The sequence below is a fragment of the Mobula birostris genome, chromosome 10 (assembly GCF_030028105.1).
Source record: "Mobula birostris isolate sMobBir1 chromosome 10, sMobBir1.hap1, whole genome shotgun sequence".
NCBI lineage: Eukaryota > Metazoa > Chordata > Chondrichthyes > Myliobatiformes > Myliobatidae > Mobula > Mobula birostris.
Window position 1 is genome coordinate 11,760,331 of NC_092379.1, and position 136,281 is coordinate 11,896,611.

Here is a 136,281-nt window from a genome sequence, read left to right on the forward strand (position 1 = left end):
CACTGGATGATTTTTTTTGTTGTTGTTTGCTCTTTGCACCATCCTCTGTAAACTCTACAGACTGTTGTGCGTGAAAATCCCAGGAGATCAGCAGTTTCTGAAATACTCAAACCACCCCATCTGGCACCAACAGTCATTCCGCATTCAAAGATCACATTTCTTCCACACTGTGACGTTTGGTCTGATCAACAATTGAACCTCTTGACCGTGTCTGCATGCTTTCAGGCATTGAGTTACTGCCACATGATTGGCTGATTAGATATATACATTAACGAGCAGGTGTACAGGTGTACCTAATAATGTGGCCACTGAGTGTATAGTAATCCATTTTCCAGCACTTGGTTTGCGGCCTTGTTGAATAAAGTGCTCATCTAGATACTGAATTGTTGTGAGTGTTCCTGTCTGCACCATCCCCTCAGGCAGTGCATTTCAGATTCCAGCCCCCCCCCCCGAATGAAAAATTACTTCCTCAGATCCCACTTAAATCATCTGTTAAGTTGATCCCCTCCTGCTTTGGACAGCTCTGCACCTGGGAAAGGTTTCCTCCTATCTCATACTAGGCAGCCATCGATCCCAGGGGATCACGGGTTTGCCCCTCTGGTGGACTGTGTCCTCTCCTGGGCGGGAAGATTTGAAGAACTGGCTGTTGCCCCTGCAGCGAATTCCCCCTCTCCACGTCACTGACGTAGTCCAAGGGAAGGGCAAGCGCCGATACAGCTTGGCTCCGGGTGTCATCGCAGAGGTTGCCAGAGTGAAGTTATAAACAACATCAAGCTGCTTTAGTGACCCCGGCTCCGGATTTCTTCCTCGGGGTTTACTCCCGAAGCCTTTCCCGCGGGTGGGTATGGCTACAAGGCAGCGGAGGTTTAAAATCAAGAGTTTTCCTTCTCCTAGGCGGGCTGCCATCCAAGCCCCACCTGCCCAACCTCCTATCTAAGCCCCCCATATTTCTGTATATCTGCAGACCTTAAATTCACACAGTAGTCTGGAATTGGGGGGGGCGGGGGAAGCAACTAGTCTTCGTAACAATGTTTGACGACCCCTGGCTTGTTATAAAACTGAGAAAATCTGCAGACGCTGGAAATCCGACACAGAATGCTGGAGGAACTCAGCAGGCCAGGCAGCGTCTATGGAGAAGAGGGGTCTCGGCCCGAAACGTCGATTGTTTACCCGTTTCTGTCGATGCTGCCTGGCCTGCTGAGCCCCTCATGCACTTTTTGTGTGTTGCTTGTTATAAAAACCTACTTGGTTCACGAAATTCTCTGTCCATGTCCAGTGTGGGCTTTGCGTGAGTGGTGGTTGGCCATTGTGTACAATGATGGTGATAGGAACCCGTGCAGGAGAGTTTTTAAAGGGGAAAAGACTGGGGCAGTCCCACTCTCTCAACCTCTGAAGTCCAGGTCCAGTGGTAGGAACAAGCATCACAAACGGAGGTCTTGCTCGGCTACAGTGGGTGACCATGATGTGTTCTGTGCCTTATCATGCCCTTCGCTCTCCACGGAGCGTGGCAGTACTGCCAGCCCGGCCGTTGGGTCTCGCGGTAGATCTCATCCGCCCCGTCCGCCGGACCCAACTTCACGGACTGGAACAGGCATGTCCCTGTCTCACTGGGGTATGAGGCCGCCGGCCACTTTCACCTGTCAAAGCGGCGTACCGGGGCATGGCCTCTGTCGCGTGCAAACAGCTACTCGGAGCCGCAGGTGAGAGCCGAGTGTCCGGTGGGGACCAAAGGTGAGTGAGTCGCCCAGGTATGGACACAACCAGAGGTGCTACCCCTCCCTGGACCTTACGTGACTGTGGGCTACGTAAAGGAATGGAAAGTACTGGGTTAGCAGCGTTGTGCTTAGGTGTGTTTGTCTGTTCCCTGCAGGAAGAATGCAACATCCAGTAAGATTCCAGACACCAAAGGCTGCAGGAAGTGTTCTGTTGGTAAGTTGGTCGAAATGCCTCTACAGACTCCCCCTCACCTAGTCCCACTCTGCACCAATGTCCTACCCTCCCTTCTCATTATAACCCTCCCCAATATAGCTCACAATCCCACGATACATCCCATTCCAATGACTGTAACACTAACATATCCCAAATCTCTAAAGTCCCCCAGCACCCATCCTTATCATTGTAACCCTCACTTTTAACATTGCTATACCTGCTTAGTTGGGGTCGACCATGGATGTTGCGTCCCAGCTGTCTACGTGATAAGCAAGCCAGTAAGATATGGAGAGCAAGGTGTTGCCCATGCAGGAGGCTCCCCCTCTCCACGCAGCTGATGAATCCAAAGGGACGGCGGAGACCGATACGGTTCGGCACCGGCGGCGTCGCAGGAGTTGCCGGTCAGCGTTGAGCTCAGTGTAGGGGCTCCAACTCCGGACTTTTCCTCGGGCTTTACTGCCGAAGCCTCCCCCACGAGTGGGCGTAGCTGCAGGGCAGCAGAGGTTTGAGATCGGAGTTTTCCTCCTGCTGGACGAGCTGCCGGCCACGACTGATGAGCCCGGTCAGCCCAGAGCGACCGGTTTTAAGGGACCAGTAACCCACCTCTGCTCCTTCCCCTTCTCCGCCAAGCCACTCGTGAAGGCCAGGAGCTGGACTTGGTTGTCGGAGGCTATTTGAGATGCACGCTATTGGGAGCATTTAATAGATAGTGGGAACTCGTCCCCTTTACCACCCCCAGCAATGACAACCATAAGGAATCGTATGCCATTCCACTCACACTGATACCCAACTGATATACCCCATACCAGTCACACTGATATTAATTTAGTCTATATCTTTCATGGCATACCCCACACCAATTACTGAAACGATGTATAGCCAACAGACATGAGTATAATATTGAAATGTACCCAACATCCCTCACTGATTCCCTCCACACTCCACGCCCACCCATCACTATAACGAAGACACCTTATACCCCATTGTATGTAAGTTTGCATTATTGACATCGTTCTCCTCCACACTCTCACAGTAATTGGCTGTGTACCCCTTATCCAAAATGTTTGCGGCTGAAAGTGTTTTCAATTCCGGATTTTGGAATGTAGAATGAGATAGCTTGGGAAGGTCATCATTCCCGACTCGGAATTGATGTGCTGCTGGTTCACACTTGTTCAACACACATACGTACTGATGCAGCCGTTCAGCATGTTAGATTTTCATCAGCGATAATCTCTGTGAATTTATCAGTGTATTTCCCTGCTGCTTCATGATCAGCAGATGCTTTATCACCACAAATAATCAGAAAATTAAGTTGTCATAAACTTCTGCAACCAGCCAGCTGAACATTCACAACTACCTTCAATTTTCAGTTTTGTGGTGATGGATCTTTGCTTGTTTCATGATCGGCCACCATTAAGCGTCATGCGTTCACTCTGAGGCTGACGAATCCACTCTTTCAATCTTCATTTCTCACCTTATGCAGCGTTTTTCTGTTTTCCATCAACTTCTGTTCCATTACGTATGTGAGGTCGCTTCTCAGAACTGTCTGCGGTGCGCAGAGAGCTGTGCGTCGCCTGGGAACCTCCCCAGCGCCTTGTGGAATTTTCCAATTGTGACGTCACGTCAGCGCTCGAAATCATTTTGGATCTTTGAGGTCTTTGGATTTTTGGATAAGGGGTACTCAATTTGTACTGATACACCACAAGCCCATTATTGTAATTAGATTATGAAGACACTCAGTCCTCTTTTATTGTCATTTAGTAATGCATGCATTAAGAAATGATACAATATTTCCTCCGGTGTGATATCACAAAATACGGGACAGACCAAGACTGAAAAAACTAACAAAACCACATAATTATAACATATAGTTACAACAGTGCAACAATACCATAACTTGATGAAGAAGTCCGTGAGCACAGTAAAGTTCAAAGTCTCCCGAAAATCCCACATCTCACGCAGACGGGAGAAGAAAGAAAACTCTCCCTGCCATGCCCGACCACAGTCCGACTCTGAGTCGTCCGAAAACTTCAAGCCTCCAATCAGCCTCCGACACAGAGTACTGAGCGCCATTTCTATCCAAACGATTCGACCTCAATCTCGGTCGCCAGCAGCAGGCAAAGCCGGGGATTTTGAGCCCTTCCCTTTGGAAGATTCTCGATCACGCAGTAACAACAGCAGCGAACTGGTGTTTCAGAAATTTCTCCAGATGTTCCTCTGTGCTTTCACGTCTGTCAAATCAGAATTGTCCACGGCCCCTATTTAACGGATACGATATCAATTTCACCAGAAGGCTGCGTGCGTGCATCGTGCTGCTCTCTCTCCTCCGGACTTCTGTACATTGTACCTCGCATTCCTCACTGCAACTTTGATATTTGCCACATTCCATGCAGTAACACTGTTACACTCCACAGCTATTATAACTATGTTATATCCCACACATCTCACCTCACAGTGATGCCCCGATACCCCTCAGTGTGACACTGACATACCCACACATCGCATTTCACACTTCTGTAACACCAGTCTGGTCCTGAACCCGTTTTCTGTTTCCGCAGTACGAAACTCTCCCACTGGCTGCTGTTACTTGTGTGGAGCGCTGGAGTCCAGCATCGTCCTCCTGCAGTGGTACGAGCCCATGCAGAAATTCATGCTCATCAAGGTGAGTGCTCCCACCCTCGCCGCCCGCTCACCGTGGTCCGTCAGCTGGCAAGCTGGAGTTCAGCGGGATGTCCATCATTCAGGACCCCCATTGCCCTTCCTGCTCTGCGAGCCATGCCGCCCGGCAGTCCCCTGGTTTTTATCCTAAACTAATCACCAACCGGTACGTCTTTGGACTGTGGGAGGAAACCGGAGCACCCGGAGGAAACCCACGCGGTCACGGGGAGAACATACAAACTCCTTGCATTAAGCCAGCTGAGTGTACAACCCTCTGCAGCCTCGTTCGGTCCTGCACAGTGGGGGCTCCATACCAGGTGGTGAAACAACCAGCCAGGACGCTCTCCACCATACCCCTGTAATCATTGAGAGGAAATAAAATAATGTACAGACATCTGCAATGATTTTTCTCACAAGCCGCTCCTAGCAGTACCCTGAGGGTCCCAGAATCTCAATTAGATTCACTTTATTGCCAGTATGTGAAATTGTGGTTGGGTGCCAAGAATGAAACCCAGTTTCTACGTGTGCACTGTGGAGAGCATTCTAACTGGCTGCATCACCGTCTGGTACAGGGGTGGAGGTTGGGGGGTGGGGTGGGGGCTACTGCACAGGATCGAAATGAGCTGCAGAGAGTTGTAAACTCAGCCAGCTCCATCATGGGCACTGGCCTCCATGGTATCCAGGACACTCTGGAGGAGCGATGCCTCGAAAAGGCGGCGTCCATCATTAAGGACCTCAATCACTCAGGTCATGCCTTGTTCTCATCGCCACCATCACGGAGGAGGGACAGGAGCCTGAAGACACACACTCAACGATTCAGGAACAGCTTCTTCCCCTCTGCCATCCGATTTCTGAATGGACATTGAACCCACAAACACTACCTCACTACTTTTTTATTTTTGTTTTTGCACCTCTTATTTAATTTAACTATTTTATATAATACATATATTTACTGTAATTCACTATTTTTTCTCTATTATCATATCTTGGTACTGCAAAGTTAACAAATTTCACAACACATGCGGTGATATTCAAGCTGATTCTGACTCCCATAACAGACAACACAACAACAACCAACAGTTCACAAGACAATAGTGCAAACAGCCATGAGCAATCAACAACTAGCAGAACGGCCACTTCCACAAATGTCAATAATTAAACTTAAGTAAATGTGAACATATTATTAGATTATGAGAACACTCAGTGCTCGTTTATTGTCATTTAGAAATGCATACTTGCATTAGGAAATGATACAATGTTTCTCCGGAGTGATATCACAGAAAACAGGACAAACTAAAGACTAACACTGACAGAACCACGTAATTATAACATATAGTTACAGCAATGCAAAGCAATACCATAATTTGATGAAGAACAGACCATGGGCATGGTTAAAAAAAAAGTCTCAAAGTCCCCCATAGCAGGCGGCAAAAGGGAGAAACTCCCTGCCATAAACCTCCAAACACCGTCAACTTGCTGATGCCTTGGAAGCAGTCAACCACAGCCGACACTTCAGTCCATGCGTCCGAAAACTTCAAGCCTCTGACCAGCCCCTCCGATACAGCCTCCCGAGCGCCACCCTCTGCCGAGCGCCTTCGGCCTCTCCCCGGCCGCTGAAACAAGCAAAGCCGAGGATTCGGGGCCTTCTGCTCCGGAGATTCCGGTTACCACACGGTAGCAGCGGCAGCAAAGCGGGCATTTCAGAAGTTTTCCAGATGTTCCTCCGTACTCTCACATCCGTCTCCATCAAATCAGAATTGTGCACGGTCCCCTACTTGACAGATTACAGATATAATTCACCGGAGAGGCTGTGCACGCTGCCATCGCGCCGCCATCTTCTCCTCCCATATGAACAGACTTGACAATTATCAAACAGAATGAAGAGAGCAGGAAGGACTATTTTACGGATGTTGTGCAGGGGCATTTAGGGTATTACACCTGAGAGAGTTTCGTTGAGAAGCTGGATAGCTACAGGAGAGAAGCTTCGGAGGTGACCTGGTGGTGATGGACTTGTAGCGTCTCCCTGATGGTGATTTGGTGAGTAGGTGACCGCTAGGGGCGGGTGGAGTCAGCAGTCATTTTCTCAGCTGTCGTCTTCGCTCTGGCGATGAGCAGGTCTCTCAACGTCGGTAGCTGACAATGAGCCTTACCGATCAGTTTGGGAATCAGGCTGGGAAAGGGAATGAGGAAAGTGGGATCAGCCGTGGTGATAAACGGTGGAGTGGACTCCAGGTGCCGAAGGACCACTGCTGCTCCTGTTTGTAGAGATGTGAAGTCGGCTTTAGAGGTGCAAGCCTTTAAGTTACAACTTGCATATGTGTAATGCAAGCAACCCAACCTCTCCCCTTGTTATGAGGGCGTTGCGTTCTCAGAAAGGAGTCTGTCTCACAGTTTTCCACAACATGAAGCCACGTTCAAAGTTCAAAGCAAATTTATTTTCTCAGTACATATATGTCACCGTTTAAACCCCGAGATTCATTTTCTTGTGGGCATACACAATAATTCCAGTAATGGAATCAGTAGAAGACACCACCAGCAGGGCGAACAACCGGTGTGCAGAAGATAACAAACTGTGCAAATACAGAAAGAAAGTGAGTTATCATTATTATTAGATGACAACTGAGCCGTTATTACAGATAGGACAATCCATAAGAACTGTCCGGATATAATAATACAGGATAAACAAAGCAAGAACAACTTACTTAATCAATATAACCATTCCCAATGCACATATCATACAGTAATCAGTAAGTGAGAAACAACAGAAATATGCTGAATTAAAAGAGGAAATTGAAAGACTATGGAACATGAGCATTGTCCCAATAGTAATATCTACAACTGGTGTCAACCCAAAGTCACTACACAATAGCATTAAACAATTAGGGCCACACAGTAATATCTATGGAAATCTTCAGAAAGCCTCAATACTGAACACCACTGGAACAGTCCGAAAGTTCCTGGCAATTGAGAAATGAGTGTGCTTGGCTATGCCCGTACCTCAGGTTTTACCAGCTTGAGCTGAGAAAACAAAAATAATAATTAAAGTCAAGATATTAAATGCAGAAAATGCCACGAGAAACCGTAAACAGTGCAGCACTCTACAGGATCCTGTAGCAGTGGTCTGCTGTGACTTGCTGCTGGCTGTCTTGTGTGGGACCAAGACCGGAACTGGCTAGGCGTAGTGATGCAACAAGCCTGCTTTTCCGGATGTAGGCTAAAGGATCCCGAGAAAAACAAGGAAACACTAGTGTCCAAAGCCAATACTAAACCTTGAGCCAATGTCAGTATAGCCGTTGCTTGAAAAATAAACAAAAACTGGAGATGCTGAGGGAATTGGCGCTGTGCGACGTGCTTCCAAATAACTGAGCTCTAATGTTGAGACTTTATAAGGCACTGGAGAGGCCTCACTTGGAGTATTGTGAGCAGTTTCGGGGCCCTTATCTAAGAAAGGATGTGCTGACATTCAAGAGGGTTCAAAGGAGATTCACAGAAATGATTGAAAGGCTTATCATGTAAATCAGGATCAGGTTTGAAAGGCTTGTCATACGAGGACTGATTGATGGCTCTGGGCTTGAACTCCCTGGAATTCAGAAGAATGAGGGGCAACTTCATTGAAAGCTATCGAATGTTGGAAGGCCTCAATAGAGTGGACACTGAGAGGATGTTTCCTGTGGTGGGGTGAGCCTAAAACCAGAGGACACAGCCTCAGAATAGAGGGGTGTGTTTTGAGAATGGAGATGAGGAAGAATTTCTTTAACCAGAGAGTGATTGATCTGTGCATATGTTGCCATGGGCAGCTGTGGAGGCCAAGTCTTTATGTATATTTAAGGCAGGGGTTGATACACTCTTGATTGGTCAGGGCGTGAATGGATACGGGGGAGAAGGCAGGAGATTGGGGCTGAGGGGGAAATTGGATCAGCCGTGATGAAATGGTGGATCAGATTCGATGGCCAGATTCTGGATTTAAGTCAAAAAAAAAGTACATTTGATCCTTTATTATGAAACCAGCAAAGATGAACGATCTTATATGGCGATAAAATCTCGTGAAATTAGCATAGCAATAGTTAAAAAAAACATGAACACTACCTCGCTACTTTTTATTTCAGTTCTTACACTACTTATTGAACATATATATATATATATGTATATAGGAAGTGTGTGTATATATGTGTGTATGTATGTGTGTATACTTCATGACATATGCCGGTGATGTTTAACCTGATTCTGATTCTGATTCTGAAATAAGTGAGACAAGTGAAATTAGAATGTTAACAGTTAACAAAAAAAAATCCATGTCCCTACTAAGTCTCTCTCTAACTAAAACTAATGAGTACAAAGTGTTAATATGTAACTATACTATTTTGCAAATACTACACCCAAACCTACATGACACAAATTACCGTAACCCATGATAAAAACGTACAACACAAAATACAATACAGACAGAAAATAGAGACATGGCTCCTACAGTCAGACGAAGGGAATACACTCAGACACTGGCGTTCAGACTGACGAAGTGAATACACTCAGACACTGGCGTTCAGACTGACGAAGGGAATACACTCAGACACTGGCGTTCAGATGAAGGGAATACACTCAGACACTGGCGTTCAGACTGACGAAGGGAATACACTCAGACACTGGCGTTCAGACGAAGTGAATACACTCAGACACTGGTGTTCAGACGAAGTGAATACACTCAGACACTGGCGTTCAGACTGACGAAGGGAATACACTCAGACACTGGCGTTCAGACTGACGAAGGGAATATACTCAGACACTGGCGTTCAGACTGACGAAGGGAATACACTCAGACACTGGCGTTCAGACTGACGAAGGGAATACACTCAGACACTGGCGTTCAGACTGACGAAGGGAATACACTCAGACACTGGCGTTCAGACTGATGAAGTGAATACACTCAGACACTGGCGTTCAGACTGACGAAGGGAATACACTCAGACACTGGCGTTCAGACTGATGAAGTGAATACACTCAGGCACTGGCGTTCAGACTGATGAAGTGAATACACTCAGACACTGACTCTCAGACGAAGGGAATACACTCAGACACTGACTTGTGCCTTTATTGCAGCACTTTGACTTTCCACTGCCCAATCCCCTGCGGATTTTTGAAGCGTTGGTGGTACCGGAGCAGGAATACCCGATTGTATGCATTGGAATCAGCACGAAGTGTTTCTCGGACAAGGTTGTACAGTTCCTGACCATTAACCTCAATTCCTCCTCCTCCTGGTTTACAGACCTGGGGACAGGTGAGTTACTGCCTTGGGATGTCAGCGGGCAAACTATGTTGTCGCTAGAATCTGAACACTATAATCGAAGAAAGAATGGCCGGTCACTTAGAAAAGCTTTTTCTATTCTACTTCTCATTCCCATTCCAACATGTCAGTCCATGGCCACCTCTACTGCCATGATGAGGCCTCACTCAGGATGGAGGAGTAACACCTTATATTCCATCTGCGTAGCCTCCAACCTGATATCATGAGCATCGATTTCTCGAACTTCTAGTAATTGCCCACTCCCGCCCTTCACCATTTCCCATTCCTGTTTCCCTCTCTCACATCTCCTTACCTCCTCCTGGTGCTTCTCCCCCTTCCCCTTCTTCCATGGTCTTTTATCCTTACCTGTCAGACTCCCCCTTCTCCAGCCCTAAATCTCTTTCACCAATCAACTTCCCAACCCTTTCCTTTGCCCCTCCCCCCTCCCAGTTTCGTCTATCACCTACCACCTTGTACTTCTTCCTCCCCTCTCCCCTCCTTCCTACACTGACTTCTCTATCTTTCCAGTCCCGATGAAGGGTCTTGGCCCGAAACGTCGACTGTTTACTCTTTTCCGTAGATGCTGCCTGGCCTGCTGAGTTCCTCCAGCATTTTGTGTGTGTGGCATGGATAGAAGATTGGCTGATATGCAGGAGGCCAAGGGTGGGAATAAAGGGGACCTTCTGTGGGTGGCTGCCAGTGACTAGAGGTGTTCCACAGGGGTTGGTGTTGGGACTGCTTGTTTTCGTATTATATGTCAATGATTTAGATGATGGAAGTGATGGCTTTGTGGTGCTGTTCTGCACACCACTGACTTCCTTCAGCAGATTGTTGTAAGAATGAACTGATTGCTTTACCTTGCTGTCCGCTGCATTCTCCCCCCCGCCGCACCTTGTTTGTAAAAGCATACAGGGAGCTGTGCATCAATGTGGAGGAATCCGAAGGCAGTTGGGCAGAGACCCTCCAGGTTCCTCTAGAGCGGAGTCACATCCATCCTAGACTTCCCTCTGTTCCTTGTGCTGCACCTGACCCCGGATACCCTTTCAGCTTAGTAACCAAAGCAGACTGTGGGGCTGGATTCACCAAGCTGACCATCTTGCCTCTAGAATGTTCCTACGGGCACAGACTCAGCCAAAGTAACGGCAAGCTTCTTTCCACAGCAGGTCAACAGGATGAATTTATCCACGTGTGCCAACTGGACAATGAGATGGTGCTGGTGTGCATTGGCCGTAAGTATGCAATACTTCAGCTTCGCTCAGCTCGGAGGCCTGGTCGCCACGGTGACGGGTATTCCACCAGGAGGTCAGAGTTCACCACATTAACGTGGGAGCAGGCTGTCTCCTTGAACACGGGAATCTCGAGTTGGGGGTAAACGTACACGTGTTTCTGCAGTTGGCTGGCCACGACTGAGAGTGGTGGGCTTTTAAGTTCAGTGAGGGCAATTCACATTGTGAGCTATCACTCCTCCATTTTAATACACAAGTTAACAAATAAGAACACAAGGAATAGGTACAGGAGTCGACCATCTGTCCTGGCGAGCCTGCTCCACCATTCAATAAGATTGAGGCTAATCTGCCATAGACTCAGTTCCACCTGTCTGTCTATTCCCCATAACCCTGAAATCTGACTATCCCTTAAATGCTTTTAATGAGGTAGCCTCTACTGATTCCCTGGGCAGAGAATTCCATAGATTCACTACTCTCTGGGAAAGGTACTTTCCCCTATCTCCTTCCGAAACCAATTCCCATCAACTCCATCCTAAACCCATTCCCCCCTCGTCTCAATCCTGAACTTATTCCCCCTCGTCTCAATCCTGAACTTATTCCCCCTCATCTCCATCCTAAACCTAATCCCCCCTCATCTCCATCCTAAACCTAATCCCCCCTCATCTGCAGCCTAAACCCCTTCCCCCGCATCTCTATCATCAACCCATTCCCCTTCATCTCTATCCTAAACTCATTCCCCCTCGTCTCCATTCTAAACCCTGTCCCCCTTATCCCAGGTGACTCGGTCTCCCCTCGTAGGCTAACCCCCTGATCTACAGAATCAATCTGGTGAATCTCCTCTGTACTGCCTCCAAAGCCAGTCTATCTTTCCTCAAGTAAGGAGACCAGAACTGCACAAGGTACTTTGAGGGTAAGAAAGCCAAATACTAGGAGCTGGTAGAGAAGTGCCTGAGACAGGGGTGGAGGGCACGATGTGAGCCTATAGAGGTGGTGTGTAGCAGTTTCGCTGGCTGCTCGCTGTGGAGAACCTACCCTCTTCTTGGCTCTGCAAAGAAAAGACCCCTCAGGACCATCACAGAAGCTGCTGAGCGAGCCTCCAGATGGCTATGGATCAAGAGGTGTGACCCGTGGACCAGTGCTGCTGGGACACAAACCAGGACCTGATCAACCCTGGCTGGGTCATCTGGGCAGGGGTGTCATATGTTAAAACACCCAATGGCAGAAGGTTACATTACTGATGATGTGTCCCAACGCATCCTCAGATGTATCTGAGCATCTAGTGTGTCCTCACTTGTACTCTATACAGAAGCAGCATAGCCTCCCTGTTCTTAAGTTCAATCCCTCCAGTAATGAAGGCCAACTTTCCGTTTGCCTTAATTCATCTGTAAACCAACCTTTTATGATTCATTCACAAGCACCCCCAACGTCCTTAAAAAGATTCAGCCTTCTTGGGGAAAGTGACCCTACATTCTTCTGAGAGAGGGTCCCCACAAGCTTCTCCATGAGACATTCCTTATACCCCTCTGAGAGAGTGTCCCTTCACCCCTGAGAGGGAATTTCGCTGTACCTGAGGGATTGTCCTCCTCGAGGGAAGACTCCTGAAGTCTTTCTATGGGAAGGTGCTCTGCAGGTAGCCACAAGGGGTGGAAGGCATACTAAGGAGCACAAAGGATAACCACTGAATCTATGGCATTCCCCTAGAAATGACTTCAGCCTGTGAAATATCCCAAAAGGTCTTTGTTCATTCGTTATGTGCTGTGATGTATGACATGGGCGATTGTGGTCTTTTCATCACCATGATTGTTCTTGGCAATACTTCCTACAGAAGTGGTTTGCCATTGTCTTCTTCAGTGTCTTTACAAGACGTGTGACCCCAGCCATTATCAATACTCTTCAGAGATTCTCTGCCTGGTGTCAGTGGTTGCATAGCCAGGACTTGAGATCTACACCAGCTGCTCGTACAACCATCCATCACCCGCTCCCATGATCCTGATCAGGGGTTAAGCAGGTGCTACACCTTGCCCAAGGGTGACCTGCAGGCTAGCAGAGGGAAGGAGCCTCCTTTGGTCGAGCCATATCTCCACCCCGATACTGCCAACCAAGTGTAGCTGGATATATTTAATAAAGACATTGTTTGACTGTCCTTACAGCTCACGTTTCACTTAAGTAGTACTCATGACCATTCTGGTAGGAGGCACCACAGATTTTAAATTTCTACCATTCATCCTTACGCCCCAAAAAGAGGGAATTGAAGGGTCTTTGAAACGAACGTAACCCCAGAAGTTGTTTCTCGTTATCCAGCCCTCCCAGGTGACCTTGGAAAATTGGTATGGAGTGACCACCAAGACGAGTTCAATAGAACAGGCAGAAGACTTTTCACCCTTTGTCCCTTCACTCCCCACCCTCCCTCCCTCCCTACCTCTCCCCCTTTGAGTTACTGGCAGGAGCCACGCACTGAGTGCACTTTTCAAAGTTCAAAGTAAATTTATTATCAATTTATGTGTCACCACAAACAACCCTGAGATTCATTTTCTTGCGGACATGCTCAATAAATCCAATAACCGTAATAGAACCAATGAAAGACCGCACCCAGCAAGGCGGACAAACAACCAGTGTGCAAAAGACAATAAACTGTGCAAATACAAAAAAAAAAAAATAATAATAAATAAATATCAAGAACATGAGCCCTTGAAAGTGACACCATAGGTTGTGGGAACATGACGGGGCAAGTGAAGTTGAGTGAAGTTATCCCCTTTGGTTCAAGAGCCTGATGGTTGGAGGGTATTAACTGTTCCTGAACCTGGTGGTGTGAGTCTTGAGGATCCTGCATCTTCTCCCTGATTGGCAACAGCGGGAAGAGAGCATGACCTGGATAGTGGGAGTCCCTGATGATGCTTTCCTGTGACAGCACTCCATGTAGATGTGCTTATTGGTGGGGAATGCTTTACTTGTGATGATCTGGACTGTATCCACTACTTCTTGTAGAATTTTCTGTACAAGGGCACTGGGGTTTCCATGCCAGTCAATGTACTCTCCACCATGTATCTATAGAAGTTTGTCAAAGCTTTAGATGTTATGCCGAATCTTTGCAAACTTCTAAGGAAATAGAGGGACTGCTGTTCTTACTTCGTAATTTGACTTATGTCCAGTGACACTGATGAAGTTAACATTGCTGACCCTCTCCACCTCTGATCCCCAAGTGATGAATGGCTTGCAGACTTCTGGCTTCCTCCTCCTGAAATCAAAAATCATCTCCTAGGTCTTGCTGTTATTGAGTGAGAGGTTGTTTTGGCAACACTCAGATCATCGATCTCCCTCCTATCTGCTGATTCATCACCACCTTTAATTCAGCCCATGAAAAATATTATTTTATCAATTTATGAAGCTTGATCTCTTTTTTTTTTAACAGAAAACATGAAAGTTGTAAATATTGAAGGAAAACTTATGGCACGTAAGGATCTATTTCCAGAGGTGACGTTTGATATTCCAGTGGAATCTGTGGGTAAGGATTACAGATTATTTAAGACTCGGCTGTTGCTATGATACATAAAACTGCAGGAAGATGAAATAAAAGGAGAAAATGTTGGAAATACTCAGCAGGTCGGGCAGCAGCTGAGGAGAGAGAAAAACAGAGTTAATGTTTCAGGTTGCCGATCTTTGTTGTGAAATTTGTTGTTTTACAGCAAGAGAACACATACTTCAACTTACTATAACCATATAACAATTACAGCACGGAAACAGGCCATCTCGGCCCTTCTAGTCCGTGCCGAACTCTTACTCTCTCCTAGTCCCACCGACCTGCACTCAGCCCATAACCCTCCATTCCTTTCCTGTCCATATATTTACCCAATTTAACTTTAAATGACAACATCGAACCTGCCTCAACCACTTCTGCTGGAAGCTCGTTCCACACAGCTACCACTCTCTGAGTAAAGAAGTTCCCCCTCATGTTACCCCTAAACTTTTGTCCTTTAACTCTCAACTCATGTCCTCTTGTTTGAATCTCCCCCACTCTCAATGGAAAAAGCCTATCCATGTCAACTCTATCTATCCCCCTCATAATTTTAAACACCCCTATCAAGTCCCCCCTCAACCTTCTACGCTCTAAAGAATAAAGACCTAACTTGTTCAACCTTTCTCTGTAACTTTGGAGATGAAACCCAGGTAACATCTTAGTAAACCTCCTCTGTACTCTCTCAATTTTATTGACATCTTTCCTATAATTCGGTGACCAGAACTGTACACAATACTCCAAATTTGGCCTTTCCAATGCCTTATAAGAAATATATTTTTAAAAATTAATAAGTAGTGCAAAAGGGAGCAATAATAATGAGCTCAGGATTTCATGGGCCAGTGAGAACCCTGTTGACCAAGGGGAAGAAACTGTTCCTGAAATGTTGAGTGTGGGTCTTCAGGCTCCTGTACCTCCCTCCCTAATGATGGAGAAGAGGATATATCCTGAATGGTGAGGGTCATCAATGATGGACATTTGAGGCACTGCCTTTTGAAGATGTCTTCGCTGGTGTAGGAGATTTGTGCTCAAGACGAAGCTGGTTAAGTCTACAACCCTTTGCAGCTTTTCTTTCTCCAGTTCTGTTCGTTGGAGCCTCCGTACCAGAAGATGATGTAACCAGTCAGAAGGCTCTGCAGAAATTTTGTAGAAATGTACTGTACTTTGGTGACATACCAGATCTCCTCAAACTAATGAAGTAGAGCCGCTTGCATCCCTACTTTATGATGGGCCCTGGACAGATCTTCAGGGATGTTGACACTCAAGAACTTGAAGTTGCTCTCCCTTTTTCACCGCTGACCCTGCGATGAGGACTGGAGTGGGTTTTCCCAACCTCCCCTTCCTGATGTCCGCCATCAATGCCTTGGTCTTACTGAGGTTGAGTGCAAGGTTGTTATTGCGACACCACTCAACCAGCTGATCTATCTCACACCTGCCCTGCCCCTCAACACCACCTGAGAACCTGCCAGCAACCGATGTGTCATAGGTGAATTTATAAATGCCCATTCGAGCTGTTGTTGGCAGATCCTCAGGTAGTGTCGGGGAGCAGCGCAGGAGCGAGATAGATCGGCTGTTCGAGTGGTCTCCCAACAATAATCTGGCGCTCACCGTCAGTAAGGAAAGGGGAAGTCGTGAGGACTCACACCAGTCTTCATAGAAGGGTCAGCAGTGGATAAAGCTGAGCAGCTTCAAGTTCCTGGGTGTCAACATCTCTGAAGATCTGTCCTGGACCTACTGCTTTGATATAATTACAAAGAAGGCACAAGAGTGGCCAAACTTCATTAGGAGATTTACAATGTTACCTAAGAACTATGGCACATATCCAGCAAATTTGTACAGGTGTACGGTGGAGAGCATTCTGACTGTGGTTGCATCACCATCCGGTATGGGGTCTCCAAAGCACAGAATCTGAAAAAAACTGCAAAGGGTGGTAGACTCCACCATGGGCATTCATATCACCTTTCATAATGTAAATGTGGACGGTGATTTATAATGGAAATACTGAAAAATAATGCCATCAAGTATTACTATAATACTGTAAGTCTGAGGTTTTGCACTTTGGTAGGACCAACCAGGGTAGGTCTTACTCAATGAACAGTAGGACCAACCAGGGTAGGTCTTACTCAATGAATGGTGGGACCAACCAGAGTAGATCTTACTCAATAAATGGTAGGGCACTTAGGAGTGTGGTGGAACAAATACATCTGGGAATACAGGTACATAATTCATTGAAAGGGGCATCGCAGGAAGATAAGGTTGTAAAGAAAGCTTTTGGCACATTGGCCTTCATAAATCAAAGTATTGAGTACAGGAGATGAGATGTTATGTTGAAGTTGTATAAGATGTTGGTGAGGCCTAATTTGGAGTATTGTGTGCAGTTTTGGTCACCTACCTACAGGAAGGATGTAAATAATTTTAAAAGAGTTCAGAGAAAATTTACGAGTATGTGGCGGAGACCGAAGAATCTGATTTATATGGAAAGATTGAATAGGTTAGGACTTTATTGCTTGGAATGGAGAAGATTGAGAGGAGATTTGATAGAGGTATACAAAATTATGAGGGGTATAAATAGAGTAAATGCAAGCAGGCTTTTTGCACTGAGGTTAGGCAGGACTACAACTAAAAGTCATGGGTTAAGGTTGAAAGGTGAAAAGTTTAAGGGGAACACAAGGGGAAACTTCTTCACCCAGAGGGTGGTGAGAGTGTGGAACGAGCTGCCAGTGCAAGTGGGGCATGTGAGTTGGATTTCAACACTTAAGAGAAGTTTGGATAGGTACATGGATAGGAGGGATATGGTCCCGGTACGGGTCGATGGGAGTAAGCAGTTTAAGTGGTTTTGGAATGGGCTAGATGGGCCAAAGAGCCTGCTTCTGTGCTGTACTTTTCTGTGACTCTAATTGACAAAAAGAGCAAGTTTATTTTGCCATTAATGTGTTAATAGCTTTGAGGAGGTCTGTATTTCCTGCAATGTGCTGGTGCCACACCTTCTTTGCCATTACACCCAACCATTCACGCTTTGCAGTGCTCTAAAATGTAATGGTTGTGGTGAGTTCCATGGTTGTATTTAATACAGAACGAAGGCAGGAACCGGGAGGGTAGGACTGATGTGGAGCAGTAAGTTTTGCGGTGTAAGTTATAGGTAATCAGAGTAGCAGCTGGTCTGTTGGTATTTACACTGTGTCCACTTTGTCACCCCTTGTGCAGTCTGCTTCTCCGACAGCATCCTGGGCTTTTGGAAACACGGGATGCAGCGGAAGAGTTTCAGAACCTGTGAGGTGAGCAGATTTTTTTTTTAACAAATGCTTTGCAACATGCTAGTCATTGGGAATAAGAGATGTTGGTCCAGAGTGCCCAGTTACCTCCCACTAGACAGAAGTTTTGGTTAAGGGAAAATGGGTGTAGAGGGTCTTTTTCACTCGGAGGGTGGAATGAGATGCTAGTGGGAGCGATGATTTCAACATTTAAGAGAAGTCTGGATAGTACTATAAGACCATAAGATATAGAAGCAGAATTAAGCCAATCAAGTCTGTTCTGCCATTTCATCATGGCTGATCCATTTTCCCTCTCAGCCCCAATCTCCTACCTTCTCCCCGTATCCCTTCATGCCCTGACTAATCAGGAATCTATCTACCCCTGCCTTAAATATACCCAGTGACCTCCAGGGCAAAGAATTCCACAGATAGGTACGTGGAAGGGAGGCGTATGGAGGGCAATAGTCCAGGTGCAAGTCGATGGGACTGGACAAAGTAATAGTCTGGCATGGACTTGATGGGTCGAATGGCCTATTTCTGTGCTGTAGTTCTCGAGGACTCTACAAGAAAACCACTTGGCCCAGCTGTTCCATGCTAGCTCTCAGTGGAGAAATCCTTTTGGTCCTGTTCTCCCTTTTTATCTCCCTGTACCCCCACCCCACAAAGCTGTCCTCTCTCACACGCCCATCAACTTACCTTTAGTTCTTTTGACACTTTAAGCAGCCAGCTAACCTCCCAGTGCAAGTGGGAAGAAACTGGAGCACTTGGGGGAACCAACTCAGTGAGGGGTAGAAGGCACTGAGCAAACTCCAGACCAAAGGTCAGGATCAAATGCTCCTGACCAGCAGTGCCTTTGACTGCAAAATTATGAGGGATGCAGACCGAGTAAATACACTGAGGCTTCTTCTCCTTGGGCTGGGTGAGACTAGAACTGGAGGTCACAGGTTGAGGGTGAAGGGTGAAACATTCAGGGAGAATCAGAGGGGAAACTACTTCACTCTGACGTCATTGCGAGTGCAGAACGAGCTGCCAGTGGAAATGGTAGACACAGATTCAGTTAAGAGAGGTTTGGATGGATACATGGACAGTCTCCCGAAAAATTCCCCATGAGTGGGTCTAGCTGCAAGGAGGTGGAGGTTTGAAATCAGAGTTTTCCTTCTCCTAAATGAGATGCCAACCACGGCTGACCAGCCCCATCTGGCCAAAGCGAATGGCTTTAAGGCGCCAGTAACCCGCTTTTGCCCCTTCTCCTGTCAGTAGAAATGGTTCCGCTGGGCTTAGTAGCTAACCCACACATGAAGACCAGGAGCTGGGCTTGGTAATCAGAGGCGAACTGAGGTGCACGCCATCGGGAGCATTTAATAAATAGCGGGAACTTATCCCCATTACCACCCCCTCCCCCCCCGCTGGCAATGACAGCCTGAAGGAACATCAGAAAGTATCCTCCTCCAAGAGTCCTCCCCTGCTCCACAACGCACAACATGGCTTCCACCCCTTCAGAGTAACAGTGGGTACGGCCTTCAGCACTAATCAGCTCCAGGGGGGAAACGCACAGAGAGAGAGGCACCCGCCACCAACATGGCCAACTTCCAGCTGAAGACTTGGACTCCATCAGTCAGGAGGGGCCATGGTTCAAATTTGACTGCCCAGTTTGTAATAAGTTACCATTTACGCCATGCCATTGGGTTCAGGCTTTGAACCCAACCAGAGGGTGTTCAAGAGAGCTGTCATCCTCCAGCAAGGCAATGTCATTGAGTCATAGAATGCAGCAGCACAGAAATGGGTTCTTCAGCCCATCTAGTCTGTGCTAGACTGGTTTCCTCCCTAGCCCCATCTACCTGCATCTGGGGCATAGCTCTCAAGCCCCTCTCATCCGTTATGTGAGGTGGAAATGTAGCAAAAAATATTGGGAGAAGTGTTGGTGCAAAGACCTTGCCTGCCACATGCCTCATCTCACCTCCAACAACTTCCTGCCGGAGTGAAGCTCATCTTCAAAGCTAATGAGAAACTTTCCAACCCACACCTGACGACGGAGGCGGTGACGAGGTTCTGGCGCTAATGTGAGCTGCGTCTGAGGTCAAAGGCAACACGCGCTTACATGCACTAAGGGGCCAAGTTCAGAGCCATCAGCAACTCGTTCACTGAGATTGGGTCTACCACTCAGCTTCCTCAAGGCTAAAGGGTCTACTTTATGTCATAAAGAAATATGGGAGAATTCTATCACGGACACAAGCTTGTTATTGAACGATAAGATACAATTATGGGAGGGTCAAGGGTCAGTGGAAAGAGGAGAGGTAAAGGGACATGGAAGAATAGAGAGGACTGATAGTGGAGATGAGTGAGGGGCTAGAAGAGGATTGGGGGGGACCAGGAGAAGGGGCAAGTAGTAAGGTTCAGGGGGTGAAGAGTTCAGTGGAGAGCTGGAAGAAGAGGCGGAGGTGAGGACAATAGGCAGGTGGAGGGGAGTAAGATGCTGAAGAGGGAGGGGCAGCCTGTGGGAGAGAAGTGATGAGAGAAAGATGGATCAATAAGGAGATTGAAATTTTTGTAATTTTTATTGAGATACAGCATGGAATTGGCCCTTCCGGCCCTTCGAGCTGTGTTGCCCAGCGACCCCCGATTTAACCCGAGCCTAATCACGGGACAATCTACAACAATCAATAACCTACCAACTGGTGTGTTTTTGGACTGTGGGAGGAAACTGGAGCACCCGGAGGAAACCCACGCGGTCACGGGGAGAACGTGCAAACTCCTTACTGACAGTGGCAGGAATCGAACCCGGGTGCAGAGGAATTGCAGAGGGAGAGGTAGCGGGAGTATTATTACGTAACCTTATTACGTAGAGCACCACAGAAATACGGAACAACATACAACATGAAGCGGGCCTTCGCTAACTCCATACCTACCACCAACCACCTGTTTACACCAGTCCTATACTAAACCTGCTCTATTCTCCCCACATCAATCAACTCCACGGGTTTTAGCCCTCACACCCATGCTGGGAAACTAGCAGCACCCAGTCAAACTGCTCACCCGCACAGCGCTGAGGTGTGTGTAGAAACCGGAGCACCCGGGGGGCTCAAGGTTTAAAGTTCAAAGTTCATGAATATGCAGATTCCACATAGGTAAGACCCAAGGTCACGACCAGACCTGGGTCTCCGGATCTGTGGGGCTGTGGATCTACCAGCTGAGCCACAGTGTCTCCCTATTCAAGAGTATGTCATCCAGTCTGGAGTCACAGAGTGCAGAAAATGGCCCTTCCAATCTCACCCATGCCAACCAAGATATTCATCGAGGCTCATCCCATTTCTCTGTGCTTGGCCCGTATTGTCTAAGCCTTTACTATCCATGTACGGTATTGTGCGAAAGTCTTAGGCGCATATATAGCTCGGGTGCCTAAGACTTTTGCACAGTACTGTAGTAATTTTATGTATTGCACTGTACTGCTGTCACAAGAAAAAACATTTTATGACATATGTGAGTGATGATAAACCTGATTCTGATCTGGGTCTCTATTGTGGACTGAGAGTGGGAAGGGGGCAGGGAGAGGGGAATCATGGCTGGGAAAAGGGGAAGGGAGAGGGGAGGGAGCGGGAAGCACCAGAGAGACATTCTGTAATGATCAATAAACCAATTGTTTGGAATCAAATGACCTTGCCTGGTGTCTCAGGGCTGGGTATGTCTGCACCCGTACCAACCAAACCCCTGGCACTCCTTCTCTGCCACCCGTTCCACACCCCTCCCGCGGCACTCCACCATCGCCATTCCGAATATCCTTTGCTCCCGTCAGATTGACAAACTCGCTGTCCATCCCACATTGACAAATACAGTACTGTGCAAAAGTCTTAGGCATTCTATCTATATCTATCTATCTATATATACGTGTGTGTGTGTGTGTGTGTGTGTGTGTGTGCCTCAGACTTTTGCATGGTATGAAACCTAATGTCGTTTGAATGGTGTTAACTAGGTGTAGTTATAATTGAAAGAAGTGAATCAGAATCAGGTTTACTGTTGCTGACACGCTGTATGTTGTGTAATTTGTTGTTTTGTGGCCGCGGTACAGTGCAAGGCATAAAAAGTGACTGAGTTGCAATGCCGGTCGGTGGTGTCGTGGCATCCGCACCGGACTTCGAGGCGAGCGGTCCCGGGTTCGAATCCGGCCGGCTCCTGACACGCTTCCCATCCGTGCTGGGTTGAGTGCTGAGCGAGCAGTTCGACCTGGTTTTTTAAAGAAAAGGCTAACAAACGGCAAGGTTGCTGCTCGATGTGCCGCAAAGCGCGGAGAGCAACAACAGTGAGTTACAATAGAATGATAGATAAATAGTGCCAGAAAGGATTTGGAATCAAGTTTGTTATCACTGGCACAGTCCTGAATGTTTTTGTGTGGCAACAGTACAGTGTAGAAGTAACTAATTACTGTAAATTACAATATCAAAATAATGAAAGAGTGAAAAACTGGAATAGTGAGCTGACTGGCATCCATGAATTCACGGATCTTCAGAAATCTGATGGCAGAGGGGAGGAGGCTGTTCCTCAGTCGTTGAGTGTGTGCCTCCTCCCTGAAGAGGGTGTTTCCCTCGTAGTGAGGGTCCTTCACGATAAATGCCATTAATGGATTAATGGGTGCCTAATGAACATTTCTGTTTGTTGCAGATTTTTGAACAGAAAACAGAGCCCAATCGATTATATCGCTTTTTGGGAGCTGACAGGTAGGCACTTCTGATGTTTTGTCGCTAAGTCCACCCAACAAGCTACACTGTACTGACCAGCAAACTCTGGGCAGGTTTCACACATTGATAGAAAAGCAGGAAGTTGTCGGGATGCTCAGGGGGGTGAGGCAGTATCTTTCTGAGGTGTCCGTCAGTCAGGGTCGACGGTGGACGGTGCATCTTTGCTGTCTAGATACGCAAAGCCTGGGCAGTACGACTTGGAGAGCAAGCTGTACCCATGTAGCAAGCTCCCCCTCTCCACGCATCTGATGAACCCAGAGGAACGGCAGAGACCGATACAGTTTGGCACCAGCAGCATCGCAGGAGTTGCCAGCCAGTGTAAGACTGCTATAGGGACTCCAGCTCTGGATTTTCCCTCAGGGTTTACTCCCAGGGCCTTCACCATGAGCGGGTATGGCCGCAAGGCAGTGGAGGTTTGAGATCAGAGTTTTCCTTTGACCAGATGAGCTGCCAACCACGCCTGATGGGCCCCTTCTGCCCAAAGCGACTGGTGTTAGGTGCCAGTAGCCCACCTTTGCCCCCTCTCCTGTCAATAGAAATGGCAGCAACTGTAGGGAGGGAAACAGAGTTAATTGTTCTGGGCAAGGACCATCAGAACAATGGAAATGAGAGGTGAAAACCAAAATCAGAAGGTGTGTCAGTGACTGAGTGAGAAAATAATTGATGATGGCTGAGAGGGGCGGTAAAGGCTTGTTCATCTGGATGAGATGCAGGGAGAAGGTGAACGGATACAGAGGAGGAGAGAATAAAGAGAGAAAAAAAAATTCTGGAACTCAGAAATATAGATTGGAGAAGCAAAATTCCGCAGAAGCTGGAAACCTGAAATAAAAAGAAAGAGTACATTAAATCTACAGCAGGTCAAGCAGAGAAAAACTGAGTCAAATGGTCAGTTCTCACACAGACTGGAAACTGAACAACACATGCATAATGCTGGAGGAACTCAGCAAGTCGGGCAGCATCTATGGAGAGGAATAAATAGTCGACGTTTTGGGCCACAAGCCTTCATCAGGACTGGCGAACGGACCTCTAGCTGGCTGAGGCCAGACAGCAGCTCTCAGACACCTCTGCTTTAATGGGATAATACTAAGAAGCGTCGGGCCATTGTCTCCAGCACCATCACCTAGTTCATCGCCCCCGGGGATCTCCCATCTGCTGCCACCAAAACCTCGTGGCTTCCGAACCCTCTGCTGAGTCCCTCAGGAATCTTGTGGGTGTTGCTCAAGGTTTTCAGCAGCCACAGCACCTCTTGTGCCTGGATATCTGAAATCGCTGACTCCAACGCAAAGTCTTAAGGGTTACAATGCACTGTGTCCCTCACGGTTATGGTGAGCTTCATGGAGCAGATCCGGGTGGCCAAGACAGAGAGGTCAGAGGGGCGGGGGTTGAGGAATGATGATTCATAATGGAACTGGAAGCTCAATGTTCTGGCCCCCAGAGGCTCTGTTCATTTGTATGAACATCACTTCTTATACATGGGCTACACACACAAAATTGTGTGGTCAGGTAGAGATGCATCCCTAGCAAAGGAGGTTTGAGGTGCTCCTTCCCTCCACTACCCTTGGGCAAGGTGTAGCACCTGCTTAGCCACCTCTCCTCCCCCCCCCCCCAAATCAGGGTCACGTAAAGCCATGGGAGCAGGTGGTGGATGGTCGTACGAGCAGCTGGTGCACTTCACAAGTCCCAGTTATGCGACCACTGACAACCTCTGAAGAGTATTGATGGTGACTGAGCGGGGGGGAGGTCACCCGTCTTGTAAAGACACTGCCCAGAAGAAGACAACGGCAAGCCACTTCTGTAGAAAAAATTGCCAAGAACAATCATGGTCATGGAAAGACTGTGATTGCCCACATCATGTGACATGGCACATGATGATAATGTCATACGAAATGGCAGAGCCAACTGAAGAATCTCTCTTCAGCAGGCTCAATAATCATACAAAGAACCAGAGAAGCTACAGGAGCTGGCAAAACTGTTGGCAGAAACTCAGATAGTGACAGGAGGGCGTACAGGAGCGAGATGTACCAGCTAGAGGAGTGGTGTCGCAGCCTTTAACATCAGTAAGACCAAAGAGCTGATTGTGGACTTCCGGAAGGGTAAGACGGGAGAACACAAACCGATCCTTGTAGAGGGATCAGAAGTGGAGAGAGTGAACAGTTTCAAGTTCCTGGGTGTCAATATCTCTAAGGGTCTAACCTGGCCCCAACATATCGATCTAGCTACGAAGAAGGCAAGACAGTGGCTATGTTTCATTAGGAGTTTGAGGAGATTTGGTTTGTCACCTAAAACACTCGAAAACTTCTACAGATGTACTGTGGAGAGCATTCTGACAGGCTGCCTCACCATCTGGTTTGGGGTGAGGGCTACTGCACAGGATCGAATTAAGCTGCAGAGAGTTGTAAGCTTAGTCCGCTCCATCATTGGGTACTAGCCTTCATAGGATCCGGGACATCTTCAAGGAGAGATGCCTCAAAAAGGCAGCACCTATCATTAAGGACCCCCATCACCCAGGGCATTGCTACCATCAGGAAGGAGGTACAGAAGCCTGAAGGCACACACTCAGTGATTCAGGAACAGCTTCTTCCCTCTGCCACCCAATTCCTCAATGGACATTAAACCCATGATCACTACCTCACTTTTTTATTTCATGTCTGTTTTTGCACTACATTTTAATTTAACTATTTAATATACATTTGTACATATATATACTTACTGTATTTCAGTTTTTTTTCTGTGAAACTTTCAATGTCTGTGTCCTTGTTGCTGCGCTTCTGATTTGGGGTGTAAAGAAGATGTTCAGAGTGAGATCAGTTTCAGCACAGCGAGGGAGTGTGGTGGAGCTGGTCTCTGTCCAGGAAGATGTGAAGAGTCCAGGAAATACCCAGGAAACTGTTTTGGTGCGTGTTGTTTATGGACCCTAGAGTTCCTGTAATTATAAGTGAAAGATCCCCTTGAGTTTTTTGTTGTAACAACAAAAAAAACCTCAGTAAAGATCAGTAGAGCAATTAGAAATGTCAGTGTAGGTTGCTGGTGGCATTTGGCCAAGTCCTCAGGCTATCTGCTGTGTGTTATTGACCAGTGTATAAATCAGGATTTGCTTGGCAACTTCATGAATGGAGAGCTTTCCTGGATAGTCTCTACCCATGAAGATCAAGAGGGGCACAAATTCGACTGGCTATCAGTGGAAGTCATGGCGCAGGCAAACACGCGGCATGCAAGAGAATTCCTAGGAGCATGGTTTTCCGCAAACAATTCTTTAAACAGACGTGTAGACCTCGGTCCCATTTATGAGCCGGTGTGGGCAAAATTCCAGCCCGCAGCACACAAAGTTTGCCGCACAACCGGCCAGCGACGAGATTTCCTCCCCGCATCACAACCAAGTTTCCGAAATGCCGACCAATCAGCTGATTGATAGAGGCCAAGCATTCGGAGGACACGCCACAGTCAATAGCGCCCTGACGTGGTGACAAAACGCTTGCAAGTGGATTGCCAAGATCGGAGAACAACCCAACCCAACAAATAATAATAATAAGTATACAGAAAATAATTAATGCTGAGGACATGAGTTGTGAAGTCCTTGAAAGTAGGTCCATAAAGCTATGGAATCGGTTCAGTGTGGAGATGAGTTATCCACACTGGTTCAGGGCCCTGATGGTTGAAGGGTAGTAACTGTGTAATATTAATGCATAGATGTTCATGATCCACTCCAGCAGTTATTTGTAGGTGACAAAAATAATTATTTAGAGTTATACATAAGGAATAAACTGTTGGGATGCATAGTAGTGTGTGTTAAACTCGAACCTCAAAACTTTCATGAGGGATGGAGGGGAGTATTAATGGATGAGAGAGTTAAATACACACAGAAACATCCCATTGCCGTGGTATAATTGATTTCAATGTCTTGAATGAAAGTGACCTCCTGCCACTGACAATTGCTGATCTCCTTTACAGCAGCAGACTGGTTGTCTTCGAAACCAAGCCGAAAGACGATCCCACTTCCCACACCAACCTGTATATCATGAAGGTACCGGACAATCCTTTTGGGGAATGAAGGAGGGCCGGCCGCTCAGGCGTAGCCGCTGTTTGGGCGGTGAGGACTATTTCCCAGGGGAAGCGGGGCAAAACAGGACTGTTGCCAATTGGTGGATGCTTGCCGGATACCTAGAGTCGCAGAGCCTTTCTCGCTTGTCGGTGCGTGGGTCAAGGGTCTGTTCTTGACCATTAAATCTCCATCAGAAGGATGCCTCTGTGTTACAGCAAGCACCTACAAAAACCGATAACGTGTAAAGTTTGAGATCGTCAGTGCTTTTCTATAAATAAAGAATTATATTTGATGTGCTGTACCTTTTTGATGTATTGTGTTTATTGTAGACATAAGAAATTCTGCAGATGCTGGGATTTCAGGCGAACACACACACACACACACACACACACACACACACACACACACACACACACACACACACACACACACAAGATCCTGGAGGAGCTCAGCAGGTCAGGCAACATCGATGGAAGGGAATAAAGAGTCGATGTGTCCTTCTACAAGGCTGGGGAAGGAAGATGAGAAGTCAGAGTAAGAAGGTGGGGGGTGGGAGGGGGGAGGGGGAAAAAGAAGTACAAGGTGGTAGGTGATAGGTGGAACTGGGGAGGGGGAGGGGTGAGGAAGAAGTACAAGGTGGTAGGTGATAGGTGGAACCCGGACAGGGGAAGGAGGAGAAAAAGAGTACAAGGTGGTAGGTGAAACTGGGAGGGGGTGGGGTGAAAGAAGAAGAACAAGGTGGTAGATGTTGGGTGAAACCAGGGGAGGGTGAGGGGTGAAGTAAAGAGCTGGGAAGTTGATTAGTGAAAGAGATAAAGGGCTGGAGAAGGGGGAATTGAATAGGAGAGGGTAGAAGACCATGGAAGTAAGGGAAGTATTTTAGGACTACAGCTCCAAAAGTTTGGTCTGAAAGTCATACACCTGACCACACTGTCCTCCTCTCTTCACTTCCCAAAAGAGAACTGTAATCAGCTATCTGCTCACGCTAGGAGTAAAGAGATACTGTAGTCCATCATTTTGAATGCAGGAGGTGCGGGGAAGTTGTTACCATAAGCCTGAACAACTACACAAAGCACAGGGATTCACATCCTTCACAATCACAGATGTCCACAGATACGTTCATTGCAACGATGGGCAGGGTGCGGGGCTGATGTGGGGACGAATGTGAAACTGTTTGTGTCAGACCTACTCTGTCAAAATCACGCCGATAAGTTAGGGGTGGCGCCGTCGTGCAGGGAGGAGAGCTCCTGTGACCTGGTTCTGCCTGTGGGGAGCTCCCACTGATGCTGTCAGTGTGGAGTTCGCACGTTCTCCCTGGGACTACATGCGTTTCCCTGGTTGCTCTGGTTCCCCGTCACATCTGACTCCTGTGCAGGTTGATGCATTACTTAGCCACTGAAAATAACCCCGTGCCTAAGAGGGAGCGTCAGAATTGAGCGAGGAGTTGATGGAAATGTCTGCCGTGTCCGACGATGACAGGAAATCTGTGCGGGAGAGTTTTTAAACTGGAAAAACTTTTCCACTCTCTCGGCCTTGGAAGTCCGGGTCCCGTGGTACAACCTAGCGTCACAACTGGAGTCTTCCTTGGTAGCAGTGGACGACCATGACATTCTCTGGGCCTTGTCGTGTCCTTCGCCCTCCACGGAGCGTGGCAGTACCGAACTTCTGAGCCATTGATCTCACTGGACCCTGACCTCGACCAGCCAAAGACCATATGGCGGCTGCCCGTGCGTCAGCTTCCCTGCGTTAAATGAAGTCATGCACGGGCATCCTCCATTAGGGGAATACACTCTAATATACTAGATTAAGTCCAGTGGCATTCAGCAAGTTGGGAAGGGAGCAGGACTGTGAGGTCCAGAAGCCCCGAGTCCCGAATATGTGGATCCCGGATGGGCCTTTACTTCCACCCAAAGACCCACCAATAGCCGGCCCCTAGGGTGTAAGATTTAGTAGTGATCGCACTACTAAATCTTATTTCCCACCTCTTGGTGAATCTTACACCCTAGGTCTACCCCTTCGTCTCAGGTGTGGGCTGAGCACCTGATCCGGCCAGGTGAATCAAGCCTCCACACCATTTGATCTTCCCTCTCTGGTCGTAGGTACATCCCCGGCCCCGCCCCTGGTCGCAGGTACATCCCCGGCCCCGCCCCTGGTCGCAGGTACATCCCCGGCCCCGCCTCTGAATGCAGGTACATCCCAGGCCCCGCCCCTGGTCGCAGGTACATCCCCGGCCCCGCCCCTGGTCGCAGGTACATCCCAGGCCCCGCCTCTGTACGCAGGTACATCCCAGGCCCCGCCCCTTCTTGCTCTATTTTTTTGCTCCGCGTCGGGAGTAACTAAGGCAGCCATCCTATCAGAACGCCGCAGTGGCTGCACGTGCCGATTGCCTCCAATGGGGTGAAGCGGAGGAGGGCGCTTCACGTGACCAGAGACCCCGGCGAGCGTTGAGTGACAGGCGACGCCGAGCCGGAGGAGAAAATATCCGCCCGGGTCTGTTCGCCGGGAAACGAGAAAGTAGCTCGGCGAAGTCCGGGAATGAGCACTTAATGTGCGAGTGACCGAGGGAGAGGGAGAGAGGAAAGCAGGGGGAGGCTTACGACAGGGAGGGAGGAAAATAGGAGAGGGGGAGAGAGAGGGAAGAGAAAAACAGGGGATAGGGAAAGAGGAAAACGGGGAGAGGGCGAGGGGGAAACGGAGAGAGGAAAACGGGAGAGAGGAGTGAGGAAACGGAGACGGGAGAGAGGGAGAGGATACAGGGAGAGGGAAGTAAAGAGAAAAACAGGGGATAGGGAAAGAGGAAAACGGGGAGAGGGAGAGGGGGAACGGAGAGAGGAAAACGGGAGAGAGGGAGGGGGAAGCAAACAGAAAAACAGGGGATAGGGAAAGAGGAAAACGGGAGAGACAGGAGAGAGAGGGACAGGGGAAGCAAGGAGAGGGGAGAGAGGGGACCAGAGGGAAAATATGTGGGAATAAAAGACAAAAAGAAAGAAAACACTACAGAAGGAACGAGCGAGAAATAGAGAGTCCATTAACGAAAGAAAAACATATCACAGAGAGAGAGAAATATCTCCAAGCAAACGGGGCGAAGTAAGATCAAAACAACAAATCAGGTAATCGGAGTTGGTTAAAACGGGGAACGGGCATTTTCAGACCCCTGGAGGGTTGAAAACCAGAACGGTGCCGGGGAGATGGAGAAGTATGAAAAGTTAGGGAAGATTGGGGAGGGTTCCTACGGTGTGGTGTTCAGATGCAGAAACAAAGACACGGGCCAGATCGTAGCAATCAAGAAATTCATGGAATCAGAGGACGATCCCCTTATAAAGAAGATTGCCCTGAGGGAGATCCGTATGTTGAAGGTAAGTTCGCCCAGAGAGTTGTCATGACTATTTTTTTTACCTAAATCGCGTGTTTCCAAAATTTGAGCAAGCCCTTCCTTCTGTTGAGATCCCTCTGTGGTCTTATCCTGAAGTACAAGCATCTGAGGTCTGGGCATTTCTTCAATTTGAGCCCCATCACTGAAATCTTCCCACAACCTATGGACTCACTTTCAAGGACTCTTCAGCTCATATTCTCACTATTTACTGCTTATTTATTTATTATTATTTGTATTATTTTCTTTTGTATTTGCACAGGTTGTTTTTTGCAGATTAGTTGTTTGTTATTCTTGTTGGATGCGGTCTTTCATTGATTCTATTGCATTTCTTGGATTTACTGAACACGTGCACAAGAAAATTATTCTCAGGGTTGCATATGGTGACATGTATGTACTTTGCTAGTAAATTTGCTTTGAACTTTAAGCAAGCCAGATTCCACTTGCTCATGCCCAGAATCTACCCGTTTCTGGACCCTACAATTTCGAAATTCTTCCCGAAACCGTACCACCTTTCTCTCCTCATTTGAGAAGTTCCATTGAATCAAAATCTTTGATCGAGTTTTGGTCATTTGTACCAATGTCGCTTTTGGCTTTGATGATATACTGTTGCAAATATGTAATTGTAATCAAACGTTTTTTTTAAAGGAGTGTTTGATTAGTAGAAGCTCTTTGAGAATACCCATGACATTTGAAATGCATCAGGCCCACCAAAAATTTGCTATATAGTAGACAAATTGTGGACAACTGGAATTCAGAAGAGCAGTTAAATAAAATATCAGATTATTTTACTGACGTTCAGGGGATGAGGAATGGATAGAATGCTGGGGAAATATACTTAAGAAATGTGGGCGGTTTTTCACCAGTGACCCGTAGTTGAATAAATGAACAAATGCAAGTTACTGTACTGTTGTTCCCACATTTGGTAAATCTCCACTAAAAGAATGTGTAACATGCTTTGCTAAAAGAGACAGGTTGTGTAATTGCATTTGCAGGAATGTGTGTCTGTATCAATTACTTTGTTCTGAGACAGCGAGAGAGAGACAGACAGAGAAAGAGATAGACAGAGAGAGATGGGGAGAGAGAGAGATGGGAGAGAGACAGAGAGTTGCATACATTAGATTACTACTTATGCGTGCATTATACAACCTTAAGATTCCTCTCCTTACAGGCAGCCACAAAACAAAGAAACTGTAAAGAGTCCATAAAAAAAGACCATCAAACATCTAAAGTTCAGAGAGAGAGAAAAAAATCAAATCGGGCAAACAATAAAAATTAGCGACTAGCCTTCAGAGAGAGAGAGTCCATAGACACAAAGCCCGGAGCAGCTGGAGCAGACCACAGCCTCAGGCTCGGTTCAGCACAGAACTGAGTATACGTCGCAGAACCCTCAGACACAGAGACATGATGTGTAAAAGATAACATAAAACAACCCATGGTAGTGCAAGAGGTGGTCTGTAGTGTTTCACTGCTGTGATGTCAGTAACCTTGGGAGCAAACCTCACTTAGACACCCAGATCTTTTGTCTGAGCTCTGAAAAGGAACAAACATTTATAGCTTCCTTCAACTAAACAAGAAACTACCTCACTGCCTCCCATTTGCCCAATAGGGGCAAATACTTCTTCCCCATCCAAGTCCTGAGTATCTCATATCCTAAGGGAATCACCCAGGGGGCTGTAAAATCCAAGAGGTATGTAATTGCTGCTAAGTACACTCAGTGACCACTTCAATAGGTACACCTGCTCATTAATGCAAATATCTAATCAGCCAATCACGTGGCAGTATCTCAATGCATAAAAACATGCAGACATGGTCAAGAGGTTCAGTTAGTCATAGTCATACTTTATTGATCCTGGGGGAAATTGGTTTTCGTTACAGTTGCACCATAAATAATTTAATAGTAATATGTAAATTATGCCAGGGAATAAGTCCAGGACCAGCCTATAGGCTCAGGGTGTCTGACCCTCCAAGGGAGGAGTTGTAAAGTTTGATGGCCACAGGCAGGAATGACTTCCTATGACGCTCTGTGTTGCATCTCGGTGGAATGAGTCTCTGGCTGAATGTACTCCTGTGCCCACCCAGTACATTATGTAGTGGATGGGAGACATTGTCCAAGATGGCATGCAACTTGGACAGCATCCTCTTTTCAGACACCACCATCAGAGAGTCCAGTTCCATCCCCACAACATCACTGGCCTTACAAATAAGTTTGTTGATTTTGTTGGTGTCTGCTACCCTCAGCCTGCTGCCCCAGCACACAACAGCAAACATGATCGCACTGGCCACCACAGACTCATAGAACATCCTCAGCATCGTCCAACAGATGCTAAAGGACCTCAGTCTCCTCAGGAAATAGAGACAGCTCTGACCTTCTTGTAGACAGCCTCAGTGTTCTTTGACCAGTCCAGTTTATTGTCAATTCGTATCCCCAGGTATTTGTAATCCTCCACCATGTCTACACTGACCCCCTGGATGGAAACAGGGGTCACCGGTACCTTAGCTCTGCTCAAGTCTACCACCAGTTCCTTAGTCTTTTTCACATTAAGCTGCAGATAATTCTGCTCACACCATGTGACAAAGTTTCCTACCATAGCCCTGTACCCAGCCTCATCTCCCTTGCTGATGCATCCAACTATGGCAGAGTCATCAGAAAACTTCTGAAGATGACAAGACTCTGTGCAGTAGTTGAAGTCCGAGGTGTAAATGCTGAAGAGAAAGGGAGACAAGACAGTCCCCTCTGGAGCCCCAGTGCTGCTGATCACTCTGTCGGACACACAGTGTTGCAAGCACACGTACTGTGGTCTGCCAGTCAGGTAATCAAGAATCCATGACACCAGGAAAGCATCCACCTGCATTGCTGTCAGCTTCTCCCCCAGCAGAGCAGGCCGGATGGTGTTGAACGCACTGGAGAAGTCAAAAAACATGACCCTCACAGTGCTCGCTGTGTTGTTGTTCAGACCAAATACCAGAATGGGGAAAAAATGTGATCTAAGTGAGCTTGACTGTGGAATGATTGTTGGTGCCAGATGGGGTGGTTTGAGTATCTTGGAAACTACTGATCCCCTGGGATTTTCACGCACAACAGTCTCTAGAGTTTACAGAGAATGGTGTGGAAAAAAAACCGAAAAAAAACATCCAGTGAGCGGCAGTTCTGTGGGCGAAAACATCTTGTTAATGAGAGAGAGGTCAGAGGAGACTGGCCAGACTGGTTCAAGCTGACAGGAAGGTGAAAGTAACTCAGATAACCACGTGTTGCAACAGTGGGGTGCAGAAGAGCTTCTCTAAATGCACAACATGTCGAACCTTGAAGCGGACGGGCTACAGCAGCAGAAGACCATGAAAATACAATCGTGGCCACTTTATTAGGTATAGGAGGTAACTAGTGAAGCAGCCGGTGAATGTATCATACTCTCATCATCATTATGTGCCGTGTCCCATGACATCATCATTATGTGCCATGTCATATGGCATCATCGTTATGCGCCGTGTTGTTTGACATGGACAATCATGGTCTCCATGACTATGATTGTTCTTGGCAAATTTTTCTACAGAAGTGGTTTGTCCTTGCCTTCTTCTGGGCGGTGACTTTACAAGGCAGGTGACCCACCCCCCCCCCCCCCAGGCATTATCAATACCCTCCAGAGATTGTCTGCCTGGTCGCATAACCAGGACTTGTGATCTGCACCAGCTGCCCGTACAACCATCCACCACCTGCTCTCATGGCTTCACGTCACCCTGATTGGGGGCTAAGCAGGTGCTACACCTTGCCGAAGGGTGACCCGCAGGCTAGCAGAGTGAAGGAGCACCTCACACCTCCTTTGGTAGCGACGTACCTCCACCCTGCCACCCATTATCATATACTTCTTCTTCTTCTAGGTCCCTTCGCTCCCTGTGGAGCACAGACCATTGATGACCTCCCATCTCCATTATCCAAAGTTGACGGTACGGTTGAAGTTCATGAATCTTTCTGAAATCCATCGTATCCACTGTACAGGAGATTAGCCTATACAGCTTCACCAGAGCCCCGTTGGCCAGACTTGCCCGTTTCCACCCCTCATGACGGGGACATAGGGTTGGACTTTGAGGGGCATTATCATACACTATCCATCCTTAATTAGTTTACGACTCTGGAACTCACTAAGTTTCCAAAGCTCCTCTGATGCTCTCCCGCCTTCACCACCACCCCCGCCATCTCCAATGGCGCTCCCTGTAAAATTGTGCATTCTTCTCATGCCCCACTGCAAGAGCTGTCACGTTGAACAGTAAACGAAAAGAATAATCCCCGGCAAACCATTAATTACGGGCTTTCACAAAAACAAAGGAGTTGTTTTTTTATCCCCCTTCTCGTGTCAGAACAGATTGTACACTGGCCTTTTTTAAAATCCAGCTATTTTAACATTTAAAAGCATGTCCTTGATGTACGTGCCCACCCAGTGCAAGATACATTTGGCACCTGTATCAGAAAAAGACCAAATAATGGGTTAAGCAACCAAATGAATGGTCCAGTTACGTCATTGCTAAGTTGCTGCAGCTACCACGCGTAAACATTGCTGTAGATTGGGCTTGGGTTACCATTGCTAATCTATTTACCTCTCCGTGAAGGACATTGGTTCTTATAGGGATAGAGTGCAAGAGAGTTGGAAGCCAATGGACATAATGTTGAGGTAACTGGTAAAATATAAACCAAATATAGATATTAACGTCTTAATCTGAAAGGTGGAAGTTGATCCACATTAACATTGGGAGTGTCTGAGGAGGGAGGTCTGATGGCTCTGGGCCTGTACTCACTGGAATTCAGAAGACTGAGGTGGGATCTCACTGAAACCTATCGAATGTTGGAAGGCCTCAACAGAGTGGATGTGGAGAGGATGTTTCCTACGGTGGAGGAGTCTAAGACCAGAGGACGCGGCCTCAGAATAGAGGGATGTCATTTAGAACAGAGACGAGGAGGAATTTCTTTGACCAGAGGGTGGTGAATCTGTGGAATTCATTGCCACGGGCGGCTGTGGAGGCCAAGTCATTGGGTGTACTTAAAGCAGAGGTTGATAGGTTCTTGATTAGTCAGGGCAAGAAGGGATACGGGGAGAAGGTGGAAGATTGGGGCTGAGAGGGACCATTCAGCCCATCAAGTCTGCGCTGTCATTCCATCATCTGATTGATGGTCCTTTTCAAGTTGAAGTGCCTTGCCATTTCAAAGCGACTGTTGGATGGATGGACGGGAGGGATTATTAACAATGCGAAGGGCCCTGCGTGTCCAATGCTCTGGATAAATTATCTCAGATGGGAAGAAGAGAGACCCTGATGATTCACTCAGCAGTCCTCAGAATCCTTTGTAGGGTCTTGCGGTCAGATGCCTTGCAATTCCCGTACCACACGGTGATGCAGCTGGTCAGGACACTCTCAATGGTGCTCCTGGTCGGAATGGGGTTTGGGGGAGGGAGCCTCGCTCGTCTCAATCTCCTCATTAGGCAGGGTCGCTGCTGTGCTTTCTTGATCAAGTGGTGTTGGAGGGCCAGGTGAGATTCCCTGTTATGTGCACTCACAGACACTTGGTGCTCCTAACTCTCTCCATGGTGGACCGGTTTCTGTGCAGTGAGGAGTGGTCAGCCTGCCCCTCCTTAAGGTCTACAATCATCTCTTTTAATCTTGTCCACATTGAGACTCAAATTGTTGTGCTCACACCGTTCTACCGTTCTACCCTCTCTCCTCTCTGTGCGCCACCCTCGTCGCCGTATTGATGAAGCCAACCGCTATTGTGTCATCAGCGAACTTGGTGATTCGGTTTAAACTGGATCTAGCAGTTCAGTTGTGCGTTGGCAATGTGAACGGCAGAGGACAGAGCGCGCAGCCCTGAGGAATGTGGTGTTTACTGCGACGGACCGAGAAATGTTGTCGCCAACGAGGACTGATTGGTCTTTCTGTCAAAAATTCCAAGATCCAGTTACAGAGAAAGATATTGAGACCGAACGATGGCAGATGACCCACCAGCTTCTGAGGGATGATCGTATGGAGGGGCACGGTGGCGTAGTGGTCAGCACAACGCTTTACAGTCCCAGTGACCCAGGTTCAATTCCCGAAGCTGTCTGTAAGGAGTTTGTACGTTCTCCCTGTGACTGTGTGGGTTTCCTCCGGGTGCTCTGGTTTCCTCCCACAGTCCAAAGATGTACCGGTTGGTAAGCTAATTGGTCATTGTAAATTGTCTCGCAATTCGGGTAGGGTTATATCAGGCGTGGCTCAAAGGGCCAGAAGGGCCTACTCTGTGCTGTATCAAAATATCTAAGTATTAAGTGTTAAACACACATTCTCCTGCCTTCTGCCCGTAACCTTCGGTGCCCTTACTAATCAAGAACCTATCAACCTCCACTCCACAACCATCTGAATTCCACAGACTCACCACTCTCTGGCTAACGAAATTCCTCCTCATCTCTGTCCTATGGGGATATCCTTGAATTCTGAGGCTGTGCCCTCTGCTCCTAGACTCCCCCACTGCACGTCATTAAACATCCTCTCCACATCATTAGAGGTCTTTATTACGGAGTCAGCACAGACACAGCAGCCTGAATAGTCTTCTGTGCTCCCTGATTCTGTTATTCTACCTCGGGCATAACTCCCCTTTCCATAATTACAATGGTGATCAGTGTGGGCTTCTTCACAAGACTGTAAAACATAGGAGCAGAATTAGGCCATTCAGCCCATTGAGTCTGCTCTGCTATTTCATCATGGCTGATCCTTTTCCCTCTTAACCCCAATCTCCTGCCTACCTACTATAGTTCTTTCATGTCCTGACTAATCAAGAACCTATCAACCTCCACCTTAAATGCACCCAGTGCTCTGGTCTCCACGGCCACCTGTGGCAACGAATTCCACAGATTCACCACCCTCTGGCTAAAGAAATTCACCCTCATCCCTGATCTAAATGGACACCACTCTAATCTGAGGCTGTCCTCTGGTCTTAAACTTCCCCACCATCCTCTCCACCTCCACTTTGTTGTGGCTTTTCAACGTTCAATAGGTTTCAATGTAGCCCCCCCACCCCCGCCCCCCGGTTCTTCTGAACTCCAGCGAGTACAGGCCGGAATGTGTGGTTATGGTGAGGTCTTGGGGGTGGGATTCTCTCTTATGGTGGACGGAAAGATTATGAGAGAGAAGTGACTTTGATTCCCTTATCCTGAGCCGCTCAATTGACCTGCAAATTCGCACTTCAGCTTGGCCAAACTCTCACCTGTTAACCGGGCAAAGTGCTTTGAGGCATGGTAGCAAGCATCCATCGCCTAAATCATGATCCCCAGAGCTCCCCCAATGTATAACTAGCACTTTGTCAATAAAAACAAACTTTTTTAAAATCTCGATTTAGTGAGTTTTGTTGATTTGAGGCAAACTGATGTATTCTGTGATGTTGTAAAGTTTGCAGTTCTAGATGGGAACCCAGTGGCAAAACAATACTTATTCATGTCAAGGTCATTATGGTATGAAAGCTGACAATCCTAGGACTTTCCAAAGTTCAAAGTGAATTAATTACCTATTGTCATTGTTATGTGCCAAGTTGTATGACAACATCATTATGTGTCAAGTTGTATGACATCATCATTATGTGCCACTTTGTATGTGTCTTTCCATCACCATAATTGTTCTTGGCAAACATTTCTACAGAAGTGGTTTGCCATTGCCTTCTTCTGGGCAGTGTCTTTACAAGTCGGGTGACCCCAGCCATTATAATCATCTTCAGAGATTACTGCCTATAGTCAGTGGTTGCTTCACCAAGGCTTGTGATCTGCACCGGCTGCTCATACGACCATCCACCACCTGCTCCTGTGGCTTCACATGACCCTGATTGGGAGATTAAGCAGGTGCTACACCTTGCCCCAGGGTGAGCTGCAGACTAGAGGAAGGAAGGAGCTCCTTACACCTCCTTTGGTAGAGATGTATCGCCACCCCACCACTCACGAAGTACCTATATGTCAACATTTTCTCGCGGGCGTTCACAGTAGAACATACTAAGACTGACAAGTAACCGATGTGCGAAAGAAGACAAGCTGCATATACAAAAAAACAGATAATAATAAATAATTGAGTAAATAAATTGTAAGACCAGAAAACATTGGAGTAAAATTAGGCCATTTGGCCCATCAAGTCCACTCCACCATTTCATCATGGTTGATCCATTTTCCCTCCCAGCCCCAGTCTCCTGCCTTCTCCCCAGTATCCCTTCATGCCCTGACCAATCAATAATCTATCAGTCTCTGCCTGAAATATACGTAAAGACTAATGTTCTCACATTCTTGTGAGAACATGAGCTGTTGTGCTCTTTGAAAGTGAGTCCGTAGGTTGTGGAATCAGTTCAGAGTTGAGGTGAGTGAAGTTACCCACGCTGGCTCAGGAGCCTGAAGGTTGAAGATTATAATTGTTCCTGAACCTGGTGGTGTGGAAAGTCCTATACCTCCTTGCCAATGGATTTTCCCGTCTGGATCTCATTTCCTTCATTTCTATCGATGCATAGGGTCAACCAAAACTAAACTAGGAATAAAACTTTCTCGTGTGTGACTGCAATATTATCCGTTAAAAGATCCAACCTGACTTAAAATCAGCCAAGTGTAGAATAGTAATTTAATCTCTGGTGGTTCCTGTTCAACTCCTTCTGCCTGTCCCTGACAATCATTGGCTTTTGAGCTCAATCAAAGGAGATTGTTCTGATTGTAAATAGACATATTCTTCAGTTTAACCCTCTGTGTGAGTGAAAAAGGATCTCGTGCTTTCCCTAGACTCTTTTCGGGCTTCCAGCCGAGTACGGGTATTGATTTTAACTGACGTTTCGATGACAAACTTTGCCACCTTCATCAGGGATGATACCTGGGCACATCTAGTCCAGTGGTAGATATACTCAATTTCCTTTGTCCTTCCCTCCTGATTGGTTAGTCCTCAACCAACCAGGTTTCCACTTGTCCCACCTTAAGGAAGCTCAAATCCCAGTTTATGCGGGTCAAGGATGACCTGGGACTCAGGACGGCTGGTGTTTACAGGATTCCCTGTGAGTGCCGAGCAGCATATATTGGCACAGTGGAAACCCGTATCAGGGAGCATAGGAGATGTATCCATTTGGGTCACCCTGAAAAATTGACAGGAGCAGAACATTGCATTCGCGATGGCCACAAGATTGACTTCAATGGCACAAAACTACTGTGCTGCTACAGTGGCTTTTGGGACTGCCTGGTGAGGGAAGCTAGAGAAAAAGAATTTTAACAAAGACAATGGTCTCACACGAAGTAAGAACTGGAATTTGATTGCAAATCAGGTGGGGTACCGGAAACCTGATTGGATGAGGAATAACCAATCAGAAGGGACAGACGACGGGGGGAGGGGGGGGTACATATACCACCAGACTAGGCATGCCTGGGCGTCAGCCCTGAAGATGATGGCAGAGTTTGTCATCAAAACGTTGGTTAAGATTGATAACTGTACCCGGCTGGAAGTCCGAGATGATTTTATTCTCCCAGGTGAGCTTTGCAAAGGTGAAGCGCAGTGTACTCTGACCCTTTCTACCGCCACTGCAACATGAAGCATCGCGTTCCTTCTTTGGTCTGCCGGCCGGTGGCATGGTGGCATCCGACCTGGACTCTGAGGCGAGCCGTCCTGGGTTCGAATCTAGCCGACTCCTTGCACGCTTCCCACCTGTGCTGGGTTGAGCGTCGAGCTAGCAACGCGGCCTCGGGTTGCCACCCGATGCGCCGCGAGGTGCGGAGAGGAACAACATCAAGCTTCAGTGCTGTGTATTATGCTCTGCTTGTTTGGCAGAAGATGAGTCGTACACATTCAAATCTGAAGAATGGCTGCTGGTTAAGTTAATATTTGCTATATACCCGAACTCCAGAATATGCCCCAACAACAGCTATGTACTTGTTTATTTTAATTTATTTAGAGGTACGTCTTGGGCTCTTCCGGCCTCTCGAGCTGCACTACAGCCACCCCGATTTAAAGGTTTAAAGGTTAGTTTTATTATCAAAGTATGTTTGCAGAATACAACTCTCAGATTTGTCTTCTCCAGACAGCAATAAATTCTAGAAAAACTATAGAAGTGGTTGAAAGAAAAGACATCAATCCCTCCCCATACGAAAAGGAAAATAACAGAAGCTCACATACCCCAAACCCCCCCCACCCCCTCCCTCACACAAAAAAACTAATATATCCCCCTCCCAGACAAACAGCAACAAGGACATCAAACCGCCCCCCCGCCGCCTGCCAAACGGCAACAAGAAAGAATGGGCGCAAACACGAAAAATAAAGTAGAAATGAAAGAGGCGAATATGAACTACAGTCCAATCCATAAATAACACCAGGGAGCGTGAACCCAGCAGCCCCTCCGAGGAGAGCAGTTGCCTCGATGTTTCAATCTCCATCTACCGTTGTCTATTCATGGGACTATTTACGAGGGGTGATTGATAAGTTCGTGGCCTAAGGTAGAAGGAGTCAATTTTAGAAAACCTAGCACATTTATTTTTTCAACTTAGTCCCCTCCTACATGTACACACTTAATCCAGTGGTCGTGGAGCATACAGATCCCTTCTTTGTAGAAGTGGTCCACAGCAGGAGTGATTGATAAGTTTGTGGCCTAGGGTAGAAGGAGATGAGTTATTAACTTCAAACTTTCTGCATAATCACTCAAAGAGTTGAACTGCACATGTGTGTAACAAGAGCATCTTGGACCTCCAGGTAGTCCACAGCAGGGGTGATTGATAAGTAGAAGGAGATGAGTTCTACAGCTCTCGTTACACGCACATGCAGTTCAGCTGTTTGAGTGATTATGCAGAAAGTTTGAAGTTAATAACTTATCTCTGTCTACCCTAGGCCACGAACTTATCAATCACCCCTGCTGTGGACCACTTTCTGGAGGTTCAAGATGCCCACTTCTACAAAGAAGGGATCTGTACACTCCACGACCGCTGGACTAAGTGTGTAAATGTAGGAAAAATAAATGTGCTAGGTTTTCTAAAATTGACTCCTTATACCTTAGGCCACGAACTTATCAATCACCCCTCATACAAGGACAAATTAATTTACTAACCGGAACTGTGGGAGGAAACCAGAACTCCCAGAGGAAACCAGGGAGGACGTACAGAGGATGCCGGAATTTAACTCTGAACTCCAAACTATAATAGCCTCACGCTGCCCTAATTGCTACGCTACCATGACTCCCCACCTGCCTCAAGGTACTTGTCTGAGGTTAACTTCCAAAGATAGGCCGGTTTTTTAACAGGAGGAAACAAGGCCCTATACTTGTACGGTGCTCTTTTCTGTCAAACATAAAATTAAAGTTTGCGGCTTTAAAGGCCTCGCGCTGTTTCTTTATTAGCATGGGCCAACAAAATTCCAGAGTAACGCGTACAGAATGCTGGTCAGGCTATTTCTGCAGAAAGGAATAAATGCTGTTTCGGGCCGAGACTCTTCATCAGGACTGGAGAGGAAGCAGGAAGAAGACAGAATAAGATGATGGGGGAGCGGGGTCAGGGTGCAGAAGGAGTATAAGCTATAAGGTGATTGGTGAAGCAGGTGAGGGGGAAGGTACGTGAGTGGGTGAAGTGAGAGGAGAAGCTAGAAGGTGATTGGTGAAGCAGGTGAGGGGGAAGGTACGTGAGTGGGTGAAGTGAGAGGAGAAGCTGGAAGGTGATTGGTGAGGCAGGTGAGGGGGAAGGTACGTGAGTGGGTGAAGTGAGAGGAGAAGCTAGAAGGTGATTGGTGAAGCAGGTGAGGGGGAAGGTACGTGAGTGGGTGAAGTGAGAGGAGAAGCTGGAAGGTGATTGGTGAGGCAGGTGAGGGGGAAGGTACATGAGTGGGTGAAGTGAGAGGAGAAGCTGGAAGGTGATTGGTGGAAAGGGAACAGGGCCAAAGAAGAAGGAATCTGATAGGAGAGGAGAGCAGACCATGGGAGAGACTTCAACTGTAGTTCAAGTAAATAGCTTGGATACCTTTAAGGAGAGGCTGGACAAGCTAATGAGGGAGAGAGGAACAGAGAGCCAGCTCGATAGATTCAGCTGAGTAAAGACAAAACGTGGTAGTGGAGTGTAAATGCTGGCATGAATTGGTTGGGCCGAACAGCCTGTTTCAGAATTAGTATCAGGTTTAATACCTCTGGTATATCTAATGAAGCAGGTGCATTGAAATACATTTTTTAAAAAAAAGCTGTGGTTGGTTGGCATCTGTCTGTCTCGAAGGACAATTGGCGATGATCATCATCACAAGCCTGGGCAGAGGATATGGAGATCCTGAGATGCCCAGTCGTCAAGATCCCCCTCTTGGCCTCACCAGTGTAGTCCAAAGGAAAGCTGATGAAGCAATACGTTTGGCACCAGCTTGGCTGCAGGAGCTTCTGGAAAGATGTTCAATGACGTCCAGCCACCTTAGGGGCTCCACTCCGGATTTGCTGTCTGGGTCCACTCCCGTAGCCTTCGTCTCTCCCGAGGTTGCCCACAAGGCAGTGGGGCTATTGACCCATAGCTGGGGATCTGGTTCACGAGCACCAGGGCATGTCCACATGCCTGTGGGCCTGCGTGTTACGTGTGCAGGGGCCACACCTCCTCCCCGTCCTCTGTAGTTCAGACTGAGTCCAAAAGGAGTTCAGTTTCCTTGTGTCGCCAGCAAGGAGGCACTACATGAGGCTTGCTGCTGCAGAGGCTGGGTACTGGCAGGGAGAGACCTACACATTCAGCTCTCCTTTTCGCCAGTGGTGGAAGCTGAAAGTGAGAGTGACAAGCCCTACCCACCACACCACCACACTAGACGCATCACAGCAACCATTTTGATACTCAAAAGCTAAATGTATATGAAAATTTACTCAGCAGGTCAGGCAGCATCTATGGAGGCGAATAAACAGTCGATGTTTTAGGCCGAGACCCTTCTTCAGGATCGGAAAGGAAGGGGGCAGAATAAGGTGGTGGGGGGAGGGGAAGAAGCACATGATGGACGGTGATAGGAGAAGGCAGGAGGGTGGGAGAAGTGTGAAGCTGGGAGATGATAGGCGGAAAAATTAAAGGGCTGAAGCAGGAGGAATCTGATAGGAGGGGACGGTGGCCCTCCTTCCTTTCCAGTCCTGGTGAAGGATCTCAGCCACTGCGAAACTTCGACTGCACTGTTTTCCATAGACGCTGCCTGACCTGCTGAGTTCCTCCAGCATCTTGTGTGTGTTGGAAACTAACCAGTATGCTTGACATCGGTGAGATCCTTGCAGGTAGTTCTGAGGCACCATTCCAAAGATATTAATTGTAAGATTTAGCAACCAGTTACTGCCTGAAAGGTTGAAGCATCTTGCGGAGATAGTGGGGCTACTCCCACATGAGGAGCTCTTGGTGATCACCAACACTAATGCAGCATCGTCAAGGGTCGAAGTAGGGATCAGTGAATTTGTACTGGGGTTAGGTTCTGGGAACGACACTACACAGCGTCAAGGTACAATCTGTACAGATACTGGTTGCATTCCCAGTCCCATTCTTTGTCTGTTGAGATATTTGCTGTCTACCGGACCGTGCAAAAGCCTCAGAATCGCCCCGCTATCTCTCAGTGAAGTGGACGGAGTAACTGAAACACCACCTCAGGCAGCACAGTATTCCCTCTACCCCCGTCCTGGAGTTGCGGACTCAGAGCTCAAAAGTCCAGTTCGGACATCTGACCTTTCAATTTAGACTGTGCATGCTAGAATAGAATATGAAAGCAAGGATGTAATGCTGAGACTTTATAAAGCACTAGTGAGGCCTCACTTGGAGTATTGTGAGCAGTTGTGGGCCCCTTTTCTAAGAAAGGATGTGCTGACATTGGAGAGGGTTCAAAGGAGGTTCACGAAATGATTCCGGGATTGAAAAGCTTATCAAATGAGGACCGATTCACTAGAATTCAGAAGAATGAGGGGCAACCTCATTGAAACCTATCGAATTGTGAAAGGCCTCGATAGAGTGGATGTGGAGAGGATGTTCCCTGTGGTGGGAGAGTCAAAGACCAGAGGACACAGCCTCAGAATAGAAGAATGTCCTTTTAGAACAGAGATGAAGAGGAACTTCTTTAGCCAGAGAGTGGTGGATGTATGGAATTCATTGCCACAAGTGGCTGTGGAGGCCAAGTCATTGGGTGTATTTAAGGCAGAGGCTGATAGATTCTTGATTGGTTAGGGCATGGAGGGATACGGGGAGAAGACAGGAGGGAAATGGATGAAATGGCGCGCAGACTCGAGACATCTGCTCCTATACCGTATGATCTAGAATAGTCTCCTTCCCATCATGTCGCAATAAATTCTGGTAGTAATGAAACAAGTGTTGTGTTCAGAAAGAAGAAACAACTTCCCTTTGTGGGACGTCTAGCGTGACTGAGGAATGACCCAAAGCACACTTTATTCTGAAATACTGGCTAAGAATAACAGTGGTTTTAAAAAAAAGTTCAGGATAACCTTTAACCCACACCAGGTAATTTGCAGAGTTCCACCCACACCGTGCTGAATACAATATTCATTGCATTGTGCCTGTGAAATGTTTAACTACTGCTGAGCAATGGAGCAGAACTAATGGGACTCTAGATACAACAGAAACTAACTTACCCTGCCCCTTGTAGGTCATTGTTCACCATTATCCCGGATTCCATTCTGACTTTTCACTCTGATGTGAATAAGCTTTCATTCCGAAGTTTTTTTCCCCAGTTTACTCCGGTTTCATTATAGGTATTTTAAATAAATTGGCTGGCAGGGGTGGAGATACGTCTCTATCAAAGGAGGTGTGAGCCACTCTTGCCCTCTGCTAGCCTTCAGGTCACCCTTGGGCAAGGTGTAGCACCTGTTTAGCCCCCTGATCAGGGTCACATGAAGCCATGGGAGAAGGTGGTGGATGTTCGTATGAGCAGCCAGTGCACATCGCAAGTCCTGGTTATGCGACCACTGACACCAGGCAGACGATCTCTGAAGAGTATTGATAATGGCTGGAATCACCCGTCTTGTAAAGACACTGCCCAGAAGAAGGCAAAGGCAAACCACTTCTGTAGAAAAATTTGCTGAGGACACTCATGTTCATGGAAAGACCATGATCGTCCACGTCATATAACACAGCACATAATGATGATGTCATAGGACATGGCACATAATGATGTCATATGACATGGCACATAATGATGTCATATGACATGGCACATAATGATGTCATATGACATGGCACATAATGATGTCATATGACATGGCACATAATGATGTCATATGACATGGCACATAATGATGCTGTCATATGACATGGTGCATAATGATCAAATAAAAGGTACAGTACTCTGCAAAAGTCTTAGGCACACATATATATAGAGTTAGGGTGCCTAACAGTTTTGTACACAATACTGTATTTGTCAAAGTGGAGAGGAGAGCGAGTTTGTAAATCTGGTGGGAGCAAAGGATGTTGGGAATAATGACGGTGAAGCATTGTGGGAGGGATGTGGGACAGGTGGCAGAGAAGGGGTGCCAGGGTGGAGGTGGCATGGGCACAGACACACCCAGCCCCGAGACACCAGGCAGGGTCATTTGATTCCAAACAGTTGGTTTATTGATCATCACAGAATGTCTCTCTGGTTCTTCCCACTCGCCCCCCCCTTCCCCTTTTCCCAACCATGATTCCCCACTCTCAGTCCACAGTAGAGACCCGTATCAGAATCAGGTTTATCATCACTCACACCTGTCATGAATTTTTTTTTTTTTGTGTGGCGGCCGTACAGTGCAATACATAAAATTACTACAGTACTGGGCAAAAGTCTTAAACATCCTAGCTATATACATGTGTGCCTGATACTGTACATTAAGGGTCATTTAAAAGACTCTTACAAGGATGAAAGAAAAATGGAGAACCATGTGGGAGGGAAGGGTTAGATTGATCTTAGAGATTAAAGGGTTGGCGCAACATATTGGGCCGAAGGGCCTGTACTGGTCTATGTTCTGTCTACGTGACTTTGTCTGGAAGAGCACATTCTCTGGTTAGATCCCTCACCCAGCATCAACAAATGGGAAGTTCATATCTTTTACGTTATTTCTGTTTGTGGGCAGATTTGCTGCTGCAGAATATATTGGTTTTAAAGGATAAATGATAACCGACAATTTCCCTTGCTCCACTTTGAAATTAATCTCTTGTGACACCTGAGAGGGTTGATGTCGCTTTGCTTTTAAGCCTCCTGTGGAAGGCAAGATTGCAGCCAGCGCAGCATTTCTTCAGTGCTGGGGTGGGTTGTACCCCAAGTACTACTGACAGTACAAAGGTGTAATGCTGAGAATTTAGGAGGCATTGGTCACACCTCCCTTGTATAATGTGAGCTGTTTTGGGTCTCTCATCTAGGAAAGGATGTGCTGGCATTGGAAAGGGCCCAGAGGAGGTTCATCAGAATGATTCTGGGGGGATAAAAGGGATTAATGTATGAAGGGTGTTTAAGGCTCTGGGCCTGGAGATTAGAAGAATGAGGAGAGATCTTAGTGAAACCCATCGAACAAGACTGGAAGAAGCTGCAGATGATCGTGAACACGGCGCAGCACATCACACAAACCAATCTTCCGTCCTTGGACTCACTTTACACCGCATGCTGTCAGAGCAGTGCTGCCAGGATAATCAAGGACACAACCCACCCAGCCAACACACTTTTTGTCCCTCTTCCCTCCGGGAGAAGGCTCAGGAGCTTGAAGACTCGCACAGCCAGATTTGGGAACAGCTTCTTTCCAACTGTGATAAGACTGCTGAACGGATCCTGACCCGGATCTGGGCCGTACCCTCCAAATATCCGGACCTGCCTCTAGGTTTTTTCGCACTACCTTACTTCCCATTTTCTATTTTCTATTTATGATTTATAATTTAAATTTTTAATATTTACTATTGATTTGTACTCCAGGGAGCGGGAAGCGCAGAATCAAATATCGCTGTGATGATTGTACGTTCTAGTATCAATTGTTTGGTGACAATAAAGTATGTAGAAAGGCCTGGATTGGAGAGGCTGTTTCCAATAGTGGGGAAGGCTAGGACCAGAGAGCACAGCCTCAATGCAAAGATGTCCACTTAGAACAGAAATGAGGAGTTTCTTTAGCCAGAGGGTGGGGAATCTGTGGAATTCATTGCCACAGCTGGCTGTGAAGGCCAAGTCATTGGGTGTACTTAAAGTGGAATTGCAGAGGCTGATTAGTCCGGGTGTTAAAGGTTATGGGAGAAGGCAAGAATATGGGAGTGAGAGGAAAAAGAATAAATTGGGAAGAGATCCTGATCCTGAAGACTACAGTGGGAGGTTTGTTGAAACCAAATGTATACAAATGGAAAGGAACAGCATAAATGAAAACAGAAAATACTGGGAATACTCAGCAGCTCGGACAACATTTCAGGTCCACTTCCTTTATCCGACTCGGACAAGGAAAACCAAAGTTGGTTAGGTAGCAGAGAATGTAGAGCGAGAGGATGGGTTAGGAGAAAGAAAATACCTCTGACAGGGTGAGACTGGGTGACCTAATGTAGCAGTTCAGGGGCAGTTAAAATCTTAATAACCTTCTTGGTCTGTGTCTTGCTAATGCTAAGAATGTGGGTTGAGCCCAGCAGGTGATGCTGGGGGTTGAGGAGAGAATGGAAAGAAGCAGTAGAAAAGAATAACTGAACCAAAATGGCGGCAGGCAGAAACGCCTGATACAAACAGTTTTAAAGAAAGTGACTTATCCAAAATTGCAGAGTCTGGTATTAAGTTCCTGAAGGCTGCAATGTGCCCAAAGGGAAGGTGAGGTGCCATTCTTCAAGTTTGCATTGGGCCTCAGTATAATGCTGTAGGCTAAAATAAACCAACCCTGATTCAGTCCAGATGAACGGCCTCGGCCCAGCCTGCACGCTCCCTTCCACAGATACTGCCTGACCTGCTGAGTTCTTCCAGCAGCACGTGTTTTGCTCCAGATTGATCAATCAGAATTTACTCGCGCCTGGACAGACATATTAGATCACCCAGTCTCGTCCTGTTAGAGAGATTCCCTTTGTCATCACCCCCCACACATACCTTCTCTGCCACCTAAACCAACTCGCTTCTCTCTTTCCCGGTTCCAAAGAAGGTTGTCTGACCTGAAAAGTGAACTTGGTTTCTCTCTCCGCGGACACTGCCTGGCCTGCTGAGTATTTCCAACACTCCCTTTACTTTCTGAATTTCACATTTTCAGTATATGCAGCTTTTAAAAAAAAAAAAACAATTTTCAAGGGTGAGGCAGAACGAGACTGAGCAGTACCTGACGGGGTGAATAATCTGGGGACCCCCCCCCCACACCTCTGCCTCCCTTCTTCCCTGGCGCTTGAGTGAAGCTCCGTTTGGAGTCACTTCAGATATTATTTATTAATTGTGATACAGTGCGGAATAGGCCATACAAGTTATAATTAATGAATCTGATTCTGATTAATGTAAACTTGGTGCTTATAAATTCTTTCTCAACAGAAGGGAGGAGGTGAGGAGGTTCTCAATGAACTGACAGTAATTTACTGACTTCCTATTACATCAAAAAGATCCTATTTGTTTATTTACTTACACGTAATGTGGAGGAGCCCCTTCCGGCCCCTTCGAGACGAGCCGCCCAGCAATCTCCCACTTTAACCCGAGCCTAATCACAGGACAATTTACAATGACCAATTAACCTACCAACCGGTACGTCTTTGGACTGTGGGAGGAAACCGGGGCACCTGGAGGAAACCCACGTGGTCACAGGGAGAACGTATAAACATCCTTACAAGCAGCAGTGGGAATTGAACCCGGGACATCTGGACTGCAAAGCGTTGTGCTGACCACTACACCACCGAGCCACCAGGTGAAGGGCCAGCACCAAGGTGAGACCAGATGGACTCCTTTTGTGGGGCATGATCTGCCTCGTAGAACAAGGACTATGTTAGCAATCCCTATTAAAAGGTGTGCTGCCTAATGTTTGGCCAGAGCTGACCACATCTAGCACCAGACATGCACCACACTGCAACGAGCTTTTGTCCGTACAAACCAGCTACCATTCCTTATCCACGTCTCCAGGGTCTGCAACGCACAGTATAGCAGTCCAATTAACCATCTCTACTTCAATGGCTCAGTGGTTACGTTTAATATCAGAGAATGCACACAATATACAACCTGCAATTCTTGTTCTTCACAGACGTCCATGAAAACAGAAGAGTGTAGGCTCAATATGCACTTGCGACATTTTTTTTCCTGTGTCAGTGCGTTGCTCGATGCCGTTGTCAGCCCTGCATATCTCAGTGCTTGCATGTATAATTGTAGCCATAGGGACAGACAGATATGATCTATCTCTGCATTGTGTAGTTGCTGTTTGCCGGTTACCAGAGCATTGCTAAAGCACACAAGTTTGACCTTGGCCAGGCTTGTTCCACTTGGGCTTTTAATATGTCACAGTTGAAGGTCTGTGTATGTATAAGGGGGAATAGTTGTCCCTGAACCTGGTGGTGTGGGATCTAAGGCTCCTTCCCGATGGCAGTAGTGAGAACAGAGCATGTCCTGAACGCTGGTGGGGTGGGTAGTGTTTGACAGATGTTGCCTTGTTGTGGATATGGCCAATAGTGAATTGACTTTATTTCTTACATCATTCACATACATGAGGAGTAAGAATCTTTGTTACATTTACATAATCTTTTATGTTAAAGTTAAATTGGATAGGTATATGGACAGTAAAGGAATGGAGGATTATGGGCTGAGTGCAGGTAGATGGGACTAGGTGAGAGTAAGCGTTCGGCACGGACTAGAAGGGCCGAGATGGCCTGTTTTGTGCTGTAATTGTTATATGGTTGTATGTTATATATGGTTGTCTCCATATGAATGTGAAATATGCAAATTATAGTAATTTGTAATAAATAGTAAGTACAGTAAGATATACAACAGGACAGTCAATATAGCTTAAAATACAATTGTATCAGTGTGAATTAATCAGTCTGATGGCCTGGTGGAAGAAGCTGTCCCGGAGCCTGTTGGTCCTGGCTTTAATGCTGTGGCACCGTTTCCGAATGGTGGCAGATGGAACAGTTTGTGGTTGGGGTGACTCTGGTCCCCAATGATCCTTCGGGCCCTTTTTTACACACCTGTCGCTGTAAATGCCCTGAATAGTGGGAAGTTCACAACTGCAGTCAGATGCGCTGGGCCGTCCGCTTCACTCCCAATCTACCTCCGATCATCATCCGGCGAGCAGCAGCGTGCGCGTTCCCATCTCGTTGTGCATCACGGTACGTGTGACTGAGTTGTATCTCCGTTCACAGGTAACGCGTGGGCAAGGTGAGAGTCAGCACCTTTGGGAGAGAGGGAGTGTGTGTGGGGGGGGGGGACTGGGGCGAGCAGGAGAATGGTAGGATGTCGCACTCTGTGAAATTAATGTCATGGTTGAACTGCCCAACAGCTGCAGTCCGAGAGGCGGCGGTAATCTGTCACAGCTCCCTGCGCTGTGACAAAACCGTCGGCGCAGCTGGAAGACGTCTCGCCCAGCGAGGCATTGACACCGAGGGGGGAACGGCATGAGCCGCCGACGGTATCCTTTACCGACAGATGGTCCGAGGCAAGAGGCCGACGGCAGCTCGCACCTCGTGGGCAGGGTGGGGGTAAGGTGAGAGGCTGGAGAGCCGGCTTTCGTGAAGGAGGGGTGGAGTGTGTGTGTGTGTGAGAGAGAGAGAGAGAGCTCGGGTCGGGTTGCAGGATTAGGTAATTGTCTGCGCTGACAGGTAAACTCAATACAGTAGCCTGCTGCGCCGATCAAAGTTTCTGAACTCAGGAACAGGGTGCCGGTGAAAGGGGGGTGTCGCAGCCATCCATCCTCTGAGATCCCCACTACCCAGGCCACGCTCCCTTCTCCCTCCAACGAGGGCATTCAACCAGAGCGCAGAAGACACCAAACCGTGCAAATCCAAATATAAATAAACAGCGATAAATAACGGGAACGTGAGGGGAAGAGTCCTTGAATGTGAGTCCAGCTTACTTGCAGCATCACAGGCGCATAGCGTCAGGCACAACGTTCACGAGAAAGACGGAAATTTGCAAGAAAATACGTCATTAAACAAAAAAAGTAGTGCAAAGTGGTCATAGTTTTGCTGGACTGAGGTAGTGATTAGGGTCGTGCAGCTGGGTTCAAAAAGTGAATGGTTGAAGGGAAATAGCTGTTCTTGAACCTGCTGGTGTGAGGCTTCAGACCTCTGTATCTCCTGCCTGATGGTATCTGCAGGAAAGTGGTATGGCCTGCATGGTGGGGGTCACTGATGATGGATGTTGTGAGAAGATAGCATGGCCTAGATGGTGGAGATCTTTGATGATGTAAGTTCCGAGAAGATAGCTTGTCCTAGATGGTGAAGATCTTTGACAGATGTTGTGAGAAGATAGCATGGCCTAGATGGTGGAGGTCTTTGGATGTTGTAAGAAGATAGCTTGTCCTAGATGGTGAAGATCTTTGATGGATGTTGTGAGAAGATAGCATGGCCTAGATGGTGGAGGTCTTTGGATGTTGTAAGAAGATAGCATGGCCTGGATGGTGAAGATCTTTGATGGATGTTATGAGAAGATAGCATGGCCTAGATGGTGGAGATCTTTGATGACAGATGTTGCCTTCCTAAGGCAGTGCCTCCTGTAGATATTACCATTGGAGGGAAGGGGTGTCCCTGTGATGTATTGGGCTGAGCCCACCACTGTCTGCAGCTTCTCACACTCATGCATATTCAAATTTCCCTACCAGACCATTATGCAACCAGGCAGCATACCTACAATATTCCAATCTTTCAAAAAAAAATAATCTGCAGAGCCTCCATTCTAAATAAAGAGCAAACTTCTGCATTCCTCTGGGGCAGATGAATTTGAGAGATTCACCACCTTTCTCTATGAAGATAACTTGCTTCCACTCAAGTTCTGTTGATTCTGAGGCCAACATGAGGACCATACTAACGGAGAAGGTATCCATTGGGATAGAGGAGGTGGGTGGGTTGTTTATGTGCTGGCAGGCTCTTATTGTTTATACGGGGCTTCCTGTCTGTGGATTTGAGGATCTCAATTCTGCACCCACCCCTCCCCCCCCCACCTCCACTAGGAGAGAACATAAGCCAAAGATTCCAAGAAGACAATGGAGATATTGCACTTCAGTAAAGCTCTAAGCACACCCATGGATCTCTTTCCCTTAGTTAATTCCTTTCCCAGGACAGAGCCCTGGATAGATGGTCTGCATCAGGAATTACAATTGGTTTCAAGCATGTGAATGGTGTTTCCTGCCCAATCTAACTGGCTGGAGACCCAGTGGCATGGATGTTGGTCTGGGACAGGCACTGAGATCAGGCTGCTTACCAGTTTGGAGAAATAGCAGAAGGAATGGTGTTGACATTTACCTTCAGGCACCTGCTGCATAAAATTGGGGATGTTGGTTGCAAATATATTTGGCCACCACTACACCTGCGCCTACACATCCTCCCTCACCACCATTCAGGGCCCCAAACAGTCCTTCCAGTCCTTTGCTCTCCATTACAAAAGGCACCATCAATTCGCCTTCCCATTCCCATTCTGACATGTCGGTCTATGACCTCCTCTACTGCCACATTGAGACTAAACTCGGGTTGCAGGAGCAACACGCAGCGTTCTGTTTGGGTAGCCTCCAACTCGAGGGCCTGAACATCAATTTCTCCAACTTCCCTCTCCCTCCTCCTCTCTTTTTCCATTCCCTATTCTGGTTACCCTCGCACTCCTTCTCATCTGCCCATCCCTTTTCTTCCCCTCTTCCTTCCCTTTCTCCCATGGCCCACTGTCCTCTCCTATCAGATTCCTTCTTCGTTGGCCCTTCACCTCTTCCAGCTCTCTGCTCTGAGCTTCTTCATCTCCCCTCCTCCACCCGCCCACCTTCCACCTCACCTGGTATCATCTAGTACGTGCCAATTTGTACCCCCCCCCCCCCACAACCTCCTCCTTCTGGCTTCTGTTCGCCTTCCTTTCCAGTCCTGATGAAGGGTCTCGGCCTGAAGTGTCAACTGTTTATTCCTCTCCATAGCTCTTGCCTGACTTGCTGAGTTCCTCCAGCATTTTGCACTTCCTATATTACATAGCTGATGTGATATCCTCCTGGCAACGATTCATGACCAATACAACTTTGTCAGTGTTGGGCAAAGGCCAAGAGCAAATGTGATTAGATGTGCAGGTGAGGGTGGGAGGGGGGTAGCAAATTATCTTCGTACAAGACAATGATGTTTGTTGGATAACTATAGCTTCTGTAGAAATCAGAATCAGGTTTACTATCACCAGCACGTGTTATGAAGTTTGTTAACTTAACAGCAGTACAAAGCAATACATGATAAATAAATGTAGAGAAAAAAATATATTAAATAGTTAAGTTAAAATAAGCAGCGCAAGGAAATACAGAAATAAAAAGTAGTGAGGTAGTGTTCATGGATTCAATATCTGTTTAGGATTGGTTGGCAGAGGGGAAGAAGCTGTTCCTGAATCACTGAGTGTGTGCCTTCAGGCTTCTGTGCCTCCTTCCCGATGGTAACAATGAGAAGAGGGCACGTCCTGGGTGATGGGGGTCCTTAGTGATGGACGTCGCCTTCCTAAGGCACCGCTCCTTGAAGATGTCTTGGATGTTACAGAGGCTGGTGCCCATGATGGAGCTGACTAATTTTCCAAGTTTCTGCAGCTTATTTTGACCTTCTGCAGTAGACCCCACCCCCCAAACCAGACAGTGATGCAGCCGTCAGAATGCTCTCCACTGTACATCTCTAGAAGTTTCAAAATGTTTTAGGTGATAAACCAAATCTCCTCAAGCTCCTAATGAAAAATAGCAGCAGTCTCGCCTCCTTTATAACTGCATCGATATGTTGGGACCAGGTTAGTTCCTCCGAGATATTGACAGCCAGGAACTTGAAACTGCTCACTCTCTCCACTTCTGATCCCTCTATGAGGATTGGTTTGTGTTCCCTCGTCTTACCCTTCCTGAAGCCCACAATCAGCTCTTTAGTCTTACTGACATTGAGTGCCAGGTTGTTGCTGCGACACCACTCAACTAGCTGGTAAAGCTTGCTCCTGTACGCCCTCTCATCTCCATTCTGAAATTCTGCCAACAATGGTTGTACCATCAATGAATTTATAGAGCCACATAGTCATGAGTGTAGAGAGAGAAGAGCTGTGGGCTAAGCACACATCTCTGTGGTGCGCCAGTGTTAATGGTCAACATTATTTCCAAGTGACAAGAAATACTCCCATCAATGCGGCGCATTCAACATAGCCATTCATCGCAACGTGCCTCATAGGAATGTCATTAAACAAAATGTTAGGGCCAAATCATGCAAAAATAAAACAAAAAAAAGTATTATGGTATGTGGCCAAGGGGCTTGTGGAAGGGAGTTATGAAACTGGGTAAAGGCGTATTCATCAAAATTTATGCTGTTGTATAGTGGATTAATATGGCTGCATGGTAACACAAACATTGCCTCAAAATCACAGATTTTTTATAATTCATTCTTAATTCACATTATTAAGAGAGTTATGGACGCAACTATCCTGTGGGGGGTGGGGGTGGGGAGAGTCCCTGTGATAGACTGGACTGTATCCACCACCAGACATCCCACCCTGCAAAAACTCATTTCAGGGAGGTAGCGCCATCAATTTGCGGGAGACTCCCCGAACTTCCGGGAGAGGTGGGATGTCTGCAATAGAGTAGCTCCTGAGCAGCTAGCCAGCCAGCTAGCTATGCTAATGAACGAATGACACCTGTTAAACTCACCTCAACATGTCTTTTACAGTCCTAATCCACCATGGGCAATAGAAAAGTCACTGTTGCAAACAGTGCAGCGAGCAACACAGTCATTATTTTTGACCCCTATTAGGCAGGGGTACACTTTAGTGTAGTCTGGGGTGACGTACGTTTTATATTTTCTTTTTTTTGGAACACTCTGCCATGGCGCGCACTCTCTCTCTCTCTCGCTGTCCTGGTTGCTCGCGCTCCCTCTGGCACACGCTCCCTTGCTCTCGTGGTCTCTCTCTTGCTCTCTCTCTCGCTCTCAAAAAATTGATTTCTGGGACATTGTATATAATTTGCAGGTATCAGGAAGCCACTATTAATATACCGGAGACTCCCGGAACTTCCAGGAGAAGTGGGATGTCTGCACCACTTTCTCTGGCCTTTTCCATTCCTGGGCATTGGTGTTTCCATTCCAGGCTATGATACAACCAGTTGGGATACTCTCTGAACCTCTGAGGACATTCTGAATCTCTGTAGACTTCTCAGAGTAGAGGTACTGTCGAGCCTTCTTTGTAATGGCACTGCATTCTGGACCCAGGACCCAGGACAGACCCTCTGATAAGATGAGGCCATCCACTGGTCAGAGTCAACTGTGAATACTGCGTCCTAGCTGTCAACGTGATCCACAAGCCTGGGCAGTACCACGTGGAGAGCGAGCTGTTGCCCATTTAGCAGACTCCCTGTCTCCATGCAGCTGACAAAACTGAAGTATTGGGACAGAGAATGATAGTTTGATACCAGAGGGATTGCAGGGGTTGTCAGTCAACGTTGATCTCAACATTGGACTGCCTTAGGGACTCCAGCTCCGGATTTTTCCTCGGGGTTTACTCCCAAAGCCTTCCCCACGAGTGGGTACAGCCACAAGGCAGCGGAGGTTTGAGATCAGACTTCTCCTTCTCGATGAGCTGCCAACCACAGCTGATGAGCCCCATCTGCCCAAAGGGTCTGGTTTTAAAGCCTTTGCCCCTTCTCCTGTCAGTAGAAATGGTTCTGCTGGGCTTAGTAGCTAAGCCACATATGAAGGCCAGGAGCTGGACTTGGATGTCAGAGGCCATTTGAGACGCACACCATTGGGAGCTTTTAATAGGTAGTGGGAGCTTATCCCCATTACCACCCTTGGCCAGAACAACCTTAAGGAACCATAACAGCAAGGAATTTAAAGTTACTGACCCTCTCCACCTTCGATCCCAGGATGAGGACTAGATCATGGACCTCCCATTTCGACCTGCAGTCGGTAAGCGGCTCTTTGGTTTTGCTGGTGTTGAGAGTCACTGCAAACGAGAAAAAAACGTAATTAGATTCAGTCTGGATAGCAGTGGGGCAGTGAGCACCTTCCTGAATGAGGTGACTTTGTGGAGAGATAAGAAACTGAGTGTGTGCTGGTACCCAAAGTCTGGAAGAAAGAGTGTGCAGAAGAGAAAGATGAGAAGTAACAGAAATGACCGCAGTGAGGGTTATTCTTTGTCTAGGAAAGTTGATTGGAGATGAGCTGTATAATAGCATCTGGGCAGACAATGTCTCCTGCATGTGTGTTTGTCCATCATCGATGTCGATGAGGACCTTGACACCATAATGATGGTGTCGAGACTAGCGCGTGATTTGGATTTAAGTGAGGGAGAGTTGCGCAGCGTCAGCCTCACTCTCTCTTCCCAATTCCCATCTGGATCCAGTGGCAAGACAGAGTCTAGACGGCTGGAGATGGGACTAGGCGCAGTGGATGACCAGGACGTCTTCTGTGTCTTGTCCTGCTCTACACGTTCCACGACACTTGCAGAGACCGCCTTCTTGACCGTTGGACCTTCCACTGGTCTCGTCCGCTCAATCTTCCGGAGTCCGTCTTCACATGCTGGGATAGACAACTCCCTATCTCACCGAGGGTTTGAGACCCGTCGGCTACCCTCACCTGGTTTAGCCAGCTTGTCGAAGCCGTTGCCCGGGGTGTGGCCGCTGTCGCATGCAAACAGCTACGGGGAGCCACAGGTGAGAGCTGAGTACCAGGTGGGGACCAAAGGTGGACTAACCGCCCTGAAAAGGACGCGACATGTTCCCCCACCAGAGGTGCTACCCCTCCCTGACACCCCATACACACCTACATACACTCCTACATAATTCTGTGATGAACTGAGGCTGTGGTCTGTTCTGGTTGCAGTAACACCTGGCTTCAAGTCTTTGTAAAACTTCAATCCTGAATACTATTTGCTTATTGTTATTCATCATCATCATCATCAGGTGCCGTGCCCAGTTTGAGCTTTGACTGCCATGGCCCACACACTCCTGTTTTGGGTCAAGTGGATCAATTCATTGGTATTCATTTCCAGTTCTCTGGCTGCTGTCTCCATCATCATTTGTCTCTTGCTTTCTTCCCTTCAATCTTTCCCATAATTACCGTGCATTCTAACTCCTCTTTCCTAATCACATGTCCAATGAAGTCACGTTGCCTTTTCATGATCTCATACATTATTTCTCTCTTTGCGTTTGCACTGTTCATGACATCCTCGTTAGATATTCGTTTCATCCATGATATTCTTTGCATCCTCCTCAAAAACCACATCTCTGCTCCTTCAATTCGTTTCCTCATGTTACTAGATATTGTCCAACATTCTGAGCCATATAACATAACTGGGTAAATGTAACATTTCAATACTCTGAGGCGGGTTGTTGTGCCTGGTTTAGTATTGGTCAGTATACTCTTCATTCTCGTAAAGGTGCCTTTTGCTATCCCTATTCTTCTTTTGATGTCCATGTCGCACCTGCGATCTGATGTCACCCAGCTTCCTAAGCAGCAAAAGTTCTGTCCTTGTTTTCTGTCTTCTCCATTATTCATACTGTTATGGCCTGCACAATTTGCTTTTCTTTCTCTCCGCACACTGGATGTTTGTTGGTGTTTTTTTGTAATGGGTTCTCTGGGGTTTCTTTGTCTTGTGGCTGCCTTTAAGGAGACTAATCTCAAGGTTGTATACATACTTTTGTAATAAATGAACTTTGAACTTCAACAAGGCCATATTGCCTCACTTATTTTTTTATTTATTTAAAAGCCTTCGAGCCACACTGCCCAGCAATCCCCCGATTTAACCCTAGCCTAATCACAGGACAATTTACAATGACCAATTAACCAACCAACTGGTACATCTTTGGACTGTGGGAGGAAACCTGAGCCTCAGGAGGAAACCCAGACGTTCATGGGGTGAACGTATGAACTGATAAAGGACTGCAATGTTTCCCAAACATCTTTAGCATAACGGCCCCCTAAAGTACCTTCATACTTGCCGCACCCCTCTTAGGCACAATATACTGTCCAGTGCTCCCATAGTGTAAAAACATGTCTACCATATGCCAACATGAGAATAATGATTCTGCTTTAAATTCTTATTTGTCTTTAAACTTAGCTTACACAGTCCCTGTGCACTGCACAGCAGCTTCGATATCAATGTGATCCTTGAGCTTGATGGTTTTAACAAGGGCTGAAATATCTGGTTCAAGTTGTGACAGCAAAAGCCTTAAGTCCACATGCGTAACAATGTCCAAGCATTTTCTCTTTTTGTAAGTATGTGGTTCACTGCACTGAAGCCTCTTTAAATAGGTAGGAGGATGGAAATACAATGAAGAACAGTTTGGCTCCTTTCCAAAGATGAGGAAACTTCATATGACAGTGTAGCCACACACCACAAAAGCCGATATTTTTGAAAAACATTTTTGCTTCATCATTCTGAATTTTGATCATTTCTTCCTGTAAGCTCTCTTCCTGTTCTTCCACCTTACAAAGAAATGGTTAATTGCCCAGAATGGAATTTCCAGATCATTCAAATTCTTGATTTGATTGTGAAAATCCTTCTTCAGTGACTGCAGGTGTAAGCAGTACTCTTGCAAATCAACGTCTGTGAAAGAGAGTGCCATACTTTCCATGCAAGGAAACTGTGAGAACATTCTTCTCCCAATATTTTGCTTACATATTTCCAATTTTCCAATAAAAGTAGACACTGCACTTTTAGCCTGGATTAAGTTGAAAATTTCACCCTGCAGTTTCATATTTAGAATATTTATTTTGTCATACAGATAGGCTTGGTATGCCACACCTCCACATAGAAGTTCAATCTTATTTCCCAAGCTCTTGTCGATGTTGAGCAAAAATTCAACCACAGTGTCAAAAAGATCAAAGAAGCGTTTTAAGCAGCAGCCTATTGACAACCATTGTACTTCTGTGTGAAGAGATAGGCATTCTAACTCTTCATCATTATCTTGGCATAACTGGCAAAATATTCTGCTATTTAATGGATGAGCATTAATTTGTTGATAGCAGATATTATACTTTATTGTCACCAAACAATTGATACTAAAGCGTACAATCATTACAGCGATATTTGATTCTGCGCTTCGTGCTCCCTGGAATACAAATTGATAGTAAATATGATAAAAATTTAAATTATAAATCATAAATAGAAAATAAAAAAGGGCAAGTAAGGTAGTGCAAACAATCTGAGAGGCAGGTCAGATATTTGGTGGGTACAGCCCAGATCTGGGTCAGGATCCGTTCAGCAGTTGGAAAGAAGCTGTTCCCAAATCTGGCCATACAAGTCTTCAAGCTCCTGAGCCTTCTCCCGGAGGGAAGAGGGACGAAAAGTGTGTTGGCTGGGTGGGTCGTGTCCCTGATTATCCTGGCAGCACTGCTCCGACAGCGTGCGGTGTAAAGTGAGTCAATGGATGGAAGATTGGTTTGTGTGATGTGCTACGCCATGTTCACGATCTTCTGCAGCTTCTTCCGGTCTTGGACAGGACAACTTCCATACCAGGTTGTGATGCACCCTAGAAGAATGCTTTCTACGGTGCATCTATAAAAATTAGTGAGGGTTTTAGGGGACAGGCTGAATTTCTTTAGTTTTCTCAGGAAGTAAAGGCGCTGGTGGGTCTTCTTGGCAGTGGACTCTGCTTGGTTGGACCAAGTCAAGTCATTTGTGATATTGACCCCGAGGAACTTAAAGCTTTTGACCTGTTCCACTTGCGCACCACCAATGTAAATGGGGTTGTGCAGTCCGCTACTCCTTCTGAGGTCAACCACCAATTCCTTCGGCTTGCTGACGTTGAGGGATAGATTATTGTCTTCGCACCATGCCACCAGGTTCTTAATTTCCTCTCTGTACTCAAACTCATCATTACCCGAGATACGGCCTACAATTGTTGTGTCATCAGCAAACTTATATATTGAGTTCAATGGAAACTTGGCTACACAATCATGGGTGTACAGTGAGTACAGCAGGGGGCTGAGTACACAGCCTTGTGGGGAACCGGTGCTCAGAGTGATTGTAGAGGAAAGCTTGTCCCCTATTTTTACAGCCTGGGTCCTGCTTTGACAAGAGTCATGCTTGAAAAAAGTCACTAGCTGAGATGTTGACGATGAATTACACTATGGACTGCAAACAGACTTGGAATTTCTTTTTTCATAAATGCCACTGAACCAGCACGGCAACCAGTCATATATGATGCTCCATCTGTTGCACAAGAAATCATGTTCCTAATCGCAATACTTGTATCCTCAATACACATTCTGAGCTTGTTGAAGATTGATTCTCCATAAAGTTATTTGTTTATAACTTTACAGAAGAGAATTTCTTCATAAACTTCTCCATTTTTGATAAACCAGACAAATGCCATTAACAATGCCTCATTGTCTCGCACAGTTGACTCATCCAATTGTAGCCCAAATGCTGTTTTTTGTAGCTCTGTGCATAGTTGTTACTCAATTCCTTCACTCATTTCATCAACATGACGAGCTACAGAGTTATTACTCAGAGGGATTGATTTTAAAACACCGGTACCCATTTTGAGAACAGCTGTGAGCACTTTTGATAAAGCAGGCGTTATTAATCTTTCACCAATTGTGTGAGATTTTCCACATTTTGCTATCATTTTGGAAATGTTATAAGAAGCAATGAGACCACTATCAAGGTCATTTTTAGCTTTCTTGGCAAACGACTCAAGTGTGCAACACTTTTCAAATGCTTCTTTAATCTTCTGGAACCGAGTAATACCATAAGTAGCCTAACCCTTATCATCTGCTCTGTAAATGGTTTGAATCCTTTCCACTAAGCTGGGACTTCTTGCGACTCAACCATGCCAGTTTGTTCCTCACCTCCCAACACTTCATCATTTTTGTTCCCTCACATTTAATTAAAAAATGTAATCTCTTCACGAGTGATTTTCTTTGTCCTTAGCAGGATAACTTGGTGTTCTCTGAGGGATGTGATTCAGCCCCCACTATCACATCCCCCGTATTAAGTGTTCCCTGTCAGGCGGCTGTTTGGAACTGTATGTTCCACAGAAGTCAGCGCACAATGCAAAAGACTATCAGATACAGGAGAGAATTAACCCATGGAGTCTGCTCTGCCATTTCATCATGACTGATCCATTTTCCCTCTCAGCCCCAATCTCCTGCCTTCTCCCTGTATCCCTTCATGCCCTGACCAATCAAGAATCTATCAAACTCTGTCTTAAATATACCCAATGACGGCACCCACAGCCGCCCATGGCAGTGAATTCCACGCTCTGGCTAAAGAAATTCCATCTCATCCTCGTTCTAAATGGCCTTCCTCCATTCGGAGGCTGTGTCCTCTGGTCCTAGACTCTCCCACTGTAGGAAACATCCTCTCCACATCAAGACCTTTTACCATTTGATAGGTTCACCCCTCAAGACGATGGCTCTTCACCTTAAATTGCAGCTTACCGTTGTCACATCGATTAGTCAAAGTAAATTTATTATCAAAGTAGATATATGTCACCATATACAACCCTGAGGTTCATTCTCTTGTGGGCATACTCAATAAACCCATAGCAGAATAGTAACCATAATAGAATCAGTGGAAGATCACACCAACTTAGGCGTTCAACCAGTTTTCTGGAGACAAGAAACTGCAAATACAAAAAAGAATATCAAGAACATAAGATGAAGAGTCCTTGAAAGTGAGTCCATTTCAATGATGGGGTGAATGGAGTGCAGTTATTCCCTCTGGTTCAACAACCTGATGGTTGAGGGATAAGAAATGTTCCTGTTCTTATGTTCTTACGTGTTGCCAGATGAAAGAAAGACCAGTTGCCCAGACAAATGGCTTACAACTAAGAGTTTTAAAGGAAAATGTTGAAGAGAGTGGACCCATTTATGGAAGTTTTAGAAAGGAGGGTTGAAAAAGTGGCAAGCTAGAGGCACTTAGTGTAACATCTCTTGTTGGCAGGATGCTGAAGCTAGTAATCAAATTAGAGGCAGATAATCATTTAGAAATAATTAAATAGGCTTGGTTTTTTGAGAGGTAAATTGTGTTTGGCAAATTTGCTAGAGTTCTTCAAGATTTGCAACAAGCAGGCAGATAGAGGGGGAAGTTGTAGATGCAATATATTTAGATCCCCCCCCCCAAAGATATTTGGCAACATTATCTCTCACCTACTTTTGTGTCTTTGGCAAGCCTATTGATTACAAACCCCCCCCCCCTCCCGTCACTAACATAAATGCCAAGAAGTTATCATGAAAGGCAATGCTCAAAAGGATTGTGTGCAATATTAGGGGAGGGGCGAAGTGAGTTAACATGGAGTAGGGTCTGGTTATCATACAGTCAGATTAAGTGGGTCTTTTTAAACTGGAAGGTTTTAACTGATGGACAATCCCAGGGAATATTTCTTGTCTCCTAATTATTTGCTGTTTATAAGACCATATAGGAGCAGAATTAGGCCATTCGACCCTTTGAGTCTGTTCTGCCATTTTATCATGGCTGATCCATTTACCTCTCAGCCCCAGTCTTCTGCCTTCCCCCTGTATCTATTAATGCCCTGACTTCTCTAGAATCTATCAACCTCTGCCTTGAATATACCCAATGCCTTGACCTGAACAGCCACCTGTGACAAAGAATTCCACAGATTCATCACCCTCTGGCTAAAGAAATGCCTCCTCATCTCCATTCTAAATGGATGTCCCTCTATTCTGAGTATGTGCCCTCCGGTCCTAGACTGCCCCACCATAGGAAACGTCCCTCCACATCCACTCTGTCGAGGCCTTTCAAAATTCAGTAGGTTTCAGTGAGGTCACCCCTCCCCATTTGTCTGAAATCAATGCCAAAGAGGACAGGACAGAAGATGGGGCATGAAAGTTTGCCGATGACACAAATGTAGATGGAAGGGCAGGTTGTGATGAGGATATCATGACATTAGTAGGATCTAGATGGGTTCAGAAACTGTTTCTCATCCTGCCCGTTCCTGTTTTTATGCGTCGGAGTCTCCTGCCTGATGGTAGAAAGTAAAAGAGGATGCTGGACTGATGGATGGGATCCTTGATAATACTAAGGGCTCTGTGTACCCAGCGCTCCTGATAAATGTCCCTGATGGATGGTAGGGAGACCCCTGTGATCCTCTCAGCTGTTCTCACAGTCCTTTGTAGGGACATCTGGTCTGATGCTCGGCTGCTCCCGAACCAGATGGAGACGCAACTTGTCAGGGCACTCTCAATGGTGCTCCTGTAACATGCAGTTAAGATTTGTAAACACTTTGCAATTATTTGGTTTTCAGAATCAGAATCAGGTTTATTATCAACAGCATGTGTCGTGAAATTTGTTAACTTAGCAGCAGCAGTTCAATGCAATACATAATCTAGAAGAAAGAAAATAATAATAAACAAATAAATTACAGTATACATATATTGAATAGATTTTAAAAATCGTGCAAAATATAGAAATAATATATATTAAAAATTTGAGTTAGTGTTCATGGATTCAACGGAATCGGATGGCAGAGGGGAAGAAGCTGTTTCTGAATGGCTGTGTGTGCCTTCAGGCTTCTGTACCTCCTACCTGATGGTAACAGTGAGAAAAGGACATGCCCTGGGTGCTCGAGGTCCTTAATAATGGATGCCGACTTTCTGAGACACCGCTCCCTGAAGATGTCCTGGGTACTTTGTAGGCTAGTGCCCAAGATGGAGCTGACTAAATTTACAACCCCCTGCAGCTTCTTTGGGTCCTGTGACCCTTCCCCCATACCATTATTTACTCATAATTACATTAATTACTCATAAAATGTGGTCTGATTTTCATCTGAGTTACAATAATAGACAAACACAATCTGCCTAAACTAGTAACACAAACAATTGTACTTTTCATGTCTTTATTGAACACTTTGTTTAATCATTCACAGTCCAGGTTGGAAAAGTACGTGAGCCCTTGTATTTAATAAATATTGCTCCTTTTGCAGCAATAACCTCCATCAAATGTTTCCTGTAGCTGCTGATCAGACTTGCACAATGGTGAGGAGGAACTTTAGATCATTCCTCCATTCAAAACTCTTTCAGTTCATTAATATTTCTGGGATACCTTACATGAACAGCCCTCTTCAGGTCATGCCACAGCACCTCAATCGGGTTAAGATCTGGACTCTGACTAAGTCCTGAGTGAGGGGGTCCTTAATAATGGACAGCGCTTTTTTGAGGTGTCGCTTCTTGAAGATGTCCTGGATACTACGGAGGCTGGTGCCCATGATGGAGCTGACTAATTTTACAACTCTCTGCAGCTTATTTCAATCCTATACAGGGCCTCCCGTACCAGGTGGTGATGCAGCCAGTTAGAATGCTCCTCATGGTACATTTGTAGATATTTGCAAGTGTCTTTGGTGACAAACCAAATCTCCTCAAACTCCGAATGAAATACAGCTGCTGTTGTGCCTCCTTTGTAGCTGCGTCGATATGTTGGGCCCAGGATAGATCCTCAGAGATATTGACTCTCAGGAACTTGAAATTGAGAGCAGTGTACAGTAATCTGACGTTCTGGTTTGTGAACATGGTAAGTCAGCTGACAGGTGCAGCAAGTAGATGTGAAAGCAGTTGACCTTCATATCTACTTTATTGCAAACGAGTTGAAATTCAAAAGTAGGGAAGAATTGTTACAATTGTACTGTGGACTGGTGAGGCCACACAGGGAGTATTGGCTCCACTATTTGAGGAAAAATATATTGACTTTGGGTGTCGGGATGGAGATACGTCTCTACCAAAGGATGTTTAAGGCATTCCTTCCCTCCGCTAGCCTGCAGGTCACCCTTGGGCAAGGTGTAGCACCTGCTTAGCCCCCTCAATCAGGGTCATGTGAAGCCATGGGCGCAGGTGGTGGATGGTCGTACAAGCAGCCGATGCAGATCACAAGTCCTGGATATGTGACCGCTGACACCAGGCAATCTCCAAAGAGTATTGATAATGGCTGGGGTCACCTGTCTTGTGAAGACACTGCCCAGAAGAAGGCAATGGCAAGCCACTTCTGTAGAGAAGAACAATCACGGTCATGGAAAGACCACGACCGCCCATGTCATCTGACACAGCGCACAAGAAGCAAGTGAACGATACTGGCATGGAGGCAATCCAAAAGACATTTACTCTGTTACAATCATTGAGGAGTTTTCAGTCACAAAAGGCTAAAGACTACGGACTTGTACTCTTTGGAATTTCAAAGAATGAGAGGGGGTCGTACTGAGAGGCTGAAGATCCTAAGGAGACATGATAGGGTGCATATTGAGGTGATTCCATTAGTGGGAGAGTTCCCAATGACAGGACATAGTTACCGAGGTAAGGAGGCAATCCCTTATAACTGGGGCAACAGAAGCAGAGAAACTCCAGAATTCTCGAGGTTGTGGAGGCTGGATCAATGAAGGTATTTAAAGTGGAAGGAGAAAGATCGGGGAATTGTGGGCTTAGACCTGGGGCAGATCAGCTGTGATCATACTGAGGGACCAAATGACCTATTGTTGTTCCTATTTGCTTGTGTTCTATAAGGTAACCAACGGAGTATTATTTACACATATATAAATCAAGGATCATCTGCATTTGCCACATTTACCACTTCAGGTGTCAAGTTAGAAAAAGGGGAAGTACAATGAGATCTAGGTGTCCTTGTCCATCAGTCACTGGAAGTAAGCATGCAAGTACAGCAGGCAGTGAAGAAAGCTGATGGCATGCTGGCCTTCATAACAAGGGGAGTTGAGTATAGGAGCAAAGAGGTCCTTCTGCAGTTGTACAGGACCCTGGTGAGACCACACCTGGAATATTGTGTACAGTTTTGGTCTCCAAATTTGAGGAACGATGTTCTAGCTATTGAGGGAGTGCAGCGTAGGTTCACGAGGTTAATTCCCGGGGTGGTGGGACTGTCATATGTTGAAAGGTTGGAGCGACTGGGCTTGTATACACTTGGAATTTAGAAGGATGAGAGGGGATCTGATTGAAACATAGAAGATTATTAAGGGATTGGACACGCTAGAGGCAGGAAACATGTTCCTGATGTTGGGGGAGTCCAGAACCAGAGGCCACAGTTTAAGAATAAGGGGTAGACAATTCGGAACGGAGTTGAGGAAAAACTTTTTCACACAGTGGAGACCAATTCTCTGGAAGAGTTAGATAGAGCTCGTAAAGATAGCGGAGTCAAGGGATATGGGGAGAAGCAGGAAAAGGGTACTGATTGTGGATGATCAGCCATGATCACAGTGAACGGTGGTGCTGGCTTGAAGGGCTGAACAGCCTACTCCTGCACCTATTGTCTATTAAGTGCGTCGGAACATACGGTGAATTGCATCATTTGCGTCACAAGCCAACGCGGGCCAGAGGATCGTGCTGGGGAATGCCCACAAGTGTCGCTATGCTTCTAGCGCCAACATAGCATGCCCCACAACATACCAAGCTCAACCCGAACCTTACGTCTTTTGGAATGCGGAAGGAAACCGGAGCCGCCCGGAGGAATCCCGCGCAGTCAAGGGGAGGACGCACGAAGCCCTTACGGACAGTGGCGGGATTTGAGCCCGGTGCCGCAAAGCACTACGCGGACCGCTAGGCTACCACGTCACCCGCACTAGGTGTCTTCAGCGGCTTTTTATTTTAAGGGGGCGTTAGAGGTGGTGTAACTTGCTTTTAAGTTCCTGGTGGGAGATTGGGCGCCTGTGTAACAGCCACTTCTTGTCTCGATAGCAACTCAAGCACGTGAACCTGGTCAACCTGCTGGAGGTATTCCGGAGGAAGCGGAAGTTGCACCTGGTCTTTGAATACTGTGACCACACGGTCCTGAACGAACTGGACAAGTACCCCAGAGGGTGAGTGTGGTTCACCTGACCTCTTTCCTCTATCTCTCTTAAACAGGAGGTTATAATTGCCCGTCGATTTCATAGAAATTTACAGCATGTTACAAGCCCACAATGTTGTGCCGAGCATGTAACCTACTCTAGAAGCTGCCTAGAGTTTCCCTCTCTTTTCCTAAGCTCCATGTCCCTGCTCCTCTTTCGGTAAAACTGAGACATTTAGCTCTGAGGAGCTGAGCTCAGGGTGGTGTGATTGGCCCTTGCTCTGTCTCACTCCCCAAGCCCATGGTCATGCCCAGCGTCTGCCCCCGTGGCTCCCTGCCAGGTTACTGAGTGTCCACACCAGCATGGCACCGCTCGACCTCAGGGGTCAATCGGATGTCATCCCATCCACCTGACAACGGAATGCCATTAACTCGCCCTGCACGGGAGAGATGCACTTGGCCCATGAGGCTGCGCTGGCAGTCTGAAATAGCTCTCATAATCCTACAGACAAGAGATTCTGCAGATGCTGGAAATCCTGAGCAAACAGGCACAAAATCCTGGAGGAACTACTGCCACTGTCTGTAAGGAGTTTGTATGTTCCCCCCGTGACTGCATGGGATTCCTCTGGGTGCTCCAGCTTCCTTCTGCAGTCCTGGTGGTGGGTCTTGGCCTGAAACATTTACTGTTTAATCCCCTCCGTAGATTCATTCTTTCATCCATCCTTCCTGTGTTGGCAACAGCACATGACGAACGTCGAGCTCTACAACAACCTACCGATGCTCACCACTAAAATCGAGGCAAGAAGACTGCAACTAGCGGGGCACTGTCTGCGCCACCCCGAGCTACCTGCCAGCCTAGCCATCATATGGGAGCCCAAGCGCAGGAGGATGAACCCTGGGCGCCCTCCCAAGACAATGGTCAGCACGCTCCTAGAAGACAGCGGTGCAGCTAATGTAGATGAACTGAACACACCGATGAGGGAGAAGTGGAGAGTCGGTCATCGTGCCGACGCCGGCCCCCTAGGCCTGAGTCGATATAGTAGTAGTAGTATCCTTCATTCCTCCCTTCCTCCCTTCCCTTCCTCCCTTCCCTTCCTCCCCTCCCCTTCCTCCCTTCCCTTCCTCCCCTCCCCTTCCTCCCCTCCCCTTCCTCCCCTCCCCTTCCTCCCCTCCCCTTCCACCCCTCCCCTTCCACCCCTCCCCTTCCTCCCCTCCCCCTTCCTCCCTTCCTCCCTTCCTCCCTTCCCCCTCCTCCCTTCCTCCCTTCCTCCCTTCCTCCCTTCCTCCCTTCCTCCCTTCCTCCCTTCCTCCCTTCCTCCCTTCCTCCCTTCCTCCCTTCCTCCCTTCATCCCCCCTTCCCTCCTTCCCTCTTCCCTCCTTTGTTCCTTCCTTCCTTCCCTCCCTCATTCCCTCCTTACCTCATTTCCTCCTTCCCTCTGTCCCTCTTCCCTTTCTTCCTTCCCCTTCCTTCCCTCCCTCATTCCCTCCTTACCTCATTCCCTCCTTCCCTCTTTACCTCATTTCCTCCTTCCCTCTGTCCCTCTTCCCTTTTCTTCCTTCCCCCTTCCTTCCCCCTTCCTTCCCCCTTCCTTCCCCCTTCCTTCCCCCTTCCTTCCCCCTTCCCCCTTCCCCCTTCCCCCTTCCCCCTTCCCCCTTCCCCCTTCCCCCTTCCCCCTTCCCCCTTCCCCCTTCCCCCTTCCCCCTTCCCCCTTCCCCCTTCCCCCTTCCCCCTCCTTCCTTCCCCCTTCCTTCCTTCCCCCTTCCTTCCTTCCCCCTTCCTTCCTTCCTTCCTTCCTTCCTTCCTTCCTTCCTTCCTTCCTTCCTTCCTTCCTTCCTTCCTTCCTTCCTTCCTTCCTTCCTTCCTTCCTTCCTTCCTTCCTTCCTTCCTTCCTTCCCTCCTTCCCTCCTTCCCTCCTTCCCTCCTTCCTTCCTTCCTTCCTTCCCTCCTTCCCTCCTTCCCTCCTTCCCTCCTTCCCTCCTTCCCTCCTTCCCTCCTTCCCACCTCCCCTCCTTCCCTCCTTCCCTCCTTCCCCCCTTCCCCCTTCCCCCTTCCCTCCTTCCCCCTTCCCTCCTTCCCCCTTCCTTCCTTCCCCTTCCATCCTTCCTTCCCTCATTCCCTCCTTCCCCCTCCCTCTTCCCTCCTTCCCCTTCCCTCCTTCCCCTTCCCTCCTTCCCCTTCCCTCCTTCCCCTTCCCTCCTTCCCCTTCCCTCCTTCCCCTTCCCTCCTTCCCCTTCCTTCCCCTTCCTTCCTTCCCCTTCCTTCCTTCCCCTTCCTTCCTTCCCCTTCCTTCCTTCCCCTTCCTTCCCCTTCCTTCCCCTTCCTTTTCCCTCCTTCCCTTCCCTCATTCCCCCTCCCCCTCCCTCATTCCCCCTCCCCCTTCCCCCTTCCCTCTTCCCTCTTCCCCCTTCCCTCTTCCCCTTTCCCTCTTCCCCTTTCCCTCTTCCCCCCTTCCCTCTTCCCCCTTCCCTCTTCCCCCCTTCCCTCTTCCCCCTTCCCTCTTTCCCCCTTCCCTCTTTCCCCCTTCCCTCTTTCCCCCTTCACTCTTTCCCCCTTCACTCTTTCCCCCTTCACTCTTCCCCTTCCCCCTTCCCCCTTCCCCCTTCCCCCTTCCCCCTTCCCCCTTCCCCCTTCCCCCTTCCCCCTTCCCCCTTCCCCCTTCCCCTTCCCCCTTCCCCCTTCCCCCCTTCCCCCCTTCCCCCTTCCCCCCTTCCCCCTTCCCCCCTTCCCCCTTCCCCCCTTCCCCCTTCCCCCTTCCCCCTTCCCCCCTTCCCCCTCCCCCTTTCCCCCTCCCCCTTTCCCCCTCCCCCTTTCCCCCTCCCTCTTTCCCCCTCCCTCTTTCCCCCTCCCTCTTTCCCCCTCCCTCTTCCCCTTCCCCCTTCCCCCTTCCCCCTTCCCCCTTCCCCCTTCCCCTTCCCCTTCCCCCTTCCCCCTCCCCCTTCCCCCTCCCCCTTCCCCCTCCCCCTTCCCCCTCCCCCTTTCCCCCTTCCCCCTTCCCCCTTTCCCCCTTCCCCCTTTCCCCCTTCCCCCTTTCCCCCTTCCCCCTTTCCCCCTTCCCCCTTCCCCCTTCCCCCCTTCCCCCTTCCCCCCTCCCCCTTCCCCCCTCCCCCTTCCCCCCTCCCCCTTCCCCCCCCTCTTCCCCCCCTCTTCCCCCCCTCTTCCCCCCCCTCTTCCCCCCCCTCTTCCCCCCCCTCTTCCCCCCCCTCTTCCCCCCCCTTTCCCCCCCCCTTTCCCCCCCCTTTCCCCCTCCTCTTTCCCCCCCTCTTTCCCCCCCCCTCTTTCCCCCCCTCTTTCCCCCCCCCTCTTTCCCCCCCCCTCTTCCCCCCTCTTCCCCCCTCTTCCCCCCTCTTCCCCCCTCTTCCCCCCCTTCCCCCCCCCTTCCCCCCCTTCCCCCCCCCCCCCCTTCCCCCCCTCTTCCCCCCCTCTTCCCCCCCCTCTTCCCCCCCCTCTTCCCCCCCCTCTTCCCCCCCTCTTCCCCCCCTCTTCCCCCCCCTCTCCCCCCCTCTTCCCCCCCTCTTCCCCCCCTCTTCCCCCCCTCTTCCCCCCCTCTTCCCCCCCCTCTTCCCCCCCCCTCTCCCCCCCCCTCTCCCCCCCCTCTCCCCCCCTCTCCCCCCTCTCCCCCCTCTCCCCCCTCTCCCCCCTCTCCCCCCCTCTCCCCCCCTCTCCCCCCCCTCCCCCCCTCCCCCCCTCCCCCCCTCCCCCCCTCCCCCCCTCCCCCCCTCCCCCCCTCCCCCCCTCCCCCCCCCTCCCCCCCCCTCCCCCCTCCCCCCCCTCTTCCCCCCCCTCTTCCCCCCCTCTTCCCCCCCTCTTCCCCCCCCTCTTCCCCCCCCTCTTCCCCCCCCTCTTCCCCCCCTCTTCCCCCCTCTTCCCCCCTCTTCCCCCCTCTTCCCCCCCTCTTCCCCCCCTCCCCCCCCTCTTCCCCCCCTCTTCCCCCCCTCTTCCCCCCCCTCTCTCCCCCCCTCTCTCCCCCCCTCTCTCCCCCCCCTCTCTCCCCCCCCTCTCCCCCCCTCTCCCCCCCCTCTCCCCCCCCTCTCCCCCCCCTCTCCCCCCCCCTCTCCCCCCCCCCTCTCCCCCCCCCTCTCCCCCCCCCTCTCCCCCCCCTCTCCCCCCCTCTCCCCCCCTCTCCCCCCCTCTCCCCCCCTCTCCCCCCCTTTCCCCCTCCCTCTTTCCCCCTCCCCTCCTCCTTCCCCTCTCCCTTCCCTCCCCCTTCCCTTCTTTCCTTTCCTCCTTCTTCCTTCCTTCCCTCCTTCCTTCCTTCCTTCCTTCCCTCCCTTCCCTCCCCTCCTTCCCTCCCCTCCCTCCCTCCCCTTGAGCCATGGCAACAGCAGCCACAGTTTAACCTCGCCTAATCACAGGACAATTTACACTGACTAATTAACCTACCAACCGGTCGCCTTCGGAGTGTGGGAGGAAACTGAAACGCCCGGAGGAATCCCCACGCGGTCACGGGGTGACCGTAGAAACTCCTGCCAGAGGACGCCGGGACGGAGCTCTGAATTCCGACGCCCCGAGCTGTAATAGCGGCGCACTGACCGCTACGCCGCGTCGGCACCCCGTTTGTGCAGTGTGCATGTGACTTCTATAATCCGCTCTGCCACTTCCTGCTGGTAACTTTGCAGTACTTCACGTCAGCAGGCCAGGCAGCACCTTTGGAAAAGAGTAACCAGTCGACGTTTCGGGCCGAGACCCTTCGGCAGGATTTCCAGCAGCTGCAGATTTTCTCTTGTTTAGTATTTCATATTTAATGTATTTATCCAGTTGCCCTTTGGGAGTTATTGTTGAATCTGTTTCCATCCTTCTGTTGGTCTGAGCACACAAGCCCACAGCAACTCACTGAGTTTCTTAAATGAAAGTCCCCCATTGCCTCTGCAGCTGTTTTTTCCAAATCATTTTAAACCTGTGTGTTTTGCTGATCAAACCCCAGACTCAGGGTCTCAGTTATACACCCAGTGGTAAAATCTCCACAAGGTCATGGTTGTATAATGGACACACACTTTGACAATAAATGTACTTCGAACTTGGTTTTCAGTCTCAAGTATATACAATGTCTCACTTCCCCAAATCATTCTAATAGTCGTTCCACCCTAATGAAAGAGGCAGCTGAAATGGTTCAGCACAGACTATGATGGGCCGAAGGGCCTGTTTCTGTGCTTGTGCTTTTCTATGACCTATGACTGATACTTATCTTTCCTAATTATACAGTGATTCTCTCTACTTTGATACAAATATACGCTGCTTACTTCCAATATCTATGTTAAGTACTGATTCACCTTTATAATGCCAGGGTGGCAGGGTGAAGAAACGTCTTTACCTTAGGAGGTCTGATGCTAAGGGTTCAGCCAGTAGATACAAAGGCAATTGTCCATATTACTGCAAAAAGGAGTTGAAGCTTAGAAATAGAGAAGTATTGTTACAGTTGTACTAGTAAGGCCACACAGGCAGTATTGGCTCCACTATTTGAGGAAAAGTATATTGGCTTTGGGTGACAGGGCAGAGATACGGTCTCTACCAAAGGAGATGTAAGGCCCAAGGTCACCCTTGGGTAAGGTGCAGCACCTGCCCAGCCCCTCAATCAGGGTCACGTGAGGCTATGGGAGCAGGTGGTGGATGGTCGTATGAGCAACTGGTGCAGATCACAAGTGCTGGATTACGTGATCACTGATGGCAGGCAGACAATCTCTGAAGAGTATTGATAATGGCTGGGGTCACCCCCGTCCTTGTAAAGACATTTGGCCAGGACGAGAGCAATGGCAAACCACTTCTGTGGAAAAATTTGCCAAGAACAATCATGATCATAGGACCCATGATCACCCTACATTGTACAACACAGCAACATATTGATTGATGTCATATGACGTGGCACATAATGATGATGTCATATGGCATGCACATAATAACGATGATTCCCTTTCACCCCCTACTTATAATTGTAGGTTTTGCTCTCTACAGTAACATTTGATCATTCACTAATCTTTCTGCCCTTGTCTTATTCATGCATAAAATGGGACGCAATCTTGCCAATCCCAGCACTGTTGTTGACAATAGATTTACGATATTGTCTTCACACTGCTATATTGACGCCATTGAATCCCCTCTGCATTGGCGTGCAAGGTTTTGGCGTTGTCTTGTGCTTCCATTTACAGTAGGTAATAAGCTAACTCTCCTTGCCTACAACCAGGCACCTTTCTATCACCCAACTCTTAGTATTATCAAGGATCCCCACCCATCCATCCAGCATCCTCTTTGACTTTCTACCATCAGACAGGAGACTCCGATGCATAAAGACAAAGAACAGTCAGGATGGGAAACAGCTTCTTCCCTCAGGCCATTAGGCTTCTGAACTCCCTACTGCATCACATTCAAAGTGTTACCCGGTTAATCTGCTCTGTACCTCACAATATTTAATTTATGCACTTTATTGTTTTATGTGTAATTCATCTGTAGATTTAATCCTTACTTTCATAAGTTATTGTGTGTTATGTGTACTCTACTGTGCTTTAACAACATTACACGTTGTCTCATTTGATGGAATACATGTAAATAGTTATATGACAATAAACTTGATTTGACTTGAACCTTAATCCCAAGTTGCCCTCATCAGGGTCTATTTATATCAGGTTCCCATGCAGTTGAGACTTATAAGGCACTGATGAAGCCTCACTTGGAGTATTGTGAGCAGTTTTGGGCCCCTTATACTGCGAAAGGATGTGCTGACATTGGAGAGGGTTCGGAGGAGGTTACACAAGAATGATTAGAAAATAGACAATAGGTGGCAGGAGTAGGCTATTCGGGCCCTTCAAGCCAGCACCACCATTCACTGTGATCATGGCTGATCATATACAATCAGTATCCAGTTCCTGCCTTTCTCCCCATATCCCTAATGAAAGGATTATCATATAAGCCGTAATGGCTGTGCTTTCTGGAGTTTAGAAAATAAGGATGGGAGGGGAATCTCATTGAAACCTATCGCGAGTGTTGAAAGGCCTAGATAGAATGCACGTGAAGAGGGTGTTTCCTTTGGTGGGGCAGGGGGGAGGTTAGGATCGGAGGGTACAGTCTCAACATAGAGGGACGTCCATGTCTAGAACAGAGATGAGGAGGAAATTCTTTAGCCAGAGGGTGGTGAGTCTGTGGCAATTCATTGCCCCAGGTGGCTGTGGAGAGGCCAAGTTTATTAAGGGTGCATTTAAGGTGGAGGGTGAGATTCTTGATCAATCAGGACGTGAAAGGCTGCGGGGGAGAAGGCAGGAGATTGGGGCTGAGAGGGAATTGGATCAACCGTGATGAAAATGGCGGAGGACGATGGGACTCGATGGGCCTAATTCTGGTCTGCTCCTATATCTTATTTTGGGGTGATTAGCGGCTTGGTTTCAGCAAGGAACCGAAGGTAGTGTGTTGATAGGCTTTTTGAGTTTGGGACAGTCTGACTCGCTCATATAGAACGTAGAACATAGAAATCCACAGCACATTACAGGCCCTTCGGCCCACAATGTTGTGCCGACCATGTAACCTACTCTAGAAACTGCCTAGAATTTCCCTACTGCATCACCCTCTATTTTCCAGGTAGGTAAGAGTCTTGTAAAAGACCCTACTGTATCCACCTCCACCAGGTGTTTATGTTGCCTTGCTACTTTGCTTTAGCTGGGCTAGTTCAACTCCTTAATGGAACGGTTACTTCCTCTGGAAGCATTGGAGAAGATATTTTCGACCTGGGTGAAGAGGCGATTGCAAAAGCCATTGCAGACATCCCACCCTCTCCCGGAACTTCCGGGAGTCTCCCGCATGTTAATAGTGGCTCCCTGATGCCCGCAAATTGTATACAATATCACTGAAATCAATTTTTTTTGAGAGCGAGTGAGAGAAAAAGCAAGACAGAGCGCAAGAGCGACCATAAGAGAGAAAGCAAGCGAGCCGCGAGCGAGAGAGAGAGCGCGTGCGAGCGAGAGCGCGCCATGGCAGAGTGTTCCAAAAAAAAATAAAACATACGTCACCCCAGTCTACACTAAGTGTACCCCTGCCTAATAGGGGTCAAAAATAATGACAGTGTTGCTCGCTGCACTGTTTGCAACAGTGACTTTTCTATTGCCCATGGTGGGTTAAGACTGTAAAAGACATGTTGAGGTGAGTTTAACAGGTGTTCATTCGTTCATTAGCATAGCTAACGTTATTTAAACTAGCTGGCTAGCTGCTAAGGAGCTACTCTAGTTGCAGACATACCACCTCTCCCAGAAGTCTCCCGCAAATTGATGGTGCTACCTCCCCTGAAATGAGTTATTGCAGGGTGGGATGTCTGCCATTGTGAGGATGCCCCTCGCTCTCGATCCAAGGATGAATGGTCATTAAATCTGGTTAGGTTAAGGGATTTTCCTCGTTACGTAGGCAGATACTTCGCGTTCCACATTCTGGCGGTGTGGGTGGCACCAAGGCCTTTTGTCAATTGCACATTATCAGGGAGTCACCAGCTGGTTGCCTGGCAACGGCCGCACTCTGCCTGAAACCTCACACCAAGGCCTAAAAGGGGAAGAATTCTGAGAGTTCAGCTCGGCCTAGGCTAAACAACCAAAGGAAAACATTCTGCAGGAGCGGGGAAAGGATTAGCCAACAGACAGTGTGTGAAATATGATCTGATTTTGGTGATTTAATTTGATGAAGGGAACAATAAAGCAAGCTTGTATCCTAACTACCAGAACCCCACTGCTTTGGGCTCACTTCATGGCAAAAGAACACCGGCATTCCAACAAGTCATTTCTTCCAATTTTATAAGAAGTATTTTCTTTTTGGAGCCTCCCATTCTCCCACGCCATCTATACGTGACCTTTCTTTTTGCACGATCCTTTCCAGGGATGCAGAGTCCTCTGCAACATACTGCTGGAGGAACTCAGCAGGTCTTAGAAGAACAGAGGGCCATGCGGTAGGGAAATTCTAGGCAGTTTCTGGAGTAGATTACATGGTCAGCACGACATTGTGGGCCAAAGGGCCTGTAATGTGCTGTAGATTTCTATGATCTATGTTTCTAGGTCAGGCAGCATCTATGGAAAGGAATAAACAGCTGGCATTTTGGGCCAAGCCCCTTCAATCAGCTGTCTCCTCTGCAGATCTAAGTATGCTCCTCAAAGGTTATTGCAGAAAGTAAAACCTTATGGAATAGGATGTAATTCTTACTGCCCTTTATGCCACATGGCGCTTGGGGCAGCAATGAAGGTCCGCCATCTCTGGTGGCGTTCATGTGTGTCAGTAGCTCTGTTCTCACTACTGTCAGTCATGTAAGTCCCATGGGGGGACTCAGGAATACCATCATACTCAGATGAAGAAGGATTCTTCACTGTTGTTTCCATAACAGTTTTTGACCAGTCAGGGTTGTTAGCCCTGAGCTGAACCCCTGAACCATGAGGACCAGTGGACCACTCTTTGATTGACCTCTACCCTTTGACCTGTTTGGCATGGGTGACCCCTACCAAGAGCCAAAGCATAAAGCCCTGACTCCAGCCAGCGTAGCTCTCCGAGTCATTGAGGTATGCAAACCTCCAAACCCAACGACAAGGTTGTGGTCCTCTTAAAGGAACATCGTTAACGGTGTGGCATATATGGTGTTTTACCTAGTCGCCAAGAAATAACAAAGTTCAAAGTAAAATTTATTATCAGAGGACATACATGTCACCTCACACACAACCCTGAGATACTTTTTCCTGCGGGCATACTCAGCAAATCTATAGAACAGTAACTGTAAGCAGGATCAATGAACAACAAAATCTATAGAACAGTAACTGTAAACAGGATCAATGAACAACAAACTGTACAAATGCAGATATAAATAAGTAGCAATAAATCATGAGAACTTGAAATAAGAATGTAAAGAGTCCTTAAAGTGAGACCATCGGTTGTGGGACCACCAGAAATGGAATGAGTGTGGTTATCCCCCTTTTGTTCAAGAGCCTGATGGTTGAGGGGTAGTAACTGTTCTTGAACCTGGTGGTGTGAGTCCCGAGGCTCTTGCACCTTCTACCTGATGGCAGCAGCAAGAAAAGAGCATGGCCTGGGTGGTGAGGATCTCTGATGATGGATGCTGCTTTCCTATGGCAATGTTTCATGTAGATGTGCTCAATGGTTGGGAGGGTTTTACCCATGAGGTACTGAGCCAAATCCACTACCTTTTGTAGGATTTTCCGCTCAAAGGCATTGGTGTTCCCATACCAGGTCATAATGCAGCCCAGTCAACACACTTTTCACCTTCACACCTATAGAAGTTTGCCAAGGTCTTCGATGACATGCTGAATCTCCACAGATGCCTGAGGAAGTAGAGGTGCTGTCGTGCTTTCTTTGGAATAATATTTATATGATGGGTCCAGGATGGGGCCTCTGAGATAGTGACACCAGGAATTTAAAGTTACTGATCCTCTCCCCCTCTGATCCTCCCATGATCTGCTCATGGACCTCTGGTTTCCCTCTCCTAAAGCCTACAATCAGTTCCTTTGTCTTATTGACATTGAGCGAGAGGGTTGTTGTTATCACACCACTCAGCCAAATTTTCAATCTCCCTCCTGTGTGCTGATTCATCACCACCTTTGATACAGCCCACCACAGTGGTGTCATCAGCAAAGTTGTATATGGGGTTGGAGCTGTACTTAGCCACACAAGTTCTGAGCCACAGGGACTGGGGTCAGTTTTTACAGGGTTTATAAATGACTTGGATGAGATCACTGATGGTCTGGTCAGTAAATTTACTCTCGGTACAAAGCTAGGAAAGTAAGTTGTGAAGGAACACAAAGGAGGCTACAGGAAGTGCTCGATCGTGCACGAAGATCTGGCTTTCTTTTTGCTGTTTCTATGTACAGGTCAGTGCAAAAAGGCTGAGGCATACACATACAGTAGACAGTGAGAGTGCCTAAGACTTTTGCACAGTACTGTATTTGTTGATGTGGAGCGGAGAGCGAATTTGCAAATCTGGCGGGAGCACAGGATGTTGGGAATCATACTGAATGGCGGTGCAGGCTTGAAGGGCCGAATGGCCTACTCCTGCACCTATTTTCTATGCTTCTGTGAATGGTGAGGGCATAGCGCCATGGGAGGTTTGTGGGACGGGTGGCAGAGGAGGAGTGCCAGGGTGTGAGGCAAACACAGCCAGCTGTCATTTCATTCCAAACAATTGGTTTATTGATCACTACAGAATGTCTCTCTGGTGCTTCCCACTCCCCTGCCCCCACCCACACTCAGTCCACAATAGAGACCCATGTCAGAATCAGGTTTATCATCACTCACGTAATGTCATGAAATTTGTTTTTTTTGTGGCAGAGTACAGTCCCCAACACTCTAGTGTACATGCCTAAGATTTTTGCACAGTACTGTAATTATGTATGCTATGATCTGTCTGGGAGGCAACGTTCCCTCTAATTTTTTTTTACAGCTGCTCTGAGCAGGAAATTTTTATACGGCCTGAAAACTGTGCAACGCTTTAAATGTTTTTCTTGTAATGTGCATGCTATGAATATTTAGAATGAAAATTTAAAAATCACATACTTTTGATTTTATTTATTAATTAAAGGGTAAAATGAAATAGAGTACAACAAAGAAAACCTTTCCCGTTTCGTAAACTTGTTGCAGCTGTGTCCAATTACAGCTGCGTGGCAATGAAGGCTATGTGCGTGGGGGCATTTCAGTTACTACAGTGACCAGACTAAATTAAATAATTAGAATTATTATCATTACATTTTCATTAGTACGGATAGAACAATCCATAACAACAGTCTAGATATAAAATTACAGGATAAACAAGCAAGAACAATTTACTTAATAGATACAGCCATCCCAAACACACATAACATACAGAAATCAACAGGTGAAAAACACCAGAAATATGCTGGAAATTGAAAGACTATGGAACATGAACAGGATATACATTGTCCCGATAGTAATATCTACAACTGATGTCATCCCAAAGTCACTACACAATAGCATTAAACAATTAGAATCAGAATCAGATTCAATGTCACCAACGTATGTCATAAAACTTGTTAACTTTACGGCAGCACTACAATGAAATGCGTGATAAATAAATATAGAGAAAAAAACTGAATTACAGTAAGTGTGTGTGTATATGTGTGTGTATATATATAGACCTTGCCTGGTGTCTCTGTGCTAGAGGTGTCTGCACCTGCAACAACCTGCCCCTGGCTCTCCTTCTCTGCCACCTGTCCCACACCCCTCCCGCGGCGCTCCACCCTCGCCATTCCCAACATCCTTTGCTCCCGTCAGATTTACAAACTCGCTCTCTGCTCCACGTTGACAAATGCAGTACCGTGTAAAAGTCTTAGGCACCCTAACTATACGTATGTGCCTAAGACTTTTGAGCAGTATTGTATGCCATGAAATTTGTTATTTTGTGGCAGCAGTACAGTGCAATATATTAACAAACTATAAATTACAATAAAAATATCTTAAATAAAATTTTAAAAAGTCTAAAGAGAGAACAAAGGTAGTGTTCATGGACCATTCAGACTTCTGATGGCAGAGGGGGAGAAGCTGTTCCTAGAACTTTGAGAGTGTGTCCTCAGTATGTAGAGTGAGCTAGTTGTTTTTCAAATCCTGCACCTCGCCAAGAGAATGGACGGCCAAAGGTGTTCTCATTGTGGCATCAGTCAAGGCTACACACAGTGAAGCTGGGTCTGAGCTACCAACCCTGTGCCTCCAGTCAAGCCTTAGCCCAGGAGATTGCAGCCAAATGGCTCACTGCGCTCGGGAGCAAACGCAGAAGGCAGCCCCGTCAGTTCCAGAGGCGTCCAGCCGTTGCTGGGGCGGCAAGGAGGAGAGAGGCACCGGGGCAGGCAGGGAGAGTAGTGAGTGATGAACGAGAGAGAGAGAGGGAGGCATTGATGGAAAGCAGGCAGAAGGAAAGAACAGCTGGCAAGGGAAGGGAAAACCGAGTGCAGCAGGCTGTTCCGAGTTGCTTTAGCAACCACACTGTTTGCCACAGCCGCTGAGTACATTTACAGTCGGAGCCGGGCTCGGCTCTGCATACTAACCAGCCAGCGCGAGGGCAAGCGGCCCAGCTGAGGGAGAACAGTGAGCACTCAGCACGTGGCTTCAAACAGGAGTGCCTTTAACACAAACTTCTCCCCATTTTATTTTCCGCTCGTTGGAATGAAAAAATTACGACCGCAATGAAGTTTAATTAAAGATTGCACAGCTGTGGAGGAAAGGGACATAACTGTGTGGTTCCCTGGGAGGGAGATGCGTCTTTAAAACTGCAATAAATAACTCAGACGTTGAAAGGAACCAAGGACAGCTGTGTGTTCCTGACCTTTACTCCTCCGCTCGAATGGAATTCACTCACACTTGAATGGCCCGTTGACCTGCTGAGAGGTGGAACACGACTGACTGAACTGGATGGCCAGTGCCCCCCGTAAAACTGTAAAGGCTCAGTTCCCATTTCACTTCCACAATTCCATATGATAGAGATGAAGTTCATGCCAACTCAAAGTTCAGGGTACATTTATTATTGGAGTATGTTTGCAGTACACAACTCTGAGATTTGCCTTCTCCAGACAGCCACAAAACAAAGGAAGATGTGGAAGCCATTCAAAGAAAAACATCAACCTCCTCAACGCACCAAAAAAACAAATCACGCAAACAGCAACAAGAACATCAAACCCCCACTCCCACCCCTATTCTACACTAACTTTTCCCTGCAACCCATTCAATTGAGTTTAATTGACTTTGTTACTTACATCCTTCACGTACATGAGGAGTAAAAATCTTTACATCTCCATCTGAATGTGTGATCTATAGTAACTTGTAATAAAAAGTATGTACAACAGGACAGTCAATATAACATAGAAATACAACTGTATCAGCATGAATTAATCAGTCTGATGGCCTGGTGGAAGAAGCTGTCCCGGAGCCTGTTGGTTCTGGCTTTTATGCTGCGGTACCATTTCCCGGATGGTAGCAGCTGGAACAGTTTGTGGTTGGGGTGACTCGGGTCCCCAATGATCCTTCAGGCCCTTTTTACACACCTGTCTTTGTAAATGTCCTGAATAGTGGGAAGTTCACATCTACAGATGGGCTGGGCTGTCCGCACCACTCTCTGCAGAGTCTGCGATTGAGGGAAGTACAGTTCTCATACCAGGCAGTGATGCAGCCAGTCAGGATGCTCTCAATCGTGCCCCTGTAGAAAGTCCTTAGAATTTGGGGGCCATACCAAACCTCTTCAACTGCCTGAGGTGAAAGAGGTGCTGTTGTGCCTTTTTCACCACACAGCTAGTGTGTACAGACCATGTGAGATCTTCGATTATGTTTATGCTGAGGAACTAAAAGCTGTTCACCCTCTCAACCCCAGATCCATTGATGTCAGTAGGGGTGAGCCTGTCTCCATTCCTCCTGTAGTCCACAACCAGCTCCTTTGTTCTTGCGACACTGAGAGAGAGGTTGTTTTCTTGACACCAGCGTGTCAGGGTGATGACTTTCTCTCGGCAAGCTGCCTCATTATTATTTGAGATTAGGCCAATCAATGTAGTGTCGTCAGCAAATTTAATTAGATTGGAGCTGCGGGTGACGGAACGGTCACGGGTATACAGAGAGTTTGGGTTTGGGGGTCTGATGATTTTGTTGCCATTTGTGCTATTTGCTTTTTGCATGGGGGGGGATAGAGGTTTAATGTTCTTGTTGCTGTCAGCCTGATATTCCACATGGGGAGTTGATGTTCTTGTTGCCATTAGTGTGATTTGTTTTTTTTTTGCCCGTGGGGTGGTATATATTTATTTTGAATGGCTTCCACTATTTTGTGGCTATCTGGAAAAGACAAGTCTCAGAGTTGTATACTGTATAGATACTTTGATAAGAAATAGAATGGGAGACAAAAGAGACTGCAGATACTGGGAACAATTAACACGCTACTGGAAGAGCTCAGCCGGTCAGGCAGCATCTGTGGGAGGAAAGGAACTGTTGATGTTGCTGGTTGAAGCCCTGCACCTGGACTGAATTAAATGGGACTAGTGTGAAGAGTATGGTTTGTTTCAGTGCTGTCTGACTGACTGCTCAACCCTGTCCTAAATGTCCTACCCTCTCCTCCTGAGGCTGTGATCCCAGGCTCTAATCTCCCAGTGGGTGGGTGGGGGTGGGGGGTAACATTTTACCTGCAGCCAGCCCGTTGAACCCCTCCGGTCAGTTCTCCTGTCACCGGAGAATGCAGCCTAGTTGACCCGGTCTGTCGCCTGACGTTCACGCTGAACCAGGAAACAGGCTGGTGAACCTTGGCTGCACTTGATCACCGACGTGCATCCTTTCACTGGTAGGGTGACCAAAACTGCACATCTTACTCCAGGCGTGATCACTCCAAAGCTCTGTGTAAAGGTAGTTGTTTGGTCTACTGGTTTCATTGTTCAGAAGAAGAACTGGTGACAACCAAATAAAATTGCCCATGCAAATGCAAAACACCAATTGCTCTCCAGTAAAGTACAGTCGGATAGGAGGACCTTGTAGGGAAGGGGGCTCCCTTACACACCCCGTCACATTAGTTTCTTCAGCCTGTTCTACCATCTGTTCCCACGTGGATGATCTTGCTACGACGGTTATGTTTGCCCGCCCTCCTTTGCATGGCCCTCAATTGTGTCTTTCAGGGAAAGAGACTTCCAATTTTCCACTGTCCAGCTTGATGACCCCTTGTATGGTCCTAATCTAACATTAAGGCTATGTTCTCTATCTCCTCTCTCCTCCCTCTCCCCTCTCTCACTCCCTCCTCTCTATCACTCCCTCCCCCTCCTCTCTATCACTCCCTCCCCTTCTCTCTCTCTCTCTCTCTCCCCACCCTCCTTCCCCTTGCTCTCCTCCTCTCCCACTACCCCTCTTCCCACCTCCCTCTCTCTCTCTTCTGTATTGCCCCCACCCTGTCAACCCCAGCTCCCCTATCCAAAGGAAGATGGAACTCCCTATCTCTGACGTGGGATGTTACCGAAGCTCGATACGACCTACTCACCCACTTTATTTGCCGGTTGTAGATTCGGTTGTTTCAAAGTTCAAAGTACTTTGATTATCAAAGTTACGTATTCGTTATACAACTTTGAGATTCGCCTCCTTACAGGGAACCACAAAACAGGGAAACCCAAATGAACCCGGAACAACACCCAATGTGCAGAAAGGAAAACAAATCATGCAAACAATAAAATAAGCAAATCCCATTCAGGACTGAGGTTCACGGAAGGAGATTCATGGAGACAAAGCCAGTCATCACCGCGGCTGATCCAGCAGCCCGTTGGTTGCAGGCCGCGGCCTCAGTTCAGCGCAGAAACGAGTAATCCTCGCGGAGCGGCGAGCCGAATACCAGCCCGTCCCCAGCCTCCAGCCCCGACGCACCCTGACCTTTCCAACCTGGCCTTAAATCAGCCAAAGCTCAGGTCGCTCCTGGCTTGCGGACCTGGTCGCTGCCACTTCGATACGTGTTCGGGCCTCAACTCTGCCTCGTCTCAGTTCTGCCGCCTTCGAATCCGCTCCAGCGGCGGCCGGACCCCGGCACGATCCGACAGGTTCGATTCGTCGTCACCCACCCCTCCTGCCGCCGGTCCCACGCGCTCGGAGGATTAATCGCAAATAAAACATGCGGGTGCTGGAAATCTGAAATAAAATCAGACAGGTCTGGAAACGCTCAGTCAGTCAGGCAGCATCTGTGGAGAGAGGTTCGGTGGCCTGTAACATTAACTGTTTTCCTATACACAAGGAGTGTTTATGGCATTGCCTGCTTAGTATCAGATGTAATAAACTGCTTCAGTTCATCAGCAATTTCCTGTGGTTGATTTGCAAACAGGCTTGAGTTCATCCTGTGGTTTTCTTCCATTACTGGTCTCGTTAGCGTTTAACGCAGTAATCAACTAATCTGGGATTCATTCAGCTCATTTGCAACGGAGCGAAACCGCCATCTGGAATTGCTGGTTTAAAAAAAAAGGATAATTAAATTGTTAGGTGAACTGAGACTCTGTGACGATTAATACCGGATTCCTTGCGTCTGGTGTCGGCCCTTTAAATAATGCAACGGGACTTCTAAAAGAAAACCGAATCAGGATGAGCTCCTCTTACGCTGACGACGTTTGACCCAGTTCGGGACGGAGGGTGAGGTGCGATTGACTGTTTCTCCTTCCTCCCCCAGGGTTGCAGAGGATCAGGTGAAGAGCATCATCCGGCAGACCTTGCAGGCCGTCAGCTTCTGCCACAAGCACAACGTAAGTGTGGGGAACCTTCCAGAATGCAACTGGGGATTGGTGGGGGTGTTAAGGTGGAGGAATTAAGAGCAGACTGTTGGGACAGCTCAGTGGGGCCAGCAGCACCCGGCCTTGGGTTGAGTTGTACTCCGATCTTGGCAATTTACCTGCAAGCAACGCACATGAAAGTTGCTGGTGAACGCAGCAGGCCAGGCAGCATCTCTAGGAAGAGGTACGGTCGACGTTTCAGGCCGAGACCCTTCGTCAGGACTAACTGGACTAACCTGCAAGCGTTTTGTCACCGTGCGAGGAAACCCACATAGTCTCTACCCATGAAGATTGGGAGGGGCACGCATTCAACTGGGTGTCCGTGAGAGTCACGGCGCAAGCAAGAGAATTGCTAGAAGGGCGGTTTCCCGCCAACAGTTCTGCAAAACGGACGTACAGACCTCAGTTCTGTTTATGAGCCGCTGCGGGTGGAACTCCCAACCACAGCGCACGGAGCTCGCCCCGCAGCCGGCCAGCGACGAGACTCCCTCCCCACACCTCAGCTGAGTTACCGTAATGAGGACCAGTCAGCTGATCGATAAAGGCCAAGCATTCGGAGGGGACACCACAAATTAACAGCGCGCTGGCGATATCTCCTCGCGTGGTGACGGGACGTTGGCAAGTTGAATGCCAAAACTGGAGAACAACTCGGCCCAACCTGAGGTATACGTCGTCCGAATTATTTCCGGCCCCTGCCCTGTATTCCGTGCTGTGGTGCTCTGGGACTAGCAGAAGTTAAGTAAAATTAAATACAAAATAAAAAGGCCCTGCACGGAAGCATTAGCAGTTAGCGTAACGCCATTACAGCTCAGGGTCCTCTGGAGTTCTCACCTTTCACCCTTAACCCATGACCTCCGGTTGCAGTCCCACCCGACCCCAGTGGGAGATGCCTGCTTGCATTTACCCTATCGATACCCCTCATAATTTTGCGTACCTCTCTCAAATCTCCCCTGTCGGTTCCGGCGCTGTCTGTCTGTAAGGGGTTTTCACACGCTCGGCATAACCGCGTAGGTTTCTCTCCGGGTGCTCCAGTTTCCTCTCGCAGTCCAAAGGTCTTAGTAGGTTAATTGGTCATTGTAAATTGTCCTGTGATTAGGCTAGGGTTAAGTAGGTAGATTGTGTTGGCACGAGGCCAAGTGGTTAAGGCGTTCGTCTAGTGATCTGAACTGAGCCCCAGCTGAGGCAGCGTGTTGTGTCCTTGAGCAAGGCGCTTAATCACACATTGCTCTGCGACGACACCGGTGCCAAGCTGTATGGGTCCTAATGCCCTTCCCTTGGACAACATTGGTGTCGTGGAGAGGGGAGACTTGCAGCATGGGCAACTGCTGGTCTTCCATACAACCTTGCCCAGGCCTGCGCCCTGGAAACCTTCCAAGGTGCAAATCCATGGTCTCATGAGACTAACGGATGCCTAACAAAAAAATAGGTAGATTGCTGGGCGGTGGGATTGAAGGACATGTTCTGCTCTGTATCTCTTAGTAAATAAATAATGACTTTCTTAAGACGATGGTCCAGGTGCAGGTCAAAGGGACTAGAGAGAACAGTAGTTCAGTATGGACAAGATATGCTGTAGTGGTCTCGGTCTCTGACCCTGCCTGTGGAGGGAAACGTTGATGCTTCGGGTCGAGACCTAATGGGAGGAAGTCCAATCTGTCCACCATCCTCCATTGACCCCCAGATGGTTGGTTCGGTGCAAGCTGGGTTTTAGTGTCACAATGACCCTCTACCCACCTTCGACCGCGAGCTGTCTGTGTAACAAGCCACACTGAACGTACGACTCACGGACCAGATTGTGTTCAACAAACAACATGCTGGAGGAACCCAGTGGGTCGAGCAGCATCTGTGGGATTGGGGAATGGGGAGGAGGTGGAGATGAAAGGTCGACAGTTTAGGCAGAAGGCACTGGACCACAGTCATAGAGAAGTACAACACAGAAACAGGCCCTTCAGCCTATCTAATCTGTGCTAAACCACTTAATCTGCCTACTCCCATTGACCTGCATTGGGACCATACCCCTACCATCCATGTACCTATCCAAACTTCTCTTAGACATTGAAATCGAAATCACAGCCACCTCTTGTGCTGACAGCTCACACCGTACTCCCACGGCCCTCTGAGTGAAGAAGTTTCCCCCTTGTGCTTCCCTTAAACATTTCACCTTTCACCCTTAACCTGTGACCTCTGCTTGTAGTCCCCACCCAACCTCAGCGGAGAAAGCCTGCTTGCATCTAACCCTGTTGATACCCCTCGCAATTTTGTATGCCTCTGTCAAATCTTCAGGGAACGACTGAGACTGAAGACTGGAGACAGCCGATAGAAAGGAGAGAGGGAGAGAGGTGGTGAGACAGGGGGCTGTAGGTGATCAGTAGGCTGAGGAATGACGGACAGAAGGAGCCAGGTAATGGAGGTGGAGGTGGGTGAGATGGAGCAAGAGGGGTGGGGAGTTTGGAGGGGAAGGGGTTGGAGGGGAAGTGATGGTGGAGACGGCTGCTGGAGGCTGGCAAGTGGGAACACAAAGGACTACAGTGCTGGGATCTGCTAAGAAAGGAAGGTGATAGCGGGCAACACTCACAAAGTGCTGGAGGAACTCAGCAGGCCAGGCAGCATCGATGGGGGAAAAAATGTGTAGGCGACGTTTCGGGCCGAAACCCTTCGGCAGGACTGGAGAGAAAAAGCTGAGGAGTAGATTTAAAAGTTGGAGGGAGGGGAGAGGGAAACGCCAGGCGATAGGTGAAACCTGGAGGGGGAGGGATGAAACAAAGAGCTGGGAAGTTGAGTGATGAAAGAGACAGAAGGCCACGGAAGAAAGAAAAGCAGGGAGGAGCACCAGAGGGAGGCGATGGATGGGCAAGGAGATAAGGTGAGAGAGGGGTATACTTTATACTTTATTGTCGCCAAACAAGTTGATACTAGAACGTACAATCATCACAGCGATATTTGATTCTGCGCTTCCCGCTCCCTGGATTACAAATCAATAGTAAATATTAATATTTTAAATTATAAATCATAAATAGAAAAATTAGAAAAATGGAAAGTAAGGCAGTGCAAAAAAACCAAGAGGCAGGTTCGGATATTTGGAGGGTACGGCCCAGATCCGGGTCGGGATCCGTTCAGCAGTCTTATCACAGTTGGAAAGAAGCTGTTCCTAAATCTGGCCATACGAGTCTTCAAGCTCCTGAGCCTTCTCCCAGAGGGAAGAGGGATGAAAACTGTGTTGGCTGGGTGGGTCGTGTCCTTGGTTATCCTGGCAGCACTGCTCCGACAGCGTGCGGTGTAAAGTGAGTAAGGGATAAGAGGAAAGGAAAAGGGGATGGGAAATGGTGAAGGACAGGCAGGTGGGCATTACCAGAAGTTTGAGAAATCAATGTTCATGCCATCAGGTTGGAATATAATGTGTTGTTCCTCCAACCTAAGTGTGGTCTTATCCCGACAGTGGAGGAGGCTATGGATAGACATATGGGAATGGGAAGTGGAATTAAAATGGGTGGCCACTGGGAGATCCTGCTTCTTCTGGCAGACAGAGCGTAGGTGCTCGGTGAAATGGTCTCCCAATCTATGTTGGATCTCACCGATATACAGGAGGCCACACCGGGAGCACTGGACACAGTATGTGACCCCGACAGACTCACAGGTGAAGCATCGCCTCACCTGGAGGGACAGTTTGTGGCCCTGAATGGTAGTGAGGGAGGAGGTGGAGGGGCAGGCGTGGCACTTGTTCAGCTTGCACGGATAAGTGCCAGGAGGGAGATCAGTGGGGAGGGGCGAGTGGACATGGGATAGTGGGAACCATTAGGGGAGAGGTCAGGGGCAGATGGGAAGCCACTGGGAGAAAACGTGGGTAGGTAAATTTGTTAAACAAATCCTTTAACTGTGCTGGCTTGTTCCAAACGACACTGTTGCTGCCCATGATTGGCCCCAGGCCGCTGGCGCCAGCATAACGTGCCCGCAACTCTCTAACCCTAACCCACGTGTGAGGGGAGAAGCCAAGGCACCCAAAGGAAACTCGCGGTCACCGGGAGAGCGTAGAGTATAAACTCCTTATAGACAGCGGTGGGAACGGAACCCTGATCTCTCACAATAATCTCTACACCCCTATTGCCACGCATGGGTACAGCTTAAAGACCTGCTTGCAGCAGCTTCACGTTCTGTCGTGGAGAACTTGGGGCGGTGGGGGAGGGTGTTTACAAGCAAGGACCAGGGCGAACGGTGAAGCGTCTCTTCCTTCGGAACTTTGGCATCAATTGGCAGGTCTTCAGGTCGGTATCTGGTGCCCAGCCACTTGGGAGTTGGACGCAACCTCTTGGTTCCCAGTCTCCTGATGTTCGGGGGGGGGGGAACACCTTGACCAAAAACGGGATGAGTTGGGCAAATCTACTTTTTTTGTTGGTAAGAGCCACGAGGATTGAACATAGCACTTGGAGTACTGTGTCCAGTTCTGGTCGCCTCACTATAGGAAGGATGTGGAAGCATTGGAAAGGGTACAGAGGAGATTTACCAGGATGCTGCCTGGTTTAGAGAGTATGCATTATGATCAGAGATTAAGGGAGCTTGGGCTTTACTCTTTGGAGAGAAGGAGGATGAGAGGAGACATGATAGAGGTGTACAAGATAATAAGAGGAATAGATAGAGTGGATAGCCAACACCTCTTCCCCAGGGCACCACGGCTCAATACAAGAGGACATGGCTTTAAGGTAAGGGGTGGGAAGTTCAAGGGGGATATTAGAGGAAGGTTTTTTACTCAGAGAGTGGTTGGTGCGTGGAATGCACTGCCTGAGTCAGTGGTGGAGGCAGATACACTAGTGAAGTTTAAGAGACTACTAGACAGGTATATGGAGGAATTTAGGGTGGGGAGTTATATGGGAGGCAGGGTTTGAGGGTCGGCACAACATTGTGGGCCGAAGGGCCTGTACTGTGCTGTACGTTTCTATGTTCTATAGTCTGTGCACTGCATTGGAAAGGAGCTCCATAAAGCCGCTCGGTTTGCGACCGAATTACAGGCACCTTTTTGTCTTGGCTCAGTTAGCGGAGGCCATTGTGGGTGTGAATAGTTACTCCTCGCTGCTATGGAGTGAATGAAGCTCAAGGCAGTATAGACTGACAGACACAGTGCTTCAGCTCATCACCCCTACTTGCCGATGTCAGCTCGCCAGAATCCTCGGTCCTGGGCCAAAGGCTTCCACTTTCACCGCGCGTCTCTGGGCAAAGATCCTTCCGCTCCCAGGGATGGGTCTCGGGAGCTTCCGTTGGTGTTTCTGTTTTTACGGGATAGGGCTGCTAGTCCCGTGCCTGACCCCTTCCTTTGGCAGCCGGCCTTGGGACCATCCATGGTGGAGATGACAGGCATGTACTTAGGTTGGTAGCTGGGGTTGAGGCGTCTGGCGTTGCAGAGTTCGCCGAGCTTGGCCGTGAGCTTGCAGGCGTTCGTTCCGCCACCAGTGCGCAGCCGCGTCAGCTCGACTCGTGGTGAGACGTCGGCGAGCTAATGGCCAAGCTCGGCGCGTACCGCTTCATCGGGTACAAAGCTCAACGCGAATCTATCCTCAAAGCACTGTGCAGTTTATTAGTTCCAGGGGCAGAGTGATTTCCTGTATCTGTGTCTATGCCAGTGTATCCACAGAGACGTGAAGCCCGAGAACATCCTCATCACCAAGCAGGGCGTCATCAAGCTTTGCGACTTCGGCTTTGCACGGATCCTGAGTAAGTTACGGCTCATCTTTGACCTTGGGGGGGGGGGTACTCCACGTAGTGGTGGGGGAGGGCGGAGGGAAGACCTACAGTAGCTCCCCGCGCACACTGACCCAAGGCTGCAGACGCCGCAGCCCGGAGCCAGAATCGAACTGCTGGAGGCAAGGGTTAAAGATTGGCGTCCATTAAAGATCGAAACATGCAGTGAAAAGCATTGCTTGCGTCAACGACCAACACAGTCCAAGAGTGTGTCGGGGGCAGCTCCCAAGTGTCATCATGCTCAGGACTGAGCAGCTCCAGGCAGCATCTGTCAAAGAGTACTGCTCATAAACAGGCCCTTCGGCCCATCTATCCCATGCCAGACCATTATTCTGCCTTGGATTATTGAGCTGCGGCTGGACCAAGACCTCCATTTATGTTTTGGACCACGGCCTGAAATATCGAGCATCCATTCCCCGACCTGACCCACTGTGCTGCTTGTATTTTCACTCTGATCTGAGCTGGGTGAAGGTTTCCCTCCACGGTGCACGCTCTCCTGACCTGAAAACATTCCCTCTGTCATCACAGCTGAGTCTAGCTCCCGGAACCGTCCTCAACAGCACCCTGAGAGCACCTAACCACCAGTAAATTTCCTCCTCTTCTCCCATTCCCCTCTTATCCCTTCTCTTCTCCTCAACTGCCCATCATCTCCCCTGGTGTTCTCCCTCTTTCCCTTTCTCCCATGGTTCACTTTCATTCCCAGAATCGTTCTTGTGAACCTCCTCAGGACCCTCTCCAATGCCAGCACATCCTTTCTTAGATAAGGGGCCCAAAGCTGCTCTCAATGCCCCCAAGTATTTCCCCCTGGATCTCCCACCCCCCGCCTTCCTTTTCTCCCATGGTCCACTCTCCTGTCCTATCAGATTCCTCCTTCTTCAGCCCTTTACCTTTTCCACCTATCACCTCCCAGCTTCTCACTTCAAACCCCCTCCCCCAACCCACCTGGCTTCACCTGTATCACCATCCGTCTTGTACTCCTTTCCTTCCCCTCCCCCCACCTTCTTAATACGGCTTCTTCCCCCTTCCTCTCCAACCCTGATAAAGGGTCTCAGCCTAAAATGTGGACTGTTAATTCCCCTTCATAGATGCTGCTCGACCTGTTGAGTAGATTGGGTGGCAGGGTGGAGATATGTCTCTACTGAAGGACGTTTCTTCCCTCCGCTAGCCTGCAGGTCACCCTTGGGCAAGGTGTAGCACCCGCTTAGCCCCATGATCAGGGTCATGTGAAGCCATGGGGGCAGGTGGTGGATGGCCGTATGAGCAGCCGGTGCAGATCACAAGTCCTGGTTATGCGACCACTGACGCCAGGCAGACAATCTCTGAAGAGTATTGATAATGGCTGGGGTCACCCATCTACTGCCCAGAAGTAGGCAATGGGAAATCACTTCTGTAAAAAAATTTATCAAGAACAATCATGGTCAAGACAGATGGAAGACCATGATTGCCCAAGGCACATAATGATGATGAAGATGATGATGGTGTGTGAGTAGGAAGATCTCACCTCTTTCAAGTTATGACCAAGCAAGTCGGCAGGTGAACACTTCACCATGCTGGGAGTCTCCGCACTTCCGGGGGACCCTGAACCCATGCAGTGGGCACCTGATGTTGGAGGAGGGAGGAGCGGAACGCCCCATAATGTTTTCCCTTTAGTGTCCGCTCTTGTGTTCCAGCTGGGCCGGGAGACGACTATACGGACTACGTGGCGACTCGGTGGTACCGCGCCCCTGAGCTGCTGGTCGGCGACACGCAGTACGGCCCTCCGGTGGACGTCTGGGCGATAGGCTGCGTCTTCGCCGAGCTCATCTCGGGCAACCCGCTGTGGCCAGGCCGTTCGGACGTGGATCAGCTCTACCTCATCAGGAAGACACTAGGTCAGTTGTTACACGTACTGTTCGGGTCAGTGCTGGCCGTCTTGGTCTGTCGGTGATTGACCAGCAGATTATTAATCAATTACGTATCCATTGATTGAATTCTATAACTTCTTTGAAGGACCGCACCCTGGTCCCGTGGTTTTTGTACTAGAGACCAGCAGTAAGCGGAGTAACAAATGCCATCATTTAAAGCAAAATTGAAGTATCTTTATTGTCATAGCATAGTACAATTTGTCATGCACCAATACAGCGAAAATGAGTTTGCAACTCTCGTACTCAATGCTATAAAACAACAAATAAAATAAATAAACAATAAATAAAATCAAGTAACCAGCTAGTACAAGCAATGTCCAGCAGTACAAAAGCGCAGCTCAGATGCACGACAGCCATAAAACCAGTATTAAAGTAGCAATGTAACAAATTTATGGATGATGCTTGATCGATCGGTTCAGAGCAATTATAGCTCTGGGGAAAAAGCTATTTTTCAGTCTGGAAGTGCGGGCATAGAAAATCTTATAACATTTGCCAGATGGAAGAAGTTCAAACAGATGATTGCATGGGTGTGTATTGTCCTTACAGATGCTTGTAGCTTTCCTTCGGCAGCGAGAGCTGTAGGTGTCCTCCAGGGCTGGGAGCTGTGTCCCGATGATCTTCTGTGCGCTAGAGACGACCCGCTGAAGTGCTTTCCCATCAGCTGCTGTACAGCTGAGGTACCACACAGAGATGCAGTATGTTAAGATGCTCTCTATGGTGCAGCGGTAAAAAGTCAGCAGCATCTGTCCAGGTAGACCAGCTTTCTTCAGCGTCCTGAGGAAAAACAAGCATTGCTGTGCTTTCTTAACTATCGTAGTGGTGTTAGTGGACCATGTAAGGTCTTCTGAGATATGTATTCCCAGAAACCTGAAACTGGACACTCTCTCCACTATGTCTCCGAGATAAGACAGGGGGTAGTGTGACTGTAGAATGAACTGCCAGTGGAGGTGGTAGCCTGCCTGAGTGGTCAAACTGAAGGGATGGAAAGCAGTTTTTGATCATGGTTTCTAGGAGCTTTGCTATTGCCTGCCTGCTGGGTGGTGGTTAATGCTTTTGCTAGAGCAAGTGGGGGGAGGGGAACGGAGGGGGAGAACTGATGCTTGTGCATGGGGGAGGGGAGGGCAACTTTGGGGCCCTAACGTTTTTCTGTCATTCGTGCTTTGGGGTTTTTCTTCTGTATTGTGGATGTCTGTGAAGAGTAAGAACTTCAGGCTGTATACATTCTCAGGGGGCAGGGAGAGGGGAATCATGGTTGGGAAAGGGGGAAGGGAGAGGGGAGGGAGTGGGAAGCATCAGAGAGACATCCTGTAATGATCAATAAACCAATTGTTTGGAATCAAATGGCACTTGCCTGGTGTCTCCTGGCTGGGTGTGTCTGCACCCACTCCAGCCCCCTGCCCTCTGACCCTGTCACCCCCTCTCTGCCATGTGGCCCACCCACAGCACTCCACCCTCGCCATTCCAAACATCCTTTACTCTTGCCAGAGTTACAAACTCACTCTCCGCCCCATGTTGACAAATACAGCACTGAGCAAAAGTCTTCAGCATCCTAGCTATATGAATGTGCCTCAGACTTTTGCACAGTACTGTATGAGAGGGGTGTGGAGAGCTGTTGTCCGGTGCAGGAAATGGCCGTTCCCAGCCGGTCTGACTGGGGACTCCCATCAAATGGCATGTGAGATGGATTAATGAGCTAGGACAGTGGAGCAAAAACAAACACTACAGATGTGGCGTTTGCTATGTTCTGGCGTGGATAAATTCACTCACCTCAACTCTGAACTGATTCCACAACCCATGGACTCACTTGGACTCACTTTCCAGGACTCTACAACTCATGTTCTCAGTTCTACCTGCCTTACCTACCCTCCTTGCCCTCCCTTGTCCTCCCCACCTATCTACTTGTCTACCCTCCTCTTTTGCATGTTGGTTGTTTGTCAGCATTTATCTACTATTCTGAATAACTCATCCTCAGTCTCGGCTAACAACACTGAATCATCTGCTTACCTCAAGCTGTTCACCGTCACTCCACCAATTTGGACACCAGCTTCATTGTTCAACACCCTGAATTTTACCTCTGAGTAAATGTTAAATAATAAAAGGGAAATAATACAGTCCTGGCAAACTCCTTTTTGGATCTCAACTTCCGGTGAGTTCCCATCACTAGTTCTTATTTCTGCCTTCTGATGCCAGTACAGACTTGCAATCAGTCGAATATCTTTCCCATCCAGCCCCAATGAGTTCAGGCAATTGACCAGCTGTTCATGACTGACTTGGTCAAAAGCTTTTTCGTAATCCAGGAAGCACATGTAAATGTCTTTGACCTTGTTCCACAATCATTCACAAATTGAAAAATCCCTTCACTGTTACTCTTACCTAGTATAAATCCGCTCTGGCACTCATTAATTTCATTAAGAACTGGCCTTTTTATTCTGCTTCGAAGTATTAATAACAAGATCTTGGAGGCATGACTTATAAGACTTATAGTTCTAAAGTCTGAGCATTTCGTGCTCTTACTTTTCTGTGGGATCATGACAAACTCTGACACCACAAAATCTGTTGGACATTTTCCTGTTGAATGATTTGGAATGAAAATAAATGCTCCAAAGTCAAAGATGATGGCAGTATCGCGGAAGAAAGAAGACCCCAAACTCGGTATCATTAACGGCGTAGGCATAGAGCAAGTCAAAAAGTTTGTGTACTTGGGACAGGTGGTCACAGAGGATGGGAAATGTGATACAGAAATTAGACGAAGAATTGAGATTGCAAGATCAACGTACTGGAGCCTGAGTGACGTGCTGTGTGACTTTGGGCTGCGTTGTAGAATTCGGAAATGCTACGTCTGGAGCAGTCTGTTGTATAGAGTCGAATCGTGGACCTTATGCAGGGAAGCGCAACGACGACTGGAGGCATTTCAAATGTGGTGTTTAAGGAGAATGCAGGAAATTAGACGGGTGATGAAGGTCAGTAATATGGAAGTGTTGAAGACAGCGAGGAGAGGAAAGGAGTTGCTGAAGAATGTGAAGAAAAGGAAGCTGGAATATGCCGGGCACTTGTTAAGAGGTGGTGGACTGCAGAGATTGTTATTGGAAGGGACGATAGAAGGAAGGAGGGAAAGAGGATGGCAGCGAACCACTTGGTACGATAATGTGAGGGAATGGACTGGGTTGAGTTATGCTGAGGCCAGAGAAAGAGCGCAAGATCGAGGAAGATGGAGGTGCATAGCCGCCAACCCCCGATTCGGGACGGCACCCACTGACCGACTGACTGTTTGTCAGTCTTGGTGCGTAATTTTTCATTGAATCTATTGTATAATTGTTCTACCGTGACTGCCTGCAAGAAAATGAATCTCAGAGTAGTACGTGGTGACCTATACATAGTTTGATAATAAATTTACTTTGAACAAACTGCTGCAAGAATTCCGTGAGTCCTGATACAGGGTCTCGACCGCAGACGCAGCCGGGCCCGCTGAGTTTCTCCAGTAGTTTTGTTTTTTTTGCACCAGATTCCAGCATCCGCCGTCTCTTTACGTTTTCACTCTACTGCTCGGGAGCGTGGCTCAACTGCATCCGAATAACGTGAGCCGCGCGGTAATTTACAGCAGTCTTCCTACTCCGGACTTGCTCCTGTAGGTCTTCAGATTATTTTTCATTGACAGGAGATCTCCAAATCGGGCACCACAGTAGCGTAGCAGTTAGCTCAACGAGGTGGTCTGGAGTTCGGAGTTCAATTCCAATGACATTTCGTAAGGAATGTCTGTACGCCTTCCCTGTGGAATAGTAGGTTTTGTCCCCCAGGTCCTCCAGTTTCCTCACACAGTCCAAAGGCGTACCCAATAGGTTAACTGGTCAGAATCAGGTTCAATATCACTGGCGTATGTCATGAAATTTGTTAACTTTGCAGCAGTAGTACAGTGAAATGCATAATATAGAGAAAAAACTGAACTACTGTAAATATATATACATTAAATAGTTAGATAAATAGTGCAAAAATAGGATTTTTTTTAAAGTAGTTAGTGTTCCTGGGTTCAGTGTCCATTCGGAAATCTGATGGCAGAGGGAAAGCTGTTCCTGAATCGCTGAGTGTGTGTCTTCAGGCTCCTGTACCTCCTTCCTAGTGGTAGCAATGAGAAGAGGGCATGTCCTGGGTGGTGGGAGTCCTTAATGGTAGATCCTGCCTCTTTGAGGCATCGCTCCTGGATATGATGGAGGCTCGTGCCCCTGATGGAGCTGACTGAGTTTACAACTCTCTGTGGATTACTTTGATCCTGTGCAGTAGCTCCCCATTCCCCCCCATACCAGATGCTGATGCAGCCGGTCAGAATGCTCTCCACAATATATCTGTCAAAATTTGCGAGAGTCTTTGATGATGGAGGTGGTTCACAAGGATGATTCTGGAAATGAAAGGGTCATCATACAAGGAACGTTTGATGGCTCTGCATCTGTACTTGCTGGAATTTAGAAAGATGAGGAGGGGTCTCATTGAAACCTTTCGAATGTTGAAAGGCCTAGACAGAGTAGATGTGGAAAGGATGTTTCCCATGGTGAGGGAGTCTAGGACAAGAGGGCACAGATTCAGGATAGAGGGGAGTCCATTTAAGACAGAGATGCGGAGAAATTTCTTTAGCCAGAGGATGGTGAATTTGTGGAATTTGTTACCACAGGCAGCCAGGTTGCTGGGTGTATTTAAGGCAGAGATTGATAGTTCTTGATTGGACACAGCATCAAAGGTTTTGGGGAGAAGGCTGGAGAACGGGGCTGAAGAGGGGAGAAAGGATCAGCCATGATTGAATGGCGGAGCAGACTCGATGGGCCAAATGGCCTAATTCTGCTCCTATATCTTATAGACAAACCAAATCTCCCCAAACTCCCAATGAAATATAACTGCTGCCACGCCTTCTCTGTTGCTGGATTGATATGTTGGGTCCAGGGTAGATCCAATCATTTGTATTGCGGGTGGTGCAGTGAATACAGCTGTTTCCCGAAGCCTTCCTCAGTTCCGGCCTAGGATGCTGGCTGCGCGGAGTTTGCACTGTGACCAGCCACCCACATCCCCCCACCCCCCCCACCCCCGAAGACCTGCACGGGGCGGGATTTGTCAGCGCAGAGTGGAAAGCCAGTTTGTAGATCTGGCAACAGTAAAGGATGTTGGGACTAGCGAGGGTGGAATGCCCATGAGAGGGGTGCGGGACGGGTGGCAGAGAAGGAGTTCTGGGGCGGTGGGGGTCATGGGTGCAGATACACCCAGCCTTGAGACACCAGACATTTGATTCCAAACGACTGGTTTACTGATCATTATGGAATGTCTCTCCGGTGCTTCCCTCTCTCTTCCCCTTTTCCCAACCATGATTCCCCTCTCCCTGCCCCCTTCCCACTCTCAGTCCACAATAGAGACCCAGATCAGAATCAGGTTTATTATCACTCACATATGTCATGAAATTTGTTTCTTTTTGTGGCAGCAATACAGTGTAATACATAAAATTACTACAGTACTGTGCAGAAGTCCTAGCTATATATACTGTACACGCCTAAGACTTTTGCACGGCACTGTATGTAAATTTGTTGTTTCAAATTCCTCCCCACCCTCAAAGTACAAATTTCAAAGTAAAATTTATTATCAGACTACATACATGTTACCACATACAACCCCGAGATTCATTTTCCTGCGGGCATACTCAGCAGATCTATAGAACAGTGGAATATCTGTGGAATGCTCTGCCTCAGAAGGCAGTGGAGGCCAATTCTCTGGATGCTTTCAAGAAAGAGATGGATAGAGATCTTAATGATAGCGGAATGAAGGGATATGGAGAGAAGGCAGGAAAAGGGTACTGATTGTGGATGATCAGCCATGATCGCAGTGGATGGTGGTGCTGGCTCGAAGGGCCGAATGGCCTACTCCTGCACCTATTGTCTATTGTGTATTAACAGTAACTGTAAACAGGATCAATGAACAACAAACTGTTCAAATGCAAATATAAATAAATAGCAATAAATCTCTGGCTATCCATCCCATAGGATGATGATGGTTCCTTTCAGTCAGTTAGTGGGGTTTAGGATACCCCACTCCTCAGAAAGGAACAGCGTGTGCGTGAGTGGATTTTAGGTGAGTAGGGGGTTGCACAGGTCCGGACCCACCCTCTCAACATCCCCTCCCGGATCCAGTGGCATGGTGGGGTCCAAGACGGCCGGGGGAAGTTCTGTTGTGGTGAATGGCCAGACCAAGCTTCGATGCAAGGGATGCCCTTTCCGCGCTTCACAGCACGTGTTTGCTAGATGACCGTTGACCCTACGAGAGGGTTCATCTGCCCTTTGACAGGTCTTGTTTCTCATCCTGCAGGGTGTCTAGCCACCCTCCTCAGCAGGCAAGCCTGGTGGGGGAGCCGGTTTAGTCGCCGACCACCCGACCATGCGACAGGTAGTACTGGGTCACATGGTACCAGCAGCACTCAGACAAGACCATAAAATAACAAGATAAAGAATCCTTAAAGTGAGGCCATCGTTGTGGGAACACCAGAAATAGAATGAGTGGAGTTATCATCTTTTGATCGATAGCCTGATAGTTGAGGGGTAGTCACTGTTCTTGAACCTGATGGTGCGACTCGACTCCTGAGGCTCCTGTACCTTCTACCTGATGGCAGCAGTGAGAAAAGAGCATGGCCTGGGTGGTGAGGATCTCCGGTGATGGATGCTGCTTTTTTACCTCAATGTTTCAGGTAGATGTGCTCAATGTTTGGGAGAGCTTTACCCATGATGTACTGGGCTGAATCCTCTGCCTTTTGTGGGATTTTCTGCTCAAAGGCTTTGGTGATCCCGTACCAGACCATACTGCAGCCAGTCAGCACACTTCTCCACCACACACCCATAGAAGATTGCCAAGATTTCTGATGACATGCCGAATCCCTGCACACTCCTGAGGAAGTCGAGGCGCTGTCATGCCTGAGTGTTTCTGGGACTGTGAGGAGAACAGAGGAGAAGAATTGAGTTCATCATCGCTGGCACAGAGTTAATGGGCTGAAGAGTGTGCTGCACGAGATGTGACTCCACAATTAACCTTGCCCATGTCTCTGCGCTGTGGTTCATTTCTCCTTCAGTCACTTAACCCTTTCTCTTCTGGAAATGACTTGTCGAACCCGCGTCCACTGCCTGCCAGGATGTGGATTCCAGTCCTTAACAACTCGGTGTACAGTGAGGGAGTACAGTCTGCTCACATCCCACGTGTTTTTGCTGAATAACTTAATAACAGTAACTCACTTATCAAGCACTTTTCTTACAGACGATGTAATTCAAAGTGCTTTACAATCGCTTAAAGTGCAGACATGAAAATAAAAGACGAATTACAGATACAAAATTCAATGCCTGTGGCGTCACAGGTAGATAGGGTTGTAAAGAAAGCTTTTGGCATGTTGGCCTTCATAAATCAATGTAATGAATACAGTAGACGAGATGTTATGTTGAAGTTATATTGGTGAGGCCTGACTTGAATATTGTGTGCGGCTTTGGTCACCTACTTAGATGAAAGATGTAAACAAGGTTCAAAGGGTACGGAGAAAATTTACAAGGGTGTTGCCAGGTCTGGAGGACCTGAGTTATAAGGAAAGATTGAATAGGTTAGGACTGTATTCCTTAGAACATAGAGCATCGAGAAGAAATTTGATAGATGGATACAAAATTATAAGGGGCATGGATAGGATAAATGCAAGCAGGCCTTTTCCATTGAGGTTGGATGGGACTACAACCAGAGGTCATGGGTTAAGGGTGAAAGGTGAGAAGTTCAAGGGAACATGAGCGGAAGCGTCTTTTCTCAGAGGGTGAGCGTGCGGAACGAGCTGCCAACATAAGTGGTGCATGCGAGCTCAATTTCAAAGTTTAAGAGAAGCTTGGATAGGTACACGGATAGTAGCGATATGGAAAGCTATGATCCTGGTACAGATGAATGGGTGTAGGCAGTTTAAATGGTTCAGCATGGACTAGATGGGCCGAAGGACCTGCTTCTGTGCTATGACTCTAAAAAGGTGTTCATTAAAAACAAGGTTAAATAAATGGGTTTTCAGCTGGTGTTTAAAAGTGTCAATAGAGACTGCATCCCTAATAGTTCAGACACGAGGAAATCTGCAGGTGCTGGAAATTCAAGCAACACACACAAAATATGCTGGTGAACGCAGCAGACCAGGCAGCGTCCATAGGAAGAGGTACAGTCGATGTTTCAGGCCGGGACCCTTCGCCTTGACAGTTTAGGAGCCTAGTTTAAAGAAAAAGCTGAGCTGCCAATTATCTCTTGAGTCCGCAGCTTGCTGTTACTGGTTCCAGGCTTTTATGGCGCTGGTGCCAGGGCAGGAGTGCGTTCGGATCTTGCGGCAGGTGAGAGATGTCCTGGTTGCTCCGCATTGCCCTTCAGCCACGTTCTGCAGCCTGCTTCTTGTGTGTGACGACTTCTCTTTGGTCCTGCAGGAGATCTCATCCCTCGGCACCAGAAGGTTTTCAGCTCCAACCAGTTCTTCAGTGGAGTCCACATTCCAGAGCCTGACGTCCTGGTAAGAGTCTCCTTTATAACGCGAATGACCCTCCAGTGCTCTGTCGCCATCTACTCATTGATTTACGTTCAGTGAGCTGGGCGGCGCAGCGCTGCAGCAAGTAGTGCTGCTAGCTCGAAGCTCCAGTGGCGGCGATCGGGATCAAGCCTAGATTCAGATTAAAGATTGGCTTTATCTGTCGCATGTACATCAAAACGTACAGCGAAATGTGTCGGTTTGCATCAACAACCAACACACGGATCGTGCTGGGGCCAGCCCCCAGGTGTTGCCATGCTCCTGGTGCCAACATCGCGTGTCCACAGCTCACTGTAACCCCTAACCAGCACGTCTTTGGGTACGTACGTGGGAGGAAATTGGAGCACACAGAGGCGACACACAAAGATCCAGGGAGAACTTACAGACAGCGGTGGGAATTCAACCCCGATCGATAATAGCTGGCGCTGAAAAAGCAATCGCACTAACCGCTCCACTACACTGCCACCCGCTCGTACAAATTCCCTGTGAACACATGGGGTTCCCACGGGTGCTCCAGCCTCCTCTGTACCACAAAAAGCGCTGGTGAGGAGGTTAACTCAGAGTCGGGTTTCATTATCACTGGCATATGTTGTGAAATTTGTTGTTATGCAGCAGCAATGGTACATCGCAATAAAAAATAATAAAAACTGTAACTTACAGTAAAATTTATATCTATATGAGTGACTCCAACAAATTCCAGAAACATCTGTGGGTCGCACTTCTAGGAACAGCAGTGATACTGTTCCAAACTGGTCAACACTCACACATATACACTCTCACTCACACACGCATCGGCACGTCCATCCCCCCCCTCCTCCCCCTCTCTCCCCCTCTCCCCTCCCCCCCTCTCCCCACCCTCCCCTCCCTCTCCCACCCCCTCTCCCTCCCACCCCCTCTCCCACCCCCTCTCCCTCCCACCCCCTCTCCCTCATGCGCACACATATATGTGTCTAAAGGCATCCGTTAGTCTTGCGAGAGCATGGATCTGTGCCTGGAAAGTCTTCACTCTCCAGAGCGCAGGCCTGGCCAAGGTTGTATGGAAGACCGGCAGTTGCCTATGCTGCAAGTCTCCCCTCTCCACGACACCGATGTTGTTCAAGGGAAGGGCACTAGGACCCATACAGCTTGGCACCAGTGTCGTCGCAGAGCAATGTGTGATTAAGTGCCTTGCTCAAGGACACAACACGTTCCCTCGGCTGGGGCTCGAACTCACGACCTTCAGATCGCTAGTCCAATGCCTTAACCACTTGGCCAGGTTCATGGGTTCAATGTCCATTTAGAAATCAGGTGACAGAGGGGAAGAAGCTGATCCTGAAGTGGTAGTCTCCACCTGCTCCCTGATGATAGCGATGAGAAGAGGGTACGTCCTGGGTGACGGGACTCCTTAAAGATGGATGCTGCCTTTTTGAGGCATTGTATTTTTAGCCATTGCGTGGGTGGGTGTGAGGACAATCGGTGCCTTGATGAGCATCTGAGAGAGAATAGATTACAGGAAAACGTGAGGATTGGTGGGATTTCTGTGAGGGCTGGCACAGATTTCATGGGAACACTCACAACACGCTGGAGGAACTCAGCAGTTCGGGCAGCATCCGTGGAAATGATCAGTCAATGCTTCAGGCCGGAACCCTTCATCAGGACTACCAAGTAACCACCTTCTTAGTTGTGACAGACTTGTGAAGCGCAAATGTGTGACTCGCTGTGGACAGAAATCTCACACAGATTGTGAGGTGATGGTGACAAAATTTGTTGTTCTAAGTGATCCGGGGGTGAGGGGGGGGCGGTGAAACAGATGCTCTGTAAAACAAAAACTGACCCCAGGAGGTCAGGCAGCAACTGTGGCTAGACAAAGAGTTACTGTTACAGGTAAGAATTAGTAAGGAAACAAATTGTGAAGTGCGTCTAAAAGAGAACAAAATTATGGCTGTAGGGCAGATGGAATTGGATAAATCCTGAGGTAGAAGGTTTGTCTGGGGGGGGCACATTAATGGAAGGAGGGGACATGAATAGGGCTTAAGGTTCCAGAGAAAGTCCTGAAGATGTGAGGTACCGGACTGGAGTGGTGGGATATCTGAAATTATTGACATCAGTGCTGAATCTGTAAGGCTCTAATAGGTTCAGTTGGAAGGTGAGATACGGTTCGTTGAGCTCAAACTAGGCTTCATCAGGAGAGGTAAAATGTGGGTCAGAATGCGACGGATAAAGTGATAGGAATCTGAGTCACTCTCGGAGACTTTATGACAAGCAGTCACCCAGTCTATTTTGCATTTGGTTTCCCCAGAGCAGAAACGACCACATCCTGTGCAACAAATACAGTGCACTAAATTGGGAGCAGTGCAAATTACTCACTACTTCGACAGGAGGGAATGCCTAGGGGCCTTGGGCCAGGAGAAGGGAGCAGGCAAGGGAGCTGACATTCCATTTTCTGACCAGGAAGGTGCCGTGAGAAAGGGAATTCTGCATCCAGAGAGCAGTGTTGATGAAAACTTGGGGGGCGGGGTGGGTAGTGAAGACAAGGGGAGCCCTACCCTTCTCCCAGCTCAGTGCAAAGTCAGGAGATAGGACAAGCAGAGTGGAGAGCCTCACTAACTATCCTGAGGAGGAGGGCAACCGTGGCTGAGGAGAAAGGAGAACTGTTGGCGGAAGTAACCCCCGCAAAATGCTGGAGGGACCCAGCAGGTCAGGCAGCATCTGTAGAGAGGAATGATGTTCCGGGCCTTCATTGGGACCGGAAAGGAAGGGGGAAGCTGGTGGGGGGAGTGGAAGGAGTACAAGGTGGAAGGTAATAGGTGAGACTGGGGGAGGGGGGAAAGTAGATGGGGGGAGGAGGCGGGTGAGGTTGAAGTAAGAAGCTGGGAGGTGATTGGTGGAAAAGGTAAAGGGCTGAAGCAGAAGGAATCTGCTAGGAGGAGAGATCATGGAAGAAAGGAAAGGAGGCGGGCACTGGTGAGAGGTAATGTGCAGGTGAGGAGAAGAGAAATGGGAAAAAGGGGAGCCAGAATGGGGAATAGGAAAGGAGTGAAGGGGGAAGTGGAGAGTAATTACCAGAAGGATTGCCAGGATCCTGAAGAAATATCGGATTAATACCATTCACAAACCTGTCAGGAAGCTCAAATCACAGCTTATAAGGGTCAAAGATGACCGGGGACTCAGGATGGCCAGCACTTACAGGATTCCCTGCGAATGCGGAGCAGCGTATATCAGCCAGACGGGACACATGGTGGAAACCCACATCAAGGAGCCTAACCCGGAGAAATCAGCGGTAGCAGAACATTGCATTCGCAATGGCCGTAAGATTGACTTTGACGGCACAGAACCTCTGTGCCGCGCCAATAGCTTCTGGAACCGTCTGGTGAAAGATCCCATTGAAATAAAACTAGAGAAAAGATATTTCAACATAGACGATGGTCTCCATCTAAGTAACAACTGGAATACAATTGTAAACAAGATGGGACAGCAGAAACCTGATTGGTTGAGGACTAGCCAATCAGGAGGGATGGACAACGGGGGTATATATACTACTGGCTAGACGTGCCTAGGCATCATCCCTAAAGAAAATGGCAGAGTTTGCCATAGAAACGTTGGTTAAAATCAATACCTGTACACAGCTGGAAACCGAGAAGAGTTTATTCGTCATCTACACGGGGAAAGCACTAGGTTCTTTTTTTAATTATCAGAAGTTGGGGAAGTCGATATGAAGTGCTTCTCCTCCAACCTAAGAGTCTCCTCATTGTGGCAATAGAGGAGGCCATGGACCGACAGCTTGGAATGGGAATGGGGAGTGGAATTAAAATGGTCAGCTACTGGGAAATTATCCCCGTTGTGGGCGGAGCAAAGGTGTAGAAGTTGGTGTTCGAAGATGTAGAAGAGAAACGGGGAGAATGAAATGGAGCCACAGAAACAAGTTTGTTCTAGTTGCTGTGTACAAGCGTAGGCTCGCAGTAGACTCTGCTCGCTAACCCACCCTCTGAAACGGAGCTGGGGAAGTCAGAGATAGAGCAGATAAAAGTTAGCAGCAAGGGTGGTAATGAGGTGAACCGAGAGATCAGTTTCGACCAAGTTGCTCAGCAGAACTCGCTAACTGGAAAATAGTAACTCCAGTTACTAGAAATTTGAAGTAAATGAAATTCACGCAATTGCCGCCAATATTCAGCAGATCAGGCAGCATCTACAAGGAACTTAACAGTTAATACTGGACGACAAATTTTCTTGAAAGTGTTGCTTCCTCAGAAATTTTTTTGTTTATGATAGACTGCTTGAAGCTGAACACAAATATAATTTCAGACTACTTGTATCACGTAGGAATTTGGAGAAACAAGAAATTAACTTTTATTGAATATAATGGGTTTAATTGCATAATACTGCTGATGCTTTGCAATAGTTCAACTAAGCTAAAGATGTTTTGTTGATGATTTTCATTTGTACTCAGTGTCTGAGCCTTCTCGCTGAAGTGTCCAGCAATAATCAGCCAGCACTGATGGATTCCAGTTGCCCTGATACCATTTCTCCATGACTGCAATGTCCTGGTGAAACCTTTCACCGTGCTCGTCACTGACAGCGCCAAGATTTGCAGGGAAGAGGTCGAAATGGGAATGCAGAAAATGAATCTTTAGTGACATGTTGCACTTTATGATTTTGTATGCTTGAAGCATGCTGTCAACCAGCTGCACGTAGTTTGGTGCTCTGTAATTGCCAAGAAAATTTTCAGCAGCATCCTAGAATGCCTTCCATGCGATTTTTTTTTTCTCCAGTCCCACTAGAAGTTCTTCAAATTGCCTGTCATTAATGACCTGTTTGATTTGTGGACCAACAAAAATGCCTTCTTTAATCTTAGCGTTTGATATTCTGACTTGAATTATGAATTGAAATAACAAATATAGGCAATTTTTTAGAAAAATGATCTGCAATAGGGGAATTTCATGGTGATTTTCATGATCAGCAGCCCAGGGTCCATTCACCTGAACACGGTGAACCTCCCACGTAGCCTCTCCAAAACCTCCACATCCTTCCCGTAATGCAGCGAGCAGAACTACATACAACACTTTAAAAGCAACCAAAGCAAAGTTTTCTACTGCTGCAGCAGAACTTCCTGACTCTCCTCCTCAGCGCCCTGTCCAATAAAGGCAAGCGTGCCAAACTCCTCCTTTTCCACTCTTATCTACTCGTGTTACCGCTTTCACGAAGCAGTGGACTTGAGCCCCGAGGTTTCTCTTGAGCAATAATATGGGGAGAGAAATGGGGAGACAGGAGCCAGGAGGAGATTGGTGGATGGCGGGCAGATGGAGGAGGGCAGTGGTGGGGTGCAGTTGGTAGATTGAAGCAGGCAAAAAAAAATGGAGATACAGGTGCAGTAGGGACTGGAAGGATGTGGAGATTATATTAGATTATGAGGACACTCAGTCCTCTTTTATTGTCATTTAGTAATGCATGCATTAAGAAATGATACAATGTTTCTCCAGAATGATATCACAGAAACACATGACAAACCGACTGAAAAACTGACAAAAGCCACATAATTATAACATATAGTTACAACAGTGCAAAGCAATACCGTAATTTGATAAAGAACAGACCATGGCACGATAAAAAGTCTCAAAGTCTCTCGAAAGTCCCATCATCTCACGCAGACGGTGAACCTCCAGCGCCGCAAACCTGCTGATGCAGCATCCTGGAAGCATCCAACGACAGTCCAACTCCGAGTCCGTCTGAAAACTCCGAGCCTCCGACTAGCTCTCCGACACCGAACACCGAGCACCATCTCTGCCGAGCACTTCGACCCCGGCCCCGGCAACAGGCAATAGGCAAAGCTGAGGATCTGGGGCCTTCCCCAACGGAGATTCTCGATCGCACAGTAGCAGCGGCAGCGAAACGGGCATTTCAGAAGTTTCTCCAGATGTTCCTCCGTGCTTCTCACGGCTGTCTCCATCAAATCTGGATTGTGTACGGCCCCCTAGTTAACACATACAATATCATTCGGAACGGCTGCGTGCACTGCGTCGCGCCGCCATCTTCTCCTCCCTCCTCAGGGAAGGATCAGTACTGAAATCTGATAAGGAAGGTCATAGTAGAAACCATGAGGGGAGGGGAGAAAGGCAAATGGAACCAGGACCAGAGAGGAGGAATCATTGGGCTGAGAGCCTGTGGGTAAAATGTGTGTCCAGGGTGAATGGAATTAAGAGGGGGAGAAAAGGGTGGTAGGGATTAGAAGGGGAGAAACGAGGAAAAGTCAATAAACAACAGAATGCTAAATTGAACAGAACTGAACTAAACTGAACGTTCTGAGACTGTTTCAAGGACCCTGCTGTGCGATGTTTAATATTTTGTGTGTTAAGCACTCTATTTTTGCTGTTTGCGCAATTTGTTTTTTTTTGCGCGTTGGAACTGGTTTGATGTTTTTCTTTGAACGGGTTCCATGGCGTTTCTTTGTTTGGTGGCTGTCTGTGGGGAAGATGAATACCAGGGTTGAATACCGCATGCATACTTTGATAATAAATGTACTTTGAATCTTTGAAGTAGGAGGATCGGGGACGGGGAGGGGTGGGGGAGAAGGGTGATCTTGTGGGGGGGAAGGGAGGGTGGGGAGTAGAGCGAGAAGGTGGAGGGAAAGAGAAAAAGAAAGGGAGGGAGAGAGTGAAACAGACATAGAGAGAGAGAAAAAGAAAGCCACTGTTCATGCAGTTGGGTTGTGGAGCACCCATGCAGAAGCTGAGATGTTGTTCCTCTGGTCAGCGTTGGACCTCACAATATTGGTAACTTTGCCACCGCTTTTGTTTCCCGTGACAGGAGCCTCTCGAAACGAAGTTCCCGCACATCTCTGCTCAGGCCCTCCACTTCATGAAGGTGAGTGTGAACCCCTTGGTACTAACCTCCCTGAGGGACACCACCCAGGGCACGGTGCAGGTAACGCCAGGCTGCCCGACCACAAGCAGCTCTGTGGGACTGATCATCCAGAAACATGAGAACATCAGAAATAGGAGCAGGAGTTGGCCGTCCGGCCTGTCGAGCCCGCTCCGCCTTTCAATAAGACTATGGCTGATCTGGCCATGGACTCATCTCCACCTACCTGCCTTTTCCCCATAGCCCTGAATTCCCCTACTGTGCAAAAATCTATCCAACCTTGTTTTAAGTATATTTACTGAGGTGTCTTAAATATATTTACTCATTAGGCAGAGAATTTCACAGCTTCACCACCCTCTAGGAAAAGCAGTTCCTCCTCATCTCCATCCTATATCTACTCCCTGAAATCTTGAGGCTACGTCCCCTAGTTCTAGTCTCACCTACCAGTGGAAACAACTTTCCTGCCTCTATCTTATCTATCCCTTTCACAATTTTGTATGTTTCTATAAGATCTTCAGAAACCAAAGCAGAAGCAGACCTCTCTCACCTGCTCCTTAAGACCATCACCCCCTACTGGGGCCTAGGTCGCCAGCAGTAGCTCACCAGAGCCCTTTGTCCTGGGCCAGACTTTCACCTTGTCTCCAGGTCCAGCCCATCCCCTTGGTGGATCCTTCCTCTCCCAGGGATGAGGTCTTTGGAGCTTCTGTAGCACCGGGATCTTTACATGATGCCCAACCCTCCTCCTTCCACAGTCGGGCTTGGGGCCAAACCTGGCAGAGTTAAATATCTGGTGAAGATGTTCCTCTCGTGCTTTGGAGGGAAAGTTCCAGGATTCAGTAAAACTAAAGCTATAAGCATATTCTTGCATCTGAGTGATTTTTGTAATGATTTTTGCCAGCTTTAATTTCTAGTTCAAGTTCAGGTTTCTTGACACTCAGCCGTACACATGGTATTCAGCTAAACCAAACAATGTTGCTCCGGGAATAAGGTGCAAAACACGGTATCTGTATCACATACTTACTGCCCATTACGCCGCTGGTGTTTAGAGCAGCACTGAAGGTCCTCCATCTCTGGTGGTAGTCATGGCTCCCTTCATCATGTCAGTAGCTTCCTCTTGGTTTTCACTACTGTCAGTCACGCAAGTCCCGGATGGAGACTCAGGAATACCGTTACACTCAGAAGCAAAAAACTTCTTCATTGCTGTTTCTGTAACAATTTTGTTAGCTCTGAGCTGAACCCCTGAACCTGGAGGACTGGTGGACCACTCTTAGTCTGTCCTCTACCCTTTGACCTGTTTGGCATGGGTGACCCTACCAAGAGTCAAAGCATAAAGCCCTGACTCCAGCCAATGTAGCTCTCCAGATCATTGAGGCACGCAAGCCTCCAAACCCTACGATAAGGTTGTAGTCCTCTTGGAGGTGCTTCCAAACTCCAATATATCACATACAACACATAAAATAATATTAACAAATCATAAAAAATATATTCTGTAGATGTACAAGTTGATATTGTTACAAGGATCTGCCCTTTAGTAATAATGATCAGGGAGGCACAGAGGGAATCTGTAATTACCAAGTATCTTTATTGTCTCAATGGAGGAACATGTGAATTTACACGTCGGTACTTCTGTGCACACCTACTAAGTTTTCCTGACCCTCCATGAACAGTCAAAGAATAGAAAAAAGTAAAAAAAAAGTCTCTGCTGGCCATGTATTTCTCATGGTCCAGTTCCAAATCTCCACGTATCTTGTGGGGCACTGTACATCGACAATGCCGGATCTCGATGGTCAGTCATCGCTGCCAGCACACACACAAAGCATCTGCTTTTACCTTTTTCCTTACCTATTCAAATGATGCATTTCAGTGTTATTGGCTAGGGGTCATCTGACTGACCTTTAACACCTTATTGGCTCTGGTCCAAGCCAGCATCCATTTATTGCCCTACTTTCCACAAGTAATTTATGGCTCTTTATTCTCTTCAGTATCCAGCTCAAATCACCCAGGGCAGGCACAGACCCCACCATTCACAAAACTGCATGTTATATTATATAAAGGAACTCCTCACAAATAACTTCTTATTTGGAAATTACCTCTAGTCCGGCAGATTACCTGGAGCATCACTGGGTATCTAATTTAAAACCCTGATCAAGTAACTTAATTTCACAAAATGGAGGATGCAGAGCAGCTTCACAAAATGACTGCCTCCATCCCTTCAACCTCATGGCAAGAACAAAGACAATTGCTCTGTCTGCTTTCACTATCCTTGATTCAATCGAACTCACTGACTTATAGACTGTAGTTCTTTCTGGCCAACAGCGTAAAGGACATATCTGTAAATATATGACAGATTACTGCAAATGGATCTATCATAGATGATGTGTACCGGGTGGTATCAGGGTTTTTCCGAAGTCTCACAGCCTGGGGGGGAGAAGCTGTTACCCAGCCAAACAGTCTGTGTTCTTACACTGCGGCACCTTCTGCCTGGCTGTAGGAGATCAAAGAGGTTGTGGGGCAGACGCTTGACGATGTTGAGGGCCTTGCTAAGTGCAGCCTGTAGTAACAGAGTGGGGCTGGGATGCTTCGGTCACGGCTGTTTCACACGGCCTGCGTTCCTGGGGCTCACTGTGACGCGGTTGAGGAGTTGCTCGGATCCCAGTGTGAATGTCTGCCGCTCTGCTGACTGCCCCAGGGGTGCCTGATGATGAATCCAGCAGAGAGGCTGACCTGCGATCAGCTCCTGCAGCACCCGCACTTCGACAGTTACCGGGAGCAGCTGGACAGCAGCAGGGAGGCGGAGAGGTTCAGGAGGGTGCCACGCCGACGCCCTCAGGGGGTAAGTCCGTAGCCGCTTCCGCCAACGCGTCACTGACTGGTCACCTGTCAGTGTGAAAACCGCTGATCAAGTGCTCTTGGCCGAAACGCCAACTGCTTACTCCCTTCCAAAGATGCTGGCTGACCTGCTGAGGTCCCCCAGCGATTTTGTGTGCATTTCTGAGAAAGGATGTGCTGCCACTCGAGAGGGTCCACAAGAGGTCCACGAGGGGGATCCCAGGAACAAAAGGGTTAACGTATGAGACGCGTTTGATGGCTTCGGGCCCGTACTCGCTGGAGTTTAGAAGAATGAGAGGGGGACCTCATAGAAACCCATCAAATATTGAACAGGCTAGATAGAGTGGACATGGAGAGGATGCTTCCTATAGTGAAGGAGTCTAGGACTAGAGGGCCTCAGGATTCATAGTCATAGTCATACTTTATTGATCCCGGGGGAAATTGGTTTTTGTTACAGTTGCACCATAAATAGTTAAATAGTAATAAAACCATAAATAATTAAATAGTAATATGTAAATTATGCCAGGAAATGTCCAGGACCAGCCTATTGGCTCAGGGTGTCTGACTCTCCAAGGGAGGAGTTGTAAAGTTTGATGGCCACAGGCAGGAATGACTTCCTATGACGCTCTGTGTTGCATCTCGGTGGAATGAGTCTCTGGCTGAATGTACTCCTGTGTCCACCCAGGACATTATGTAGTGGATGGGAGACATTGACCAAGATGGCATGCAACTTAGACAGCATCCACTTTTCAGACACCACCGTGAGAGGGGACGTCCCTTTAGAACAGAGATGAGGAGGGACTTCTTTTGCCAGAGGGTGGTGAGTCTGTGGAATTCGTTGCCGTGGAAGACTGTGGAGGTCAGGTCATCCAGCATGTTTAAAGCAGGGATTGATAGTTTCTTGACTAGTCAGGGTGTCAAAGGTTACAGGGAGAAAGCAGGAGAGTAGGGTTGAGAGGGGAAATAAATCACCCATGGTGGTCCTATGTCTGCTCCTGTGTCTTCTGGACTGCCTGTGCCGTGTGGTCAAATCCTGGATGATGTCACGGCCAGTGTGAGGAACGAGTCACAATCAACGAGGCATCCTGTGTACCACCCATTCGAAACATTGGAATGAACTTGCTGAGCAACACACACACACACACACACACACGAAACGCTGGAGGAACTCAGCAGGCCAGGCAGCATCCATGGAAAAAAAGTACAGTCGACTGGGCCAAAACCCTTCGGCAGGTCTGGTGAAAGAAAAGCTGAGGATTAGATCTGAAAGGTGGGGGGAGGGGAGAGAGAAGCGCCAGGTGATAGGTGAAACTTGGAGGGGGGGGAATGAAGTAAAAGAGCTAGGGAGTTTAAAAACGCAAACACGAGGAATTCTGCAGATGCTGGAAATTCAAGCAACACACATAAAAGTGGCTGGTGAACGCAGCAGGCCAGGCAGCATCTCTAGGAAGAGGAACAGGTGACGTTTCAGGCCGAGACCCTTCGTCAGGACTAACTGAAGGAAGAGTGAGTAAGAGATTTGAAAGTGGGATGGGGAGGGGAAGATCCTAAATGATAGGAGAAGACAGGAGGGGGAGGGATGGAGCCAAGAGCTGGACAGGTGATTGGCAAAAGGGATATGAGAGGATCATGGGACGGGAGGCCTAGGGAGAAAGAAAAGGGGGAGGGGGGGAAGCCCAGAGGTTGGGCAAGGGGTATAGTGAGAGGGACAGAGGGGGAAAAAGGAGACAGAGAAAAAGAAAGTCTCAACTTCTCAAACTTCTGCTAATGCCCCACCTCCCCCTCACACCCCATCCGTTATTTATTTATATACACATATTCTTTTTCTCTCTCTCCTTTTTCTCCCTCTGTCCCTCTCACTATACCCCCTGCCCATCCTCTGGGTTTCCCCCCCTCCCCCTTTTCCTTCTCCCTAGGCCTCCTGTCCCATGATCCTCTCATATCCCCTTTTGCCAATCACCTGTCCAGCTCTTGGCTCCATCCCTCCCCCTCCTGTCTTCTCCTATCATTTTGGATCTCCCCCTCCCCCTCCCACTTTCAAATCTCTTACTAGCTCTTCCTTCAGTTAGTCCTGACGAAGGGTCTCGGCCCGAAACGTCGACTGCACCTCTTCCTAGAGATGCTGCCTGGCCTGCTGCGTTCACCAGCAATCTTTGTGTGTGGAGCTAGGGAGTTGATTGGTGAAAGAGACAGAAGGCAATGGAAGAAAGAAGAAAGGTCGGGGGGAGAGGAGCACCAGAGGGAGGCAATGGGTGGGCAAGGAGATAACATGAGAGAGAGGCAAGGGATGGGAAATGGTGAAGGTGGGGAGGAGGCATTACTAGAAGTTTGAGAAATCGATGGATACTGCCTGGCCTGCTGAGTTCCTCCAGCATTTTGTGTGTATGTTGCTGGGATTTCCAGCATTTGCAGACTTTCTCTTGTAAATGAACTTGCTGGGTTTGCGGTCTCAGCCCACCGAGCCAGCAAGAGGGTTAACATCAGGCAAGCGTTTCGTTCTTTTGTGTGTGTTCGTGTGTGTGTGTCTGTCTGTCTGTCCGTCCGTCCGTCCATGGGTGTGATCAGATGTGTGCATTCATGTGTCTGTGCGCTGCCTTGTGTGCGTGGTGGTTCCATGTTCACAAATTTCACGACATATGCCAGTGATATTAAAACTGATTCTGTGTGTGTGTGTGTGTTATGTATGTTGCTGCAATAACACCGGACCCTAACGGGGATCCCACTGTAACGCCTTTCCCTTTCCCTCCCCCAGATGCAGCACCTGCCCCGGTTAACAAACAGCAACACCTCGCCCGCTCTGGAGAACAAGAAGTGCCAGCGCCACAAGCAGGACCACCACCTGCCCAATATCTGACTATGTGGCAGCAAGAGTCACTGGGCCCAGCCGAGCAGCTGCTTGTACAACCACCCCTTCCCCACCAAGTGGAAATCCTGACCCCAAAGCCCAGAGAGCTGGTCGTTCAGTTTGGGTCACGTGGGTGGGAAGGGGTGGCTGAGGGGGCATGGGGTGGCTGGGATCAGGAACGCAGGATGTTCTGGTAGGAACAATATCTAACTTGCTCTGAGGTGGTCCTCATCGTTGGATTGGAGCACTCATCCACTTGCAGATAGCAATAAGTCATTTCATGGGACCATAGTGGATGTTCTAGCCCATCCAACCCTCTGAGGGCCAAGAAACCGTGTGTATGAAACTACTGGGACAGTACAGGCATGTTGCTCCCATATTTGCAGCACCTTTTAAGTCTGGAAGTTCTTTTCTGTAGGCCAGTAGATCACGTGTGACCGTTCTAATCAGAAGACATGTAATCTCCAGAAGATGATGAAGGGAAAACTTCAGAAACATTGGGCATTGGGCTAATGGGTGGCCAGAGCTCACATATCCCAGTGGGTGAATGGACATAGTTAGAAATTGATTCCTGGGCAAGGTTGGGAGAAGCACAACTAAAACATGGGTGGCACGGTAGTGTCGTGGTGAGCACAACTCTTTACCGGCCACCCAGGGTTCAATTCCTGCTGCTGCCTGTAAGGAGTTTCTACGTTCTCCCCATGACCGTGTGGGTTTCCTCCAGGTGCTCCCTTTCCTCCCCCAGTCCAAAGGCATCCATGGATCTGTGCCTGGAAAGTCTTCACTCTCCAGGGCGCAGGCCTGGTCAAGGTTGTATGGCAGACCAGCAGTTGCCCATGCCGCAAGTCTCCCCTCTCCACGACACCGATGTTGTCCAAGGGAAGGGCATTAGGACCCATACAGCTTGGCACCAGTGTCGTCGCAGAGCAATGTGTGATTAAGTGCCTTGCTCAAGGACACAACACGTTGCCTTGGCTGGGGCTCGAACTTAAGACCTTCAGGTCGCCAGTCCAATGCCTTAACCACTTGGCCACGCGCCTACCACAGTCCAAAGACCTACTGGTTAATTGGTCATTGTAAATTGTCCCGTAATTAGGCTAGGATTAAATTGGGGGTTGCTGGGCGGCGTGGTTTGAAGAGCCAGAAGGGCTGTATCTCAATCAAATCAATCAATAAATAAATTTTCTGACTGCTTTGCTGGTGTAAGGTAAGAAGCGTGGGGTGTGACCATAAGACAAAGGAGCTGAATTAGGGCTTTTGGCCCGTCGAGTCTGCTCCCCCAATCCACCACGCCTGATTCCTCACCTCCCCCCAACACCATTCTCCCACCTTCTCCCCGCAACCTTTCGACATCCAATAGCCCCGTCCTGTCAGTGACAAGCCCTGGTGTGTGGGCCCCGAGTAGCCACCACCCACAGCGCCCACGCCACTCACCCTTCTCCCCCCACCGTAAGAGCTAGCTAGATGGTGTGTCTTCAACGCCCCCTGAGTCAGGCTGAGCAAAACGATTCCAGCCTTCATCTTAAACGTGAAATAAACTTGCTCATCTTAGCGGATGGTTGTAAGCCTCGTGGACAGAGATCCCCCACTGGAATTCAGGGCTTTTTTCTTTTATGTGCGCTAGTTCTGCTTTTACTAAGTCATTGTTTGGGGATCTGCGCATCTCTGGACAGGCAGGCAGTTGTTGACCTCCAGCTCTGTGGCTGAATAGCTGCTTTATTCTTTATTCTTTGGAACATAGAAAATTGAGGGAACATTTGATAGAGGTATACAAAATTATGAGGGGTAGAGATAGGGTAAATGCAAGCAGATTTTAGCAAATGAGATTGGGTGGGACTACGACCAGAGGTCATGGGTTAAGGGTGAAAGGTGAAAATTTTAAGGGGAACACGAGGGGAAACTTCTTCACTCAGAGGGTGGTGAGAGTGTGGAACGAGCTGGCAGTGCAAGTGGGGCATGTGAGCTCGATTTCAACGTTTAAGAGAAGTTTGGTTAGGTACATGAATGGTAGGGATATGGAGAACTGTGGTCCTAGTGTAGGTCAATGGAAGTAGGCAGTTTAAATGGTTCAGCATGGACTAGATGGGATGAAGGGCCTGCTTCTGTGCTGTACTTTTCTGTGATTCTATGATTCTCACTGCAAAATCTCAAAGTATCTCTCGATTTTTCATTAACCATCATATAAATTCCTCATTTTCCCTGTCTCCTCTCCACTAAACTTGGAGGGAGCCTTTTCAGATGTTATGGAGGTGTGGAGCAGCCAGTGACTTCTTGTTTTCAAGCCTGCTATAGTCAGCACTGGTGGTGGCTTAATCATGTTAAATTCCGATTCAGATTTATCACATGTGCTTTGAAATATACAAGGAGATATATCATTTGTGTTAACAACCAACACATCCAAGGACATAGTGGGGGCAGCCTGCAGGTTTCTCCACACATTCCACCACCAGTATAAGATGCCCACACTGTTCAGTGGAAGTTTATCAATATGTGGAGGTGACTCACCCCCTTTGAATGTTATGGAGCCATTTTGGCACCTTTAAGTATCCATTATCACCACCGTGAGCCATGTCGTATGACTCGGGTGATCATGGTCTTCGCATGACCACGATTGTTCTTAGCAATTTTTGGTTTGCCATTGTCTTCTTCTGGGCAGTGTCTTTACAAAGACGGGTGATCCCAGCCTTTATCAATACTCTTCAGAGATTCGAGCAACACCCACAAAGTGCTGGAGGAACTCAGCAGGCCAGGCAGCATCTAGGAGAAGCCGTTTTGGGCTGAAAACCTTCCGGCAGGATGGAGAAAAAAAAGCTGAGGAGTAGGTTTAAAAGTTGGGGGGAGGGGAGAGAGAAACACAGGGTTTCTCTTCAGAGATTGTCTGCCTGAAGCCAGTGGTCACATAACCAGCACTTGTGATCTGCACCAGCTGCTCAAATGACCATCCACCACCAGCTCCCATGGCTTCACATGACCGCGATCAGGGGGCTAAGCAGGTGCTACACCTTGCCCGAGGGTAACCTGGAGGCTAGCAGAGGGAAGGAGCACCTTACACCTCCTTTGGTAGAGACTTAGCTCCACCCCACCACCCACATTAAATATTAAACCCTTAGAAGACTTGCTGATGAATCCATTATGTGAGGAGTTAGCCTGGACACTGGACCACTTTCTGTGAGCTGACATTTCATTCAAGATGGTTACCAGCAACCAAAGACCTGGAGACTATCTTGCATATGATCTTAACAAAATAGAATCTTGTTTTTTTTCCCTTTAACAGCTATTTGAAATCTATTCATCAGATATAAAAATATTGGGAGTGGAGAAATAGCAGTTATTTATTGAGATTTTTCGACCGCCTGAGAGGTCAGTTGATGAAGTTCTTGGGGTACATCGATCAGCTCTGGTGAGCTGCAGTCCAAAGCAGGAAAGTGCAGGTTAGGCTGCAGTTGTGGGAAGTTGTTCAGCTAGGTCTTCTAATATACAGGAACAAAGTACAACAAATTCAGAGTGGATCACAGTGTTAATGCTTTTATTTTTTTCCTTGCAAGGGAAGATCTATCTACAGACGAGTGTCTGGAAAATCGCTTCAATCTTATATCTGAAGCGAGGCACTTTCGTACTTTTTCACAGAGAACAGTAATTAGTTTGCTCCATTTCATAACATTCCTCCTGACATTTTCCTGACATTTGTTCTTTAGAAGTTCTATCCTGTTTACCTCTGTTGTCAACACACCCTCTTCCCGCCATAAAACACAGCTCCTGTCATAAAAAATGCACAATTTCCTATGATAAAAAAACACACAGAGACTTGTATGCCTCCCATCCAAACCAACAAAGCACCTTGGGATTTCATAGGTTCCATTTTGTCACATTACCAATTTGCTCTTTAGAAGCTCTATCTTGTTTACCTTTGTTGTCAACACATACTCTTCCTGCCATGAAACACAGCTCCTGTCATAAAAAAACACACACAGACTGGTATGCCTCCCATCCAAACCAACAAAGCACCTTGGGAATTCATAGGTTCCATTTTGTCACATTGCATTTTGCCAAAGTTACAAATACATAAAGACCTCAGGGTTACTGATATGTTTCCATATGTTTCTGGATGAAAACTTTCACCAGGACATCAGAAAACACATGACGATCTGAAACATCAATTGACCCAAACGTTTCTGGAATTTGACGGCTTTAGACCAGAGGTTCCCAACCTTTTGTTATGCCATGGACCCCTACCATTAACCAAGGTGGTCTGTGGACCCCTGGTTAGGAGCCCTTGCTTTAGACAAATCCAGTATTTTGTGTTAGGATTATACAATTTTGCAATTTTGTTTGACCTGGGGTAAAATCTCCATTCATTAAGTTTCACCTGGGTGGTATGACATGTTTGAGATCTGTGTGGTATGAACAGCACAACTTTGTGGGCCAAATGGCCTGTCCAGTGCTGTACTGTTCTATGTTAGAATCATTCCTAAGCAGAGGAGCGTGCACTGTCAGTGTGGGCAAAAGATCTATACTTCGATTCAGGCAGTACCTTGTGCACTAAGAGTCCACTTGGTGCATCATGGTAATCCTATCACTTTGAGACTGCAACGTATTAGTTCCATTTCCTGCAGACCTGAAAGATTTTCCTTTTGATTAACTTTAGTAAGTTACTCATAACAGGAATAGGTCCTGAGGCCTGGAACTGACCAACGGTCCAAGTGGCCCACGAGCACGGTGGCGTAGTGGTTAGCACAACGCTTCACAGTACAGGCAACCCAGGTTTGATTCCCACCGCTGTCCTGTAAGGAGTTTTGTACGATCTCCCCGTGACCGCGTGGGTTTCCTCCGGGTGCTCCGGTTTCCTCCCACAGTCCAAAGAACCTACCAGTTGGTAAGTGAAATGGTCGTTGTAAATTATCCAGTGATTAGGCTCAGATTAAATCGGGGGAGCAGCTCAATGAGCCAGAAGGCCTATTCCACGCTGTATCTCAATAAATAAATACAGTAAGGTTGTTCAGCATGGGACCTGGGGCTACGACCTTTTTACAGGCAATTCTAAAGCCCCCACTCTCATTGTCCCGCCCCCCCCAACCATGACTTCCATTCTTAAAATTCCTTTCATCAAATCATTAAGAGTTCTCTTCCTTGCGCTAATGTCAGCTTTGTTAGGACTATTGAGGGAGCTTTAAACTCTTGACCTATGTTGAGTCCTGATGAAGGCTTTCAGCCTGTAACATTGACTCTTCATTTTCCTCCACAGATTCTATTCAGACTGCACGTCACTAAGGTTGATTGGTGTCATCAACCGACCTCTCAGACAGCCGTAGCACCTCAATGAACGACTGCTAGCTTCCCCACTCTGCACATTCTCCTCCACGCCGACCCTTCATTTTCCCCCTGAGTTCCTCCACCATTTGGTGTGCGTGTGTTGATCGGGATTTCCAGCACCCTCAGTATAGGTGGTGATCACAGAAAGTGGGGGAGGAAGAATTGGATTGACATAGATGGTTGCATGGTGGTCAGCACAGATTCAATGGGCCAAAGGGCCTGTTGCAGTGCCATGTGGCTCTAATAAAATTGAAGATGAAGATGAATTTAATGATCAGTCACATTTCCAAACCTTTCTCCCAAAATGGCCTCCGCTTTTACTTATTTGGCAATGCATCATGGGTAAAGCCTTCCCAGCCTTTGAGCACATCTACATGAAACTCTGTCTTAGGAAAGCAGCATTCATTATCAGGGACCCCCACTGCCCAAGACATGTTCTTTTCTCGCTGCTGTCATCAGGAAGAAGGTACCGGAGCCTCAGGACTCACACAAGCAGGTTCAGGAATAGATTTATTTATTTCGGTTCCTGTACTGCGCAGAATAGGCCGCACTGCCTAGCAATCCTCCAACTTAATCCTCGCCTGTTCACTGGACAATTTACGATGACCAACTAACCTACCAACAGGTACGTCTTTAGACTGTGGGAGGAAATTGGAGCTCCCGGAGGAAACCCACGCAGTCACGGGGAGAACGTACAAACTCCTTACGGGCAGCAACGGGAATCAAACCTGGGCCGCCTGTACCGTAAAGCATTGTGATAACCACTACGTTCCTGAGCCGCCAGAACAGTCATTCCCCCTCAGCCATCAGGCTCTCGAACCAAAGGGCATAACTTCACTCAATTTCACTTGCTCCAACATTGAAATGTTCCCACAACATGAGACTTATGTTCTTGATATTTATTGTGTATTTATTTATAATTATTATTTCCTCTTTTCCTCTTTACACAGCTTGTTGCCTTCTGCACTCTGGTGGAACGCCCTAGTGAGGGATTTTTCATTGATTCTGTTATGATTATTATTCTATAGATTTTTTGAGTATGCCCGCAAGAAAATGAATCCCAGAGTTGTATATGGCGGCATGTGTGTACTTTGATAATAAAATTTACCTCGAACTGTACTTTTAAAGTGATTGCTATTATAAAAGGCAAATTTGAGGCTCGGGGACAGCAGGGGTTAAAGCCAGAATGAAAAGCAGAAACAATCTACAGATTCTCGACACAAGATAAAAACAGGAAATACTCAGCAGTTCAGACAGCATCAGTGGAGAGGGGAGCAGAGTTAATGTTTCACATCAGAACTGAGGAAACTCAACCTCACAGTTCAAAGTGAAATTTATTAACAGAGTACATACATGTCGCCACATATGACCCTGAGATTCTTTTTCTGTGGGCAAATCTATAGAATAGTAACAGTGAACAGGATCTGTAAACTGTAAACATCTGGAACTGTAAACTGTAAACAACTGCTGATGTAGATAATAATTAAATAGCAATAAATAACTTAAATGAGTGTAGCTACCCTCTTTTGTTCAAGAGCCTGATGGATGAGGGGTAGTAACTGTTCCTGAACCTGGTGGTGCGAGTCCTGAGGCTCCTGTACCTTCTACCTGATGGCAGCAGCAAGAAAAGAGCACAGCCTGAGTGGTGGGGATCTTTGGTGATGGATGCTGCTTTTTCATGTGGGTATGCTCAATGGTTGGGAGGGTTTTACCCTTGATCTACTGGGCCAAATCCACTTCGTTTTGTAGGATTTTCCGCTCAAAGGCTTTGGTGTTCCCGTACCAGGTCATAATGCAGCCAGTCAGCACACTTTCCACCACACATCTATAGAAGTTTCTAAGTAAGTTCCAAGAACAATGGTTGCAGAGTCCTTGAAAGTGGGTCCGTAGGTTGTGGGATCGGTGTTGAGGTGAGTGAAGTTAACTATGTTGGTTCGGGAGCCTGATGGTTGAAGGGTGTTAACTGTTGCTGAACCCGGTGGAGCGGGACCCGGGACCCGTGACTCCTTTTCCTCCGATGGCAGCAGTGAGGAAGAGCGTTGGCCTGGACAGTGGGGGTCCTCGATGGCGCGACACTCCTCGGAGATGTGCTCAATGGTGAGGAGGGCTTTTCCTGTGACGGACCGGGCTGCGTCCGCTACTCTTCTTGCTGGCTTTTCCGTTCTTGGGCATTGGTAGCAGGCCGTGATCAACCAGTCGTGATACTCTCCACTGTGCATCTGTAAAAGTTCATCAAAGTTTTAGGTGACTTGCCAAATCCGCGCAGATTTCTAGGAAACTAGAGGACCTGCCGTGCCTTCTTCATAATGCATATGTGTACTGTTCCCAGGACAGATCTCCTGAACTGATCCAACTGAGGACCTCCATCTCCACCCCTCCCTCCACCCTCCCCCAGCCGGCTCCATCTGCCAATCAACTGCTCCTTACCTGGATCCACCTATAGCTTGGCAGCTCTTGCCCAACCCCTCCCTCTCAGCTCCCTCCCCACCAACTCTCGCAGTCCAGAAGGAGTTCCCAACCTGGAGTCCGCGGATCCTCCTCGGTTAATGGTCGGGGGGGGGCCCTGACTGTCCACTTCCCTCCACAGATACCGCCTAACCTGCTGGGTTCCTCCAGCAGCTCTTTTTTTCTTCCATTGCTCCAGCATCTGCAATCTCCTGTATCTCCAAGTTTGCTGTTTCTCTCCCTTCAGATGATACCTCTGCTGAACATTTCCAACATTCTGTTCAGGAAGGGTAAGACGGGGGAACACACACACACACACCAGTAGAAGGATCAGAAGTGGAGAGAGTGAGCAATTTCAAGTTCCTGGGTGTCAAGATCTCTGAGGACCTAACCTGGTCGCAACATATTGATGCAGCTGTAAAGAAGGCAAGACAGCAGCTATATTTCATTAGGAGTTTGAGGAGATTTGGCATGTCATCTAAAACACTCAAAAGTTTCTACAGATGTACCATGGAGAGCATTCTGACTGTCTGTGTCACCGTCTGGTGTCAGGGGATTGGGGGACCACAGCGCAAGATTGAAGTAAGCTGCAGGGAATTGTAAAATTAGTCAGCACCATCTTAGATACTAACCTCCGTAGTATCCAAGACATCTTCAAGGAGCAGTGCCTCAGAAAGGCAGTGTCTATCATTAAGGACCCCCATCACCCAGGACATGCCCTCTTCTCATTGCTACCATCAGGAAGGAGGTACAGAAGCCTGAAGTCACACACTCAGCGATTCAGGAACAGCTTCTTCCCCTCTGCCACCCGATTCCTAAATGGACATTGAAGCTTTAGACACTACCACACTAGTTCTTATTTCTATTTTTATACTACTTTTTTTTTTACCTTTTCCATTTTTTATATGTATAAAACTATAATTATTTATACATTCTTAAGTACACATTGAGATAATATAAAAAGAAATTAGACACTTAAATAGATAATTATGTACTGTGGTAATTCTAATCTATTAGGCTAAGTAATGGTATTAGTTGTTAAGAAAAATGGTAATAATAGTTTCCATATAACTCTTCTGGACCATTTCCACTGGTCCAAAATGTTGTATGTAAGCCTATGTAACAACCATTGTAGGTGTTTATATCCTAACTTGTTCATGCTTGCTCCTGCCCCCAGACATAATTATCCAATCCCTATGTACTTATTTACTTAATTTTTCCATTTTTTATCCCTTTCCCAAATCTTTCCCTTTACTTGTGTTAATTCTCTATTTTCCAAAAGAAAACAAAAAAAAAGACATTTAGACTAGGGGTGCTTACGTTAGCAATATTACTGTGTTGATGAGAAGAGCAGTATAAATCATTAGGAGAGTCATCTAAAGTCTGCTGGCATTGGGGTTATATATACAATCCATTTATTCCAGATTTGATAAAATTTTTCTTTTTGAATTCTCAGGAAATACTTCAACTTTTCCATTTTAAATATTTCCAAGATAATTTCGTGCCAATCTTCTAATGTAGGTGGTATTGGATTTAGCCACTTTCTAGTGATTGATTTCTATCAATCACAAAAAGTAAGAAATCAATCACTAGAAAGTGGCTAAATCCAATACCATCCATACTACAAACAACAGGAATTCTGCAGATGCTGGAAATTCAAGCAACACACATCAAAGTTGCTGGTGAACGCAACAGGCCAAGCAGCATCTGTAGGAAGAGGTGCAGTCGACGTCCTGACGAAGGGTCTCGGCCTGAAACGTCGACTGCACCTCTTCCTACAGATGCTGCTTGGCCTGCTGCGTTCACCAGCAACTTTGATGTGTGTTACCATCTATACTACTATTTTTATACTTATTTAATCTAACTATTTAATATACCCACCGTATTTCACAGTTTTTTCTATATTATCATGTATTGCATTGCTGCTGCAAAGTTAACAAATTTCACAACATATGCCTGTGATATTAAATCTGATTTTGATTCTGATTTCAAACCAGAGGCTGAATTGTTGCTTTTCCCAACGTTCAGCAAAAGACTGCAGTAGGGGCAGGCTGCCAGTGGGTGGCGCTGGAGTGCAACATTCATGTCACCGAAGTTGCCTCAGAGGTGAAACCTCTCTCCATGATAGTAACATTGGCTGTAAAGCAATCCGGGGCTGGGAAGGGTACTCCTTTAACTTATTTATTTTAATTCAAGTTCTTATTTTGTGTCTGGCGAGGAATAATGACACAACTCTCAAATCCAGTCTTTAAGTTCCTGGGTGTCAAGTCTCCAAGGATCTGACCTGGACCCAACACATTGATGCAACTATGAAGAAGGCATGCAAATGAATGTACTTCATTAGGCGTTTGAGGGGGTTTGGTTGGTATGTTACCAGAGACACTTGTAAATTTCCACAGATGTACAGTGGAGAACATTCTGACTGGTTCCAATAGGGGGGATGTTAGATGCACGGGATCGAGAAAAGGTGCAGAGGGTTGTAGACTCTGACAGTTCCATTGTGGACACACCCTCCCCACCACTGAGGACATCTAACAGAGGCAGAGTCTCAAGAAGGTGGCATCCATCATTGAAGACCCTTACCCTTGCCCTCTTCTCGTTGCTACCATCGGAGAGGAGGTACAGAAGCCTGAACTCCCATTCTCAACGATTGCGGGTACAGCTACTTCTCCTTCTGCCAGGTACTGTTCAGCTAGGTCTTCTAATATACAGTTTCTTTTAAAAAACTACAGCAAATTATAAGCGCCTTTTATTTACTTGCAAGGAAAGTCTACCTCCATACATGAAGTTTCAATCTTATAGGTCAAAACGAACCGGTGTGGAGAGGGGAGACTTGCAGTGTGGGCAACTGCCAGTCTTCCATACAACCTTGCCCAGGCCTCAGTCAACATCGAAACTGATGGACAGCCGAAGAAGAAGTACTTGATGGACCCCTCCCTCTTTTTCTTACTGGTGAGAGAGGGTTTGTTCTCGTGTTGGAGAATTCGGGAGGGGGGGGGAAACGATGCAGCAGACTTTAACACCATAAATTAGCGAGTGTTTGTTTTTGTCTTGTTAGTCTCCCCTCTCAATGAGTGACAGCTTCCTGTCTCTTTATTAGAGGGAGAGAGAGAGAGAGACTGTGGTATGTGGAATTTTTGGGTGAATGAGTAGTTCTTGTTGAACTGCAGATCATGGTCATTCTTGGAGGCTTTGCTTGCCTGGTGCTGATGCTTTTTTGTTGAAATAACTGGGGGAGGGAGAGGGGTGATGCTTTGCTGCTGCTTGTGTGTGGGAGGTGGGGAGCAGGGGGGCTTTGGGGTTCTAACGTTTTTACTGTCGCTCATTCTTTGAGGCACTCTTCTGTTTTCATGGATGTCTGTGAAGAACAAGAATTTCAGGTTGTATATTGTACTGGTGTCGCTGACACCAGGTGCAAGATTGTTAATCGCGACACCACTCAACCAAGCTCATGTGGCCATCGGAGATACTGCCAACAATTTATAGAATTTATAGATGGCGTTTGAGCTGTGCCTAGGACTGAAAAAATAAGATGGCTAGGGTTGCTTAGCACTACAGTGTTTATTAAGAAAATTAGCAAAAATAGCAAAAAAAACTGCCAATATTTACCAAAAATCAAATCAAACAGCTCCATACTATTTCCAGTGTGAACTCCTGCAGCTCAATCTCTTTCTCTCCCTCCCACTGAGAGAAATCCACTTCGGAAAACCTTCCCTTTCCTCCCTGCCCCATTGCCCAGCCTCTCCATTCTGCTACAACTCTAATTTTGTCCTGTTCTGAACTAGGACTGTCAGCATGGAAACAGGTCTGCTGCTCCCTTCTGTTATTGTGGTGCTCTTGTCCAATGACATTTATCAATCTCAGTTTTCAATTTACAGTCCTGTGCAAAAGCCCTAAAAACCTGTTGCCACAAAAAAAATTCATGATATATGTGAGTGTTGATAAACCCAACTCTGATATTAGTCTCTATTGTGGACTAAGATTGGGAAGAGGGCAGGGAGAGGGTTGGGAATGGGAAAGGGGAAAGGAGCAGGAAGCACCAGAGGGACATTCTGTAATGATCATAAATCAATTGTTTGGTATCAAATGACCTTGCCTGGTGTCTCAGCGCTGGGTGTGACTGCACACACATCAACCCCTCTTTCTCTGCCACTGCTCCCCACCAGATTTACACATTCACTGTCTGCTCCACGTTGACAAAAGTCTTGGCCCTCTAGTTATATGTGTGTGTGCCTAAGAGTTTTGCACGGTACTGTAGTTATTTAGAGATACACTGCAGAACAGGCCTAATGAGCTGCAACTCCCAGCAAGTCACCTATTAAACCCTAGCCTAATCACAGCACAATTTACCTCCTAACTGATAATGCACACAAAACGCTGGAGGAACTCAGCAGGCCAGGCAGCATCTGTGGAAAAGAGTGAACAGTTGACGTTTCGGGCCGAGATCCTTCATCAGAAGAAGAAGATGAAGTAAGAAGGTGGGGGGAGGGGAGGAAGAAGGACAAGGTGATGGGTGAAACTGGGAGAGTGTGAAATGAAGAGCTGGGAAGTTGACTGGTGAAAGAGAAGGTAGGAGAGGGTGGAAGACCATTGAAGAGAGGGAAAGAGGGTGGGGAAGAACCAGAGGGAGGTGGTGGGCAGGTAAGGAGATACAGCGAGAGAGGGGAATGGGGAATGGTGACGGGGGGGTGCGGGGGCAATTACCGGAAGTTCGAGAAGTTGATACTCATGGCAACAGGTTTGGAGGCTACCCAGACAGAACATAAGGTGTTCTATAACTGGTACGGGATTTTTGGGGGACTGTGGGGGGGGGAGCTGGAGCACCAGAGGTAACCCAGCCACTCACAGAAAAACATAGAAATTTCTTACAGGCAGTGTCAGAATTCACGTCCGAGCACTGACGGCCCAGGCTGCAATAGCACAGCGTTAACTGCGGTGCTACTGTGGCGCCTAGTCTCAATGGCTTTTGGGGATGGTGATGAGGAAGTCAAAGTTTCATTGTTCCATCTACAAAGTTATCCACCCTTACATTAAACTGAGCTCTGACGCTATACGAGACTCTCCAATAAATAACTTCTGATTCAATATTTTATTCTCATTCAGAGACACAGCATAGTAACAGGCCCTTCTGGCCCCCACCGTCCAAATGGCCAATTAACACACTACGTCTTTGGACTGTGGGAGGAAACCAGAGCACCCGGAGGAAACCCACGCGTTCACAGCGAGAACGTGCAACTTACAATTGAACCTGGGTCGCTGGCACTATAAAGTGTTATGCTACTGTGCTATCCCCAGAATATAAATGTATAACCCCCATACAGACAGCGCCCGAGGTCGCTATTAAACCGGGGCTCTCTCAACCCTTTCCATCTACATTATCAAATGCTCCTCTAAACCTTAACCCCTTAGTGCAATTGTTCACTGATCTTCCACTCTGGAAAGAATATAAACTTAATCTGTACAAGTTTGGTATGGGCCCCTAAATCCTAAGGACTTTCTACAGGGGCCCAATTGAGAGCATCCTGACTGGCTGCATCACTGCCTGGTATGGGAACTTCCCTCAATCGCAGGACCCTGCAGAGAGTAGTGCGGACAGCCCAGCGCATCTGTAGATGTGAACTTCCCACTATTCAGGACATTTACAAGGACAGGTGTGTAAAAAGGGCCCGAAGGATCACTGGGGACTCGAGTCACCCCAACCACAATCCATTCCAGCTTCTACCATCCGGGAAACGGTACCCCAGCATAAAAGCCAGGACCAACAGGCTCCGGGACAGCTTCTTCCACCAGGCCATCAGACTGATGAACTCACACTGACACAACTGTTACAGTGGCTATAGTGTTCTATGTTATAGTGACTATCCTGTTGTACATACCATTTATTACAAATTACTATAAATTGCACATTGCACATTTAGATGGAGGCATAACATAAAGATTTTTACTCCTCATGTATATGAAGGATGTAAGTGATAAAGTCAATTTAAATCAATTCAATTCCATCTGTTTTAGTAGCTTAATCGCTTTTGCCTTGCCTCTGATTGTGGCTCTCTCTGGATTTGTCATTCCCAAACAATGGAGAGAAGTAACAGTGTGTTCTTACTCACTCTGGACACCTGAGAACTTTATTTAAGAAGGGAACAAGGGAAAATCCTGGGAACTAGATATCGGTGAGTCTCACGTTAGTTGCAGGGAAATTGCCGGAGAAAATTCTTGGGGATTGGGTATATGAGCATTTGGGAACCCGTGCCCTAAATAGGAAGAGCCAGCATGGCTTTGTGCAGGGCAGGTCGTGTCTTGCTTGCTGTTCTTAATCGAGGCATTGAGTTCAAAAGTCAAGAGGTTATGTTGCAGCTTTATAAAACTCTGTTTAGGCCACACCTGGAGTATTGCTTACAGTTCTGGTCACCCCACTATAGGAAGGACGTTGAAGCTTTGGAGAGGCTGCAGAAGAGGTTTAGAGGACCTGTGCTGTCATGAGAGGCTGGGTAAACTTGGGAGCGGTGGAGGCTGAGGGAGATCTGAGAGAGGTTTATAAGATTATGAGATACATCAATAGAGTGGACAGGGAGTATCCATTTCCCAGGGTAGAAACGTCTAATACCAGAGGGTATTCATTGAAGGTGAGAAGGGGGGTAGGATCAAAGGGGAAGTGAGGGGTAAGTTTTTGACTCAGAGAGTGGTGGTAAATGCCTGGAATGTGCTGCCTGGTATGGTGGTAGAAGCAAATACATTAGAAAATTTTAAGAGACATTTTGATAGGCTCATGGATGCAAGGAAGATGGAGGGATATGGACATTATGTAAGTAGGAAGGTTTTGTGTTTGAGTGTTTTTGATCGGCTTTTTGGCTGGTTCAGCACAGCATTGAGGGCTGAATGGCCTGCTCCTGTGCTGTACTCTTCTATTTAGCAGTCAGTGGATGGGGATCTTGTTGCTGGCCAATGTCACATCGGTGACATTGGGTAGAAGTACAGTGCCTCCGCTGACGCAGTTGTCTCCTTTGGGCACGTCTTGGAGACGGAGTTTGCAAAACTGTTCAATCACCGGAGACCTCAGGTCAGATTTGGGCGATATGCTGGTCAGCAGAAGCACAAAACTGTGTGAGATTTTTGGCTATATCAATAAAGGTTTATTAGGCATTAAAGTAACTCTAAGAAGAATTACCTTTTGAATGGCAGAGCAGGAGGGAAGTGGATGAAAGCTTCCTTCTCCCCTCCTGTTTGTTATCCTGGACCGTGACTCCCATAACTTTCCTTGTGTAGACAGTGACAGGGTAACCCTCCGTGAAACCTGCAGTCCTGTAAGTTGGAACGGAGCAACAGAAGAGACTGGAGTGACCATCCATTGTGTCATTCAATGCTTTGTGCCCAAAGATCCCCTTTAACAACCACAGCTCGGCATTTAATACGATCATCCACTCGAAACTAATCAATAAGCTTCAAGACCTTTCCCTCGGTGCCTCCTTGTGCAATTAGATCCTCAATTTCCTCACATGCTGACCCCAGTCAGTTCCGATTGACAACATCTCCTCCATGATCTCCATCAGCACAGGTGCACCACAAGGCTGTGTGCTTGTCCCCTGCTCTACTCGTTTTACACTTACGACCGTGTGGCTAAGCACAGCTCCAACACCATATTTAAGTTTGCTGACGACACCGCTGTTGTTGACCAAATCAAAGGTGGTGATGAATCAGCACATCGGCTGAGTGGAGCTACAATAACAACCTCTTACTCAACGTCAGCAAGACCAAGGAGCTGATTATTGACTTCAGGAGGAAACTGGAGGTCATGTGCCAGTCCTCACTAGGGGATCAGAGGTGGAGAGGGTCAACTTTAAATTCCTCAGTGTTATCATCTCTGAGGACCTGTCCTGGGCCCAGCATGTAAATGCAATTATGAAGAAAGCAGGGCAGTGCCTCGACTTCCTTATTAGTTTTCAACAATTTGGTATGACATCTAAAACTTTGACAGGTGGGGAGTATACTGACTAGCTGCATCACAGCCTCATATGGAAACACCAATATCCTAGAAAGGAAAATCCTACAGTAGTGGATATGGCCCAGTCCATCACAGGTAAAACCCTCCCCACCACTGTAGGCATGTACATGAAATACTGTTGCAGGAAAGCAGCATCCATTATTAGAGATCCCCACCACCCAGGTTATGCTCTCTTCCCACTGCTGCCATCAGGAAGAAGGTACAGGAGCCTCAGGACCCACACCACCAGGTTTAGAGACAGTTATTACTCCTCAACCATCAGGCTCTTGAACTGAAGGGGATAACTTCCCTTGCCCCATCACTGAAATGAAAAGATGGGGCTCATTTGCTCGTTATTATCATTTGATTTCATTGATATAATTTTTCCACAATCTAAATTGTAAATTCTTTTAGTATATTTTCTTTTCTTGCTGGCGGTTTGATGTTTACTTTTAGAAGCTTTTTGTATGACGCATAACTCCGGTGTTGTACACCTAATGGGTTCTTTTTTTTCTCTCACTTTTCTGCTTAGTAGGTTTTTTTTGTTATCACAAAATTTTGTTTTCAATCCTTAAGATGCTGTTTTTTTTTTTGAGGCAATGTAAGTGTTGTTACTTCGACGTACTCAAGTTATTTTTCCTATATATACAATAAAAAGATTTGAAAAGAAAAGAAATGTTTCCATGAACTATGGGCTCATTTTCATGGACTCTTCATCTCATGTTCTCGATACTTATTTATTTATATTGTTGTTTCTTCTTTCTGCATTTGCACTTTTTGTTGTCTTCTGCATTCTGGCTGAACACCCTAGTTGGACGGTCGTTCATTGGTTCTGTTGTGGTTACTCTTCTATAGATTTGTTGGGGATGCCCACAAGAAAATGAATCTCGGGGTTGTGGATGGTGACATATACGTACTTTGAGAATAAAATTTACTTTGAACATTGAACTTTGAACTTTTAAAACCTACAGTCCTGTAAGTTAGAATGAAGCAACATAAGAGACTGGAGTGACCACTCATTGCATCGTTCAATGATTCGTGCCCAAAGTCCCCCTTTAATAACCATAGCCTGGCATTCAATGTGTTGGCGCGTGGCTAAGTGGTTAAGGCATTTGTTTAGTGATTTGAAGGTCGCCAGTTCGAGCCTTGGCTGAGGCGGCGTGTTGTGTCCTTGAGCAAGGCACTTAACCACACATTGCTCTGCGATGACACCGGTGCCAAGCTGTATGGATCCTAATGCCCTTCCCTTGGACAACATCAGTGTCGTGGAGATGGGAAACTTGCAGCATGGGCAACTGCTGGTCTTCCATACAACCTTGCCCAGGCCTGCGCCCTGGAAACCTTCCAAGGCTCAAATCCATGGTCTCATGAGACTAATGGATGCCTATAATAGCCTGGCATTCAATCATCCACTCAGAACTAATCAATAAGCTTCAAGGCCTTTCCCTCAGTACCCCCTTGTGCAATTGGATCCTCAATTTCCTCACTTGCAGACCCTAGTCAGTTCAGATTGACAACAACGTCTCCTCCACAGTCTCCACCAGCACGGGTGCTCAGGTCCCTTCCTACTCGCTTTACACTTACGACTGTGTGGCTAAGCACAACCCTAATGCTATATTTAAGTTTGCTGACGACACCACTGTTGTTGACCAAATCAAGGGTAGTGATGAATCAGCATATAGGAGGGAGATTGAAACTCTGGCTGAGCGGAGCCACAACAACAACCTCTTACTCGGCGTCAGCAAGACCAAGGAGCTGAATATTGACTTCAGGAGGAAACTGGAGGTCATGAGCCAGTCCTCATTAGGAGATCAGAGGTGGAGAGGGTCAGCAACTTTAAATCCCTGAGTGGTATCATTTCTGAGGACCTGTCTTGGGCCCAGCATGTAAATGCAATTATGAAGAAAGCACAGCAGTGCCTCAACTTCCTTTGAAGTTTGCAAAGATTTGGCATGACATCTAAAAATTAAAAAAACTTTTGTATATGTGTGTTGGAGAGGCTACATCACAGTCTGGTATGGTAACAGCAATGCCCTTGAATGGAAAATCTTCCAAAAAGTCCGACATGGGCAAAGCCATCTCCACCACTGAGCACATCTACATGAAGCGATGTCGCAGGAAAGCGGCCTCCATCGTCAGAGACCCACACCTCCCAGGTCATGCTCTCCTCTCATGCTGCCTCAACCATCAGGCTCTCAAACCAGAGGGGATAATTTCACTCAACTTCACTTGGTCCCATCACTGAACTGTTCCCAGAACCTTTAAGGCATCCATTAGCCTTGCGAGACCATGGATCTGTGCCTGGAAAGTCTTCACTCTCCAGGGCGCAGGCCTGGGCAAGGTTGTATGGAAGACCAGCAGTTGCCCATGCTGCAAGTCTCCCCTCTCCACGACACCGACGTCGTCCAAGGGAAGGGCATTAGGACCCATACAACTTGGCACCAGTGTCGTCGCAGAGCAATGTGTGATTAAGTGCCTTGCTCAAGGACACAACATGTCACCTCGGCTGGGGCTCGAACTCACGAGCTTCAGGTAGCTAGTCCAATGCCTTAACCACTTGGTCACGTGCCCACGTTCCCAGAACCTACTGACTCACTCTTAAGGACTCTTCATCTCAGGTTCTTGATGTTTATTGCTTATTTGGTGGGATGCTTCCAGGATGCTGCATCGGCAAGTTGGCGGCGCTGGAGGTTTACCGTCTGCGTGAGATGATGGGACTTTCGACAGACTCTGGGACTTTTACTGTGCCATGGGCTGTTCTTATCATATTGCCTTTCACTGTTGTAACTATATGTTATATCCAGAGACCCGGATGGTAGTTTGCCTCCCTGGTGCCAGGGTCCGGGATATTTCTGATCGTGTCCAAGATATCCTGAAGTGGGAGGGTGAGGAGCCAGAGGTCGTGGTACATATAGGTACCAATGACATAGGTAGGAAAAGGGATGAGGTCCTGAAAGGAGAATATAGGGAGCTAGGAAGGGAGTTGAGAAAAAGGACCGCAAAGGTAGTAATCTCGGGATTACTGCCTGTGCCACGCGACAGTGAGAGTAGGAATGCGATGAGGTGGAGGATAAATGCGTGGCTGAGGGATTGGAGCAAGGGGCAGGGATTCAAGTTTTTGGATCATTGGGACCTCTGTTGGCGCAGGCGTGACCTGTACAAAAAGGACGGGTTACACTTGAATCCTAGGGGGACCAATATCCTGGCAGGGAGATTAGCGAGGGCTACTGAGGTGACTTTAAACTAGAATGGTTGGGGGGTGGGAACCAAATTAAAGAGGCTAGGCGTGAGGAGGTTAGTTCACAACAGGGGGATGGGATCCAGTGCAGAGTGACAGAGGGGTGTAAAGTGAGGGTAGAAGCAAAAAGTACTAAGGAGAAGAGTAAAAGTGGCAGGCCGACAAATCCAGGGCAAGCATTAAAAAGGGCCACTTTTCAAAATAATTGTATAAGGGCTAAGAGAGTTGTAAAAGAGCGCCAGAAGGCTTTGTGTGTCAACGCAAGGAGCATTCATAATAAGGTGGATGAATTGAAAGTGCAGATTGTTGTTAATGATTATGATATAGTGGGATCACAGAGACATGGCTCCAGGGTGACCAAGGATGGGAGCTCAACGTTCAGGGGTATTCAATATTCAGGAGAGATAGACATGAAGGAAGGGGAGGTGGGGTGGCATTGCTGGTTAAAGAAGAGATTAACACAATAGAAAGGAAGGACATAAGCCGGGAAGATGTGAAATCGATATGGGTAGAGCTGCATAACACTAAGGGGCAGAAGACGCTGGTGGGAGTTGTGTACAGGCCACCTAACAGTAGTAATGAGGTCGGAGATGGTATTAAACAGGAAATTAGAAATGTGTGCAATAAAGGAACAGCAGTTATAATGGGTGACTTCAATCTACATGTAGATTGGGTGAACCAAATTGGTAAAGGTGCTGAGGAAGAGGATTTCTTGGAATGTATGTGGAATGGTTTTTTGAACCAACATGTCGAGGAACCAACTAGAGAGCAGGCTATTCTGGACTGGGTTTTGAGCAATGAGGAAGGGTTAATTAGCAATCTTGTCGTGAGAGGCCCCTTGGGTAAGAGTGACCATAATATGGTGGAATTCTTCATTAAGATGGAGAGTGACATAGTTAATTCAGAAACAAAGGTTCTGAACTTAAAGAAGGGTAACTTTGAAGGTATGAGACGTGAATTAGCTAAGATAGACTGGCAAATGACACTTAAAGGATTGACGGTGGATATGCAATGGCAAGCATTTAAAGGTTGCATGGATGAACTACAACAATTGTTCATCCCAGTTTGGCAAAAGAATAAATCAAGGAAGGTAGTGCACCCGTGGCTGACAAGAGAAATTAGGGATAGTATCAATTCCAAAGAAGAAGCATACAAATTAGCCAGAGAAAGTGGCTCACCTGAGGACTGGGAGAAATTCAGTGTTCAGCAGAGGAGGACAAAGGGCTTAAGTAGGAAGGGGAAAAAAGATTATGAGAGAAAACTGGCAGGGAACATAAAAACTGACTGTAAAAGCTTTTATAGATATGTAAAAAGGAAAAGACTGGTAAAGACAAATGTAGGTCCCCTACAGACAGAAACAGGTGAATTGATTATGGGGAGCAAGGACATGGCAGACCAATTGAATAATTACTTTGGTTCTGTCTTCACTAAGGAGGACATAAGTAATCTTCCAGAAATAGTAGAGGACAGAGGGTCCAGTGAGATGGAGGAACTGAGCGAAATACTTGTTAGTAGGGAAGTGGTGTTAGGTAAATTGAAGGGATTGAAGGCAGATAAATCCCCAGGGCCAGATGGTCTGCATCCTAGAGTGCTTAAGGAAGTAGCCCAAGAAATAGTGGATGCATTAGTGATAATTTTTCAAAACTCGTTAGATTCTGGTCTAGTTCCTGAGGATTGGAGGGTGGCTAATGTAACCCCACTTTTTAAAAAAGGAGGGAGAGAGAAACCGGGGAATTATAGACCGGTTAGCCTAACATCGGTGGTGGAGAAACTGCTGGAGTCAGTTATCAAGGATGTGATAACAGCACATTTGGAAAGCGGTGAAATCATCGGACAAAGTCAGCATGGATTTGTGAAAGGAAAATCATGTCTGACGAATCTCATAGAATTTTTTGAGGATGTAACCAGTAGAGTGGATAGGGGAGAACCAGTGGATGTGGTATATTTGGATTTTCAAAAGGTTTTTGACAAGGTCCCACACAGGAGATTAGTGTGCAAACTTAAAGCACACGGTATTGGGGGTAAGGTATTGATGTGGATGGAGAATTGGTTAGCAGACAGGAAGCAAAGAGTGGGAATAAACGGGACCTTTTCAGAATGGTAGGCGGTGACTAGTGGGGTACCGCAAGGCTCAGTGCTGGGACCCCAGTTGTTTACAATATATATTAATGACTTGGATGAGGGAATTAAATGCAGCATCTCCAAGTTTGCGGATGACACGAAGCTGGGTGGCAGTGTTAGCTGTGAGGAGGATGCTAAGAGGATGCAGAGTGACTTGGATAGGTTGGGTGAGTGGGAAAATTCATGGCAGATGCAATTTAATGTGGATAAATGTGAAGTTATCGACTTTGGTGGCAAAAATAGGAAAACAGATTATTATCTGAATGGTGGCCGATTAGGAAAAGGGGAGGTGCAACGAGACCTGGGTGTCATTATACACCAGTCATTGAAAGTGGGCATGCAGGTACAGCAGGCGGTGAAAAAGGCGAATGGTATGCTGGCATTTATAGCGAGAGGATTCGAGTACAGGAGCAGGGAGGTACTACTGCAGTTGTACAAGGCCTTGGTGAGACCACACCTGGAGTATTGTGTGCAGTTTTGGTCCCCTAATCTGAGGAAAGACATCCTTGCCATAGAGGGAGTACAAAGAAGGTTCACCAGATTGATTCCTGGGATGTCAGGACTTTCATATGAAGGAAGACTGGATGAACTGGGCTTGTACTCGTTGGAATTTAGAAGATTGAGGGGGGATCTGATTGAAACGTATAAAATCCTAAAGGGATTGGACAGGCTAGATGCAGGAAGATTGTTCCCGATGTTGGGGAAGTCCAGAACAAGGGGTCACAGTTTGAGGATAAAGGGGAAGCCTTTTAGGACCGAGATTAGGAAAAACTTCTTCACACAGAGAGTGATGAATCTGTGGAATTCTCTGCCACAGGAAACAGTTGAGGCCAGTTCATTGGCTATATTTAAGAGGGAGTTAGATATGGCCCTTGTGGCTACGGGGATCAGGGGGTATGGAGGGAAGGCTGGGGCAGGGTTCTGAGTTGGATGATCAGCCATGATCATAATAAATGGCAGTGCAGGCTCGAAGGGCTGAATGGCCTACTCCTGCACCTATTTTCTATGTTTCTATGTTATAATTATGTGGTTTTTGTTAGTTTTTAAGTCAGTTTGTCATGTGTTTTCATGATATCATTCTGGAGAACACTGAGGCTGTCTACAAGAAGGGTCAGAGCTGTCTCTATTTCCTGAGGAGACTGAGGTCCTTTAACATCTGCCGGACGATGCTGAGGATGTTCTACGAGTCTGTGGTGGCCAGTGCGATCATGTTTGCTGTTGTGGGCTGGGGCAGCAGGCTGAGGGTAGCAGACACCAACAGAATCAACAAACCCATTCGTAAGGCCAGCGATGTTGTGGGGATGGAACTGGACTCTCTGATGGTGGTGTCTGAAAAGAGGATGCTGTCCAAGTTGCATGCCATCTTGGACAATGTTTCCCATCCACTACATAATGGACTGGTTGGGCACAGGAGTACATTCAGCCAGAGACTCATTCCAGCGAGATGCAACACAGAGCGTCATAGGAAGTCATTCCTGCCTGTGGCCATCAAACCTTACAACTCCTCCCTTGGAGGGTCAGACACCCTGAGCCAATAGGCTGGTCCTGGACTTATTCCTAGCATAATTTACATATTACTATTTAACTATTTATGGTTTTATTACTATTTAATTATTTATGGTGCAACTGTAACTGGGATCAATAAAGTATGCCTATCTATCTATCCAAAAACATTTTTATCATTTTTTAATGCATGCATTACTAAATGACAATAAAAGGGGACTGCCTGTCCTCATAATCATAATAATAATTATTATTATTTATTTATTTACTTTTTTTTTCTTTTGCACTTGCAGAGTTTGTTTACTTCTGCACACTAGTTGTCCGCCTTGTTGAGTGTGCTCTTTCATCGATTCTATGATGGATATTTGGATTTTTTGAGTTTGCCCAAAGAAAACAAATCCTGGGGTTGAGAATGGTGACAGATATGTCCTTTGATCATAAATTTACTTTGAACTTTCACACACTTAACCTCTGGGTCAGCCCATGCGGAGAATTTAGTTGCCAACCTCCACCCCTGATATCTCGGAAGCCCCCGGGTTGAAGCTGAGGCCAAAATGGTTCTGGATATGTTATTTAGAGTCGGGGTCGTACAGCACAGAAGCAGACCTTTCGGCCCAACTCATCTATGCTGACCAAGATTACCTTCTAGTCCAGTCCCATTTGCCCGTGTTTGGCCCATGTCCCTCTAAGCTAGGGGTTCCCAATCTGGTGCCCACGGACCGCATAATGGTATTGGTCCATGGCATAAAAAAGGTTGGGAACCCCTGCTCTAAACCTCTCCTATCCACGCACAAGTGTCTTTTAAATGCGATGTTGGCATTCATTTCTAGAGGTATAGAATATAAGAGCAGGGATGTGATGTTAAGGCTCTATAAGGCACTCGTGAGACCACACTTGGAGTATTGTGTGCAGTTTTGGGCTCCTTATTTTAGAAAGGATGCGCTGACATTGGAGAGAGTTCAGAGAAGATTCATGAGAATGATTCCAGGAATGAA

The 136,281-nt window shown here is 47.5% G+C and overlaps 2 protein-coding genes across 6 annotated transcripts in view; both read left to right on the forward strand.

Annotated features, from left to right (window-relative positions):
* The window catches only part of LOC140203823 (mitogen-activated protein kinase kinase kinase kinase 5-like), a 182,807-nt gene extending 155,884 nt beyond the window's left edge, over window positions 1-26,923 (forward strand). Inside the window, exons 25-32 of one of the 2 annotated variants that reach the window (XM_072269917.1) lie at window positions 1,871-1,929; window positions 4,488-4,591; window positions 9,682-9,859; window positions 11,026-11,094; window positions 14,501-14,593; window positions 17,807-17,877; window positions 22,507-22,562; window positions 26,532-26,923. In XM_072269917.1, the coding sequence (XP_072126018.1) occupies window positions 1,871-1,929; window positions 4,488-4,591; window positions 9,682-9,859; window positions 11,026-11,094; window positions 14,501-14,593; window positions 17,807-17,877; window positions 22,507-22,562; window positions 26,532-26,631 (730 nt within the window). In that variant the 3' untranslated portion in view covers window positions 26,632-26,923. The remainder of the gene's footprint in view (window positions 1-1,870; window positions 1,930-4,487; window positions 4,592-9,681; window positions 9,860-11,025; window positions 11,095-14,500; window positions 14,594-17,806; window positions 17,878-22,506; window positions 22,563-26,531) is intronic. The other variant, XM_072269918.1, reaches the window with a different exon arrangement.
* A 2,599-nt stretch (window positions 26,924-29,522) lies between these two features.
* On the forward strand, window positions 29,523-117,375 carry LOC140203824 (cyclin-dependent kinase-like 1). Of its 4 annotated transcripts, XM_072269920.1 has the most exons (9): window positions 29,523-29,978; window positions 66,694-66,815; window positions 83,914-83,986; window positions 89,620-89,710; window positions 91,408-91,608; window positions 100,086-100,168; window positions 106,964-107,020; window positions 109,707-109,850; window positions 112,599-112,784. In XM_072269920.1, exons 1-9 carry the CDS (start codon window positions 29,811-29,813, stop codon window positions 112,698-112,700), a joined length of 1,041 nt encoding a protein of 346 aa, XP_072126021.1. In that variant the 5' UTR covers window positions 29,523-29,810; the 3' UTR covers window positions 112,701-112,784. The 4 variants fall into 4 exon arrangements, with proteins under 4 accessions (XP_072126021.1, XP_072126020.1, XP_072126023.1 ...); XM_072269919.1 differs by lacking the exon at window positions 100,086-100,168 and having other exon boundaries at window positions 112,599-117,375; XM_072269922.1 differs by lacking the exon at window positions 109,707-109,850.
* The last annotated feature ends 18,906 nt before the right edge of the window (window positions 117,376-136,281 follow it).

Bases quoted from the DNA above. Each gene is read 5' to 3' on its own strand.
- LOC140203824 (XM_072269919.1), top strand. From the start codon at position 29,811: ATGGAGAAGTATGAAAAGTTAGGGAAGATTGGGGAGGGTTCCTACGGT. The intron at 29,979-66,693 runs GTAAGTTCGCCC...TTGTCTCGATAG, and splicing joins GGGAGATCCGTATGTTGAAG to CAACTCAAGCACGTGAACCT. The intron at 107,021-109,706 runs GTGAGTGTGAAC...TGACTGCCCCAG, and splicing joins AGGCCCTCCACTTCATGAAG to GGGTGCCTGATGATGAATCC.